Genomic DNA, 114907 nt, shown 5'->3' with positions numbered 1-114907 from the left:
TTCTGGAGATCCTCCAGTCAAATCCACCTGCTCAAGCAGGCTCACCTAGAGCAGGATGCACAGGATCACATCCAGTGGGTTTTGAGTATCTCCAGAGAAGGAGACTCTACAGCCTCTCTGAGCTTGTTCCAGGGCTCAGTCACCTTCATGGTAGAGAAATTTTTCCTCATATTCAGGTGGAACTTCCTGTATTTCAGTTTGTGCCCATTGCTCCTTGTCCTGTCTCAGGGCACTGCTGGAAAGAGTCTGTTCCCATCCTCTTGGCAGGTATTTATTTGTATGGATTAATAGGTTCCCCTCTCTGTTGTGTCTTCTCCAGAGCTGAGGCCCAGCTCCCTCAGCCTTTCCTTGTCAGAGAGGTGCTCCAGTCCCTTCATCATCTTCACAGCCCTCCTCCACTGGGCCTGCTCCGGTAATTCCTTGTCTTTCCTGCACTAGGCAGCACAGAACTGGACACAACACTCCAGATGAGCCCACAGCAGGGTGGAGGAGAGGGGCAGGATCACCTCCCTCAACCTGCTGGGCACATTCTTCTCCACACAGCCCAGGATACCAGTGGTTTTCTTGGCCCCCAGGGCACGCTGCTGGCTCATGGTGAACTTGTCCACCAGGACCCCCAGGTCCTTCTCCAGCAGGTCAGTCCCAGCCTAGACTGGTGCAGGGGGTTATTCCTCCCCAGGTGCAGGACCCTGGTTGAACTTCCTTAGGTTCCTCTCTGCCCGTCCCTCCAGCCTGTCCAGGTCTGGTTGAATGTCAGCACAGCCTGTTGGTGTTGGTTGAATGTCAGCACAGCCTGTTGGTGTGTCAGCCACTCCTCCTAATTTTGCATCATCAACAAACCTGCTGAGGCTACACTCTGTCCATTCATCCAGGTAATTGATGAGTAAGTCCAACAAAAATGGACTGATCCATCCAAAAATCACTGATCCTTTGGGAATCTGTGTTTGGGCAAGGAGTGGTAGAGCACAGAGTTTCTCTCTCAGACTGTAGACTAAGCCTAAGCAATACTTCTGCTTGAATCTTTTAATTTCACCTTATACAGAATCCTACAGGATTTGTGGACATCAAATCCCTCCTGCAATCTGGCTGCTCAGGAGTTACCAAGGAAGCTTTGCCATGCAACTCCACTGAGGACCTGCCACCCTGCCCTCACCCCCACCTGAGCAGATAAAACACTGAGCTGCTGCCACTGTGATGATGCAAACAGATTTCCAGGGACATCTGCCTAGAGACCAGCCCGTTGGTTTTCACTGGGTTTTAAATAGGTTCTGAACCGAAGTCTCCGGGGAGAAAATGCTAACACATCAATCCATGGCATTGCACATGGATGAACACACTACAGGACAAACTCTCAGCTGCTGTGAATCAGTGTGGCTTCATGGATACACTTATAATGGCTTATACCAGCTGAGATTCTCCCTCCTCCCTATGTAAATGGGACTGTGTGGCTGATGTCAGAAAAAATGCCCTTTTTTTCTGTGGTATTTTCCTTGTGCTCCTTCCATTCCTTGCCTTTTGCACAAACTGTATTTTACCAAGGGCAACTTTATACTAATAAGTTTATTTTTCACCTTATTACTGCTAATTTCTAAATACAGCATAGGGTTCATCGCTGCTCTGCTCTTTTCCACTGTCATGGTGGGATGGTGGGCTGTGGCTTGGGTGGTTACAGTACGAAGGAACTGTATCTGGTTCAAGATCTGTAGTGACATCAGAGATATTTAGGGCAAAAAGCTCATAATTTTAGCTGGAGATTAGCAGTATTTTCATGGCAAGACCACAAAAGATAGATTTGGACCAAAAGCTGTACTTCAGAAGTTAGCCAAGGCCACCATCATTTTCACATTCAGCAAAGGTTTTGTCCCCTCAGAATGAAAGGCCATGAGAGAACCTTTTTTGGGGTATCATTCCCCAAAGCACTGCGTTTCAATGTCATTCTGGATGCAGCCTACATTGTTTTGACATGAGTTGATGCATCACTTACCCCAAAAACATCTTGAGCACTCCAAATTTAGGAGACCTATATAATACAGCAGTGGGGGGAAGAAGGTTCAGTGCATAAAAATAGTGCCTTTGGACTGTGGGGCAGTTAATTGCATTTTTTTAGAGAAATACATAGAAGGTATTGATAAATGAGATCTTGTGGAAGCTCATCCTGTTTTTTCCTGTTTTATTTGTCCACCTGTGTGACATTGGTCCCTAATGACATTGAGTTGTGTATACATGTGCAGTCTGTGAAAGATCCAGGGCATGTTTTAGAAAGGATAAAAACTCAAAAGGTCTATTGTGTACCTTTTTCTCTCTTTCTTCCCTCTTTTTTTTTTTACAATATGCCAAAAAATGTCATCCTAAAGTTTTCCTCTTGCTGCTGTTATTAACAGTCTTATCAGTGCTGCTCATTCCAATACCACTGTAGGACATCTTGATCCAAAGATAACGAAGACTTGAAGTTCAGTGTTGAAGCTCTCTGAAAAATTAGCCTCAAAAACAGGGTAAGAATTTCCTATTTCTAGAATCACAGAATCCCACAGAATGGTTTGGGTTGGAAGGCACCTACCAGATCATCCAGTTCCAACCCCCTGCCATGGGCAGGGACACCTTCCACTATCCCAGGTTGCTCCAAGCCCCATCCAGCCTGATCTTGAACACTTCCAGGGATGAGGAGTCCACAGCCTCTCTTCTAAGCCCAAATTCTGCCAAGACAGAAATCCCAGATTCTTCAGGATGAAAATTAAATGCGGAACAAGGAAAGGTGCAGAGATGTGCCAAAAAAAACACAAGCTCAACACAGCCCCCCTGTTTTGGGGCACCCAGCCCCCTTTGCATCAGGAATTGTGTCTGCATGATGTGTTTGGTACTGTTTTGAAGGCTGTCCCATGGCAGGGCAGTACAAACAGAGCATATCGAACTGGTGTGAACAGCTTCTGGTAAGGGAAAAGATCCGATTCTGGTAAATTATTTTGACATAAAGGGGGGGAAAAACAGGTCAGGCTCTTGATGCACGCTGGCCAAACTGCATATACGAGCTATTTTTACAGGATGGTTTAAAAAAAAAATTAAACACTCTTTCCATTAATTGCGTCCTCTGGAGTTTGCTTTTGCCTGGAGTGACTTTTTGCAGCTCTATAACAATGTCAGTCGTTGGCCCAGGGCCGTCGATACAGAGCGACTTCAGCTCCAGCAGAGTCATTGATGGGCTTGGGGTAGTTTGTGTCTCTGATAATTGGGAATACACATTTCTTCTCGATTTTTCAATTCTCAACGCTTGTCTTGATGAAATCCAGGGCGTATTTGGAGCAGGATATGTGTATCTATTAGCAGCACGTCCAACTTTAAAAAACAAACAAACAAACAAACAACAAATTATCATGATTTAAATGCTTTCCTTTTAAAGATGCTGGTGTGCTTCCAGTGTAAAGAAATCCTTGCATGATGCAGCCATACAGGGCCTTACTGTAAAATTGACATGCTCTTAAATAATTAAAAAGGGGGATACTTTAATTTTGAAAAAGGATGCTGGAGGAAGGAGGTTAAAGGAAGCTTTTAGTCAGATCCAAGGTTAGATTTATTGATCTAGTGATCAATCCTTTTCTCTTTCCTGAATTTAAAGCTAATGGGAGACTGTGGTCAGAGATGAGTGGCTTTTAGTTAAGGTTTTTGACTCTTATAAATAATACAGAAAATGTCCTAGTAAGTAATAAGAAATAAGATACTCACTCATTCTTTTTAAATAGAACAAACGTGGCAAACAAGACTCAGCTGTAATTTTTGAAGTCATTTATTAGACAAATTGCTCTTCTCTACTTCTTTTACAAGAGAGACATAAACCATTATATTATTTATTCATGAATCACAGCCATTAAGATGATAAATCAAATTATCAGCTTCCTGTCTCTCTTCAGTTTTAATCATTTTTTATAGTTCATGCACTATAAAGACAGCTTCCTTCCTATGAAACAAGAGACCTTCAGAGACCTTTTTATTGTAAACGTACATTTCCTTCCCATTTTTAAGTATATCCCAGTGATTTTCGCTGTCAATTTTATCTGCAATAAAAATCCAATAAGGAACTTGTTCATTGATTCAATATAGCAAAGTTAGCTATGAAGTAAGTGATTTTGGTTAACCTCTGAAATAACGGAGCACAGGAAAGCTCAGTTAAAGGGGTTTTTTTTCCTCTGCCACCCCTAAATGTGCCTGGTGGTATCACATATTTAATGGAGAGAAATATTTAATAGAGAGAAATATTTAATAGAGAGAAATCTTGACACAAGCTCACACACTGATAGCAGGACCCTTTGCAAAGGGTTGAATGTGATCTCTGCAGTAATACCACTTTTTAAATGCACTTAAGCTTATTTATTCTGCTCTATTCACAGGACCAGTGTGTCTTTCCCTCTTCCCATCGAGTGGGAGAGCTAAGGCTGCTGTGTGTGAGCTGAGATGGTTTCACACATCCTTTCTTGTTTTCTGCCGGTGTCTGTCTGGTTCAGCATCTCAAAGAGCCTCATGTGACGTGGTGTGGGTGGAGGAGTTGCCCGTTCAGAAGGAAATGCACATTGATTTCCATTCCCAACAGCAGCAGCCGACTGGTTTTAAACCTGATCATCCTTGTTAAAGGATATTCCTTGCCCAGGGAGCACTGATGAGGTCAGAGTTACCGAGGGTGGAAGAGGAGCCCCTGCATCACTACAAATACTCATCTGTGCTACAGTGTAAAAATCAATACTTGTTTACTCAACTCTATGAATAATAGAGTTTTGAACGTAAATATATAATTTATGCATGTGAAATCTATAGCATGAGGTGCAATAACTTCCCTCTTCCCTACATCCCTTTTAAAAATCCCCTGGGTGTCTGGGTGATGTGTTATCTGGCCAAAACACATCCTCAGCCCAGCCTCCCCCCAGGCAGGTCGTTGCAAACCTGTTCCTTCAGGGATCCTCCAGGGTTAGGAATGACTGACAAGTGCCCCACGGATATCCTCGTGTGGGTACTCCAGTTATTTTATTGCTGGGGAGAATCCCTTGAAAGGCATGGATCTGGGAGCAGTGTCAGGGATGCCTGCATCAAGCACAGCTCCTGTGGTTGCCACAATGTGATCAGAGGGATGGAGCATCTCTCCTATGAGGAAAGGCTGAGAGAACTGGGATTGTCTAGCCTGGAAAAGAGAAGGTTCCGGGGTGACCTAATTGTGGCCTTCCAGTACCCGAAGGGAGACGACAAGAAAGATGGAGAGGGACTTTTCACAAGATCATGGAATGACAGGACAAGGGGCAATGGATTCAAATTAAAAGAGAGTAGGTTTAGATTAGACATTAGGAAGAAATTCTTCCCTGTGAGGGTGGTGAGGCCCTGGCACAGGTTGCCCAGAGAAGCTGTGACTGCCCAGTCCCTGGTAGACTTCCAGACCAGGCTGGATGGGGCTTGGAGCAACCTGGTCTATTGGAAGGTGTCCCTGCCCATGGCAGGAGGTTGGAAGTGGATGACTTCTAAGGTCCCTTCCAATCCCAAACCATTCTATGATGAATATAGACAGAACATAATTAAAGGTCACAGCAGGCTTATCACCCTGTAAGGATGTCTGGCCTGTGTAGAGGACCAAAGTCAAGGTCCCTCTGCTAAAGCTGGTCCTTGGGAATACAGATCCCTCTTCCCTCTACCACTGCAGAGACATGAGGCTGATGGCCTTGCAGGGCAGCTGCCACACAGGCAGCACATCTCCACACTCCCACACTCCACAGGAGTGACACTGTTTTGCAAAGAGCATCCCCTGTAAAATCCAAACCTCCTTGTCTCTCTCCTTGTTATTCCTGTGGGTCTTGTGTATCAAAATGATGCAGCAGGAAAAACAGCAGCCAGTGTTACATACTGTAATCCAACAGCACAAAGGCAATTCCGGGAATGCCAATTTAGGATTGAATCGAGCTTTGAGGTAGGAGGCCCTTTGGCTATCTGGGAGCTCTTCCATCTTATTTTTTAAAAAAAATCTTAATTATTTCTAAAGTCTCATGCTCAGCCACTAGCTCAGAGCATCTCCGAGTTTGTCTCAGCTGAACAGGTTCATTGCCAGAGCTTTTATTTTTAATGTGCATCAGCTGAACTAGACCACAGTCCATGGCTTGTGCTAATTTGGGATTTTTTGTTTAAGGAAAAGGCTGGGTTTGTCCTTCGCAGCAGTTCCATGATTGTATTTCTAGGTCAGATCTTTATGTGTAGCCACATGAAGTTTCAAATTGGACAAAACACCTCGTCAGGGTCTTGATGCTTGATGCTGTTACGATTAGAAAGTTGTCTGATCAAATTTTGTTTCCAATTAAAAAAAATTGGATTAGCTTTCAGACTGAGACCTTCGCTGTTATTTTTAGTCTACAACTAATGAACCCCTGAAAATAGAGTGTATAATGAAAATACAGTGATTGGTTCTGCTGGGATGGTTGGGAAAATACATTAGCAGATCAGAAAGGGTAATAAATCTTCCGTCACAACCTTCCTCATTAAACTAGATAATTTGAAATTGCCTCTAGTGTATTAAACAGTTCATTATTTTGAGGGGAGCAACGCACAAGACAAAAGAGTTGTGTTCTTTTAATTGATATCCAAAGCCTAGAAAAGAAAAAAAAAAATCAAGCAAAATTTAGTCAAGAAAAATCAATCTGAGCACTGTCTGTGTTGTTTGGTGCCATCCAAAACTTCTTGTGCTCTGACTTAAGGGCAGCAGGAAAGGTCTCTAGAAATTCTGGGGGAGAGAGGGTGGGGGCAAAAGAGCAGCTCTGCTAAAAGTGACATTTGCACAGTTGCAAAATTAGATAAATTCAGGGGTTTGGATATTTTTGGATGGTTTCAGCATATTAGAAATGAACAGCCACCCAACCTTAATTTCTTTACTTCATCAGCACTGTGGTGTTATTCCAGAGGCCTCTAATGCTTCAAACAGACAAAGGGTGCTCCCGTTTTTCCTCATTCTTCAGGACATCTTTGACCTGGCAAGCTGGAAGCTGAGGGCAAGCTGAAGGCTGTCCTTGTCCCTCTCTTTCCAGCAGAACCACTGGCATCAGACTAGAGATCCCATTGCCACCGAGGTACCGCAGATTTGGCCACGGGAACATCCTGTCATTTTTATACTCTCCAAGCCAAATTATATCTCAGAGTGATGTTGCTGGCTCTGGTATCCTTGTACACCAGGAATCTTGGTCCCGTGCCCAAGGAGAGGGCAGATGTGAAGGGGAAATAGAATATTTTATTAGGGAAGATATAAAGAGGGCACTGAGTGGGAGGGTGTGAGTTTGAGCACCCAGCCGGATGAGGCACTTTGTTGACTCACTGAGAACACACACATTTATTAAGGTAAGATAAAAAAAAAATTCCCTATTGGAGCAAAAGCCTCTTCCCAAGTCTACCTCTCCTCCTAACAAGTCCAAAAAAAAATCAGCTCTCCCCCCTTTCCCTACCAGCCTTCCTCATACATGAGTAATGCCTGGTTTCTGCTGGATATTCCCTCCTGACAGGATCTTCTGCTACCACAGGTATGATCTGTTGGTACAAATTACCTGAGTGGGCGGCAGATTCTTGGCTAGACAAAAGGCTACCCGAGGAATAAAAGGATCCTTTCTTTTGCAGGAGCTGGGAGGATGCACGGAATGCTTTGATATTGCCCTTCATATAATAGCAAAAGCATAAGGAAATAATCCCTTGGCTTATCCGATGTGCTCCTTTTATTGTGATTCCAGACAGGCAGGATTATTGAGGGGGGAAAGAAGGAGGAGGAAGGAGAAGACTGAAAGGGAAGGAAAAGGGAGGCAGGGAAACTGAGGAACCGGAGTCACCTCTTTCCAAGGGCTTCCCAAACTATGGTTGTGTTCCTGCTTTGTAATCTCCTGTCCTAATTATTTTGACACCCACACACTGTCATCAAAGAGCACTCCGGAAAGCAGACTTTGGAACCCTGTTTGCCAAATGTTTGGCCACCTTAGGGTAGAAATTACTCCAGATAAATTCATTCAACACTTTATGAGCTAAAAATGGCACGTTTGTTGCCACACAAATAACACGCGGCTTTAGCACCCGAAATTTAATACTGTAACAGCTGAAATCACAAGTGGGACTTATCCACCTAAACCTGAAATGCTCAGGGGGAGGGAGTAAAGCAAATCCAAAAAGTGTACACCTCCCTCCATCTCCTGATGGGTGCGGCTCTGTCACAAGCATCCAAAATTCCCTCTGTCGCTGCCCCTTTCACCTTCAGCTTTATCATATTTGTACTCCAATATGAGACTTTTACTTATCTAGTTTTATAGAAAAGCAGAACACATTCATGGCTGTGCCAGGTTGGGTCAAAAGTCCATCAGTGGCCACAAGTGAAGGCTCAAGGAAGAGGAACTCAGGCAGTGGCCAGCCCTGTCTGGCAATGTGTGCTTTACTCATCTCTAAATCAAAATAAGCATTACTGTATGAAATTATTTTGAATAAAACATGAAAAGGTTGTGTTGTGTTGTATTGGACAAGGCTCTCAGGCACATGGTGGGATTGTTGGGGTGTCCAGTGCAGGGAGTTGGACTTGATGATCCTTGTGGGTCCCTTCTAACTCCGGATGTTCCGTGATTTCATGATTCTGGATTCACAGGCTAAATGTGTCTCAATTTCTGTCATTAGGGAGAGTCATTGCAAACAACTGGCTGAAAATCGGTGAATGAACGAGAGTGGATCTCCACAAAAGTGCACTTGATTCATTTGCTAATTACAGCTCATTTTTAGTTAAGAAAATACGTTTTAGCAGGCATGTAATCTGTATGTTGTCTAAAAGAAAAGTAATTTCTAGCAGTAACAGAGCCAACCTTAGTGCGGGCTGCGAAATCTTTGAGGGAAAGTCCACTCATTTTTCCCTCCAGTTCAGCATAATCGTTTTGCTGGGGTCTGATCCTGCAATCCTTGCTCCTACCTGCTTGTACTTCAGGAACAATGTGTGTGATTAGGAGCTATTCAGAAGTTTAAAGAGCATTGCACTGGTTGTTTTTACCTCCTGTTACTTCATTAAACCCGCGGAGCTCGGGGAAGGCCTCCTGTTTGGGGAGTTGGTTCTCTCTGCTATTTTGGCAGCATATCTTGTTGTTTTCCCAGAATGTGTTTGGATAAAGTAGCGCCGAGGAAGGAGAGTGACACGGTCCAGAATGAGACTGGTTTGCTCAGGTCACCAGCCGGCCTGGGCGCTGTGACACGGGCTGGAATATCACCCAGGAAATGTTATTCGTGTTATTTGTGTTGCAACAGTCGCTCGGTGCTGCCGACCCCGAAACTAAAACGAGGAGATGCTCCGCGTCCCGGAGAAATTCAAAACGGGAAACAACGGATGGACGCAGGAGCGGTGGTGGAGCGGAGCGGGCTCTGCAGCAGTGTGTTAACCAAGGCCGGGGCAGCGGTCATGGGATGGGGAATCAAAGGACGGGAATTTCCCGGAGGAGGAGGAGAAAAACGAGCTCCTGCCAAGCGGAGCAAAGGCAACGAGGGATCTGGGAAAGCAGGCAGCGGGGAGCGGGGTTTGCTGGAGGCACTTTTTAAGTGCCCATTCTGCTGAACTGCCTCCAGCGCAGCCCTGGGGAGCACGAAAATAACAAGGCAATTATGTCCTCAGATCCCTGCGATGCTGTTAGAGCAGAGCCCGGAATGTTTGGCGATACTCTTTATCACAACAGTCGGTCCCTTCGCTTGCTAAATGGCTGGATTGAGGCGTATTCCCGCTAATTAATTTGGATGCCTTCACCCCTGGGGGGGGGCGAAGAGCTTGCGGTGGGGATTTGGAATCCGTTTCTTCAGACGATATTGCAAACATTTACAGGAGGAGGGGGAGCGCTGGCCCCCAGGCAGGGCGGGCTGAGGTAAGGCAGGATGCTCACTCCCAGCCTGGAGCCGTAAGGCTCTGCTCTGGTGGGGGGAAAAGCAGCCTGGCTGCTGGCAAGCCTCAGGATGAAGGCTGGATGTAGGACTGGATTTAGGACTTCCGTGCAAAAAAAAAAAAAAAAAAAATCCAGTGCTGGATTGACATTATCTTGCCCTGTTTCAATGGGTAAACCTGCACAAAAACAAACCTGCCACCCAAAGTCAGCGGGGCTGAGACTTCCTCGTCCCAAATCTCATCCAAAAAGCCCTGAAATCAGTGAGGAAGCTTGGAAATGGGGTTTGGATCAGGCTCCTTCCAAGTCTTCCGTTATCTCACTTGCAATTTATCACTGAAATGGCTGTAATTCTCCCCAGGGAGAATTTCTAGTATTTAAACAGCTACTACCCTGCATAATTTCTTCCTGTTTTTATAAGAGAGAAGAGGAACTGAGAACATTATGCTAAATGCCTCAAGAGTCCAAAGAATAGAGATTTTCATGGAATTTTCTGAATTTATTATCATTGCGAGAGATGCGGCTGGAAACAACCCCAAGGTTAAAAAGTTCAAATTATTGTTTTCTTTTTTCTTTTCTTTTTTTTTTTTTTTTTTAATGACTCTGGAAATGATCTTGACTTCAGCTCGTTCCAGCTTTATTTGCATTTTAAAGGAGCTCTGTCAGGCAGACATTCAAAATATTTAAGTCTCATTTATTTATAGGACTCCTTCATACTTGGGTGACTATTGACTTGACAAATCCATTTGACCTAAAATATGACTAAGAAGTGTATTTGCGGTATGTTTATTAGTCGAGAAGTCTTTCCCGAGCTAATCTGTTTTCTGGCTGTACTCTTCCAGCAGGCTGATGGAAAAATAAGACCCAAAGAAGGAAGCGGATTCTTAACAGCGATCATGAAAACTGCTTTATTCTCAGGGCATTTTTGCATGGCATTAGCAACTAAAAGGCACCACTTCAGCCCAGCACTTAAACTATTTGCTTAATCAGGGCCTGAGAGCTGAAAAGAAGGAGGAGGAATGGCATGGGTGCCATTCCCACAGAATTTCTTGGAGCATTAAATGGCTATTAGCTGATGGGACAAGATTTAACTGTGTGAAGTTGCAGTGGATGAAATTTTTGCTCTTACAGTGGGACAGCCCAAAGCCCACAAGGCAACTGCGGCCGTCAAACAAATCCCTGCCCAGAGCAGGGAGGGCAAAGGTAAGATACAAAACTCGATCCTGAAACGGAATAAACTCCTACAGCTGCACTGGGCACGTGGTAAATGCCCACCCCAGTTCAGCGTAGAAATGCTGGGGGGAAATAACCCCGCTCTGAGAGATTCCTGAAACTACTGATATGAACAGATGAGTGGAGAACGCAGCTCCTGCTGCCCCAGATCAGCTCGGGGTGTAACACTTCCCACACACTGTTTCATACCGAATAATCTTGCCGATAATTCATCACACGCCCTTCAGCAGCACCTTTGTCATATCAATGACTTAAGAGATCTTTCACGAGCTCAAATGATCATTCCCTGCATCTCTACAAGCCATTTGACTGTAAATGTGTTCTTTGGCACCAATCAGTGGATCGTTGACCTCGGCAGTATGGCTGCACCATCAATACCCATCTGCAGAGAGACATGAACAACTTAGTGTTGAACAATTAATTGCACGTGTAGAATCGTTTAGGTTGGAAAAGAGCTCGAAGATCATCGAGTCCAAGTGTTATCCCAGCACTGCCACATTCGCCACTGAGCCACGTCCCCAAGGCAGCGGCTGTGCAAAACCAGGCATCTCAAAGGCCCTCAGAGGTTTGTAGGGAGAAGAGCCCGAGCATGGAAGTGTCTTTCAGTGAACACAAATGGATCCCAACTGCTTTGCACGGGAGGATAAAATGAGGCACAAAGATACAGCCACAAACAGTGCCAGGGGGGAAATGATGATAAATGGAGTGACTGAGATTTAGCAATCCCGGCACAGCCTTCCTGTCAGGAGCTGCTCACAGGATTGCAGAGATCACCAGCAGGCATCCCATGAGATGAATGACACCGTCACACAGCACTGGCCTCGTCTTTGGTGGGGCTCCCGGGGCTGCTGCTGCAGATGTAACCCCAGAGTGCCAACTGCCAGGGGCTTGGAGGCTTGTTGAGGGGAGGATCACTCAAGATTCCTTCTTTTTCTCCTTTTCCCAAGAATCTGATGTTGCCAACAGTCACTTGGGCCTCAAGGCCAGCTGGACCTTTAGGCTGTCCCACTGTGACTATGCTGAAGTCTCTCCCCCCCGGGGATATGTGTGTGTGCCTGTGTGTTTATATCCATCAGAAAATCTGGGCAACAGGGAAAATCAACTCTGCCCTCATTGCCAGGGCAAAGTGTCCACAGCCAGCTACTCCTCACCTCCTTCTCCCTCTCCCAAAAAAAAGAGTTTCATTTAAAATTGCAACATCACAGCAAAATAAAATAAGGGGTACTTTTGTTTGTTTTTCAGGCTTTTGAATAAAAAAGGTTTCCAGCTTCTTCTCCACAGCAGTGAGCACTTGAAAACATGATCCTTCAGAGAACGAAGGGCCATAATTCCATATTATCATCTGCCTGTCGGAGCTGTGGCTGTCAGCCAAACAGCAAATGTCACAAAACTCATTGAGAGCCTGTGAGGATTGCAACACCACCACGGGATTGGGCATGTGGAGGAAAGGGGAAGGGGAGGAAGGAATCAGAATCAAAAGGCATTTTGGACATCAGAAGGAATTTCTTTGAACAACAGAAGGAATTTCTTCACTGAAAGGGTTGTTAAGCATTGGAATGTGCTGCCCAGGGAGGTGGTGGAGTCCCCATCCCCGGAGGTGTTCAGGGAAGACTGGATGTGGCACTCAGTGCTCTGGTCCGGTTGGCAAAGTGGAGATTGGCCACAGTTTGGACTCTTGGAGGTCTTTTCAGACCTAAATGATGCTTTGACTCTGTGATTCTGTGAGATAGAGGAGTGATAAAGGTTTGGATCCTCTGGGGAACTGTGGTTCTCAATTTGGGCATGGGGAGAAGGTGGGCACCTCTCTGAGAGGACAGATGATGAGTTTCACTGGTGTCACACAGAGAGGAATTTCCTACTTTTTATTCACAAAAATCCAAGAAAGAGTGAAGAGCTCTGTCTTCTGCTGCCAGACATAATCACTAACTCCAGAACCTGAAAGCAAACTCACGCAGTAACTCGACACATGATCAAGGCTCTACATATCCACCACTGTGGGAAGAAAATGTACCCAAAAAAATTCACTCCTTGTCACAGAAAGCTCATGTGTTAGTACCAAAGTGACTGTCGAAGTGTCTTTAATGACAGTTCACCTGCTCATAATTTCACAACAAGCAGACAGCAACGCTTCCTTTCCAGTTCAATCCAGTTTATCTCCTCTCCTCAATAGGGTGCATTTGCCATCCCCATGCACTTTAAACCAGTTTTATGATTTTATCTTCATGGCAACAAGCCTCTGCTTTGAGGAAGAGCACTTATTAACTAGAGACAGCGTAGTTTTCAAAGTGATTTATTTTACGAGGGTTTTGAAATAAATGATCAGTCAGTGATTGGCCATAGGGGAAAAGCATATAAAAGATTACCACATGCATTGAACATACCATCTGGTATCCTTTAAAATCTAGCTTCAGGGTGGCTCAGCTAATTCTTCAGAGTGCTTGATGTTCACAGAGCACAGTGAGGCATGAATAGAAAAGCGAGTGACATCGCCCTGAAAGAATCAACACTGGAACTGAAGATTAATATCTTATATCTCGCTGTTACGGCTCATCAGCAAGAGACTGGCATTTTCTTAATGAAAACTGACGTTACATTCCAGAATTTTAAACTCGTTATTAAAAAAGAATAAGTAAAACCTAATCCTTTTATTTTTGGGTTGGATAGAAAAGGGATGCCTCCACTGTGTCTCGGTTCCTCCTGACTAGCTGATGTAAAAGGGAGGTACAAAAAAGATATTGTTATTGTTCCCCTGAATTTACTGTTCATGGCATGAACAGCCCTGCGGGTGAGATAAATTTTCCTGACTCTGATGCCTGTCACAGCCTAAGATCTGTGTTATTGTCCCTGAAAAGTACTGAATTGGACAATTTAAGTATTGTCTCTTGGTCTTTTACCCCAAAACAAAGGCTGAGGCAGGCAATTATGCCCAATTTTGTCACTGAAAGACAAGAGAGATGCTGACAAACTGGAGGGAGTTCAGCGGAGGGGGCACTGGCAGGGCTGGGGGACAGAGCAGGGTGTGAAGAGAGGCTGTGGAAATTGTAATTTTGAGCTGGGAGAGAGGGTAGGAAGGACCTCACCACAGCCTCCAGCCACTCAGGGGGGTGGTACTGAGCGGGCAGATGCTTCACAGAGGTAGGTGGAGGAAGGAAAATCCCCAAGTGCAGCAAGGGAAAGTCTGACGGGATGTAGGGAATAATGGCAGCAGTCACAGGGACCGTATTTAGGGACTGAACGTCCGGAGAGGTTGTGCAATCTCCGCCTTGGAGACACTCAGAACTCAGGCAGACAAGGTTCACAGCTACCCCTGTTTTGAGACAGAGGTTAGACCAGAGCTTCCTTCCAACCCAAATATTTATACGATGCTGAGCTAAAAACAGAGTGGCAAATAGTTGTATTGCACAGACAGCAGCACAGGCCCTGCAATGCAGGACTGGAATAACGAACTGCCCTCACGTTATTACACCAAACAGCCTTTCTGGATAATTTAAATTCGTAATTTCATCCCAACTTTTGTTTTCCATTACATAATTCAGTGTGCAAAGTAACATCTTCCAATAGAATGTGGCCATGACTCAGTGTTACCTGCACCCTGAGTTCTCTTCCTGGCACTAAGATGAATCAATTGAACATAAATTCCACACTGGCACAGGTTGCCCAGAGAAGCTGTGGCTGCCCCATCCCTGGAAGTGTTCCAGGCTGGGTTGGATGGGGCTTGGAGCAAGTTGGCCTAGTGGAAGGTGGCCCTGCCAGTGGCAGGGGGTTGGAACGAGATGGGCTTTAAGGTCCCTTCCAACCCAAACCGTTCTGGGATTCTATGACTCAATGAAATTAGGTGAAGTTGTGGCTGCATCTCTTTTTACAACCTTCAGCATATACATAAACAGAGAAGATGAGCTGCATCTACCCAAAGGAGGGGAAAAAATTCAAAAGTTCATCATCCTTTCTGCTTCTACACATCATGTGTCCCAACGTGAAGCTCAGTAAGGTTTGCTGGCGAGGTTATTGATTAAAAATGCCATTACAGTCCCAGTCTGATATTTAAAGTGAGACATCACCACAACATGTTGTCAGCCACATGTTTGCTCATTAATTAGGGTTTCTAAGTACCAGATTGCTCAGGAAGAAACCTCCTGCTCTGGGGACTCCTGCTGTCACCACTGGCAGTCCAGGACACAGCAGCAGCCACCCACAGTGGGGCCCTTCCAAGAGTGGAAAAGTAAAGATGCCCAGCACACAGCTGGGAGGAGGATTTGATTTCACTCTTTATTTGCTCATTCCTCCCAGTGAGGCCACGCCACAAGAGCTGTTTTGACAGAAGATCCCAGTGATGGCTGTACTCAGAAAGGAAATTGCGAAAGAGCTGTGAAGTCAGCCTAAATTTTCCATGGCTTTTATTTAAATTCGGAGGGAAGGTTAACTGAACTATCATGTTATCATGGGATGGGGTCTTTAGTGAATACCCTATTAGTTTTGGTAGTAATGACTTATGCAAACCAATAAGTAAAAAGACTGCAGTTTCATGCCTGTTACAGCTATTACAGCTACCACAGAATCATAGAATCACAGGCTGGTTTAGGTTGGAAAAGACCTTAAAGTTCACTTAGTTCCCACGGCAGGGACAGCTTCCACTAGACCAGCTTGCTCCAAGCCCCATCCAACCTGGCCTGGAACTTTCCCAGGAATGGGGCAGCCACAGCTTTCCCTGGGTAACCTGTGCCAGGGCTCACTACCCTCACAGCCAACAATTCCTTCCCAATATTCTTCCTAATGGGGATGCCCTCTGGCAGTGGGAAGCCATTCCCCCTTGTCCTGTCCCTCCAGGCCCTTGTCCCAAGTCCCTCTCCAGCTCTCTTGGAGCCCCTTTAGGCACTGGAAGGGGCTCTAAGTTCTCCCCAAAACCTTCTCTTCTCCAGGTTGAACACTCCCAGCTCTCCCAGCCTGCCTCCAGAGCAGAGGTGCTTCAGGCCTTGGAGCATCTCTGTGACCTCCTCTGGACTTATTCCAGCAGCTCTATGTTTTCCTTATGTTGGGGACCCCAGAGCTGGACCCAGAACTCCAGTGGGGTCTCAGGAAAGCGGAGCAGAGGGGTAGAATTCCCCCCTCACCCTGCTGCCCACGCAGCTGGGAATGCAGCACAGGATACACTTGGCTTTTTGGGCTGCGAGCACCCGAATCCTTCTCCTGCTGATGATTTTTTCCTGTTACTTCAGAAAAGGCCAAATAATGACCTTGAGATGCACAAATAGATGTCACTCCCGAGGGAAGGGCGCCAGAGCCCGGGACACCACCATCGGCATGTGCTGGGCATCGCCCGTGCCCGTGTTTCTGCTGAGTTTAACGGAATTATCCGGGCATGGAATGGCTCGGGATTAGTGCCATAGCTGGGAAGGGCAGGGCAGGGAACCACGCAGTGTATTTGGGCCCTGCCACAGGGGCCGGGGAACACAGAGGCACACAGGGAGAGGGCGCTGGGAGAAAACCCGCCCGGACTTCAGGCACGGCTTTAGTCTGAAATGTGAAAACGGGACGATTTGGGGTAACTTTAAATGGAAATTTGGTGGGATTTTGTGCAAGCTGAGGGAAAACCTAGGGCGGTGGTCACGGCCCCATGGTTGGCAGAGCTCGAGGGGCATTTGGAAAAGGCTCTCAGGGACATGGTGGGAATGCTGGGACTTTCACGATGGTCTTCAGACATTCCTACTGAGCGGGAAGAAAGAAAATCAGGATCGGATTTTCAGCAGTAATATAGATCCATGAGAAATAGCAGTTTATATGATTATTAATTGCACTGTTAAACACGACAGGAGTCTGCTGAAGTGTTTGCACCGGTGCTTGTCGGCCACAGGTCTGGAGAAATCTATGTCCAACGTGCTTTTATTGGAACTATCCATGGCCGTTTAGCTCGTACATAAGAAGAAGATTTGAATTTCTTGAGTTTCTTGACTTTTTTTTTTTTGCCCCCCGAAGGCGCTGAATGGACAGAACCGCAAGCGCTTTGCTTTCTTGGGTCTTTTTGGGGGTTTATTATTGGTTTCTGTGACTGGTCTTGGTCTTGAACTGTACGGATTTTGATTCATGGGTGGGCAGGGGACAAAACCCCACAAGTTACTACTTTATTATTTTTTTATTAAAACTAAAGGGGTGAAACCGGAGCCTCAAGGACAAGTCCGGGGGGGGGGAACCCTCAGGGGCCGCGCCCACCCCTCAGGGGAGGAGTCACGTGACCCTCGGGCGTTCTCGCGCGTTGTTACGTGACCCCCTCAGGGGGTGGAGGAGGCGCGGCCAAGAGGGAGGGGGCGGGGCTTGAGGGGAGGGGGCGTGGTCAGACACAGAGCTGCTGCGGGGGCGTGGTCAAAAAGCGATGGGCGCGGCCTGTGGAATAGATGTTATGGAAAGGGGGCGTGTCCAGGTGTAGACGCGGCTTATGAGGGGATGGGGCGTGGTCAGCGGGCGGTGGGCGTGGCCAACAGCGCGGGGACGAACGGCCGGAATGAGAAGTAGGCATGGCCACGCTGAGGGTGGGCGGGGCCTGAGGCGCGGAGGGGGCGTGTCGGAACGCGCGCCGCCGGTGCCCCCGGTGTGGGCGTGTCCCTGTGACGCAGTTCCGGTTCCGGCGCCGTCGCGGTGGCGGTGGAGCTGCGGCCGCCGCGTCGCTCCGGGCCTGGGCCGGCTCCCCCAAAACAGGTACCACGGGACCGCCCCGCCGCACACACGGGCCCCGCGCCCGCGGGAGGCAGCGCGGAGAGGCGGACGGGGGCGGCCCCGCCTCGCTCCCTCCCCCCTGGAGGTGCCGCCGGGGATGCGGGAGGCGGGCGGTGCCGGGCCCTGCGGAGCACCGGGGGGTTGGTTGTGGCGCTGGTGACGGCGCTGGCTTGGCTGGGTGGGATATTTCGTCAGCTTTTATTTGTGCCGCCTGGTCGTGATTTATAAATAAGCGTAAACTGCGTACAAGTGGTTTTAACTGAGAGGTTCCTCCCTAAGGGAGGGCTCAGGAAAGTCAGGGTTTCGTAGGTGGTTGATTTTATCAAATTCTCACGTATACTTAAGGCTCCAGGGCGGGCCAGCACTGTGTGGTGTCGGTGCCTGCTGAGAGCTGCCGGCCTGGCAGGTTTAATTTCCAAGGGAGAACTTGTTCCCGGGTGAATTCCGTGCTGATCCGGGGCTGCTCAGCCTCATTGTCAGGGGATGTCGGAACAAAGGAGGCTGCTTTGTCTTTTTTGAAGCAAAACCGACACGCCCTGAAACTGCCCTCCCCGACGCCCAAGAGATCATGGCTGATGGAAAAACCCGTGGGGAATGTCAGGCGGTCCTGGAAGGCATTTGGGATGTTCTTCTTGCAGCTTAAATTCGTCCAAGTGCATTTTAACAGTGCCAGAGGGAGATGTGAAAGGTGCCAGCTGTGAGATTGGATCCTGGAAAGGGGAGGTTTCCTGTGAAGGACCCTTTGCTGAGGAGCAGAAAGGTTTCTGTGGGGTTTGTGTGTCAGAGGTGAGGCTTCAACTGGGATGTGACACGTGGTTTTGGTGTTTTTACTAACTAAAACTGGAAGAGAATCGGTTTAGATTGGGTATTGGGAAGGAATTCTTGGCTGTGAGGGTGAGGAGGCCCTGGCACAGGTTGCCCAGAGAAGCTGTGGCTGCCCCATCCCTGGAGTGTCCAAGGCCAGGTTGGACAGGGCTTGGAGCAACCTGGGATAGTGGAAGGTGTCCCTGCCCACAGCAGGGGCTGGAACTGGATGATCTTTAAGGTCCTTTCTGGCCCAAACCAGTCTGGGATTCTGGGATGAGAATGAGCTCTGTAGCTCTCAACAAAATGCAGAGGCAACTCTGAAAGATCAGTTTTAGTTATTCCAAGCTGCTGGACTGATGCACCCTGTGCAGGATCCACAGGACTGGGTGGTGTGGACAGGAGGAACCTTTGGCAGTGGAAGCTTTCTGTTCTGCCCTGATGTATCCCAGCTGGCACACAAACAAGGCACCTCCACAGGGATTCCTGTCTGCAGGGTGTGGGACCAGCTGGCTGTGCTGTGGGGACCAGGGAAATGATCAGAGCTGTGACTTGAGTGGCCTGTTGTGGCTGGAAGGCTGGAACAGATCACAGATCCTTATGGCTTTATGTCTTCCAGCTCTTGGAAACTGCCAGGACCTCTGTTTGGAAGACTTTATTTTTTTTCTGGTGGCTGATAATTTATAGCAAATGCCATGATTTGGTTGTTGCTCCTACTGAAATCCAGCCTGGAAGTCTGAAAACTAAAGGTCTGCCTTTTGTCCCTTTTTGTCAGTCAAAACAGACGTGGGAAGGGGCAGGAATATCACCAAACCTCGTGGAGCTACTGGTGATGTAGCTGTTGGTTTAGTTTGCCAGTTGCCTTTGTTCTCCCACTGGATAAACACCCAGGGCAGACTAAAGGATTTGTGGCATGTGAGGAGGCATTAAAGTTGGGGAAAGGGCCAGAAGAGGCCACCAAGATGATCAGAGGGATGGAGCACCTCTCCCATGAGGAAAGGCTGGGAGAATTGGGATTGTTCAGCCTGGAAAAGAGGAGGCTCCAGGCTAATGGTGGCCTTCTAGTACCTGAAGAGGGATAAAAGGAGCTGGAGAGGGACTTTGGACAAGGGCCTGGAGGGACAGGACAAGGGGGAATGGCTTCCCACTGCCAGAGGGCAGGGTGAGATGGCATATTGGGAAGGAATTCCTGGCTGTGAGGGTGGGGAGGCCTTGGCACAGGTTGCCCAGAGAAGCTGTGGCTGCCCCTGGATCCCTGGAAGTGTCCAAGGCCAGGTTGGACAGGGCTTGGAGCAACTTGGTCTAGTCCATGGCAGGGGGTTGGACTGGGTGATCTCTAGGATCCCTTCCAACCCAAACCATTCCATGATGCCATAAAGGCCAGCTCTAAAGTGTTGATATTTAACGCCTGAAGCTGCAGAAATTTGCATATTTTAGAAAACACTTCAAAGCTGTCAAAGATTTGGTGTCTCTTCCATTTTCTCCGAGTGCTATGTTGGGTAGTTACACTTATGTGGGCAGGAATCCTGTTGTGGATGAGGTTATGCTGGTAGGAATTAGTCATGTTTGGAGTGACAAAGGAACCTCTCTGCCGAGGGAGCTGTGCCACCCAGTGGAAATGCAGCACAGCCTGTTGCATCCAGAAAGCCTTTTTTTTTTTTTTTTCCCTGGGTTTGAAAGATGATCTTGGAGACAGGAACTAAATCTGGCACATCAAGTGTTGGAAAAATGTCACACAACTCAAAGAAATGGGAAAGCAGTTGATGCTTAGTTTTGGGTAAGAAAAAGTGCTTTGGACAGCTCTTTCTAATGAGAATCCCTAAGGACTGGTGGTGGATAAAAGCCAGGAAAGGCAAGAGCATGGGAAAAAATGCTACTAGATCTACCAGTTTTGGTGGGATGGATGAGATCAGAGAGGGTTTGGAGCTTCCAAAACACTGTGGAGCTGTTTTGTTGTGGAAGCTGTTTGTAGGACGGATTTAGCACGGCACACACGGCACCATACTTCCAGAAACAGGGATTTCAGTCCTCTCACCAGGTCACCAGTTGGTTGTGAGCACTGTTGGTGGAACTCTCCTGCCAGTGTCATGTTGGAGTTGTGCTTCCCAGCCTTTCTCTTCCCAGCCTGTGGCACAAGAGCCCGGCAGCCTCGCTCCTCTCACCTCCCTGCTGTTAATTTTCGGGAGCAGCTCCTGGGTGTCCGAGAGGCCTTGGCCTGTGGCCTGAAGATTTTGCTGTGTGTGGTTTCTGGGCAGGTGCAGTGAAGTCCTTCATCCCTCTCATGGCTCTCCAGGATAAAGGATGAAAGGGATTGAGCTCCTGGAGGCCTTTTTTGCAGACATGGATGATCTCTCTCCATCCTTCTCTTCTGTTTGATGCTTCTGGCCATGTGTGTCCTCAGAGGTGGCTGGGAAGTGGTGCCCTGACCAGCTGGACCTGGAGCTGGCAGGCTCTGGGCTTCTGGAAAGCCAGGGATGTTTCCAGGGGTGTTGGCCTTGGGAAAACAAAGGAAATCTTATCTTAATAGCACAGTGAATGCAGCAGGACTTGGGTTTGAGTGCTGCCAGCTCTGCTGTCTCTCTGTTCCCTGCCAGCTGAACCCTCCTTCTTCCACTTGCTCTTCCTTCATCCTAACTCCAGGAAAGGATAATTTGGGGTAGAGTTTAAAGTCTGTTACACAAATGGGCTTTTCTCTGCTCATCTCAGTGCGCTAGGAAAGCTTAGAGAGAAAATGAGAGTCCATTTGTTAATTCACTGACTCTAAAAATCCCATCAAGGCACCACTCAGTGGGGTTTTTCCTGAAATCCTGAGCCCACCTGTGACCAGGGGGGACTTCCAAATTTAGTTACTCAGAGGTCTGCTGTCTGACAGAGTAATCTGTGAGCACGTGAGTGCCTTGGGCAATACTTTTATGAATATAATTGTTATTTCTGTAAGGTTTCGACTGAAATTCTTTTGGTGTCGAACAACCTGAATGGAATATAGATTCCAGATTTAAGTACAGATGAGTTCATCTGTTGTCTGAACGTGTCTATGGGGTAATTTCAGTTTCTTTCCTATGAAATGAAGGTGGCAGTACCCAGATTAAATGTCTGTTTAAAAAACATCCCTGAAATAGGCCATCCTGTCTGCAAGAGGATCCTTGACATGCTTGGCATGGGCTCAGTTATCCCAAATGTTGCCAACAAATGTTGCTCTTGTCTGCTTGCCAAAGTAAAAAAGCCACTAAATCTCATTATAAGATATGCTTGACTACCTTTTTCCCCCCCTCATAAATCGTGCAGCAGAATTGTTCCCTTCCTTTTCATGGCACAGAAATATTTGGGAACTGTCTGCTAACAAATATTATTGGGGATATTAGCTGATATTTGGTGATCAGGCCTGTGTCAACTGTGTTCATCCACTGCTTGGCTTGAATTTCCTCCTCTCTGTCACTTCTGTGACAGATCACAGGATTTTCTTCTGAGTTCTCCTTTAGGTTTATCACCTCTTTTCCTTCTCCCCTTTGCAGCAAATGTTCCAACTTCTTCTCAGGGCTTTTTTTGATCTCTTGTAGATCTGTTTTTCAGTTGGTTTTATCCCATCTCTCCATCTCCCTAAAGAAAGGAGGATTCTCTTGTCCTGTTTTGGTGTTGCTTTTTGATATCATGATTTTTAATTATTATTATTATTATGACTACATTTACATGTGCACATATTTAAAAGGGTTTTTTTTTTTACTTGTATCTATATTAATGAGTGATTTCTTATATTTTGTGGGTTTTATTAAATAGCTTCTATGCCCATAGAGGTAAATTGAACTCCAGTGCCACTAAAAAGCACATGTCAACTTATTATTTTTGAGTGTGGATCATTGGAAAAGCTAATGAACTCTTAACTTAAGAGCTATTTATTGAGGAGAAATTGGGGGGGGTTTTTTCTGGTCATTGTCTCTGGAACATCTGAGCTGTTAATAATGGGAGCAGAAACCACTTTCCTGATGCAGTTCAGTTGGTTCCTCAATTTTAAACAAGTAGTCATTGGTCTGAACAGTGTCCCTGATCTGAGACAAAGATTCCTTACTTGAAGGAGCTGCTACTGTTATAAATTAATGCTGGAGTTTTAACAAACCTTCAGATTGATGCAGTTAGGCACTGAATTCCACCCAGGTGTTAACTTTGTAGCCATGTATTTCTTAAAAGGCTTATTTAAATTAATGGGTATTTCCTAAAAGGCTTATTTAAATTAATGGGTATTTCTCGAAAGGTTTATTTAAATTAATGGGTGTTTCTTAAAGGTTTATTTAAATTATTAGGTGTGTTTCTTGAAAGGTGTATTTAAATTATTAGGTATAACTTGAAAAGTTCACTGTGCTTCCACAGAGGTCTGGGTTGCTCCTTGTGGTCATAAATAACTTGGGAAATGGGACAAGCAGTGTCTTGTTGATAGGAAGCCATTCAGGAAAGTAAGGATTAGGTAATAAATTGGCAGATATAATTCAATGGTGATAAATCTGATGTAATTCAGAGTAGATAAATGTAGAGTGGTGCATATAATTTCATATATAAAATGATGGGCTGACCCTTAACACTGGGGAATGAAATACTGCCACAGAAGTGTCAGTTCCACAGGGATCAAAAAGCAGATGGAACATTAAGAAGTATTAGGAAGGAAATAGGAGACAAACCAGGGCATAACTGTGAAACTGTATAAATCAATGGTTATCCCACATCTTCAGTTCTCTGTGGTTTTTTTTCTCGTCATTCATCCCAAGAGATACAAAAGACTTGGAAAAACCTCAAAGAGAGGCAGGGAGAATAATGAAAGGTATGGAATAGCTGCTGCACAAGGGTCAGTGGAATGAGCTGGAGCTCAGCCCGGAGAAGAGACAGCTGAAAGAAGGTGGTAAAAATCTGTAGGATAATGATCCGCTTGGGAAGGGGGATACAGACAGACTTGCTGATTTCCTCCCCTGCAAGACTGGAGGAGCAACAACTGAAACCAGTAAAATCCAGGTTTAGAGCAAAAAAAAAGAAGGTGCCTTTTTGTGCAACAAATAGCAGCCCATGGAGTTCTTTGCCAGTGGGTGTTTTAGGAACAACACTGAGGCAGGGATATGGGACATCCCCATATCCAAGTGGGGTGATTGGACACGTTTGTGAAAAATGAGTTATTTGAGGGTTGTTACTCCACAGAAATTGCCTGTAACTTAGGAAGTGTCTGAGTTTGGAATCATGGAAGTGTTGGGGTGATTGCCATCCCTGCTCTTGTTCCTCCCTAGGGGTCATTGTTAAGATGAAATGGGATGCTGAGCTAAATGGCCAGAACTGTCCTAATATCAGGAAGTTGTGTAGGTAGTAATAAACTTACAGTGCAGTTTCAGAGGAGACTGTATAAATCACATAATGTGCATATTCATTAACCTAATGGAGCTTATAAACCTGTTTGATCTGGGCTGTCTGCCCCAGCCTCCATCCCTGAGACCCCTCTCAGTGTTAGGAGTGAGGTCTTCACCATCAGCAAGGGAGAACAGGGGTCAACCTGGTGGTAGTACTTGTACTCTTGACTTGTATTTTTGCATTTTTCCTCCTCTTGTGCTCCTCACTGTCTCCTACACTCTCCCCTAAAATTTTCTGGTGTGCCCACCCATTTCTCCTGCTCTTGGTCACCTTTTTAACAGTTCCTCACCTCTAGTCAGTGTTTGTTGTCAGTCAAACCAAACAGAACTTTGCCCTTTTGTGTGGCTCCTCAGGATTGACAGAGCCAGTCAGGGATCACTGTGGTGAAGCTCTGGAAAGCCCCAAGTGCAGTAGTTGCCTTCATGAAAAGGTAGAACGTGGCTCAGTGGTTCCTGTTCTCGGTGCTGCTTGGAAGTGTGGAGGGGTTGGAAGTTGGTTACATATTAATGACACCTTTGCCAGGTCTGTGGTCAGCTGCTGGAGCCAGAGAAGGTAAATAAGAGCATCCACTACCTTTAGTGTTTTGTGGAGCACTTGGAGGATAAAGCATCAGCAAACTGTAGTTCTTTCATTTCTGACAATAAGATCTGTGTGGGGATTCCAGCTCTGGGGCTCCCCAGCATAAGGATGTGGAGCTGCTGGAGTGAGTCCAGGGGAGGTCACGGAGATGCTCCAAGGGCTGGAGCCCCTCTGCTCTGGAGCCAGGCTGGGAGAGCTGGGGGGGTTCACCTGGAGAAGAGAAGGCTCCAGGGAGACCTGAGAGCCCCTTCCAGTGACTAAAGGAGCTCCAGGAGAGCTGGAGAGGGACTTTGGACAAGGGCCTGGAGGGACAGGACAAGGGGGAATGGCTTCCCACTGCCAGAGTGCAGGATTGGATGGGATATTGGGAAGGAATTCCTGGCTGTGAGGGTGGGAGGCCCTGGCACAGGTTGCCCAGAGAAGCTGTGGCTGCCCCATCCCTGGAAGTGTTCAAGGCCAGGTTGGACTTGGAGCTTGGAGCAACCTGGTCTAGTGGAAGGTGTCCCTGCCCTTGGCAGGGGGGTTGGAACTAAATGATCTTTAAGGTCTTTCTGACCTAAACCGTTCCACGATTCTGTGATTTAATCATGTTTTGTTTTAGATGCATTGACTCCACCTGCAAGAATCCTGCCGTACCTTTTCCGAATCCCAGTTTAGAAAACACCTGGAATGCTTCCAAGCCATCCCTGCAAATTTTATTTCCATTACCTTGTACCCAGGGATCCCCAAAGCGTCCCCTGGGCACAGGGCACTGCTAAGCTTGGATCTGGTGTGGGCCAGAGTCACTAAAACCAAGGCACCAAGAGGTGCTGCCAGTTCAGCGCTTCCTGTGCTTCCAGCGAGACCAGCGTAGGCGTCTCGTGAACTCTTGCTTAAAAATACCTCTATTATTTTCAACAAATTTCACTTTATCTTACCTTACTTTTCAGCACAATGTCTGGAACTGATGATTTTTCGGTAAGTAACAGTTTTTCTTTCCTGAAGATCAGCCAGTTGTGTTCCTTCTTTCTAAAAGCTGACACAGTTTTTGGAGGAGAAGGGGAGCTGACAGCTGAGAGGTGATTTCCTCTGTACTGCAGTCGCGGTGTTTTCCTTCTGGGTAAATGTAGCAATCCCTGGACTAAACACTGGAAGCTGCTGGGTGCCTGGAGGGTTCTCTTCTGTGACATTAACAAAGGAGCTGTGCTTTAAAGGCATCAGAGTAGCTGTAATGGAAACATAGGAAAATGTTCCCAGGTTTGTGCTGCAACTGCTTGTTGTTCCGTGTGGTAGGTGGCCTTTTATCCTTGGATTTCTAACTGTGGCATGTCAGAATGCCCTGTGCTACCTTAGTGACAGAACCTGCACAAGGATGAATGTAACCGTGTCTGTGCAGCCACAGAGAGCTCTTCTCCTCCCGTTTGGGCACGCGGTGGGCGGGATGTCCGTGGCTGGGAATTCCGGTCGGCACGTTCCCGCTCTCACCGGCGCTTTGTCTTCCAGTTGGCAGATGCTTTACCAGACCAGTCGCCTGCTAAAACCTCCAAAGTGAGCAGCTCCAAGCCTGGCCAGCAGCCCGGGCAGCCTCCGCAGGGCTGGCCGGCTTCCAACCCTTGGAATAACCCCAGCGCCCCCCCTATGACACCGACAGGACTGCCACCAAACACATCCGCTTCCAGCGTGCCCTTCGGACCTCCTCCCACGGGAATGTATCCTTCAATGCCCCCGGGACCGCCTGCTCCATTTCCTCCTCCTCCTACCGGACCCTCCTGCCCTCCTCCTGGTGGTCCATATCCACCCCCAACTGTGCCAGGTCCTGTCCCGCCAGGGCAGTATCCGCCACCAAATATGCCCTTTCCAGAGCTTCCAAGACCTTACGGAGGTCCAACGGAGCCAGCTGCGCCTCCTGCTCCTGTTGGGCCATGGGGATCCATGCCCTCCGGAGCATGGGGACCAACAATGGGAGGGCAGTATCCTGCTCCCAGCATGCCATATCCACCCCCTGGGCCATATTCCGCTCCTACCCAGACTCCAGGGGCCGCGCCGACGGTGCCGTGGGGCACGGTCCCGCCTGGAACGTGGGGACCTTCACCGCCAGGGCCATTTCCTCCACCCACAGGATCATATCCAGCTCCAGGACTATATCCTACGCCCCCTAATCCTTTTCAAGTGCCATCTGGTCCTGCTGGTGCTCCGTCAATGCCTGGTGGTCCCCATGTGAGTGTTTAGTTTTGGTCTTGAATTACTCTGAATTAATAATCATTTTTATAATTCAGTAGCACAAACCTGTTAGTGCAGGTAAGGAATTTGAGCACACCTGTGTTATCCCTGTAGTCAGTGGGATAACAGCCAACTTCTTAAAGATTATATATACTAGAATAGGGATATTATGTCAAGTTTTGGGGCATGTCTCTCATTATAGTGCTCTTCCACTACTTGGAAAGCCTCTAAAAGCCAAAAAAGGGGGGGAGAGGGGAAACCTTGTAATAATTTCGAAAATAAAAAGTGTTGCAGTCTCTTTTACCTAGAGAGGTTGCTTCTAAGGCACGTAGGGAGGGGGTAACAAGTTTATGAGCATGAATTTCTTCTTAATTAAGAATATTTATAACTGTGAATGAACTGCTGTGTGAAAAGCCTGTACTGACCATGAGTTATTGTCTCTTGCAGCCTTACCGTTGAACACATTCTGGGCAACAAAATACTGTAGTTTTCCACCTTCATCCACTACTTACAGAGATTTTTACAGTTTTTGTTTCAGTAATGTTTGGGGCTATGAAGAGTGTTGCCTCTTGTATGTGCATCTGAGGTATGAAGGAGCAGTTTACATCAATTTACCTTGCTCATATGCTGGCGTAATTGTTTGGTTTAATAAAGTGAATTACAAAGAGAAGAAATCAACTAACATCTGTGGTTCTTACCTTGCAAGCATTCCTTGGAAAAACAAAACGGGAGTTGCCGTGTAAGGACTGTAAAGAATCGGGCCCATGGAGTTAAAAAAAAAGTTAATTCTTAAATTTCCATTAATGCTTTAAGTCTTGTTGCCAGACTCGTGCTGGCGACCGAACGGATGGATAGTCATATTTTGTCTATTTTCAGGTTATTCTAAAATGTCAATAAATGAGGTGTTTCAACATTTTAGTCAAGAAACCTAATTCCTGAACGTGCTACAGTAACTGTAACGAGACAGAGCATGTGAACTCCAAGGTTTTCTCAGCATTTTGTACATACTCAAACCAATTCCTCAGTCTGGGACTACGGAGGAGAAGGAGCCGCGTTTGAGACCCTCGGTGTGACTTGTCAGCCACCGGGGTGTTGGTGTTCCCAAACAGGCGTTTCTGTGCAAGTGGAATAACCTGGATGTGCAGTTTTGACTTTGGATCAGCAAATGTGAGTTTTTGTGCATGCCAATGAGGACATTCCCGTTGCCAGTTCTCATTCTGTGGTGATTGGAAGTTTGGCTTGGTCCGTGTAAAGAGAAACCGATCCCCTCGTAGGTACTTCCCTATTTCTGACCTGGGTTCTAGTCATTTCAAATTCTGACTTGGCTGCTGGGCTGTGCAAACCCAGCAGACTGTTTCAGATCCCTGGAAACTGAACTCGAGCTTAAAAGGTGAAAAAACCACCCCCCCACCCCGACCATCCCCTTCCCAGCAGTTTTTGGCACGACGGTTCCGTCGGCTACAGAGATCCTTGTTGAGGACGAGGGGGGTCTCTCCTTGGGGCTCTGCTGGATGTTATCCTGGGAGCAGCCCCCTGTTCTCACCTGGGTGTGTGCATACCTCACGGAGTCAGTGGAATTTGGGAGAGATTGAATGTCAGGAAGCCTGTGCACTGCTGTGTAGCTGCCCCCCCGGCCTCCGAAGGGGCGCTGCCGCGAGTTTTCGTGTTCTTGCCATATCTGCGCAAAGCACATCCAAGGGGTTTGCCAAGACACAGCCACGTGTCAGCCAGGAGTCCTGGCCCTCTTGGTGGTACTTCATGGCCTGGGCTTGGGCCACAGACAGTTTGTTTCATCCCCAGCTGGGGGATCTCCTAACTTAGCCTCTGTGGGTAGAAGTAGGAACAGATTTTCGCTTCACATGGTAGCTCATTAGGGAGTCTTTGTATCATGGAACTGTGAAAATGAGTTTAATTCTCTTCCAGTACCTTCGTGGCTTCCTGCATGCATGTGATGGACATCTTAAAAACACGTGGGGTGACCTGGTGGTGACTCTTGTTGGTAGTTGTAGCCTTTATGGCAAAATCCTACAGTATTTGTGCAGGAGGAAGCAGCCAGCTGAGCTATGCCTGTTTTAATCTAATGTCATGAAAACTGATAGCAAAGGAATGTGCAGTTTTTGTTTTAGGAAGGCAATACTGGAGCTGAACAAAAATACTTAACATTTCAACTTAAAACCCAGCAACTTAACCTTAGGAATAGGAACCAAAAGTACGAGTCTCCACTAACCTTAAACAAACCCCAGTTGCCCCCCCCCCAGCAGTCTTGGCTTGGATCTTGGCAAGACTAACTAAAAACTAACATAAGAAACATGGACTGCATTTGCTGAAGTGCTTTTTTGATACCTGCAGCCTTAGAGTATAAATCAATGTAATGAAAACACATTTATTCCAAATGAATGGATCATGCAGTAGCAGCACTCCAGCTGGAATTGCACTGGCCGTATGTCTCTGCAGGGAATGGGAAGAGGTAGGAAAGCAAAAGTAGCAAGTAATGCTTTTTGGAAAGGGGTTTTGTAAAAGTAACTAGACTTCTAGGTTCTTCCTGAAATAGGCAGGATTTATTACTGGAACATTTAGGCTAAAATTCAATATATATGGGATGTTTTTCAATGTATATTCGTATTTCTTGAGGTCATGAAAACTGTTTCATAACCCCTTTGTTTTTGTGAGCAGAGTTCTTTGCATAGCAGTGAAAAGGGTATTTCCTGTTAATCTATTGTGTAAAAACTCAAGGTGTCACTATATACCGTGTAGTAACTTTATCACATGTTATGTCAAGTGTGAGCAACTTCTGGCCTGAAGCTTTTGCAATGGAATTTGTACATTTCTATGCATCATTTGAGTTCAACTGCTGAGAAGTTCGTTTTGACTTGTGCTTTGAGGTTGACATACTGCATTTGTTTACAATACAGAATATAAGCAATCACATCTTTAAAGTATAGATTATCACCTGCTGCTGTATTTTCTTTAGATGAAACAAATATTGCTGTATGATAGTGAGAAGCTATAAATACAGGATTTGATATTTTTTTGAAAATGCTGTCACTTTTGTATAAGATTAGACATTAAACGTATTTTCAAGACTGTTGTGTTCACTGTTTTTCAATTCCTGCTTTTGACATGCCTGTGTAGACTTTTGCCTTGAATGAATAGTAAAAATAGGACATCCTTGATTTTGCAAAGCCTGAATATAAAATCAGAATTACTTGACTTCTGTGAGTGTTTTTCCTCTTCCTTTTTTGTGATTTTTGCAGCCTGTAAAAAAGGGATATTAAATGTGGATGTGACCATGGCTCTGGTGTAGCATGTCAGCCTCAGGTGTTGCATGTTCACAAATTGTTTAGTGATTAAGAGAGAAAGGATCTGGTCTTGCTTGTTCCAGAGGAGGAGTGGGACTGTTTTTCACCTGTCAAGAGTGTGGTGTGTGTTTTCCCTGCCTCTGAACAATTCCTGTGCTAGATTGGCCCACATGGATGTGGTAAGTGACCCCCAGACCGGTGTTTTTATACACTTGTCAGGAGTTTGATGGGATAGGGTGGATAACACAGACTCCAGGACTTGGCATTAATGTGAACTCCCAAGTTTGGGCGTCACTCGTGATTACATTTCCACAGAGAGGCTTGCAGGGCAGTTCACACTGAGCTGGCCAGTGCTGCTGCCTTTGCTCACACCTTCACCCTCCCAGGGAGGTAAAAATGGCAGCAGTGAAGAGTGGAAACAAAATTATTTACCCACTTGAAGGCTTGAGAACAAGCTCTTCTTAGACCATGGTCCAGAAGTGATCCTTACATCTGTGAACAACAGTGCAATGTGTGCCCAGTGCTTTATCCTCACTTCAGCTGTGGGATTCTCCATTCCTCTGGATTCCTCAGATGAGTTGTCTCTGCAGCTCCTGTGCATTGGTAGGGATGAAACATGGGCATCCTGATCCAGGTATGTTAATTGCTGGTGCCCTGCAAATGCAAAACACTTGGGTTGAATATTTTAGGGGGGATCAAGTCCTAGGAGGATCAGCTGAGGGAGCTGGGGGGGCTCATCCTGGAGAAAAGGAGGCTCGGGGGGACCTTCTGGCTCTGCAACTCCCTGACAGGAGGGGGGAACTGGGGGGGAGGTCGGGCTCTGCTCCCAGGGAACAAGGGACAGGACGAGAGGAAACGACACCGAGCTGTGCCAGGAGAGGTTTGGATTGGATATCAGAAAGATTTCTGCACTCTAAGAATGGTGGGACATTGGCACAAACTGTCCAGGGCAGTGGTGGAGTCTCCAATCCCTGGAGGGATTTAAAAGCTGTGTGGATGTGGCACTTGGGGACATGGGATAGTGGTGGCCTTGGCAGTGCTGGGGGAGCAGTTGGACTCATACTGTAGGATGTGTTAGTTCTGCTCTCCTGTTGTGAAGGCAGGTGCCCAAAGTCTCTGCAGCCAAGTCCAGACCCATTTCTGTGCACGGACTTTGCCATGGATTCACTGACTGGCCTGTCCAAACTGCCTCCACACTGTCCAGAGGGAGAGATGGCGACCATGGAATCACAGAATGGTTTGGATTGGAAGGGACCTTAAAGATCATCTCATTCCAACCCCCTGTTGTGGGCAGGGACACCTTCCCCCTTAATGAGAAGGTTGCCCTGAGTCTCTGTGCTGTGAGAACCCTTTGGCATCTAAGGAAGGATGAAATGTCCCATACCTATTTTCATTAATATTGGCTTGCCTGTTTCTAAGTTAAGCACAAAATTCCAGTTGTTGGGGTGCAGTTCCCTACACACCAAACAGCTGTTGTTCTCCAGGCACTGGCATGTTGGGTGTCATCTGGCAAATCAAGAAATGCAAGTTCCAACTTTCATATAAAGCTTCCAGTCAGCTCATCCATGCTGGAGGAATAACTGTCACCACGTTACACACCAGGGTGTGCTCACCCCTGGGGAATGATCCCGAGTGGACTTGGACCTGGATGTGCTCCGTGGGTGGATGGAGGTATTTGTGGCACTGGGAGTGTGCTCTGCACTCATTGCCTGAGCTCCACCCCGGAGCCACTGATCCCAGTGGATCCCTGTGTGTGTCCTGCTGCTTGGGCAGAGCTCGTGGTACTGAGGGTCACGGTCTAAAAGGGATGATGGCTCCATGGATATCATACTTCCATGTTTCACTCAGTATTGGCCCAGTTTTCCCATTTCCAAGGTAGCTGTAGCAGGAGCACCTGCTGTAACTTCCCCTCTGCTCTCACAGTTCAGTGGAATTTGAGTGAACTAAAAACACCCCTGCTCGTAAGTTGGTAACAGCGAGGTAACATCTGTTTGGTCACTTCTCCCTGCAGGATCTCTCAGGGATGTTGAAAGCAGGTTTCCCTGTGTGGCTGCCCCATCCCTGGAAGTGCCCAAGGCCAGGTTGACCAGGGCTTGGAGCAACCTGGGATAATGGAAGGTGTCCCTGCCCATGGCAGGGCAGGTGGAGTAGGTGGTCTTTGAGGTCCCTTCCAACCCAAAGCATTCCATGGTTCTGTGATACTTTTGTTTCGGAGATTCACTGATTGTTCAAGTTGTCCCACTTGATGACAGGGAAGGCAGGAGAACCAGGACTTTGTATCCTCTGTGCAGCAGATCATGAGTTACGATACAGCTAAATTACGAGTTACACCCAGATAAGTGAACAGGGATAGTCAGTGTAGCAGTAGAGCACTGCGGTTCCCTGTTATCACTCTCCAAAGGGAACCCTCCCTGTTAAATGAGAGATGGGGAGATAAAATCACGAAGCCTGTGGTCCAACTTTCTCACAACACGGCAGGGAAGGGCTGTGCTGAGCAGTCACTGGCACACCTCGGGTTTCATTTCAGGTCCTCCTCATGTTGTCTGCACAAGATCTTCCCTGCTCTTGCAGATTCATGTGCTTGTGATTAGGGGAGGCAATTCTTGTAGCAATGAACCCTCAAACTCCTGCATCAGTCTGTGCTGTCAGTCACTGAATTTGTCTTGGCAGCGGTGATGGCTTGATAAGCATCTCCCTGTCGCTCCCCCTCTTCTCTCTGCCACCACCACAGTTACCTCTAAGCCAGGTGCCTTCTTGGATTTAACCCTGAGTGGAGCAGAGCACAAGGCTGCTGCAGAGAGTGGTGTGAGTGGGGCCGTGGCCTTGGGGAGAGCCTTGGATTGGGCTGTTTGTCAGTGGGAGGAAGCTCATCCAGAGGAGGAGCAGGAGCACAACTCCACCATCAGCATTTCATTTCCTGCTCCTCAGAGGAACTCATTTCTCTGAGCTAGAGAGGGATCCTGGGGAGCATGAGCTGTTTAAATTATTAAAGGTTGGACCTTTGCCCAGAGAAGCTGTGGCTGCCCCATCCCTGGAAGTTTTCAAGGCCAGATTGGACAGGGCTTGAAGCAACCTGGGATAGTGGAAGGTGTCTCTGCTCATGGCAAGGGTTGGAATGAGATGGGCTTTAAGGTCCCTTCCAACCCCAACCATTCTGTGGGTACCCTGCTGTGCCTTGTCCTGTTACTGTCACTGTTCCCAGTGCCATTTAGGCTGGAGCTGGGGTCCTCAGTGTGAAACAGGAGGAATTACTTTTAGGTTTTTAAGAGGAAAACTTCCTGTTGGGGGTGGAGACCGTGTTCTAAAGCAAAGACCAGCTCGTGGAGCTGCCAAGTGTGGGTGATGGGATGAGTTTAAGTGAGAGGGTCGGACCAGAAACAAGGAGAAACTTTCCCCTTGAGGACAATCCAACATTAGGTTATGTGGTCTCCAACATTAGGTTATGTGGTCTCCATCCTTGGAGGCTTTGAAGGCCAGCTGGATAAAACCTGAGCAGCCCGGGCTGGCTTTAGATCTGGCCCTGCTCCAAAAGGGAATTAGGAACCTCCTGGTGTTCCTTCCCACCAGAATCACCCCATGGCTCTTAAGAAATTCACTCTGTTCTGTGCCTGATTAAAAGCAAACATGGAATTTAGCCCTTCTCAAAATAAATTCAAAAGGTGACACTTTATTTCATTCGTGACTTCCTGGGCTTGGCATGAATGGGGAAAGGCCTGAAGCTGTGTCAGGGGAGGTTTAGGTTGGATCTCAGGAAAAGATTCTTTACCCAGAGGGTGGTTGGACACTGAACAGGCTCCCCAGGACAGTGGGCACGGCCCCAAGGCTGCCAGAGCTCAAGGAGGGCTTGGACAAAGCTCTCAGGGACAGGGTGGGACTGTTGGGGTGTCCTGGGCAGGGCCAGGGGTTGGACTGGATGATCCTTGTGGTCCTTTCCAACTCAGGATATTCTGTGATTCCTCTGGCTCATGAATGCAGTGTTGTCCTGGGGTAGATCTGAGGCTTCTGGTGGGAACCTAATGTCTGCTACAAGGGGTATTTATCAGGATACTCCACTTCACTAAGCTGTTAAAGGATAATTAAAAGTAAAACTGTACTATGGTACCTTTTCACAAGAACCTGCTTAGTTTGCATGATGTGAAAAGCTTTATATTATAGTGCTTTTTGTGACAGAAATGGTTCAGAGGGGTTGTGAATCCCCAGCTTTCCAGTTTGCCTGTATTACCATCAGTTACAGGCAACACCCTCCAGCACAGAGAAGGTGGCAGAATAACTTAAAATTTGCTGAAAGTGGGAAGAATTAATGCTTTAATACCCTGGTGCTGTTCTCACTGCACACTGGGCTGTGTAAAGCAGGAGTTCATCGATGTTCCTCGAGGAGACAGAGTTGTTTATCCTGGAAGTTTTTAATCCAGGCACTTCAAAGTCTCAGCAGCTTCCACTTCAGGCTTTCATGTTTGCATTTCAACCTGGATTTTGTCCTGTTTCCCCACTTGGAAGACCAAGTGTGAGCAACACCACGTAACCTGGAACACGAGGGTGATCACATACGTAGGTCTGAGCTGCCTGGTTGTGATCCTTGCCTTGATGCTCCTCTCCTGGGTGTCAGAGTAAGGAGCTGCTAAAAAGAGAGTGGGAATGGAGAGACACCGAGCAAAACCCGCTCTGAGCGGGCCAAAAAAAAATTAAGATGTTGGAAAAAAGAGCTGGTGAGTTCTGTGTAAAAGCCAAGCCCGATGTGGTCCCTCTGGACTTTGCTCTCCACCGTCCTGCTCATCAGCAGAGGGCACTGCTGCTGCTCCACTTCCCCTGGCAAGGCCTCCAGGCAGAGATGGTTGTATCCCGTATGAATTATTTTTAGCACTGAACTTGATAAAAAAAATGAGGAAAACAACATTTCGGTGACTCTCTTGCATGTTTGCATGTGCTTTATTGTGCTACCTGAGGTCTGACTGCGGCAGGAGGAACACAAACGCTGTGCATGGGATTTAAATCTGAGCCCTGTTTAGTGTAAGGTTTCATAGGAGGATGAATTTCTGTGCTCTGCAAACAGGAAAGAAGGGAAGGGACTCCTGCAAAGCTCTTCCCTTTCCATCTCTCCTGTTCTCCCGAGCTATTACAAAAGCCACCCACTGAGGTGGGACTTGGTGATCTCAAAGGTCTTTTCCAACCTCGGTGAGTCTATGATTGTTGTGTAATAAAGTTATTTTAAACTCCTCAGAGTGGGTGATATTGCAGCTTTCTGCATGTCCCATCAGAGATGCCCTAAATGTTGTTTGTAGTGCCATAAATAATGCAAACATATCTCTCTCTCTCTTTGGTGACAGGCTGAGCTGTCCTGGCTTTCTTTGACACTCATATTTTCTCCCCAGCCCCGTGTGCTCAGTGTGATGTCACACAGGGGGTTTTACTCTCCTCATGGAGCATCTTTCCCGTGGCAAAGCTGGATCTGGACAAGCTGGAGGCAACAAGCTGGCTGTGTGAGCCCTCCACCTGCCTCCTGGATCTCTGGGTGCTACACCCAAAGAGACAACTGGGGTTCACCCTCCCCTTGGTGGGTGTTAGTTTGAACTGATTCAATCCCCTCCTGCAGCACAGCACCATTCCTTTGGGCTTTTTAGGATGGATGAGTTTCTGTGAGGTTGGATGGGTCAGTTGTGTCTCTGGGCAAGCACAGAGAGTGGGCAAGGAAAGCACCAGGACCTCGGGGTTTGATGTCACCAAGCCCCAGGGGTGTTTCACCCCATCTGCTCAGGAGTTTGGGGTCACTGCAGGCCTTTCTCATCCAGTAATTTAATAACATTTCGATCCTCCTTAAGACCCCTGGGCATCAGTCTGCACAGAGGTTTGTGCAGCAGAGGAGGATGTAATTACTGTGAAGTTTGGAGCCGGGGGGGGCGGGATTTGAGGACTTTTGTAAATCTCTGTTGACACAATTTGCTACAAGACTCATTTAACGCTTGAAAAGCAACTTAGTGCTCAGACCAGCACCAAAGTGCTTCTCATTTCTTCATCTTTAATAATATAAAAGCTTCAAACTGTAGCAGGGTTTTGCTCATCTGCAGCATCAGGGTTAGGAGCTGGGTGAAGCTTTTTGGGGCAGAATGGACTGGACTTGCTGTTCCCCTGGCAGGGTCAGAGCCAGAGGGGACTGGATGAGCTGCAGTTTCACACCAGTGAAACTCCTCTGTTTTCCAGGAGGAGGGGGAAGCTGCAAAGGCAGGAGTTTTGCTTTGTGCTTTATGAAGAGAGAATAAAAGGAAGATAAAGAGAGCGAGGCCAGACTTGCTGGTACATGTGAGCAGCAGGGGTGGGGCTGTGAGATCTGGACTCTTTATCAGCTGATTTTGCCTTTCTTTACCATCAGACTTGAGTTACTGAAGGTCTCAACCTCCCTCTCGTGGAGTTTTTCACCAGTGCTGGGGCAAGGGGATGTTTGGAGAGGGGGAGGTGAGTGGTGCAGCCAAGGAAGCTCTGGAATGGGCCATTCAATTCCCTGTTCTCAGAAGTCCTGGAAGGACATTGCACAAGTCTGGCAGGTCACGGAGGAGATTCCTGAAGATTCCTGTTGCCTGATTTTGCAGCAATGCCCTTTTTTATTGCTGAGGAGAGTTGGAGGTGACTCAGCCACTGGAATGCAGGGCTGAGAGTGCAATAACCCCTGGGGGAGGTGCAGTGTGGGGCTCCACAGAGGCACCTGTGGCACTGGGAAAGTCTTTCCTGGCTCTGAGGAAGGAGGTGACATTGTCACTGTTCCCATTCCCCAGCCTGGGATGTCCCACAGGGAGGAAGGAGAGATGATGGCCGGGTTTAACACTTTGGGATTGTGCCAAGCTTGGTCTCAGTGGCAGATCTGCAGCCCAAACATTGCACGGGGGGGTGCTGCCAGCTCCAAACACGAGTCAGGCCACAGAAAATCATGAGACTGAGACAATCATGTGGATGTGGGTTGTTCTGCTCTGTGAAGGGAAGTGGGTCTCTTGTGCCATCGAGCTTCTTGTCCTCTAGTTTGATTTTCTTCAACTTAATTTATGATCAAACAGAGAAGAGCAGCTTTCTGGTTATCAATTTCCACTAAATAGTTTGAAATTGCTGCTTTAAGGTTATTTAACTTCACAGAGTTTGATTATCCATTGGGGTGAGGTCTTTTGCCTCTGGGAGACTGAGTATCCACAAGAACAGAAGATGCAGAAGACACTAACTCCTGGTGTAAGTCAGCATAAAGGGCACTGGGACCAAGTGAAGGGTGGATGATTCTGAGTTGGAACTGCAAACTCATTTATACGTGACCACAGGTCGAGGCCTGAGTGCCTTGGGGACCCGGAGTTGGTGGGTGAGTTACCCCCAGTCCTGGACTGACCCTGAGCCCGTTGTGCAACTGAGATAATTAGCTCATCTCTGGCCTTATTGCTGGATCTTACAGGTCTTTTCCACCCTCAGTAATTCTGTGATCCCATGATTCTGAGGCTGTTTGTTGTGAGCCGCTTGCTCGCTTTACCCCGGTGGGATGGGCAGAGGACTGGAAGGGTAGAAGTAAAAAAACTCATTGGCTGAGATAAAGACAATTTAATAGGGAAAGCAAAAGCCACCCACAAGTGGACAAAACAGGGAATTCATTCCCTGCTTCCCACGGGCAGGCAGGGGCTCAGCCATCCCCAGGAAAGCAGGAATCCAACATGCAACGGTGACTTGGGAGGGCAAACGGCATCACTCCAAACATCCCCCCTTTCCTCTTTCTTGCCCCAACTTCTTATGCTGAGCATGACACCACACAGCATGGAATATCCCTTGGATCAGCCACGTGTGTCCCCTCCCAGCCTCCCTGCCGGTGGGGTGGGGTGAGGAGCAGAGAATCCATGTGTAAGCACTGCTCAGCAAGAACCAAAACATCCCTGTGTTACCAAAATTCTTTCAAACAGAAACCCAAACCACAGCCCTCTACCAGCTCCAGGGAAGACCATTAACTCTCCCCCAGCCAAACCCAGCCAACATTATGCATCACTCAGCCCTTGCTGTTGGATAAGTGCTGGGCATTTTAAAATGGGAGGGAAAGAAAATTGTGCTTAGAGACTGTGTTTGGCTGCAGTGAAGGGCACATCCCTAAGGAATGGGGTGCTCTTGTGGCCAACCTGCCTCCCTGGGTCCTCCATCTCCCACCTCGTGGTTTTAAACTGTCCATGGCGCTGAGCGGGGCTGCATTTTACCCTGAGAGTCTCTAAAGCAAACAGGATAATTAGGAGTGCCTTAAAAAAAAAAATAAAAAATTCAAACCCACAGAATATGCCCATTTTTTTAAGGCATGACTAAATTCTTCATCCACTTTGAAAGAGCAGCCAGCCCGGGGTTGCTCGGCCGGGCATCCCAACACTGCGAGTGAGGGATGGGATCGCTGGGTGTTCCTGCCCTGCCCTGCCTGCTCAGAGCTCTGGCAATAAACCAGCTGCTCGCTTTTCCCAATCCCGAGAGGCAAAAGTGTAAAACCACAGTGGCCACACCTCGCTCAGGCCGTGTGAGTCACCACAGGGTGACTCAGATGACGTGGGGGCATCGTTGGACATCTCAGCTCTGCGTGCAAAGGGCTCTCAGCAACCCCCCTGCCCCCCTGTGGATGCTGAATCACAGAATGATTTGGGTTGGAAGGGACCTTAAAGCCCATCTCATTCCAACCCCCTGCCATGGGCAGGGACACCTTCCACTAAACCAGGTTGCTCCAAGCCCCGTCCGACCTCACTCATCGTCCTCACTGCAGCTTGGGTTCATTTAAGTGAAGGAATTAGCTCACATTTTGATTTGTGTATTCACTGGCTTGTGGTCACATAATTTTTTAATACCATGTGTCTGCTGCATAACGGGAAGCACAAAGTTTATGGCATTGGAGCTGGAAAAAAAGCCAGGCAAACATTTTTGGTAAGTTTTGGAGCGTTCAAGTGAAATCCTGAAAATAGCAATAGAGGCTTTTGATTGAAATCTCCCTCGCCAAAGACATCTGGGGGGAGTCTTAGGGTGGAAGGGAAAAAGCTGTGCACTAAGGACAGCCTTGTCTGTGAAGGTAGAAGTCACCAGTACCTGAAACCATAGAATCACAGAATCTTTTAGGTTGGAAAAGCCCTCTATGATCATCGAGTCCAGCCATTCCTCCAGCACTGCCAAGGCCACCACTAACCCATGTCCCCAGGTGCCACATCCCACATGGCTTTTTAATCCCTCCAGGGAGGGGGACTCCACCACTGCCCTGGGCAGCCAGCTCCAATGCCTGTCCAATGATCACCCTTCCAGCGAAGAAATTTTTCCTAACATCCAATCTAACCCTCCCCTGGTGCAACCTGAGGCAGTTTCCTCTTGTCCCATCAAAACCTGCTCATAAACACTTGGTGCCTGTCACTTTAATCCACTTGTGCACCTGGTTCATGTCCTCTCAGAAAGGCTGTTTTAGGGAGGTGCTGGAACAAGGCCTTGCAGGGTCCTTCTGAAGAGCAGGGATCTCCTTCTGCCTGTGTTACAGGCTCAGGAAGCTCCAGATCCTCACACCATATATCAGGGATCCTTCAGCAGAACTGGTTTAAATCCTCTCTGGGTCCCTTTACCTTAAAACACCCCCCAAGACATCGTGGTGTCTATTCACTATGGGGTGGGTTGGGGGCTGTGAGAGGCAAGTGAAGAAACACTCCCTGATTAAGTATATTTCTTATACAATAATACACTTAATATATATTAAGTATATAATAGATATACTTAATTCCTGAAATTAAGGAATATATACTTTATATATATATATATACTAATATATTAATATAATAATTATATTAATATTATAGTAAAATATAGTATATTATATTAAAATATAATAGATAATAATGCATTTATACAATAATATAATAATTATATTAATATTATAGTAAAATATAGTATATTATATTAAAATATATTATATATAATAGTATATTAATATAATAATATATTAATAAATACTTAATTCCCTGAAATACTTAATTCCCAACCACTCCCACAGACATTTTTACACACTTAAGTTTGGTCTGAATCCCTGTGACAAGTGTTACACGAAACTGAAGGATGTTAAAATCCAGGCTGATGCCCGAGTGGAGAGGAGGCTGCTCTCTCTGAAGCCCAATCTTTTAGACAAGCAGAGCTGAAACAGAATAATTTATACTAAAATTCATTTAGACCAAAGTCAACAGACTTTCCCTTTTTTTTTTTGAACATCAGCTGCAGTGTCAGCTAAACCCAGTAGTTCAGCTGCTGCCTTGAAGGAGCAGTTTCTACGCCTGTAATGACACCAATTAAAGGGTGGGTCCCTTAATAAACTTTGGTCAGCCCTGAATTGGTCAGGCAGGTGGATTAGATGATCATTGTGGGTCTCTTCCAAATGAAATCTATTCTTTTCTATTCCATTCCATTTTACTCTTTTCTTTCTCTTCTCTTTCTCTTCCCTTTCTCTTCCCCTTCTCCTTCCCTTCCCCCAGGAGCAGGGTGCAGCAGATCAGAACTGCAGCACAAAACCACCTTTTTCTTTTCCGTTGCTTTAAGCTGTGGGGCCCATTGAGCAAACTGGAGATGATTCACCCTCAACCTCAAATAAAACTGGGCTTGTTGAAATTCCAGCTGCCTCTTACAGCTTCCCAGAGCCCGTCCTCTGCCAGCCCCGAGGCTTTTTTTTTTTTTTTTTTTTTTCGGATTTTATTTTTGGTAGTTTCAGAGAGAAGCAGAAAACTTTCAAAGTGTAGAAGCCAATTTGAGTTTTACTGAGCTTCGCTAAAGCTGAGGGGGGGGGGAGTGGAGCCGCGACATGCACAGACAAATCTCTTGCAGGAACAAACACCCGGCAGTGACTCCAGGCGGGGAGGGGATCTCCCAGGGAAATGGGATCAAGTGGAATGGACACGCGCGAGGCACAAACCGCGAGGAAACCAAGTGATTCCCTGTGGATTCTCCCCGCCCTTGGTGGTGTCACCGCCTGATAAAGGGAAACAAGACGCCGCTCCCGAGCTGTCACGGGTCTCCCCGGCGTGGGCACCCCGTGGGTGGCCGCTCCCGGTGCCCGCCCCATCCCCGCCCCTGCGGGCGGATCCCGCCGTGTCCCGGTGCGGGAGCCCAGAGAGGCCGCGGGAGCCGCCGCACGCAGGTGAGGGGATGGGCCCCGGGGGCATCCCGGGGGGTTCCGGGGGGACAAGGCACACACATCCTCGAAAAGGATGGGTTGAGGGTGCGCTCGTCCCCCTGGGAGTGGGAGGTGGGACGCGCGTGCCCTCCCAGGGCGGCCGTCCGGGGGGCACAGAAAGCCCTTGCTGGTTTTGGGGGATGCTCGGGATAATGGTGGGGTGGGGACTATTAAGGAGCTACGAGGCTGTTTGCGACTCGCGGGGTGCCCCAAAACCCACGAGGAGGGGTGGGAGGGAGTGTCGGTGCGCGGGAGGCTGCGGACAGCCGGACACACCCGGGAAAGGCGCTGCGGGAATAGCGCCGACGGGGAGAAAACCTGTGGTTCTTTCCCAAACAGAAGGTTTCCCACTTGGTGTGAATATAGGGAACACTCGGGGTGTTTTATGGACGTTGGCTCTGGGATGTTCCCTGCAGCCGATCCGCCCTCGGGTCGGGGGGAGCTCAGAGAACTGTGAGGGAGAGATCCAGGGAGTTCAAACTCGGCTGCCCAAACGCTGTTGCAAGTTAGGGGACAAGTCTGATGAGGAGGATCTGGGGGGGCTCAGCCTGGAGAAAAGGAGGCTCAGGAAGGACCTTCTCACTCTCTACAACTCCCTGAAAGGAGGGCGGAGCCGCGGGGGGGGTCGGACTCTGCTCCCGGGGAACAAGGGACAGGACAAGAGGAAACGGCCTCAAGTTGTGTCAGAGAAGGTTTGGATTGGATATTAGGAAAAAATTCTTCACCAAAAGGGTTATCAAGCACTGGAACGGGCTTCCCAGGGCAGTGGTGGAGTCCCCCATCCCTGCAGGGATTTAAAAGCCGTGTGGATGTGGCACTTGGGGACATGGGTCAGTGGTGGCCTTGGTAGTGCTGGGTGAACAGTTGGACTCAGCGATCTTGGAGGGCTTTTCCAACCTCAGTTATCCTGTGATTCTATGGAATACATCCTTGAGGCGCTGCCGAAGAAGGTGGAAGAAAACCCCTTCCCGTGGCAGCAGGCAAAAAACCCACTGGAGCATTTCCAGAGAGCTGTATCCAAGGGCTCCAGCACTGCAGTGGCACAGAGAAGAGGGTCACCACCAGGCTTCAAGCTGGCAGCACCGTTTGGTGGCAGGGGATTAGTGGGTTTTGAAGACTTTGGTTACAAATACCAAACTGGCCATCCCAGACCTGGCCAGGGAGACATGACACTCCTGCCACCCTGTCCCACTAGGGCTGAAGGGAGCAAAACCACTTCTCCCTGAGGGGTTGCAGGAGAAAAGGGGGATCATGTGGGAACTCCCATCAGAGCAGCACCAAGCAAACCTGACCCATCTGGATCCATCCCAGGGAAGCTGTCAGGAGCTCTGTGTGCACCCCCAGCTCCACCTGGCAAACCAAGGGCAAAGCCAAAGGCTTGAAAAGAACCCAGAAGGCAAATAAAACCCCTGGAAGATACAGGCTGTCCAAACACTCCGGGCTGCTGGATGCTGGTGGAGAGGCTGCCTTAAAAACCCCATGGGCTCAGGAGAATGAGTGTTTTACTGGCAAAGGGGTTGTTTGTGTGTTGTGAAACTTGGGTTTTTTTTATTCCTGAGGCCAGGCAGCCACATTTGCTGTGAGCTTTGTGCATCCAAATGTTGCTCTCAAAGAGAATTTGCCTTCTCTGTTTTCAATTTGGAATTTTTCTTTTCTCTCCCTTTTTTTTTCACCCCCCCCATCTTCTCCTATGAATGCTCCCTTTGATGGGAGGAACCCAGCTCAGGCTATTCCTGTGCACAGGCAGGTGTGTGTTTGGCCCTGCAGTGATGTGGTCTCATAACACTTGTAAAGCAGCTTTTATTCTGTGGCCTGGAGTGGCCAGTGTGTCCCTCCTCCAGTGCCTTCCGACCAGTATGGAGAAATTGTGGATACACCAGAGGAGAAAGGGGACCTGTATCCACGGCTGCCACCCTCCTCTCAGCATTCCAGGCCTCCACCCTGCGTGTTGTGGGGTGGCTGCATGTCTCTGATATGCTATGCTGGATTTTTAGCCCCGACACAGCTCCTGTTCCCTGCTTCAGCCCCCCCCAGGGATTCTGGTTTTTATGGGAATCTTTTCCTGGATGGTGCCTCAGGGCTGGGGAAGTGAATAACACTGGCAGTGTTGTAAGCCCAGTGGTGGGTTTTATCCTGAGAGCACCTGGGCTGGATTCACCCCCGAGTGTTCAGGCTGCTCATGGCAGTGACCCCCATTTATCCCACAGGTATCTGACCAGGATTTGTCCCGTGGCACCGGAGCTCTCTGCTCTGACAGGCAGGTACGTGATGGGAACTTAGCAATTTCCAACAATTGCTGCTGTAAACTGTAAGCCTCTTCAAAAATCTCTGTTTTTCGGATGGTGCTTGTTAAAAGTGACTGAAACACCCTCTGTCCTTTCGTTTCAGGAAAAATGTCGGACGGTTTCTCCGTGAGTATGGATTTCTTGAAAAAAAAAGAAAGGGGTGGGGGGAGGCCTGGAGTGTTGCCTTGAAGTAGGAACCTCTGGAAAGGATGGGAACGTGTCCTTGCTAACCCGTGTAAATCCCAAAATCCGCTCAAGTTACATCAGCACTTACTGGTTTCTGGAAACCCCAGCCCAGGCACTCACCTGGGGAACAGTTTAGAGTTGAGCTCTTGCCCTGGGACACGCTGCAGGCTGAAAAGGGATGGATGTTGGAGAACTCAACCTGATCCCAGGATGACTCTCCCCACCTAACCCTGCTCCTCTCCCTCTGTCCCCAGTTATCTGATGCCTTGTCCAACAGCAACAACCCAGCCCCCTGTGCCAACCCAGCCCAGGGCTGGCCGGCCTGGGGGAACCAGCCACCGGCTCCTGGGGCATTCCCGGCGTATCCCGGAGCACCAGGCGCCTATCCTGGAGCACCAGGGGCCTACCCTGGGGCACCGGGAGCATATCCTGGAGCACCAGGAGCATATCCCGGAGCACCAGGAGCATATCCTGGAGCACCTGGAGCGTATCCTGGAGGACCAGCAGGACACGGAGCGTATCCAGGAGCACCGGGAGCACCTGGAGCATTCCCTGGAGGACCAGCAGCACCTGGGCCGGTTCCTGCCCCAGGACAACCACCCAGTGCCCCTGGATTTGGGCCTCCTCCTCCGCAGGGAGGACCAGCTCCTCCAATGGTAACAGCTCCATCATATTATAAGGGTTTCTGTCTTCAGTGCCTGATTTTGCTTGGCCGTGGGAAGGACCTGGGGTTGGCTGTCTCTGGGGGATGGCAGGGGTGGGATTTGGCTTTTGACGTGTTTTTTTGCTAACACAAAATCCCTGTTGTCTCCCAGAGAGTCCCCTTCGAGCTGCCCCTGCAGACAGGACTCGTCCCTCGGATGCTCATCACCATCACTGGGACTGTGAATCCCCATCCAAACAGGTACTGGGGGTGTCCAGCACTGGGGGTGGAGGGCTTTCCATGGAGCACTGCTGGGTGGAGCATGGAGGGCTGGAAGTTGCTTTCCATTCCTGAATAACACCTCTCTAGTGTACCATCAAATATTACACTAAATAAGGTGTGTAAATCCCCTGTTGATGCCCAGCAGGGTGTGTGGGGTTTCCTTTCTGCTATTTTTGGGAAGCCCTTTAACAGACCCCAGGGCTTCTGTGGAAAAGGCAGTGAATCCATTATTGTCTTGGCAGGTTTTCACTGGATTTCAAGAGAGGGAATGACGTTGCCTTCCACTTCAACCCCCGCTTCAACGAAGACCACAAGAAAGTCATCGTCTGCAATTCGAAGTTCCATGAAAAATGGGGGAAGGAGGAGAGGACAGCTCCCAGGTTTCCATTTGAAGCTGGAAAACCCTTCAAGGTACCAAAAAAACCCCATCCCAGCTCAGTCTCAGTGTGCCAGTAGCTCTGGGAGGGTTTGGGCAACGAGATCCATGGAAGGCCCTTGATGCTTTTGCGCAGGAATCAGCTCCCAGAGGTGCCTCTGGGGCAGCCACCCCATGTGCTTCCCTGGCTGTCCAGAACAGCAGGTCCTACAGCACCTTCCCAGCACTCTGATTCCCTTCTGCACCTCCCCACTTCTGTTATTCCCATGGATTGTGAAATCCTCCTCCTGTGCAGTTGTCCTGCAGCAGTTGTTGGACAGGTTTCTATAATGCATTTTCCCCACTGGCATTCCTGAGTTTTTTCTCCTGCAGAGTAGGTTTACTCTGAGTTCTGCTTTGAGTGACTGGCATAGTCAGGAGGAGGAAGAAAGTGGGATAAAACACGGAGGAGGAAGAGCCCATCAGAGTTTTGGGGAAGGCAAAGGTCACTGGTGTTGCAGCTGAGAGTTGCCGCACCAGCTCCTCCACATGCCACGGGGCTGGACGCGGCTGGCAGCAGCCTCCAGCCAGTGCCAGCCCGCTCGAGTTTGTGGCTTAAAACCTCTCCTAGAACAAATCCAACGTGGTGTTTTTTTTTTTTTGGCTGATTTGGTTTTTTTTTTTTTTTATTTCAGCTCCAAATCCTGTGCGAGGTGGATCACTTCAAGGTGGCCGTCAACGACGCTCACTTGCTGCAGTACAACTTCCGCGAGAAGAGGCTGAACGAGGTCACCAGGCTCTGCATCGCGGGGGACATCACCCTCACCAGCGTCGTGCCCAGCATGATTTAGCCAGGGGAGCACTCCATGCCCACTTGGTGCTCCTTTTGTGGTGTAACAAAAGTGCCTTCTCACGTGACTTCTTTGAAGCAATAAAACGTTTTCACAGGTAAAGTTTGTTTTCAATGAGATCTCCAAAGACGCGACACCTTCCGGGCCAGCTGAGTTCAGCTGGGGAAGGAGCTGAATTCCTGCTGTAGAGACAGAGGAACAGCAAGGACCAGTTTGATTTCTACAGACAGGAGCACTTGGGAAAGCAGCCTGTGGCATTCTGCCCTGTGAACTAGGGCAGCAATCCTCTAGGAAGCACTGGAAAACAGGGATAACTCGAGAGCCTCTGAGCCTGACCAGAACAAGGTGTTTCAGGAGGGGGTTCAGAGGTGGAGGAAGGAAAATCTCTCCATTAGACTGTGGCTGGAAAAGTCCCCCCTCTCTGCTCCAAAGGCCCATCTACACAGTTGGTGGCCCAAACCAGGGTGTTCCTGATTACTCCTCCCTCCCAAGGGAGATCCAATTCCTACAAGTGTTATGTGCTGAATGGAGCAGGTCACGAGCCCTGTGCTCCTCTCCACTCATCACTCCTGTGAGAGTCCAGACCGGTTTCAAGGGTGGGGAGGTTTATTGGCAAAGTTCACCTCGTGAGTCAGGCTAGTAAAAAAAGAAAACAGAAGTACGTTCCCTCTGCTGTGAGTCATTCCAGCCTTGTCTGGAAAACAAGAACAGCTCAAGGGCCACTACTGAAGTTTCCAAAGATCTCTTTGACATGTCTCATACTGTTTTATCACAGTTGCTTCTTTAATCCTTGGGGATGCCAAGTTACAAGGAGAGTCCTCAAAATTTCCAGCAGATCCAGCAGCCTAGAGCAGCAATCTGCTACCGTCAGCACAGAGAAGCTGTGGCTGCTCCATCCCTGGAAGTGTTCAAGGCAAGGTTGAAGCAACCTGGTTGAGTGGAAGGTGGCAGGGGGTTGGAATGAGATGATCTTTAAGGTCCCTTCCAACCCAAACCATTCTATGATTCCACATGTCAGGAATCCCTCCCACTGTGATGATGAATGACCAGAGCAGGCAAGTCATTAAGAGCTACCTGAAACTATCTGTATAATTGAAGTTTAGTACTCAAAAAAGGGGATTCCAGCACACATCAGCTTCCTCTCTTTATTTCAGTGTAATCAGTACACAGCTGCCAGGTTAAAACTTTAACCAGACTAACCCCTTTCTGGTGAGGGGTTGAATTATTTCTGCTTGGTTTGGAATCAAGGCTGGGTGGAAGAATGTGTGTGTTACACGAAGGTCACCTGTACAAGAAGAAGTCCAGTGAGGTATTTGTTGAAAATACAACAACTGGTGGTATTTTAATACTATCCCCCCAAATGCAAAGTCTGTATAACTGACACACCCCTTATGCACAAATATGTTACAGTCTGGGTAGGGAATGCACAAGGAGCAAGATGAGAGAAGAGGCTGAGTTTAAACATGTCAAAAACAAGGAGAAAATAGAGTTTGGCTTGAAGGTACTTAAGATACTCAATAGAAAACTGTGTCCTTAAAGGAAATAATAAACAATGTCCACTTAATACATTGCCAAGAAAAGGTATTATCTGACTATGAAATCCTTGTTCTGAGACAGTTTCTAATATTACAAAGCCAGCAGGAAAATTTCCCCCAGGAAAGAATTACATGCATCCAACACTGCCACAGCTGGTGCTGAGGCAGCTGTTCACGCACCAAACTCTGGAGCCTGAGGGTGCAACAGAACCCTCAGAGCATGGACAGAGCATGGAGCAGTGCTCTGGGGAGGGAACAGGCTGGGTCTTACCCCAGAAGGTGCCCTCCCATCAGGAACAGGGCACAGGCACAGCCAGTCTAGTGGGCACCTTGTAATAATAACAAATCATGAGGTAAAGCCAGGACATAAAAGTTTAGAGGTGAGGAGTTTTACAGCCTGAAGGAGACAGGAAATACACGAAATGATACCAACATAAAAGTATTTCAGGTTGCAGTCAGAATTTACAAGCACTGGATACAGCAGGTATCACCAGAACACAGCCCACTACCAACATACAGCAGTGCTTGGTGCACAACAGCTGCACCATAAAACCTTGCAAAACACATTATCAGATCCATGACTACAGGTACCCCTTCACTCCCAACACAGTTCTAGGGTAGCAGTCTGTGTTCCAGATACCCTCTGTGGGTTTCTCCCTCATAAAATGTACGTAGTTTGCATTTTAAGCCACTCTTCATTTATCCCCAGAGGGCACAACAGGAGAAAATACAATGAGGTCACTGAACACTTCAGCTGCTGCAAACTTCTGGGCTTTGGTCTTCACTGGAGTGAAGGGAAGCTCAGCATCCAGCATTGGCTGTGGGAAGAATCAGACTGTGGAGTCAGTGCTTGAGGAACAGTTAGTCAGAATCCTGGACCACTGGAAGTACCACGACTTTGCTATGGGGAATTTTACAAGCTTATTTCAAGACATAACATAAGAAGTGAGTACACGTGGTCTGTGTTGAAGACACTCCTTACTTAAATCACTAAGCAGGATTTTAAAGAGGATTTTTCACAAGAAATTCTACACCCAAATTCTATTAACATTTTGAAAGTCTTTGCACACTTCTCCCTGTTGAATCTCACTTCCAGCCCTAAATGTTAAAGTGATAAAAAAAAAAACGTTGGGACAGACTTGAAAAATTCCAGGAAGAAAGTGGAGGAAAACCAGTCTGTTCATTATGTTAATGAATATCTACAAGGAAATTTGCAAGAAACATAATTTAAAGGATCAATCTGATAAGAATCGGAAGTTATTCTGTTATAAATGTCTTGATTCATCCTACACTCATCATGTGCAATAAGGAATATATCAGTGTGAGCAGGGAGACAGCTGGATTGTGGTTTGTGTTCCCTGTTATATGAATTGCCTTGATAATATCTTTAGGAGTTTAATTTTCTTTGTGCAGTAACCGAATCTGTAGCAAAGGTTAACAGCACTGGAACATGCAGCTTGTCTTAGTCAAATAAACTTGAAGGTCAACTTACCATATCTAAAGGATTCCTGTCACTGGATGTCAAATCACTACATGAAACATCTGAAAAATAAGAATATTTCATTTTTTAAAAGAAGATAGTCTGATGCTGCCAGGGCTGAAAAAAAAAAAAAAAAAAAAAGGTATTGTTTTCTGCATCTTAAAAAAACCACGGGAGGTTTTGCTAACAACACACATAAAACAAGCTGACACTGACAGTGATTTCAAAGATAATATTTAGATTATCATAAAACCTTAGAACAATCACAAGGCCCCAGCAATCCCACCCAAACCACACTCTGCAGCTCTAAGAAATGCACCTGTTTGATGGATTTTTGGTTCTCCAGACTGAGCAAAGTTTGTCTCTGTCCCGGGATCTTTCTCCGGGCTGCACATGGCAACGTCTTGTCCTTGCTCTGCAGCAGAGAGTTCCATCTCTTCCATGCCATCCATTGCTTTGGATTCACTGCTAGAATTTTCCAGCACCTGAAAAATAGGGATTTTCACTGTCCCCAGCCATGTCATTGTTATGCCAGAACAAATCCACCCATCTACTCTACAGGTTTTATGGACAATTCAGAAGAAATAGAGTTTTTACTCCATTTTGCTGCCTGTACAAAGCACAGGCAGTGATCCATTTCACATGAACTGTTTCCCAAGCCTGAAAATCCCTTCAAAAGTATAAGGAAGCTCTTCCACAGGAAAGAAGATTCTGAACTTCAGGTGCCAAAAACATTGTGAGGATGTTCTCTGGTGAGACTTTTCCTCGAGGAAAACCTATCAGCAATGCTGATTCCCCAGAGACTGACAACACCAACAAGCAGTTTCTCATTTGACAGAGAAAAGATGAAGTAAAAGGCACAAGAAAAAAATCAGTGACCAAGATTTTTATGTAAATATATAGTTATTATATATATGGGGATGGGAGGGAAAATGACTGCTGCAGTCATGCACAGATCCAAGCCAGGACCAAATAAAAAATAAGATACTCCATTTCCAATGAAAGGTACTAAAGGATGATTAACTCCAAAGCACTGGCTTTCACTGAGTAGCACAGTATCACAAACTATGGAGGTTGCATTCTTGGTTTTTTAAAATTTTTTTAAAGCTATTAAAGCACAGGTGATGTCACCAAGTCCTCAAGACATCTCAGGACATGGATTTCTGATCCTTGGATCAGTAACACAGTTCTTACTATAATTTAAAGAGAATAACAGCCTAGTGCTGTGCTGAGGCAGCACGAGGACCAAGAGTGCTGCTGTGTTTAGCCATGGTCCCCAGATGCAAAAGCATTTACAAAATTCACACCAGAACACAGGTAGTGGACTTCACATTGCTTGCCCAGTGCCAAGTGTCCTCATGCAGCAGCCAGGACCTCCCAAAACACAGCTCCAAACTGCAGGTCCCCAAACTGCAGCTGTCCCTACCTGTGTCCATACTGAGAGGGACAAAGCAATACAGAAGATATCTGAGTGAGGATTTGATCAGAAATCCAAGTGTCTGGGGATAATCAACAGACCTTTTTTCTTTGCTGATAATAATAGAGTATTTAAGGCACGTACATGAGCTATGTATGACTTACCTCATTTCCCTCTGCTCTGCTGGCAACAGGACAGATTTCTTCTTCTGCAACCATGGAAATGCTGGAAGAGAAACCAAAATATTTTCATTCTTCTCAATCATCTTCATCAATCACCTTCAATCACTTTTAGACTCGCCCACCTGATATTACGATTTGTTCTGCAATTGTGCTGGCATGGCTGGCACTGGTGAGTTATATCAAACTTTCTGGGCAAACAATTAACTTCTACCCCAGCAGCAAATTTACATTTGGGCAAAGCTCGTAATATTTGCTTAAGGGAAGGAAAAGTCACAAGGACTTTGCAACCTTCATCACTGCCAAATTGGAAGGTAACATTTAAGGGGTATTAATATCATGTCTTTCAGTCAAAACTATACAATTATTTGTACATGGTTAATTAAAAGCTGCCTTAACATGCCAACCTTTGTTCAAGAACACCATTGGGGAGTTTATCCAATGGGGGAGTTTTTGCAGTGGGAAATTGGTCCATTTTCAGATTTTGTGGTGTTTGTTTTGCAGTTGCATCCTCGGGGTCACGGAGAGCAGAAGGAGTGTTTGGAAGCAAAGTTCTACGGGATGATCTTGGAGTTGTTTGTTTTCCAGGAGTCCTCTGGGAAGATCTGTGAGGGGTCTTCAAAAGCAAGCCTGAAAAATGTGTTTAATTTTTCATTACTACAGCAGTTTCCAGAAGCTGAAAAGAACTGATCATTATGATTCTAGACAGAAACATGATTGTTTTCTGCTTGCTGTATTGTCTTATGCAAATATTATATTGAAATCTTCTGTACCCTGCAAGGAGAAATGGAAATTATTAACTTCCACCTTTCAAATTTGGTAATTTTAATAGAATTAGAAAGGCAAAGATTCAGAACTGATGTTCATAACAGATTCTCTGCTGGAGTTTGCTTAAACCCAGTGTTGCTCAAAGCTTTTCAGGAGTTCTCTACTGAGAAGAGGTACACGAAAAAAATTGCTAGTTGTCTGATGAGAAGAGGGATCTGGACAAAATAAAAAAAAGGGGGAATTTAAAGTCAAATTATGCACTAGAAATGGGAGAGAAGCAGAATGGCTCCCAAGGAGCCTGGCTGCACATAGATGTCAATAAGATACTTAAAATGAAGTTTTATTCTGAGCACCTGTTAAACCCCCCAAACTATTAAACAGCTTTTATAGCAAACTGGATTATGTTACAATCTTGTTTACCACGAACAAAGATTACAGGTAGACTTTACTTGCAGCTTTGAAGACAGCACTGCAAGAGGTTTAGTTAAACATAAAAGATCCCAATTCCTGTCTTACAATTAGAGGACATCAGCTGGCACTGACTTTGATGGGGAGGTTTGTCAGCTGAACCTGGGAACACTGAGATTAGAATTTCATTATTAAACTTATGCTGGAAAAAAAAATGAACCAGCTATTTCACCCCTCTGTCTAAGCAGGGATTTCATGCTGCCATAACCACTCAAATCAGCACATTCATGTACAACAATTTACTTTGGAGCCCTGATGTAATTAGTCACTGGTTGAAATACTGTGTCCAGCACTGGAAATCCTGTGTCCACCCTGGACTCATATCCAGCATAAACAGCCCAATTCCTCTCCCCAGTGAAATGCATTAAACCCTCTTCAGCACTTTCAGGTCACAGAAATCACGATTAAGTTTCACCCACCTGAAAAGTTTTTCACAGGGCTTTCAACTCTGAAAAATCCCGCTTCAAAAACCACTTTTTCTGCTTGGGGCAGCATCTCCTGATGTGCACCATCAGCAGCTCCCTCACACTTCATCTTCTCCCTCATGGCTGCCTTTACAGAAGCCAGGCGGCTCCGGGCAGCAGCTCTTGCAGCTGCTTCCAGCTTTGCTTTAGGCACTCCAACTGGAACAGCCTTTTTCTGGAATGGTAAGAAAGGCCAGGTCACACCTGGAAGCCTTGGACAGAAGCAATTACACGTGAAGACCTGCAGAGCTGCTGGTCCCACAGAGAGCAGCGGGAAAAAGGAGGCTCAGGGGGGGCTTTTTGCTCTCCACAACTCCCCGACAGGAGGGTGGAGCCGGGCAGGGGTTGGTTTCTTCACCCAGGTAACAAGTGACAGGATGAGAGGAACTGGGCTTAATTTGCACCAGGGGAGGTTGAGATTGGATATTGGGAAAAACTTCTTCACTGAAAGGGTTGCCCAGCCCTGGCACAGCTCTGCCCAGGCAGGGGTGGAGTCCCCATCCCTGCAGGGATTTAAAAGCCACGTGGATGTGGCACTTGGGGACATGGGTCAGTGGTGGCCTTGGCAGTGCTGGGGGAATGGTTGGACTTGATGGTCTTAGGGGGCTTTTTCAACCTCAACAATTCTATGCATCGAGGTCTCTGCTCATCTCCAGACTCTCCTGGACTGCCAACCAGCCGTTAAGGTTAGTCTGGGATGAAAATACTGAGAATTTTTTTCAAACTGAGTCTGCAGTTCAGAAACACCCAATACAACTTTTGTTCCCAACAAATCCAGTAAGATATTGGAAACACTGGGATGCAGGGACTCCTAGTGGCAGGGACACAATGCAGCCACAGGACAGAGTCCAGGCAGGCAGTGAAATCTTTCCTGGCATTCAGTTTTCCAAGGAATTTTTTGTTTTGTACCACCTGTAGGGTTCTGGCATTTATGGGCAGCTCCCACAGACCACAATCCCTCCAGTTTCCCGTGCCTGGAGTTTCTTTGTATCACTTTTATGATCAATTAGGCAAGCTCCAGGAACTGGGCAGAGTTTAGGCAATGCAAATATAACTTGCTTCAGTCAGAAGCAATTAAATATTGCAAACCAAAGAGCAGATAAAACAACTCATTTTGCAATAACCAATAACTTATTTTGGATTGTGTCAGGTCCATTTGTGCTTAGAGAAGTAGCAGTTTAAAGCCACCCAAGGTGTTGGCTTGCTGGGACACCATGATAATTTAGCATTCCCTGCTTAAAACTAGCAGTCACTCCCAAAATTCCATTGTGGTTTCCTTTTCAGTTAGGTCAGTGTCAGTGCCAGTGGCCCAGATAAAGTGTAAGGGTAGGTTTATATCCTAAATTTAACAGATTTATCTTAGTAGCATAGAATCTAGTGACTCAAAAAAAGTCATTGTTAATTCTTAATTCCAATCTTCCCAGCCAAAAGAGGAAACTAGCACTACAAACACCAACTGACACAAGTGCATGTGGGAGATGCAAGGGAGAAAGGTGCATCCTGAGAGGGATCTCACTGAATAGTTGAACTTTAACATCTAAAGAAGCCCTACAAGATGTGCTTTAGGGGCTATTCATACCTTGACAACTGCTTGGCTTGGGACATCAAGTGGCTGCCACTCGTTGTCTTGAAGCTTCTTCAGATTATCAAATTTTTTATTCACGTCTTCAATCTATTGGAAAGCCCAGAAAAAGTCCAGGTTTCATGTTCAAGACTTACCAGGCTTGCAGCAGAACAGTGCTTCATAAAATCAGATCAGAGTTTCGAGCATAGTTAATGCATTCAAGTACTTCTGATTTAAACACAGAAGCCAATTAAGCCACCAACTGATAGGAAGTATTAACTGTTCTCCTACAGCTGACATGAAGGTCACACCACCTACACAACCTTCAGTTTGGAAGGCAAGCCTGGTCTCACTTCTGTAACTTGAAGGTTTGTAGGGGAAGTCTAGAATTATTTGGTTTAAGATCTAAAATGAAGGAGCTGGTTCTGATTTACACCCTGTTTTCACCCTGAATCCAAGCCCTTTGACAATGGTCACATTTAAAGAAAGCAAAAGAACCCATTGCACAATAGTCTTTATCCCAACAAGCACAGTTTCCATTCTGCAGGAAACAATACCTCACATATCTCTGAAGAAGAAGATCAAATCTTTCCACAGGGAATTCAAAAAGGACCATAATAAATCCATCTTTGCATTTAATTTAACAAGTTACAAATTCCTTTGTTGCATGCTGATTTACAAATACTGTTGAGAGCCCTTTTGATAATTTAGAATATTATATTTCATTCTGAAATCAATAAAGGCATCAACAGAGGAAAAGAGATGAAGGTTTCCTACCACCTAAGCCCACCCCTAAATAGGGTTCTTGTAGTTTCTGCATTATTCTCATACTGAAGCATGGAACTCCTACTTTTCAGGTGAGCTCCAAGAATTTTCCAAAACCTCCTAGCTTTTGGTTCAGATAGACATTGACTGTAGCCTCACTCCAAACCAGAATAAAATCTGGCTACACACCATCATTCCAGAGACAGACAAGATACACAGGCCACAAGAAGACAACAAAAGAACTGGTCCATGAATTATAAATCAGAGTAGGCCAACTGCTATTATTCATTGTCAGAAAGTGTTAAACAAGGATCTGCATTTTTTACATTAAAAATAAAAAACAATCTGAATATTAAAATAGTTTCAATCCATGGTTTGTAAATAACTCCATCAGTTTCATTCCAGTGGGTCAACATGCAAGTACATACCTGAAAATTAATCATATCCCAAAATCCATCCAGGTCTGTACACTTTGTTTCTTTTTCACCTTGTTTAAATTCACAATTATCAACCAGCCCTTCAAACTGTTTGAACCTTTCTTCTATCAGCAGTCTTGTCTGACCAATTGTGGTGTGAATCAGGTCTTTAGCTTTAGCAACAGGAAAAAAAAAAAAAGAGCACCTTGGAATAATCCCTCATTTCACAATTGATTTAAATCGAGTATTTGAAGAGTCTGGAATTTGTTTGTTGTTTGAACTATGTTCCTCTATTGCAAACCTGCAATATAATTCAGATGGAGCAACCCTGCCCACTGATGTGGTCTAAATTTGCTTCTTTCAAAAAAATCTCTAAGCATTAATGAGTCACCTTCATTTTCCCAGATAAGGGCACTTATTCTACATTGAAAACAAATCTTATTTTTAAAAAATCACCTTGGTTAGAGTCCATGCATTTAAATACACTCCAAACTGACAACAGAACAACTGTTTTGATATGCACTTTGTTCACCTCATCAATCACCATCGCATCTAGTGCTACACAAATTTTAGCAATAGCAGACCATGACTTTTTGTCTCGAGGCAGATACAGCTCTAAACTTTATCTAATACAGCTTTTATTAAGTGCTGTCCCCTTCAGTTCCCACAACACCCCTTTTAGAGCCTATTGCAGCCCACTCTTACCATCCTCTGGAATGTCCAGCTCGAGGTTTCCATCCCACTGGAGGCACTGAGACAGCAGCCTCTCCGTCTGAATCCGAAGAATGTTTCTGAAAATAAAGGGATACAGAAAAAACAATGTTTTGGAGAATTTCCTGACTTATGGCTGTTAGTGGTGACTATCCTTTTGCTTTCAGAGAAGCCACAGTCTTTGAGCAGAAGTCATTAGATTGTTTTATTTTGCCAACTGGCTCAGAGGTAATTTCTTTTTTACTGCTTCAAAGCTCGTGTTCCTTTGGACAAGGTGTTAAGTCTCCAGAATTTTCTATTCTTCCCTTGCACTAACAGTACAAAAGGGAAGACAGGAATGTGTGCCTGCTCAGGTCACTGCTGACAGACACCCATCACCACTAAATTAGGCTGATCTTTACAAGCTGTCTCGTTACTCATGTTAAGGACCTTCAAATGGACACCAGGGAAGTGAAACAAGTGAACCCAAACCTGAAATAGGGCACATCGTGCTCTTGCTCTCCTGTATCATCTGACTTCCCTTCAAGTGCTGTTGAGACAGGAGTTGTTTCATTTGATCTCTGAGTGGAAGTTTTCTCACCTGATTCACCTGCTGAAAAATAAGGAAGGAATTTATTCAGAATCCAGTGATAATTAAAAACATTGGAACAAAAAACTAAGCGTGAGCTTCCTACCTTCTTCTCCTTCCAAACTCGTGGTCATTTGCTGTTCGTGAATGCCTTTAACAGAAGGTAGAATTCGACTTCTTAAATTAGGTTTTTGTGCTTTAGTTTCACTGGATTTTTCATTTTTTTTGCTGCAAAGAAACAAAAGTACATTTAGAGTTAAGACACATTGAGAAGCTCGTATCAAATATGGCCAAATCCACCAAAATGCAGTTTAGAAGGCAATCTGCCACCCAACACTAGAGAACTCAAGTAAATCTTATTAAAATTAATAAATCTGTGCAGAGAGATATAGGGCAGAGGCCCAGATAGCTGCTTCTAAAGTATGGACAGAATGAAGGATTATATCCATATTTGCTGCTGTATTAAGTTCACATTTAATCAGTGAGACCAAACACGATGATCAGGTGCTACAACCCCACAACAGCTTGTTCCACAGTGAATCTCACACGAATCTTTTCTTGTGTCAACACACAGAGAGGTTCACTTGCATTTTAGGCCCCTTAGGAAGAAAAAAAAAATCTTACACTGGAGATTTTGAGAAATTCCAGAAAGCAGTGGGTGTCAAAAAAGCCTTTGCACTTGAAGGAGTCATGGGTTTAACTTTGTAGTTTGCTAATTCGCTCGGTGGCTGAAACACAAAGTTCCCAGGTGCAAAAGAGCACGTTTTGGGTCTCCCTGGAGCAAAATTGTTGTTTTCCACTGAGGTTTGTTCTTGCTCCAGTTCTACTGGTGTTGAATGTTTGGAATCAGCTGCAGGACCTTTCACCCCTGGATCCACTTGAGCATTTTTCTCCACTTGACGTTTAGAAGGAATTACCTGGAACAGCATAAATAGACAAATCAAATTATCACATCAATCGTTTGCTCCAGGAAATTATAACATGAATTACAACATGACTGTCTGAAAGCCATCAGGAAGGGAACAGTTTCAGGTAGGTCACCTTCTACAACAGCACACCTCTACGGAAGTGAAGATTTACCAACATTTTTGACACCTGCAAATCATTCTAGAGAGAGGAGTAGCACTTCTCTACAAGGAATGCAACAATCCACTCAAGGGGCTAAAGCAGAACAACCTCACCTACCAAAACAATAATTACAATTAGCAAATGCTTGCTCCCACTGCTAGAAAAAAATGCTTTAAGGTGATAAACTCCTCAAGAGGAGAATTACTGGCTCCAAATCCAACTAGCCTGTTGAATAATCACAGTTTACCCACACACTGCAATCCAAAGGCTGAAAAACAAGCTGAAATAGGCTGATAGCTGAGGAATGCAGCCCAAGACAAGTGCAGTTGGGACCACAGAATGTCACTAGAGGAGAAAAAAATTAAACAGTAAGTTGAATCCACATTCTTATGAGATGTGTGTACATATGGTCACACAGAACACATTTCTGAGATATCCAACTGAGAGATTGGTAGCCCAAACCAGCCAAAAGAACTTTGACTGTTTTTGAAGAAAATAGGCATCTTCAACCCATTGAAAGTCTTGTTTTACTTCAGTGACCCCTGGTAGGAATTTAAACCTTGAATTCTGCTTTGAACACACTTTTTCAAAGGAGATGACTTTGTGGTTACAGCAACAGTTTACCAACTGGCAGGAACTCCTGCCTGGGAAGAGATACTTGTCTAAGGAAGATGTAAGTGCTCTTACCTCCTGTTTGTGTGTGATTGCACAATTTCAAGAGAACACCAGAGCACACACAGGTGCAGTTATGGAAACAGGAACAGAGATGGGATATGTGAGAGGGAACAGTGGAGTGCAAAGAAAGAGAAAAATCATTGATAGAGGCAGAAACATTGTCATAGTGATGACACCAGGAACCACAACGACTGCTTTGAGTTATAAATCTGGTCTGCCTTGCAGAGAATAGCATTTCAGCTTCATTTTTTGGTGGTTCAAAACCTAAAAATGTGTTTATTTCTTAGCTTCTAGAGTTACCCAAGATGGAAAGGATTCAAGGCATGTTTAAAAAAGGAATCAACTGCACAAAATTCACAACTGCTTGATTAAATTAGCAAGTGTCTTTTTCTTTTTTTTACTAGTTAAAACATCAAATGTGAGATATGCCATGTAAGAACTTCTTGTCTATTTTAAATCATTGTCCAGATCTTGATTAGTAGTCAAGTCATTCATCAATCCCATCCATGTACATGGTGGGATTCTTAACACTGTGCTGTGCAGGGCCAGGAGATGGACTCTGATGATCCCTGTGGGTCCCTCCCAACTCATGGTATTCTATAATTCTGTATAAGCACTAAATTTGAGCTTAATTTTCAAAATATGGCAGTATAAACACATTCAGCTTCTTCCCAAAATCTAGCTTAGTAGTGAACTTGTTATGTCTATGATTGAACATTTATTTCAGCTACAATGACACTGACTGTTATTGGCTCTTAAATCAGTTTTACTGCTTTTCCATTTCAGATATTAAACAACCTACCTTCGTAGTATCAGGTCTGACAGCTTGCTTCTGCTTCCCTACATTTGTTGTCTTTCTCTGTGACTGGTTACCTAGAACAAGAGAAACTCCCAGAGGTCAAAAAGGCACCTGATTAAGGTAAATCTTCCACCAAAAGACTGCCATAAAAATCCAACTGCTAAAGACAGGGAGAGATTGCTTTTCTTCTGAAGTGGGAGGTGGCTGGAGGGAACAAAGAACATTGCGAAAGTTCATTCAAAAGAAAACCTGGCCTAGGATTTAATAGTCTAGTAAGAGATGCATCATCAAGAAAGGCAAACAGATTTTTTAAGTCATTAGTCTTTAGATGTTGTCATATACTAAATATAAAAGTCACTTTATTTCCTCAAAGGTTGAAGAGAGAATGTCAGGTCAATTCAAGTTCAGATTTTTAATTTCTATATGGATTTCTGTTGGTGAATTAAATTCTAGTAAACAGGCAAACATGGACAAAGAGTAATTCCTGATCTGAGGAACAAAGGCTCTCATCTCACCCAAAGGTATCTGTTCCTGATCCCACATTTAATAATCATATATCTATAAACAGCAATACACCAAAGTGGCAAATCTTGACCAGTTCTGGCTTTGTTCTGTGAGTCTGTAATTACCATGTGGACACTGATGGATGGATTTTATGGGAAACTGTCAGTGCTGGTTTCAACATCTTGGTTTAAATATTGGAAGAGAGTTCCAGATGAGAATCTAAGTGATAGACTGTTCAGTCCTTTCCTTACATGACAATTTGGCATGATTTAGGCACAGCCTAAGTACAGTTGAGCCACACAACTCACTGCCTGACTTACCTGCAGTAGCAGCAGTAGCTGTTGGTTTCAGCACCTGCCTGGCTGCAGAGGCAGCTGCTCTGGTGATCCTCACATTTGAGGCTGGCTGAGGTGCAGCCTGCAACACTGTAAGAGACATCAATTCCAGAGATCTCAGGAAGCTGCACTCAAGTAATAAGTGAAAGTTCAAATTTTGAAGAGATCAGAAAAGTGCAAAAGCAATTATCAGTTGCACTGGTTTGCCAGAATGAACAGGGCTGGGGGTTTTTGTCCTTCTCCACGTTCCCTGCAATCAGAGTCAATGCCATCCCTGTTGTACAGATGAAGTTTTCTAGAACAATAACTCTGCCATGGTTATTTGCACAGCTGGAAGCTTAAGCAAACCAGCAGTGTAACAAAGTGATGCCCTGGCTATTACAGGACAGATTTCCAAAGTCAGAATGTAATGTAAGCTAACAAAGTATTCTTAAGACTAATTGCCTCCGAAATACTTTATAAAATACGAGAAGTTCATGCACCATATTACCCATCTTAATAATTTTCATCTTTGTGTTTTAGTACTGTTTCTAATAGCCTTTAAAAATGTCAGCATTTTCTTGCACAGAAAAATTTCATGGAGGCTTTTTATTCCATACTCTGCCTTCCTGCATCTGCCTGAAATCCAGTAGCCCCACTTGGTTACTGTTATTCATGTCTTTAATGTCCAGCTGCCACTCTGCAGAAGCTAAAATGACAAGCTGGAGAAAAAAAATTACTAGATAAATAATTATAATATTTGATTTATCGAACATTCACCTCACAAACGTTTTTATACTGGTGTTTCATAGGATCACAGAATGGTTTGAGTTAGAAGGGACATTAAAGATCATCTTGTTCCAACTCCCCTGTCATGGGCAGGGGAGTTTAAATACATATATTGCATATCCTTGATTCAGCACAAAAGGAATAATCAATTCTAGTGGATGACAATTTTTCCAAATTTAAACATTTTAATTGTTATAACAAACAGTGATAATAGATCTTTTCAGTATTCACCGAAGGTACTACTGAAATTTATTTAAATAAAGGTCTGCTGCTTGCTGATTTAATTAGATTAATGATGTGAAAGTCATTTCACTCTGAATTAGTGAATATCTTGCATTAACATCAATATTTCACATGACTTGGCTGTATCTACTTAAGGCACAGATATCACTGGGCTGTGAGGAAGAATTTCTAACCAAAGCTATTCTACTCCCCTAAAGGTGGCATGGATTTTTTTAGCTGTTCCTTCCTTAAGAAATATATTTAATTGTCACACAGAAAGTGACAGATACAGAAAGGACTGTTTCAAAATACAAAAATGTAAGATTGTACTTGTCAGTTTTTGAAGAAGACAATCACACATTCACCCAGTTGCCCTGGTGAGCACCAGCAGTTTGGGCTCCTGGCTCCAACATCTTATGCTGATGTGCTTTACAAGCAGACTGTCCTTTTCCAAACCTTTTCCAACGCTGAATTACACAAGTATTTTCACTGAGAGATCTGACATCACTGTACAGATGCATCTGTCTTCAGTACAGACAGAAGACAGATCTCAGTGAAAATATTTACAGCTCATACAAACAGCTATTTTTCAGGCTATCCACAGTACCAAGGAAAAGTAGCATTTTCCTTATGTCAGCTACTGTTCATCTTTCCAGATGAAGTCTCTTGCTCTTCTGTGACAGCAGCAGTTGCTACCTGTGACATTCCTCTCAGAGGCAAACAGAAAGCTCTGCACAGCTCCAGGAGCTAAGGCAGCTGGCAGTCATGCAATCCTGCCCACTGACCTGTTTCTTTTCCCTCTCCTGGGGTGAACAATCAGTAACCAGGAATGCCAGTACCCTGCATTCCATTTCCCCCAGCCTATGGAGGCAAGAAGCACATGAGATCCCTGCATGATCTGCCAGCTGCCGCCCTTGTCACAGCTGGTAGGAATGGCCATCCTCGAAAACTCCTCATTTCCTACACCCCAAAACCAAACCAGCAGCACCCTTTCACAGGCTCAGATGTAGGGATCATGCCACTTCCATACCTTTCTCCTTCTCAGCCCCTTTGGCTGTACCCATCTGTTTACGTCCTGCTTGTGCGGGGCGCACGCTCTGCCCGTGGGCACTGACCTACGAGGAAAAATAAAACAACATTCCTTCATGAAATATCAGATTTCCAGAAATTCAGCAGCCCAATTTCCTTCCTCATCTCTCTATTCTAGTTCACAGTAAAACAGAAAGTCAAATAATTTGGCATAGAGGGCTTTAAAAGGTAAAGAGACACTATTGATAACTAAATCAGATTGGGTTAGACATGTGTTAACACTCGTTATCCAACTAGTTAAGAAATTGTCAGAAAAAGAATGAAGAAAAATATTTAAAATATGTATTATGAGATGAGGTGCCAATTACTGCCACATCTTAGGACACATTGTGTTTCAAAAATCAGTTTAAAAAAAAATCAATATTAACTCAGTTGTCCCTTTGCAAAGTTATGACTGGAATTCCTTCAAATACACTGAAGTTTTGCAAGGCAAGATTCAAAACGCAGCTTCTTTTACAGATTCCTGCTGGTGAAATTCCTTGGCAGAAGCTACTTTTTTAATAAAATTAATAGCACAAGGGACTGCTATGCTTCACAGTAAAAACAAAAATTACTTCAGTGCTGGCATGTGTGAAGAATTAACTGATTCTTATCATCTGCATTCGTGACAGTTTGTGCATTCAAGGGGGTTGCACTGGGGTCCCCAAGTCAAAACCAAAGTCTGTAACTTCAGTCTCACCAGCACCTCTACACATTTGCAGTCCTTGCTGGCTACAGTATCTTGAAAAATTTGATTGAAAAACTGATCCAGAACTTGTAAAGATACAACCCTGAGTTATGGTCTGAAATGGCATCCCTTCTCTCTAAATTTATTCACTGAGGTTTATATATACATATATTAAAAAAATCAAACCGTAGAGGACTTAGGTGCTGTTGGTATCAGAGTTGGTATCAGAGATTTTCCTTCTTGGATCTTGGCCTTTGATCGTGTCATCCTTCCAGAGAAAGCAGGAGCTGCCTGGAAAGATCCCCAGGGAAACAAGGGTTAATATACTCCTTTTCCCCTCTCATCACTGTGAGAGTGAGCAAGAGGCATAAATGTGGAGAAACAACATGTCCATGCAAAATGGGTCAAGTGTGTAACCTGAAAAACTTTCGAAGTCAAGTGGACTAGAGAGGAGCAAGTTACTAGCTCTAAAATAAATTAGCTGTTTCATTTGTGGATGAATCATTCCAGTTTTTGAACTGAACAGAGTCATGAATACAAAAATCCACATATCACTAGTAGTATTTCCAGTTTTGTTTTAAAAAAAATGAGCCAAATGACTCCTTCGTTGTTCCTTCTCATAACAGAAATATCAGCGCAGCATTTTCAAAATAAACTGTTTATTTGGAACAGCGCACAGATTTCGTTCACAAGCAGAAGTTCTGGTAGAGCTTACAGATGTAATTAACTCAGATATTAAATATTACCCTTCTTACCTTCTCTTTTGGCTTTGCTACCGCTGGATCCTCAGGTGCAAGTGCAAGAAATCCAGGTGCAGCTGGTTTGTACAACCCGACTTTGAACACTCCCTTCTTGGCTTTCTCTCTCTGCTCCACCAGCTTCCGAAGCTCCTTCTGTTCTTTGTAGCGCTGGAGCATCTCCCTGCGCTCGTTCATCCTCCTGCTGGCTGCACTTCCAGGTTGTTCTGGAGCAAAGAGGGGAGACAGACGTGTTTTAAAACCATGAAGGTGTTTTTGAGCCAACAAGAAGCAAGTCGGGAGCTTGCAGTAAATTTTTCCAAGCTGGAAGAGGAACATCTTAAGTCAAAGAGCAGAAAACTGTCTGGAATCTCTGAATTTTTCGAACTTTAAGTCAGCTTTAGATACTGAAGTCTGCCTCTGGCTGAGAATAAATGAGGCAGAAATTATATGAAATATTAAAACCTTAAGATGATGCCAAACTTGAATTTTATGCCTACCCGAAAAATTGATATCCACTTAAAGTGGAAATTTATTAAAGATAATAAAGATAAATCTATTAAATTTATATTATTATAAATTTATTATTAAATTTATTAATATATTACTATAATTTATTATTATTAAATTTATATTACTTGATATTATTAAATACAAACCACACTTATCTTCCAATAAGGGACTATCCCCCAACAATCTTCTGCTATCAAAATATTGAAGGTAAAAATATTTCTAAAGAAATCTGTTAACTTTTTTAAAGATTAACTTAATTTCTTACAACACAAGCATTTGCCAGGGAGGTAAAATTCAGTATATATCCAGGCCCGATTTTCTGAGGGGAAAGATGAGTTGTCAAAACCTAGTGATTTTTAAATTTAAAAAAATTAAGCTATGTATTTACCCATTACTAATTGTATATATAATGATAACGTAAAATTGCCCATTTCTAAGCACACTTCAAGGACATGACAGACACCAGCTGTATGTTAGATGAGATTTTAGGTCGGAGTTTTTCACATCTTGAAGGACAAAGCAATCATTAAGAGACTGCCCACTGAGTACTAAGAGCAAAATGCATTTTTCCTTCAGCTGCTCCAGCCAAATCAGAGCAAAACCTCACTTGCACCACCAGAGCAGGGAACAGGATACACCTGTATTAAGATTTTATTTTCTTGATTTTAACAGTTAGAAGGACGGGGTTTTAAATCTTAAACCTTTTCTTCAAATTAAAATGCTGACTGCAATTAGGTCCGTTTGATAACGTTATTAAATCGACTTAAAGACATTTTTAACATTTAAAAAAAAAGGTCTATAACGAGCCTTTACTTTGTTTTACGCTGCTGCTCTCTTGAGAGCATGTTTCCCTTGTTTCCTTGAGTTCAGAAATCCCCTTCTCTTTGGAGGGCTGAACATTGAGATCTGCCAGCCCGAACTGCCGGCCCTTCTCAAACTGCTTGTGCCTGTTCTCCTTCTGAAGGGTCGATCTCCTGCGGGCAACTTTGGCTCTCAGGGCTTCCGTGCTCAGATCCCTCTTGTATCGACTGGCAAACTGGGAGGTAGCAGCCATCCTGAGGGCCTGAGAGAAAGATCACAGGGATTAGGGAAAAACTGTCATGCTTTCTTTTCTTTTTTCATAAAAGTTTTAACCCTACGGGCAAAGCCCCAAGTTCTTTGTTTCTGTACGTGCACCAGAAAAACCCTCAAATTATAATTTCAGCGATGACCCTTTCAGTAATTTCTCATTATTTTATTAATGCCAGGGGCTACTTCGGCTACTTCAGCAAGTCTGACACAAAATTAGGAGGGGACACTGCAGCCCTGCCTGGGATTGGCCAGCAGGTCTGTTCTCACCACAGCTGTTTTCCACGTTAAGGAGATGAGGGAGAAGACGACCATGGCAAGGCTGCAGGACAATACTTGGAAGCAACTTGGAAGTTGCCACTGAGCATTTGGATTACACCCTATCTGATGGCAAGGAATTTTTGTCCTGCATCAGAGTACTTGGCACCATTCCCCAACTGAGTTTCCAGGATGCAACTGCAATACAATAGTGGTTATTTCAAGCAGGATTTCTCCCTACTTAGTTAACCTAAGGGAAACTTAAGACAAATATCAGTTGGTTTGTACATGTTGTGCTAATAGTACCTAAAGGGGCTGCAGGAGAGCTGGAGAGGGGCTTTGGATAAGGGAGAAGGCAGGGTTATATGGGATAATAGGAAAAAAATGTTTGCTCTGAGGGTGGAGAGGCCCTGACACGGGTTTCCCTGAGAATCTGTGGCTGCCCAGTCCTTGGAATTGTTCCAGGTGAGGCTTGATGGGGCTTGGAGCAACCTGGGATGGTGGAAGGTGTCCCTGTCCATGGGAGGGGGTTGGAACTGGATGGGCTTTAAGGTCCCTTCCAACCAACCGTTCTGGGATTCTATCATCCCCTGCATCCCACTGAACCCTGTCTCATTGAGGGTTTTCCACCTCAAGCAGGGTCTCTTAGACATCTCATCTTCCACCACTTCCAGGAAACAGCTCTACAGTAAGCAGGGTGATAGAGCTGAACTAAATACCCAACAGTTACTAATTTATCGATAAATTGGTCATTTACTGAGGTTCTTCATGTCAAGACAGCAAGCTCTGATTAAACTAAAGGAATGCTCAGTGAACTGGACTGAAAAGATCAGCCTTGACAACGGGTATAGGGGATTTCTTGAAGTCCATCATGAACAACTGATCTACACCTCAGTAAGAAATCCTGCATAAAAATTAAACTAAAACTTGAAGAAGGCAAATATAGTATAAGCAGAGACACAGAGAGAGCTTCCCACAAAGGTATTCCCAACTCACTTCTCAGGTTAGTAAAAGCAATGCAGAAAGTCACCAATGATCTCTCATTAAAAATGTACGACATGCTCAATATCTCAGTTATATTTAGAACAAACATACCTGTCTCTTCTCTCCAGGTTACTGTTCCTGTGTGGTACCTCGCCCAAACTGGAGCCTAGAAGATTAGTTGGGATTTAAATTGGCATAAATTCAAATAAAGACCGTTATCAGGAAAGGGACAGGAGGCTTATACAAAAGATTTGTGAGTGACTAACATATAACTACCAAAAACTAAAGCTGAAAATTTATTTTTAAAAATAAAAGCGAGGGAAAAGAGCCGCTTTTGACCAGCAACATCACAAGAACCAAAGGGCAATAATAACTGCATATAACTGGATAATAATAAATGGATATAAAAACATTTAGGTGCTCAGTCGGCACTTTCAGCGCGAACAGCTAGAAATCGGAGCAGGCAGAGCAAACACCGCTATGTTTAATCGCAGCAAGTTTAACGCTGAATAAGGCCTGGACTCAAGGGTTTCGGGACGGACCCCGGGGGTCGGGACGAGCTGCCGGGCACCCCCAGACCCCGCTGTGAGGGGTCGCCAACAGGACTGTCCCCTCAGCGCCCCAGAGCGTTCCCAGCCCAGCTCACCGAGGAGGCACCGCTACCACAGCCCCCTCCTCAAGCACGAGCCCCCCCGCCACGGGGCCCGTCACAAAGCCCATTCCCGGGGCCTTAAAGTCCTTTTAGGGCCCCCAAAACCCCCCCGAGACCCCTCGGATTCCGTCCCCTCCATTACCTGCACGGCCCTCAGCCCCCTGCGCGCGCCGCCCCGCCTCGCTTTCAAATCTCACCCGTCAACGCTCATTGGCCACTCCCGGCCCGCCCGCCCGCCCGCGACCTCCAATCGGCCGTTGATGGGCAGCGCCCAAATCCCGAAGCGGGACGCTTATTGGCCCCCCGATGGCTGCCGTCTAATTTTCATTGGCTGCTCCCAGCGTTTCCCCGCCCTCGCTTGCCGCTCATTGGCTGGCGGGATGAGGGAGGTGAAGACGCTGAGCGCGCGGGGGCGAGGCCTGGCCCTGAGACTCCGCCCCGTGCAGGGAGGGGGCACGCCAAGACGGAGGCGGGGGGCAGCTGGATCCGCGGGTTCCCTCTGCCTTGGTGGTTCCCTGTACCTGGGGGTTACCTGGCTACGGGGATTACTTGGTCCCGGGGATTACTTGGCCCCAGGGGTCACCTGGCAGTGGTCCGGGTCACGGACCCCTCACTCCCCACCGCGACCCAGGGACAGTGTGATGAGCCCCCAGTCCTCGTGCTGCCTTCGCGTCACCCACAGAGTCTCAGACCGGGTGAGACGACCACAGTGGGTCGTCTGGTCCCCCCCCTCCCTGCTCAAGCAGGGTCATCCCAGAGCACATGGCACGGGGTTGTATCCAAATGGTTTTTGAATATCTCCAGTGGGGGAGACTCCACACCCTCTGGGCAGTGCTTGGTCACCCACACGGTAAAGTTCTTCATCATATTCAGGTATAACTTCCAGTGCATCAGTTTCTGCCCATTGCCTCTTATTGCTTGGCACCACAGAGCAGAGCCTGGTCCATCTGCTGGCACCCCTTCTTTAGATATTTATACTTCTTGATGAGGTCCCCTCTCAGTCATCTCAAGGCTGAACAGGCCCAGCTCCCTCAGCCTTTCCTCCTAAGAGAGGCTCCAGTCCTTTAATCATCCTCTTTGCCCTCCCCTGGTCCCGCTCCAGGAGTTCCACGTCTTTCTTGCACTGAGGAGCCCAGAAGGTCCATGTCCACACCTCAGTGACTGTGCTGTGCTGCCTCCTGAAGAGCCAGAGACAGGTTTCCACAGGCCTCAAAGCATCACAAACACATTATTAAAGGGTTTTCATTAAAGACCCTTTATTTCCTCAAATACCACATCGTACTGACCCTGCAGCTTTGCTGGGTTGGGTTGTGCTTATCACCACTCTCAGCTACTGGACATTTCTGCGTTTGTTTATAAATGATAACGTGTGAAACTAAAATGCTAACAGAGGAACCATCCGCTTGGTGGCACTGCATGGTGGGACGGCGTTGGGATAAAAGAAGTGCTGGCAAACGGGAAACTGCTGAGCAGCAGGAGCGATGGTCAGTGGCAGAGGACAGCCATGCCCTTCCAACAGCCTGAAAATGCGGGACCTCCGCCTGGAGTTACAGAAATATATCAGTAATTCTGCCTATAAACACGATTTTAGTACAGCAGTAAATGGATTAAAGGCCATTCTGTCAGAGCACAGAGCTGTTTCCCCACGGCAGTGATTACTGGAAAGTCAGTGTCTCTGCACATCCCAGGCTGCAGCAGTTGGAGAAATGTCACCCCCTGTTTCTGTACAGACTGACAAAGGTTACAGCACAGTCACAGACATTGACCAATGCTAATCCTACAATCATTTATTTGCTATAGATAATAAAAAATCAGCATGGAGTTTACTGAGCGCTGCCAGGTTTCCCAATGGCTTGCAAAAGATCCAATTAAACAAGAGAACTACAGGAGCTCAGATTTAGAGACTGTCCAGACTCCAATTCAGTGCAGTCCTCATGTTTGTTGATTTTTGTTACTCCTCTTCTTCCCCCATGGCAGTGAAATCTGAGGTCATTCAGAAGTTCTACCTTATATCACGATATAGTCCAATGATGAGAGCCGTGCTGAAACACAAGTTCTAGGGAAAGAGCAACTTTAGGAGTGTCCTTCCAACCCCAAATCATTTTTTTTCTTACTGCATACCTCCATCTTCATGCTGAAACAATACTTGTTTGCTCCTCTGAGCATCCAAACTCGCACATTTGCTACTTTCCACTCACATGGATGTCGATTTTAGGAAGCTGTGGTGCAGCCTGGGCTTAATCTCACGAGCTCAAATAACAACGTCAGCGATAATACACCTGTGTGCCCTCCAAGGCAACCCAAGTATCTTCTTCAGGTCCTTGGCAGGCTCAGGGTTTGCTGTGCAGCTTTGCAGGTGTTACCTGAGCCAGGTAAGTTACAGCCAGAATGGGTTTCCTTAACATGCTGCAGTGACACCTTCCACTGACAATATTTAGGTCACCGCACGGGTCTCGATGTGTTTGGGTAATGCCAAGATTTTGAAGTATTGCAATGTTGCTTTAAGATAAAACACGTTAATCAGGTGTTTTTCACCCAAATTCCTGACTGCTACTGATTTTATTGTGTTAAGAGAAATATTGTGCTAAGAGGAATAAGCATAATAGCATTAATTAGAGGTAAACAAGCGATATGAATTTATGAACTCATTATCCTGTGCAGATATTAGACATGCCTGGAAGGTTAAACCCCTCATTCTCATACAGACCTGATGATTTTATGATAATATCCCTACATTTTAGCCATTGAAGCTTTGAGAACCAATTTGAATTTCTCTGTTCCTTGGCAATATAATTGTCATTGCCAGATACATTTTGTACTGAGGAGATCATTATGTGGCAATCTGCTAACTTGTTCTTTCTGCTCTTCATTCCTTCACATGGGATATTTTTCTTTGTTAGGGTGATTCTTCCCACTCTTGCACAGATGAAAATCAATATGGAAGGTGTAGGGAAACCTATCCCCAAATTTAACCCTGAAGTAATTACATTTTCTGAATGTATTTTTGGTGAAAGTTCAGGCAAATGGAATTATAAAGCTGTAGCCCACAGCCGCTTGCATGGAGTCAAAGAAAATCCTCTGTAGGCAAACTGTGATGCTGCAGAGGGCGCAGAGTGTCCTCCTGCCAAATTTTATTGATAACCTCTCAATCAAGGATTGAACAGCAGAATCATTGTGATGCATTGGCTGCTGTCCCCACTTCTGCTTTGCATCTGAAATGGTCGCTAGTTTAAAAACCAGAACAAATTGTAAGGGCGAATAGAAGCGAAACTCCTGTCTTACAACAAATAGGAAACACAGTTAAGCCTCTTGCTCTGTTCTTTGAGGTTTATTTTTTTGCTGCAGCCCATTTTTACCAGGAGTGTGAGGTAACCACCCAGCAAACCCTCAGTGCCTCAGCCTGGAGGAGGGCACGGTCCAAGCAGGTAGAGAGACATCTGGACTCTCACCTGGGTGGGTTTGGAGAGAGTCTTCTCTTTCCTGGGTATTTCTCTACCACCTAGATCAGCACATATAACAAACATCAGATGCAACCCTGACACCCAGGGTGTTAAACAGGAATTGTTGTCCTTGCTCTGATCCTTCAAAGAGCACTGACAGACTCCGAAACCGCAGATGTATGGGCCCAGGATCCCGAGCTGATGGAAACACCTACACACTGGCTATGCAAAGCAAGTCTGATACATCCCTCCTTTGATGTTTCCTTCTCCCAGGTCTCTCTGCTTGGCAGGTGGGAGTTTCCACATGTCCTTGAGAAGCCTCTGACACTCTCTGGGCTATAAATAGAAGGACGAGGTACCTGACTCTGGGTATTCTGTTGCACTCTGGCAGCTGATACCCAAAAGCTGGATGTTGTAGCACATTTATAAGCTCCCTGCTCTCCCTAAAATGCAAACCAGTGGCGTTACAATGCAAAATGCAGTTGCAAACACAGCCTGAGTGGTTTTTGCCTCAGCATATCTGTACATCCTCTGTTATTCACGGTGTGTTTACACTGAATGTTCCCTGCTTGTACAGATTTCAGTCAAAAGCCTGCTCCAGCACTACAGGTGAAAGCATCCTCAGCTGGCTTCTTCCTACGAGGCCCAAAGCCACATTCTTAAGGAAATCACATTCTTTCCAAACAGACTGAACTCTTCTTGGTTTTCTTCCACCGGGAAGAGTGGAGCAGGAATTAACCCCAGAACAAGTCCTGGATTCAGCCATAAGCCAACCATAAGCTGAGTTGAGACCAAACTTTTTGTTGTTTCCAGAGACTTTGGAGCAGGTTACTTTGGGGGAATTGTGCTTTTATCCCCTTGAGCAAAAGCAGATGAAGAAACTGCTTAGTGCCGTGGGATTAGGTGACGTCTCAGCAGCAGGAAGTAGGTTTCTGAGTTAGGCCAAGAACGCTGCATTTTCCTTTGAAAAGAGCACCCTTTTCCCTACTCACACAAGACTTCTAGTAGTATTGGTTTTAAATTTTGGCTGAAAACCTGTACGTATCTTTTCTCAGCATGTGCCTCTGTTGTGTCTCCATTGCTCAGGATCAGAATAGCTACAGAAGCCAGATGCAACTGCTGGAGTTGTGTTTCGTGGCTGAAACACAAGTGTCAGTAAGGAACAGCTCAGTTTACAGAGGACAACACAAAGCTGTGATGAATATGACTGTTAATCAAGATGGAAGCAATAAAAGAGCTGTAAGGACTTGGTTAATCCTGTGTACTCTGACACAGAGTTAAACTTCTCCAGGTCTCCGATAAGATAGGACTGGTTTTCTTTATCTATTGTTTGGGTTTTTTTTAATGTTCAAGGCTACTGAAATGCAGAAGGACCAGATGGCCATGTAAGCTAAACAATGTGCAAAATCTTTCTTATATTATCTCTAATTGCCCCGAGGGGGTGAGAGGAGAAAGGTTGTTTAATCGTTAGGAGTCACTTAGCAGCAAATGGCAGTTTTCTGTCTTTATCAACTTACAACAAAAGACTGGGGCTGTACCTTTGTGGGGCCTTTTTCTAATATGACAGGGCACATATTTCATTTCCCTTTAAGTCATCTGGTGATATCTTGTGTGTCACTGTATGTCACTGAACTGGGGGGCTGTGCTAGTAAAGAGTTGGGTTTTTTTCCATGTGCATTTAGTCCTTTACCAAAATACAGAATTTTTCCCTGGAACACAGGAAGCTCCTGTGTCAGCAGCAGCTAAATCCCGTTGTTGTTCTGGGGTTTTGTTACAGTTGAGAGGAGAAAGCACTGGAGGGGTGAGGAACTGTAGGGTCTGGTTTCTCTTCTCTCCTGATCTAATATTTGACCTTCAGCAACTCATTTTACCTCTATCTTCCTTCCTGCCCTCACTTTGTCTTTGTATGTAGTGGCTGTAGTCAACAGGGACTCCAGAGACTTTGGGAGGTTCATCTCAGCCATCTGAGAATCCATGTTAATGTGATCCTGGGTCTTGGCTAATTAGCTCTGCCCCTCGTCAGGACTATCACAGTGCTGAGCTGACACACTTAGACTGTTTTTTAGCTTGAGAATGGTCTCAAGGATCTCCTCACAGTGTTCTATTACACAAAGTAGTACTGCCCTCCTGCAGGTCAGGGAATCATAGATTCACAGAATATCCTCAGTCGGAAGTGCCCACAAGGATCAACAAGTCCAACTCCTGGCCCTGCACAGGACACTCCAACAATCCCACCCTCTCCCTGAGAGTGTCATCCAAATGCTTCTTTAGTTTGGCAGAATTGGTGCTGTGCCCACTGCCCTGGGGAGCCTGTTCAGTGCCCGACCACCCTCTGGGTGAAAAACCTTTTCCTAAGATCAAACCTAAACCTCTCCTGACACAGCCTCATGCTGTTCTCTCGTGTGTGAGAGAAACCAGGCCTTTTTGGTGTGCTACCCTGCCCTCCCCCTGAGTCACAGGTGGTCCTCCGTGGGGACCTCCATCCCTGCCCACATCCCTCTAACTGGAAGTGAACTGCCAAAATCTTTTAAGGAGAGGGGAAGCTCCTTCTTGCAGGAACCCCTTTAGGCTCAAGCCATTGTCTGGTACCGCCCCTTTATTCCCCTTTTCCCAATGCCTTCCCTTTGTGTTTCTTGCTTGTTCTTGATATCTCTGGTTTAGAAGGATTTCTCCAGTGCCTATTTCTTTCTCCCTGCAGGCTGAGCCTTCACCAGGACAGCACAGAGAGGATGGCTGGGGTGACCCTTGCGTGACAAACCACTGCCCGGGTCTGCACAGCTGTGCCTCCTCGGATAATCTACACCAGGAACAGCAGCTCGTGTTTTCCACTGTCAAGGACAGATGACAGCAAAAGGGTATTTAGTGATTGTTCCCGGGGAGGCAACGTTGGCAAAACAAGCCGGCAAGGCTAGCACGGCTCTGGTGGGGTCTCAGTACCGAGGGACACTCTCAGTGACCTGCCAGCAGCTCTTTTGGGATGGGCTGCCCAGGAAGGTGGTGGAGTCACCCTGGAGGTGTTTAAAGAAAGACTCGATGTGGCACTTTGTGCCACGGTCTACCTAACACGGTGGTGGTGTTCAGTCATAGGTTGGACTCGATGATTGATCTCAGAGGTCTTTTCCAACCTAACTGATCCTGTGATTCTTTCGGCCCTGCAGTCGGGAGTTCAGCAGATTTCAAAGCCAGGAGCTCCATCCAACGAGTTTTTGGTCTCCCGCAGAGGACCCTGTAGGTTTTTAGCCTGTTACCACCACGTTAACCTGCCGGTGCCACAGAGCGGGCCGAGAACCAGCACCCCCGCGGCTCCCAGTGCCACGTTGGTCGCCAAACCCGGGCAGGGCGCTCCGAGCCCGGGCACACCGGGGCGAGCAGCGGGGGTTGCGGGGCACCGCGGGGGGGGCTCGAGTCCCGAGGAACGGGCGGCGCCCCGAGCCGAGCCCCCGGTGCCTGGCGCGGCGGGGCGGCCGGTGCCTGGCGCGGCGCGGGGGCGGCCCCGCGTCCCTCCCCGCGTCCCTCCCCGCCGGCTCCGCGTCCCGCCCCGCTCCGCCCCGGATTGGCGCGGCCGCCGCGGCTCCTCCCGCCGCCGCCGGGGCGCAGGGGGGATCCGGCCGAGCCGAGCCGAGCCCAGCCGAGCCTGGCGGCTCCGCGGCGCCCCGTGCTCCGGCCCCGCTCCCGGTAGGCTCCCGCGGGCGCGGCGGCGGCGGCGGTGGGTGGGTGGGCGCCGGGTCCGTCCCGGTGCGGGGCAGGTGGGCGGCCGAGCGGCCAGCGGGGCCCGCCCGCGCTCCGCCGGCCATGGCGGCGGCGGGGCCGCTGCCCGCCCGCAGGACGGGGCCGCGCCGAGCTCTCCGCGCCCCCCGCGCTCCGCTCCGCGTTATTTTACTCGGTCGTTTTAACGCTCCCCCCCCGGCGCCCGCCTCTCCCCGGGGGGGGTTTATCGCGCTCCCTGCCCTGCCCTGCTCTGGCAGCGCTCCCGCGGCTCTCCCGGCTCGGGAGCGGCCCCGGCCCGCCCCCGTCCGCCCCCCCCGCACCGCCGGGTCACCGTGCGGGGCTCGGGGCATCCCCGTCCCCCCCGCGGTTGTGTAACGCGACCGCCCCACGCGTGGCCGTGGGGACACAGCCCCGCTGCTCTCTGCCTTCTCGCGGACCTGCTTTTCAAAACGCCCCCTTCCCTTCCCCTGCACTTATTCCCCCCCCCAAATTTTGCTCAACCGAGTTGCGGTCACTTCCTGGTCCTGTTTTTTTTTTTTTTTTTTTTTTACCGCACGGCTCTCCCCCCTCACCCCCCCCCCCCCGTGTTTCACGCATCGATCAAGCCCTTCTCAGGGAGGGGTTGTGAACTCGGTAAACATAAACAGCGATCCAAAAGAGACAGCTTTAATCGCTATTAGATGTTGTGATAACGTTTGAATAACGTGTTCACGTGGGGGGTGGCGTAAGAACCTAAGGAAAGGTTAAAAGTACAATTGCAGTGGAAGTGATTTCTTCTCGGAATTACTTCCTCCAAGGCCTTACTCGAAACAGTGCAGCTTTTAATTTCTTCAGTAAACCGAGGTTATTGGCTTGCGCAGTGCCGCTTCCAGTTGGAGAAATCTCCTTGTATCAGCCGGAGAAGTGGATCTAAGGCTTGTCCTGCGAGGTGCTTCGTACAACGCCCAACAGCCGCGTACGTCCCTGCTCTGCTTTTAAATAACCGGCTTGGATGGGGCTGTAGAGCTCAGCTCTGGCAGCCTGGGCTGCAAAACCCGCCTGCGAGGCTGTGTGAGTACTCCAGTGGTTGACCCTGCCCTGCTGAGCGCTGTCCTGGCCGTGCCACAGCGCTGGGAATCCAGTTTTGGGGATATCCAGGGTGGCTGTGGAACCCGGGAACGTGCGGCGCAGACTCGGGTCGCGAGTCCTAATGAGTGTTTGCGTAGTGCTTCGTGTTTTCTCGGATGAAGGGTTTTACATAATTGGCCATTATAATTGTCTGTCACCCCTAGAGAAGAGCCAAAAAAACCCCCCTAAAAACCAAGCGTGGAGATAGGCAGTGGTTTCCAAAGTCCAAAGTCTAAACCAGTAAATGCCTGTAGGTTGTGAACATTGTTACTGCTCAACGTAGAGGCAGCAAAATGACTGACTGAAAAAAAATGAATCTAGTTCTGTCCTCCGTTTGCGCCATTTGATCAGCATTGTCCGGACAAACGACATCCTGCTCAGGCTTGAGCTGCTCGGTGCTCAGAAGAATTCCTGATGGGAATCTGGTTCCATGGCTGTTGCGTTGGGTTTTTTCTTTTTTTTTTTTTTTTATCCTTGAAATCTTAACTGGAAGCCTTTTACAGTGTTTTGATTCCTTTTTAATAAATGGCTAATCCCTTGCTGCAGGGGATGGGAGTGTTTTGAACGCAGCGTTTTTGGGTCCTGAGGGGAGGGGGAAGGGAGAGCCTTGTCTTGCTTTCCAGCAGCCACCCGCCTTCCCCGGGCCCGAGTGAAAGAGCCTTATTGACTGATTTCGAAGGTAACATGCCCAATTCTCCTCTTACACGCTAAAAACCATAAATTTGCCATAGCACAGGGCTTTGGAGGGGAAGAAATGGAATGTCAGGGAGCCTGGGCTTCATCACGAGCAGCCTGGCAACAAAGGCAGTGTCTGTTAATTGCGTCGCGCTTATCAAAATCTCCCCTGCTAATGACAAAGTAACATTTTAATAGGTGTGAAAAGTTGTGGGATTTGATTTAATACCACTGTCTTAAAACCATCCTGCGTGCTCTGTATGACTAAGTTGTCTCTTTTATATTTAATTGGAGAACAAGCAGAGGCTGAGGTGAAAGCTGGGGATGTTTCACTTGCACTAAATGCTCTTTAAAACCTTTTCTCCGTTTCGAGAGGGGTCGTGAGGAATTGTGAGTGGCTTGTCAAGTGCTGAGCTGCAACTAAGTGTCTTATAGGGTATAAAACATCTTTCTGCGTCTCTTCAGTTTGGAAGCTCGTTTTGTAGCATGCTGTGGGTGTTCACAGAGGCTGGCCTGTAGTTCCCCTTCCAGGAAGGACTGTGGTTTCGGGGTATGGAGGTGCCAAGTTAAGTTTCTGGTGATGTGAAGTTGAATACTGTATAGTGTATGCACGATACTACCGAGGTAATAACTGACCCTGAGGTTCCAGGTGTCAACACATTCATCATAACGTGTTATTTTCACTTCTCACTGCCCTGTAGCACAGCCAAACAAGCATTTTGGTATAATCCTCACACACTGGTGGCTGTATTCCCAGCAGACATGGCATATTTTAATATTCCTGTTGCAGGTTTGATACCTGGCTTCAGAGAAGAGAGCAGCTTTTCTTGTACCTGAATAGTTGAGCCTGCAAGGAAAATGTAGGACTGATCCTAAGCCTGTCATTAAAGATAAATGTAGCTTGGGAAGCATCTCTCTTGCCCTTGTCTGCTGGGATTTTTGGCTCTTGTGGATTATTTGGTCATCAGATGTATCACTGGGTGTTCCTATACATTTAGACTTTTGAAGGAGACCTTGGTTTAGTGAAAGTTGTTGGTTAGAGATCCTCTTCCTGGCTCTGTAAGCTCTGCAGGAAGGAGGGCACAGGAATGCTGCTTTGGTATGTGTGGCTGCTCCGTTTTTATTTGTAGCATATTTTGCTGGTTTTGTTTTCTAAGCTGTTTTGATTCTATTAACTTATTAAACATAGATTCTATTAAAGTCAGCGTGACAGACTTTTTAATGTACGAATGTTGTCCTTTTCTTAAAATGTCCTCTTTTTTCACCCCTAAAATATGAATCAGGATCGTTGCCCCTTAGTGCAGATCCTGGCAGTAATTGTGGGATTCGTTTGGAATTTGCATTGTAGTTGTGGAATTAGTGTTTATCCCCCAAATAAGTTTTCTCTTTTTGTCTTTGTTGTGGAAGGGGGATATCTGCTGTATCACTTGCTAATCCTGCTGTTGCAGTTTCATGCCTAGAGCATAGCTGGAGCTGTATTTACCACTGCAGGCATGGTGGTTGGTTTAATCTGGCTATTTTGGGTGTCAGACACAGAGAAATCACAGCAGGACTGGCTGGTGTGGGTACAGGATGGGCTCCTTGACTCTCATCAATGGTACCATGACCTGGCTGTCCAAATTTGGGCGTCTGCAGCGTCATTGCAATGGATGGCAGAGGAAGATGGATTAAATATAGCTCAGGTGTGCCTAAACATGTTGCAGTTGCTCCTCCTGGTGCAGTACAGAGCTAATAGGAATGTTTACATAGATCACCTTCCTACACACTGGAGGTTCAGCTACCTCTTTGGCAGCAAGTTGCTGCTGGGCAGCCACATGACTACTTAAAGCTGCTTGGAAAGTAAAAATACCCTACACAGGGACGCATAGATGGCTGCTAAGAAAATGTCAGCTTTTAAAAAAATTAAATATATTATTCAGAAATGGCCGACCGGTGTCTTGGGGTGCAGAAAACAGTGCTTTTCCCTCCCCCCCCCCATGTGATTAAAAAATAATCCCGCTTTAGAAGCTGCTCTGTCTGCAGTTCCCAGCGAAGTGATGGCATTTAGGTAGCAGGGAGGCAGAATTCCTGCCAGTTTAAATCCTGCTGTCCTAATGTGCCATTCTGTGCAGCGCTTGGAAGCTAATATACAGTGTTCTTCTGCCTTGCAGCAAAACAACTAGTGATTAAAAATTCGGCAGATGCTGTGGTTCACTTAACTACTTGTTCTTGCATCATTCAGGTCATATCACACAATTAATGTTGCTAATGTTCAATCTAGCCTTTTTTCTTTTTTTTTTTTTGGTCTAAGAATGGAAATTATCTGAACTACCATGGGATTTCAGAACTGTTTTGGCAGGAACTGGGCTATGCAAAGTAAGTTATTCAGGACTGTTTTCGCCCTTCCCCTAACTTGGAAAATCTTCTTTTGATTTCAGAAATATCATTTGTTCATGCCAGACAGGGCTTTCATTTCTGCAGCTTTTCTGACTTTAAAAATCAAAGTATTTTCTTTTGATTGCTTTGAGATAAATCAGACTCCCTAGTTGAGAAGGAAGAGGGGGAGAGCACGATAGGTGTAAGTGCTTGCTTTCTTACTTAAACTCAGTGTTTCATTTGGCCACAGAGGTATTTTTGTAAGAGAATTCTCATTTTGTTGCGGGCAGAGTTTCTACCTCTCTCAGTGCCTCTACCTTTAACTCGCACAGTTTTGCTTAATAGCATTCAATCCAGCGTGTCACTTACTTGACTTTTAAATTAGAGTTAAACTTTGCTTTCCCCTCCCCATGTTCCTTCAATTATGTGAGATTTGGGTTCTTTTTGTAGCACACACACATTCCGGAGGTCTTTGCTGGGCTACCCGAAAGTAATATTCGTGTAGCAAGACTTGCAGCTTGTTTTCACTTCTTAAGAGAAACTAAATTCAGAATGTGGAACACAGGTGGAGTATTTTGGTCAAGGGCACATGTGAGGCTCAGCCATTGCTGGAGAACTGCAGGGCTGAGGAGTGTCTTTCAGTGTGAAGTGGCAAATCAGTAATGGAATGGAAAAGGTGAATTTATGTTACAGTATATGATATACAATGTAGGATGGATGTGCCTGTGAACCAGGTTTTAGAGCAGTAATGGGCAAAACCAGGAGACTTTCTGTTTACATGTGTTGTTTCAACTTGCAGTTTGGATGGCTTTTTGTGATCTGTCAATTAGCACATCAAGAGGACGTATTTTTAGTCGAGGCAGACATTTTTCTTCGGAAAAACCTGTTTGGACTATTAACTCTAAATGTACTTTGAGAGAACTTGTCTCAACTAAGTTGTCAGCAATCAGTTTGAAAAATGAAATCTTAAATATGTAAACCCTCCCCCCTCCCAACCTCTTCAGTGTCCTGTTCAGTAGAATGATGGAAAAGAAGGATCCAGACTGCCTTTTGCATATTCCTGCTTCCATGAGTGCGTGTATCCAACATGCTGTACTTGCAGAATTGATATTCAGGATAATATGTTTAATCTCCAATTGCAAAAAAAAAAAAAAAATAGCTTCACACATAGCTAATTCCATCTGCTGGAAAAATAAGAGCGAGGCTAACTTCATCACTTATTTGGGACCTGCTTTTTGCTGTGCTAATTACTATGTATGAACTTCGGAAATTTGCATAATTTTTTGGCAAACCTAAGCGGCAGCCATTTAATTTAGAATTTTATTAACTTGAAACATCCCTAGCAACTCCTGAGCTACTTCTGGTTCATTCTGTGATTTTGGTGTTTTACGAAGTTTGATTTAGAAGGCTTCAGTAACTTTTTTCTCCTTGCAGTGACTTTATATAAATAACAGCGTCTCACTGCCATTTCCAGTAACTTTTAACCTGCAGTCTGATGCAAAATTCCTTTTGTCATTCAAATAAAAAAGTGCTGAAGTTAAATTCTTATAAAAAACCCTCAAACAGTAAAATTAGAAGGTAGGCTTTGCTCACTCTTCTGCAGTGTGAGAAGAGCACTGGAAATATTTTCAGTGTAGCTGCATTTCAAAAAGTAACCTTGGGGAAACTGGGGCATGTCAAGTCTGGTCCTAATTCCGCTAAAAGCTGGTCTCATGATGTGAATTTTTAAGCTCCAAAGAGTTTGGATGTAAATTCATTACTGCAGATAGCTACTAAATGTTCTTTCTCATGAAAGGCTGGGTTTTGACACATTTTCAGCTTCCTAAGATATCTAGTCATGCCTTTTCCACTTGGTTTGCTTTTGTTTTTGTGACCTCCACCTTTCACTGATATTGCTGGTTGGCAGTCAGTATAATCTGTAAAATACTGAAGCAGTTGGAATTTTATAGTAAAAAGTACTGTCTGCTTTATTGGAATGCTGTTATTTGGAATCAGCTGTTATGTCCTGATTTTCTTTTGGATGCAATAGACTGGATTAATTTTAAAATCTGAACTATTCGTGCCCAATTTCTGTCTCAGTACCACCAGGAACTTCCTACGTTGCTCTGTGCAGTTGCAGTCCTGCGTCTTTGTCCCTCTTTCCTCCTCCCTCTTACTCCGTTGATCACTTAAAAATGCAGTTTTTATCCTCGGGATGAGCAGGGTTATATTGCTAGACTCTTTAATTCCTCTGTAATTGGCAGAAAGCCAGGCATAAAATCTTCTTCGTAAGTCACTCTGGAGATTTCTTTGTATGTGCCATTATTTTCTTTGCGTGCTAACATCAGTGAAAATATTTCTTCTCTCTTTTTTCTTTTCCTCCCCCCCAAGTCTAGACCAGGCATAATTAGGCTCGTGTGTATGTGTAGGCTTGGGTGTTGCCACGCTGCAAGCCCAGCAAGCAATTTGAAGTCCTTGGGCAGTGTAAGACCAAAATTTCTTGTAGCATCAAAGGCAGCAGCTATCCCTCTGCATCTGGGTAGGTGAAATAATTTTCTGGTGTATCTAAACTTCAAAGACTAACTCGTGGCTTGTGCCTGTGGTCTGGCTTTTTGCAGTGTGTCACACTCACACTAGAGGCTATATTTTAAAAAAAAGTTTGGACCCTGGGTTCGAGCAGGACTTGCGTATCAGTGATAGAGCCTGGTGTTGAATTGGGGTTTATGTTCACTGATTCATGTGCTTCCAGAGGCATCCCAGCTCTCTTTTGATTTATAAAGCTCTTCATTGAGTTCTTTTTGCTGAACTTTGCCTTCATTGCGAAGAGTAAAAATCCTTTCCATCGTGAAGCCTTTGCTCTTGCCTTGGGCCTCTTAATGTTTTTGTCTGCAGAGGTTTTGTCCTTTCTCCAGTCCTGACTCCTGAGGTGGAGAGAAGCTCCCTGTAAACATATATGGGAGGCATGGTAGCTTGAGACAAGTGTCAGGGATTTGGTAAGGGAATTCTAAAAAAAAAACCCTTAAGGAAAACCTGTCCCCTGGAAGTGGGTTTGTACATCTCGGTTTAACCATCAGGGCACCAGAACTTGCCATCAGCTGTGGGTCAAACTGTGAGTTCCTCGCACACTCTACCATTGTTTTGTTTTTTTTTTTTTAATGAGGTAACTTTATCTTAATAAACACGTGAATGAAGTGATGCAGAGAGCGCTTGTTTATGCGTCTGAAATCTAAGTAAATCTGCTGCTGCTTCTGAAACTGGGGCTGTGGGAGGATTACTGGTAGCAGCGAATCCATCTTCCGTGGTGTTAAGGAAAAAAAAAAATCCCTGTCTTTTTCTTAAAATGCTTATGGATTTTTTTTTTTTTAGGGCCGCAGATGTAGTCATATTAAAATGTAAAATAACTTGCTTCGAATTGGTCTCGCAGCAGAAGCATTTGGAGACGTGGCTTTGGTAGAAGTTACTGGGAGTTCAGCCTGTGCTGTGGATGGGAGCTCAGAGCAGTGTGAGTCATGCTTCCTCCATGGACAGGGCATGGGATGCCACCAGCAGTGGACTAAACCAGTTTTCCTGATGATTGCTTTGTTCAGCTTTAACTGCTTATGGGGCTGTTAAAATGCTGTCCAGGGATGTGTCAGCTGGAGGCCATGGGGTAAATTGTGGGATAAATAGTAGCAGTTTACATACCTTTGTAGCAAATGTCTCTGCACACTCTACTTGCCTTAGAAGGGGGTTTTTTAAAGCTCCTTTTCTTCTTTTGGATCTGTAGATGTATCCAGCGAGGAAAGGGTTGTGTATGGATCTTGTCAGGTGTTAACAGCTTCATCCCTGGCCTGACTGAATCCAAGGAAGTGAAGGCACCAGTACATCCTGCAGGGATGGCCCATTGTCTTTGGGAAAATGTTTTTAAGAAATTGGAAAGAACTTAGCTTGGAAAAAAGTCAAGGAACTTAATTTGAGTGTAAAATTGTTGCATCAGTAGTGGACCTATATAGAACAAGTTCATTGTTGCATTAGTAGTGTTGTTTTTGTTTTTTGTTTTTTTGGTTTTTTTTTAATATTTTTATATAATTTTTTTTAAGATCTGAGGGAATCCCCCTTGTCCCTCCAGCTCTCCCTTGTGTTCCTTGGGTCACCAATAGAGAAACTTTTCTGGGATATACATGAGGCAGAGGCTGTTGGGAGAAGCCATGTCTTTAGTTAGACCCCAACGGGTATTGCTGGGGTGGAGGAGAGGAGATGAGATGAGTGAGCTTTGGAGCCTGAATAGATGCCAACATGTATTTTATCAGAATTACAGTTTGGAATCAGGGATTTACTGTGAATTGCCATTTGGCTGTGGGGTGTCTGGGGCCTTTTTGCCTCTTCCAGCTGTTAGCTGCAGTTATGGAAAAGCTACATATACCACTTCACAAACATGAAACACAGCTCTTTAAGGGAAGGGAGGGTAAATGACCCAGGTAAAATGAGCCAGGCTGGAGTCAGTAAACCTATCCAGAGTGCCAGCAAGCAATACCTGTGTCCTGAGTTTAATATATTCACTTCCCAGTGATCGTGCCTAGGAGGATTAATGAGAGATGCTTTAACTTAAAGCTGGTAGGTACAGCAGTGCCTTTTTTTTTTTTCCATCTCAAAAGTGGTTTGCTTTTACTGAAATAGCTAAATGCAGGCATGTTAAGCTTAATATAAATGTGTGTGGGGGTACCTGAGAAAGCATCCCATTAGGTAACCCAGTAACTTTCTCCTGGGGAGATGCTGATAATATCACCTTTGCTGCCAGTCAGGGCCAAGACAGGCTTGTTAGCAGCTTGTGACAGCCCTACTTTGCTTTGTGGGTATTTTAAATGAGGGTAGCAGAGCTAGAGGAAGAGGTGATAACGTCTGTGCTGGTTTTTTTCTTGTTAGAGGGGTGGCAGAGGAGGAGATAGGACTAATTGCATACCTTCCAATTCCAGTTACTTCATTACAGAATAATCATTGGAGCAGCCCTGCAATCTGCTCTGATAGCAGATAAGTGGTGTGGCTCGAAGCACTTCAATCTAAACAAAACTTAAGTGCTTTTTCCTTTTTCCCTGGAGTGAAGCTGTAATTTCATTATGTGAATGTTAGCCAGGACAAAGTTGTTTTTGCAGCTGTCATGAAGCTTCTCTGGGCTTTGTGTGTGTCAGAGGTATGTCCCCAGTGTACGTAGCAAAAATATCCCAAAATACTACATTCCCTTACCTGGCAGCTTCAGTTGAAGGCTCTCCAAATGTTTGCCAGGTGAAGATTTGTTTAGCATTGACGTTGGATGTCTCAAAGGGTTTATATATAAACCAGTGAAGGTTTGGATTATATAGCAATACATGCTAATATTAGTTTCTCTGTCTGCATTAGGCCCTGAAATAGTCAAGTTGAAGAGCCTGAGCACATCTCTGCTGCTTCAAAATATGGGTCCCTGTGGTGAGAGTGGTCTCATTGATAAATGGTGTCATTTCGGTTCTCCAGTGTAGAAATGGTGTTAAATGCAATCTGTGTGATGTGAGAGAGAGTGATTGGGCAGAGCTTCAGAGAGGAACTTTGTCTTTCTTTGAAATGAGATAAAAATGCATTTGTGCATCAGGCTGAATCCTGAAAAATCACAGCATCCTGAATGGTTTGGGTTGGAAGAGACCTTAGAGACTATCTCATTCCAGCCTCCTGCCATGGGCAGGGACACCTTCCACTATCCCAGGTTGCTCCAAGCCCCGTCCAACCTGGCCTGGAACGCTTCCAGGAATGAGGCAGCCACAGCTTCTCTGGGCAACCTGTTCCAGTGTCTCTCAAAATACCTTCTTGGAACTGATGTTGATGATGATGACTTTGAGGTACCGGCTGAAGGCCATGAGAGCACTGCAGACAAGTGCCTGGATTTTGCACAGTGCAGTACTGGCCAAACCATAAACTTCTGTCAGGCCCTTTTTTTTTTTTTTTTTCTGGACTGCCATAGAACTGTTAAATCCGATCTGTTCCTAAAAAGACAGCTGACTGTGCAATCTGAGCCACATAAAATTCTTTGTCTCTGCTTTGGACTTGAATGGAAAAGTAGTTTGTTTTCGCATTAAATCGACCTCAACTGTTGCTGCCCCAAAGGGGGTCTGTTCTTGCAGGCTGTGCTTGGATGAGTGCTCTTGGCTCTTGCTGTGTTTTAGTGTAAGCCTGCTAACTCAGATCAGGACAATGGGAGGATGGTAACACACTGAGACAGATACTTGTTAGCAGGTTAAATGTTTTGAGAGAGAAAATGTAATAACACTTTTTACAAGTTAATAGTTTTTGTAAGTTTGGGCTTGGTTGTGTTGGTCGTAACTTGGCTGATAGGGTTGATCATGTAGCTCCAGCTGCAGCATTAAGCTCTTGGAATAAATAAGGTGAAGTGATGGTGAATTTCAAAGGATTAAGGAGTATGAGGCCCGCTTAGTTGGGTCTTATATTTTTAAGGTGGCTTTCAGAGGGAAAGCCCCAAATGTGCTTTGCAAAGGGACCTGCTCATCATGTACTGGAGTGGGTCCAGGCTTTGATAAGAACAGTATAGGGGGAAAATACTTCTTTCTTGTGCTGTGCAGGTGACCACACACTGGAACAGATTGCCCAGAGAGGCTGTGGAGTTTCCCTCACTGGAGATATTTCAGAACCCTCTGGACACAATCCTGTGCCATGTGCTCTGAGATGATCCTGCTTGGGCAGGAAGGCTGAACCAGATGACCCACTGTGGTCATCACACCCCTTCCAACTTAAACCATTCTGGGATTCTGTGGAAATCTGTAGCTGATCAGACTCCTGCATCCCTTTTTAGCCAATGATGTTGCAGGGACAGGAGGCTGGCAGGCTGGGTTGGGTATTGCCTAAATAAAAACCAGGTTTAAGCCTGGAGTGTTACCTGGCAGCAGAGCTCCCTGACCCCCAGCCCGTTGTGGAGATCAACCCAGAGTGATCTTTGCCACAGTTTTCTTGAGAGAATATTGTAGGATATGAGTCTGATGTGGGAGTACCACACTGCCTTCTTAAAAGAGATTGGGGACCTTGCCTTTGTAGGGAAAAGAAGCCAGAAGATGAGCTGTGATATGATAACTTTTATGTTGGCCAACCTGCTCCGAGGGCAGTGTAGATGGAAAGGGACTTGCCTATGGACAGGAGGTTCAGCTGGGTAGTCAGGAAGGGTCTGCAAAGCACAGCTCCTTCCTATGAGAGGGCAGAGCTCCTCCACCTGTAAACACCATCACGTACAGCAAGATTTTGGCATCTTTTGTGTTGACGTGAACTGCTGGCTCATAAAACGATGTCCCTCACAGGTGTCTCAAACCCACAGTGTTAGTTGTTGTGTGTGCTGCTGTTGTGTTCCCCTTCTTCAGTAAAACAGCTAAACCTACGTTCTCAAAATGGTCCATTTGCCTTCCCAACGCCGTGCTTAGTGCTTTTTGGAACTGGTCTTCAGTCTGTGCGAGTTGACAAGGCTCTTGTGACTATTTGGGGATGGTGAGTTGACTTATTCTCCGCTCCTTGTCTTGAAGTGTGTTAACTGAGCTTCCACAGCAGCCACCCAGCCTTGGCTCTTCTCAGGCCTCTGTTTACCTCTTAATGGTTGTGTTGTGTCTTGGTGCTTCCTTCCTCTCCTCCCTGTGTTTGGCTCAGGGCTTTGATTGCCCCTCTGAAGCATCACATGGATGCTGGAACTGGCACACGTGACTGGGGCAGTAGGTGGTGACTGTCCACAGGTTTTTGCACTGATGTGTTCATGAGCTGGGATGGCTGCCCTGGGACTTCTCATGTGCTTCCATATCCAGTACTTAGTTACCATCCCTCCTGACTGTAGAAAATGAATTGAAGGCAAATTATCCTTTGCTGAAGACTTTTCTAGGGGAAAAAAGTTTAATGAGTATCTGAAGGGCCACAATCCTCTGGATTGTGTGTGGTGTCATGTGGCTGTGAGCAGGTTTTCCTTATTGCAGGAGCTGGATTGATTCCTCGGGGCTGGATAGCATCTGATTTTTATGTGAGGGAGGGGGAAAAGCTGTCTGACTTTAATCTGAATTTACTAGGTAGTTAATAAGAAAGACCTCTGCCCTGAGTAACTGTGTTGTGTTGCAGGAGCTCCATGGAGATGAAGCCTGCTGGCTTTATTTTGCTCTGAAATCTGTTTGGCGTAAAGCTGCTTCCAGAATCTCATCCTTAGTGGTACTTCAGGCTCGTGGCAGGGTAACCTGCTGGGTGTAAGGGCTGAGACTGGGGCAAAGCCTGGATGCTTTGGTGGCTGAGAGGTGACACTGGCCCGTGGAGCTTGTCCTTCAGGTGACAGGCACATTGCTGAGGGCAGTATGCCTCTGCCTGCCTCTTCCCTTTGTAATCTCCAATTTGTATTTAAAAGTAGAGGGATTTAAGGTGTTTTCTGTGCAGTTGTGGTCCATGGGAGCAATTGGCTGCCGTGGTGAGTGGCACTGGAGCTGCCTGTGGTGGCTGGTTGCGTAAGCTGGTGTTGCTAAAGCAGCAAGTGAAGGTATTTGCAGCAGTCACTTAGAAACTGGGATAATTCAGGTCTGAATCAAGCTCAGGCTCAAACAGGTTGTGGAATTTATTTATACAACGCCACCGGGGTGTGTGACGTTGCAGAGCCAAATAAACAATGGTTCCCAGCCCCAAGGCTTGTGTTGGGTATTAGATAACGAGGTATGGGGTAATTACAGCCAGGGACATGGGTGGAGGGGTTAGGAGAGGGTGAGGGTTACATCCGTGCGGAGAACGTGAAATGTGCCTCGTTAATGGCAGCGTGAAGAAATTGTGGGTGCGTCCGGGGTTATGGGGAGGATGGAGGTCAGCTTTGCAGAGGGAGGTGCTGAGTGAGTTATGGGAGACACGTGGATTAATAAGGGAAAGCGGAAGGAGGCGAAATGAAACCAGTCAAGCGTGCGGGGAGGGGCTGGTTTACACAGAAGCTGACGTGCAGAAGCAGTGGCACTCAAGGGTCTTGAGGAATTTGGGTGTTTAGAGCAGTGACTGGGAACCCCTAAACATGTGTGTTTGATGGGAACAGATAAAGAAAGGGGTCCAGCCTGGCTACTGGGAGCTTTGTGTTCCTTCTCTTTGCTATCCCTGCACCCTGGGCTCCCAGGGTGCCAAAGTGCTTTCTGCCCAGCCACCTGTAGTTGGTGGACTCTTTTTGGGGTGTACTCAATCAGTCAGCACTGAAGACCTTGAATTGGTGGTGCTCCACGTCAGCAGTGCAGGGGTGCCTGTTCCCATGTGCCCTTTTGCTCTGGGCAAATTGATCTTTTGTGTCTTAAGACCTGGTTGGTGGTTGTAACACTGTTACTGTGTCACTAATTTCCTTTTTCCTTCCCTTTTGCTCTTCAGAAATGCCATTCTCGTGAGTGTGCAAGGAACCTACAGAACTGTAATGTCTAACCCTACATGGAATAACAACTCTTGGAAGGTACCACCCTTTTTTAACTACATGGCTTTGTTACAGGTTGGGTTAATGATGATCTTTGCTTCACAGCTCGAAATTGAAGAACTGTGTCTTATGTAATGCTTTCTCTTGGAAAGGGCTGGCAGGGCTGTGATGCTCCAGTCTCTGATTTCCAGAAAAACTGTGCAACCCAGCCCTTGGCCCGGGGGTGCTGTGGGGCCATCCCTGTTTCTCTGTGAAGGATCTCTTTAGGCAGGTCTGGTGTTGCCTTAGGAACAGATGGTGGTTTCTATTCAGAGAGCTGAACTAAGCTTTCTTCATACTTGGTGGCCATCCTTGGAAACATATTGCCCTTCTTTAGTGATGGATGATGGCTCTGTTTGTCTTCAGTGACCTTCTGGATCGTCTTTCTTGAGGCTTCCAGCCATATTTATAAGGAATATTGTGATGAAGTGCAGTTACACTTTAACATTGAGATTGAAATGTCTTGGCTGTTCGTGCTGCATTAACCAGCTCTGAGGCGTTGGCTTGTTCCGCTGTCTGATCCCGCAGTGATGCCATAATACTGAATTTTGGACTGCCCTGTACATTGCCATGGCAACAGACTGATGTCACACGCTCAAGGACATGACTTCAGTGTACGATCATGCAGAGGCACAATCAGATTTGTGGAGGAGAAAGCTGACTAATGCACATCTCAAAAGCAAACAAGGGGAATGCAGGTTACAGCTGACCAGGCAAGGTGCCTCAGTACGAAAAATCCACGCTTAAAGGAGGTGCTGATCATGTCTTTAAGACAGGAACGGTTGTCTTGGTGAGCTTTTCTTTACCTTGGAGAAGGAGATGACTTGCAGGTGTCCCATATCTTTAAAGCAGGTGGTGTTCTGGGGTGGGGAAAGGCTCCCTGGTTTCAGAGCTTTGAAAGGGCATTTCTTTGTTTTAATTTTAAAGAACTTCTCAGTGGTCTTGTAAGCACCCTGAGAGCACTTCAACTCGCTTAGTGTTGTTCAAACAGTTTAATTGGTTTTCCAAAGCTTTTATTTTATCCATAACATTGGAAGGTGAAAGGGGAACTCCGCATCTGCATTATGGTCACATTTTCCTATATCCTATTAGCAGATTCCAAGATTGTTTAATGTGATCTCCACCCATTTCATTTGGCTGCAACCTTTGCTCCCATGAAAACAAGGCTGATTGTTCTGAATTGCTGTGTGTATGTGCTTTGGCACGGCATGAAGGTACCTATAATAACACAACCATTGTCTGGAAAAAAAGGCAGTTTGCAGTAATAACTACAAATAAAAGGGTGCAGTCCCGGGGCAAGGCAGATAATGGTTGTTTTCCCACCCATTGCACGGAGGAGACTCTCGACATGGTCACCCCTCAGCATGACAGGGCTGTGGGCTCCAGCCTGGGATGTGAATGTTGGGAATAAGGGACTGAAATATTTGCGCGTTGTTCCAAGTTTCTCTTTCCTGGCCGCGGTTCCGCTGCTCATATCTGCGGACGGGGAGGCTGAATGACTTTTGCACAATGCGGGATTTTATTTGCATGCTGTGAGCAGTTTAACAAGTGTGTGTGTGTGTGCGCGAAATGGAGCATTCCCACTGTTTCAGTTAGCAGCTGACGCACCCTTAAAATTGAAAAAAAAAAAGAGAGAGAAAAAAAAAAAGAGAGGTTGAACAGTGGGGTTTTGAGGGGTGACACTGTGCTGTGTGTTCGAGCGGATGGCGGGTCGTGCCAAGCCTGAATGTTAACTCGAAATGCTGTGAGGTTCAGCAAAGAAAAGGCTCAGGCTCCTTCGTGCTGAGGTAATTTTTGCTCATCTCTGCACTTTTGTGGAGCAAAAGCTGTTGTAGTGCAAGGTTTGGGAGTAACATAATTGTTTTAAATGTTCGGTGTCACAGGGATTGTGGGTGTTGAACAGAAGCTGGCATTTCTTGTGGCAGTTTGGTTGCCTCCCAGGACAGGAAGCCGTGGAGTGTTAAATAAGAGGCAGGGAAGGAGTTTAACAACCCTGTCTGTAAATCAGGATGCTTGAATTGAGATCCTGGCCTTGAGCTGAAAGGACTGGAAGCTCTGCAAGATCCAGTGATTCAAGCTGCTCTGCAGAACAAGAAGATAATGGTGATGGACTATCAAGAAGGCAGCCTTGCTAAAAAAGAGAGCCTTTGTGATACGGTCAAGGGGAAGGAAGTCTGGAGAACTTAGAAAAGGAACAGATGTTTTTGGAGGTGGGGAAAAACTTAACTATCCCTGTAGTTTGCTCTTGCAGCAGAGCCAACAGAAGGAACTTGATACCAAACAAAAGTAGGCACACCCAGGATTTAGCACAGGGATCCTGGAAAGCTGATTTTTCACTGCTGCAATGCTTTTCTGTTTGACAAATAACCTTACACAGTGGCATCTTGCAGAGACAGATGTGAATAATATATGTGAGTGTGTGCAAAGGTGTGTGTGTGTAGAAGTTTGAAGGTGCTTGCTGCTGTTCTTTAACAACAGTAGAAAAAATACTGATATATGAAATGATACTCAAAGCCAGGAGGGGAGGGGATGCAGTTCCCTGAGAAGGAAATAATGACAGAAGATGCATTAAAAAAGAGGGAGAGGTTGCTTCTAGGGTGTGTTTATGTACTGTGATGACTAGAAGTGTGATAGAACAGATTGTGGATCCTGTGTATCAAAGTGGCAATGATTCTTCAAGTTGTTGAAACTTGCATCCACAAAAAAAAATATATATTTTGTTCTTCCTAATAGGTTAATCCACTGTAATTGACTGTGAAATAAACCTGGGGGAATTTTCCCATCTGTATGTGATGCACAGCTTCTTTGCTGTCTACTTGGCAACAGTACCTTCAGATAATTAAAAGCTGTTTTTTAAACCCACTCTTCTTTCAACTCTTGTTTTTCTGCATCTCGCTACTTCTCTGAGAGCTGTCAGTCACTCTTCTGGTTAAGGTGTGAAAATCTAGATAATGTGCTTTTAGGAAAGGAAAACTGCATATGATCTCTTTGCTTTTGAAAAAACCTAGGTGAATATGTAAGGCTTTTTAACATGCACATCACTGCTCCAGTTCTAAAAGTAACTCAGCTTTCCCAGTCCAGTATGGAAAACTATAAATTAACTTTGACTTTCAGAGCTCTGGTGCCACTTGCCCCTCTAAAATCAATAACCAAGCCTCCATGGTTTGCTTAGGAGGCAGTTCTAATTACCCAGAAATTACAGGAGTTGTTCAGCACAGGGATCCTCTGGTTTCAGCACATAGTTTCGTTGCTCTGTGGTGTTTTGAGAGGCCGAAGGGTGGGATGCAGCTCCAGTGAATTTCCAGATTCCTAACAGTGTGAGGGACTGTTTTTAATAGTGATGATAAAAACAGCTATTCCCAGTTGGAGTTTAGTCAGTGGTACAATTATCAGAGCTATGAAATAGTGCAGGGATGGCTCGGAATGGAAAAACTACGGCTTGAAACTTTATTTTCTTGAGGGAGCTTTTGAAATTACTTCCTGCAAACTCGTAGAGAGTTAGTGAGAGACGTCAAATGCTGAGGGATCAAGCTTGGTGATTGCTTTGGTAGCTTAGTTTTTGGGCTTGAAGCAACCTTCAGCTGGCTTTTGGGAGAGAGTTGGTTGTTGAAAGCCAGCGTGGTGAGTAGGATCTCTGGAGCTGGCCTGTTTGTGAGGGTATGTCCTTCTCCAAGGTGTGCTCACACCAGCTGCTCTGCTGGAAAACATGCTGAGTGTTTCCACAGTACAGTAACAGTGCCCAGCTCTGAGGCTGGTCCACTTAAACCATCCATTTTAAGCCACAGTTGTGGGTGCCTTATTTTCTGCTTTGCTTCTTAGTGGTTTGGTGGGTTTTGTGTGTTCTCTGAGAAGAGAATATTGATTGTACTGGAGAGAGCAGCTGGAATACTGGGTTAGACAGCAGTGCTTATATTTTTTCCTTTTCTGCCTTGATTATAAAGCTGTTTTTAGACTGTTAGAGTGGATCCAGAGGAGGTCATGGAGATTCTCAGAGCCCTTCTGCTCTGGAGACAGGGTGGGAGAGTTGGGGTGTTTTCATCCTGGAGAAGACTCTGGAGAGACCTTAGAGCCCCTTCCAGTGCCTAAAGGGGGCTTATAAAAAAGAGGAATAGTGACTTTTTACGTGGGCAGATAGTGATAGGACAGGGGGGAACAGTTTTAAAATAACAAAGGAGAGATTTACATTAGATGTGGGGAAGATAAGGGTGGTGAGGCCCTGGCACAGGTTGCCCAGAGAAGCTGTGGCTGCCCCATCCCTGGAAGTGTTCAAGGCCAGGTTGGACAGGCCTTGGAGGAACCTGGGATAGTGGAAAGTGTCCCTGCCCATGGCAGGGGGTTGGAATGAGGTGATCTTTAAGGTTCCTTCCAACCCAAACCATTCCATGATTCTATATTTTCTAGTGTTTTGCACTGAAAAGTTTAAAATCTTGTGAAACAAACTTCTGTTTGTTTGCAGAAAAGTTTATACTTCCAAAATGGCCATTAACCTGGAAAGAATTGCACCAGAATTTTCTGGAGTGCTGTTGTAGGTCTGTGCAACTGAATTTTGAAGATGAAACATGAGAAAGGAAAGACTTGCAGCAAAAGTTCTTACAGTTGACAAGACACTTTAGTGTGTGGAAGCTGTCCTTTACTAAAATTTCAGTGCTATTTTGGGGCCTTTCTTTTTTCTTTAAAGAATGAATTACAGTGGAATTCGTGCTATGCGTGGAATTTCTGAAAATTTAATTGTGTTAGTTGCTAGGTGTATAGACTATAAAGCTCTTAAAATATCAAACTATTTTTTACTTCAATAACTCTGAGTTATTAATGGGAAAAAAAAAATCTTTTATCTTTTTTTGGCTCTATTTTTAAAGATCCTCGGAATTGGTAGGTTTCCAAATTAGCTTAGATTTTAAAAAGTCCTTTGAAAAAATCATGCCCAAAGATGTTGTGTTTAATCTTGCTCTCTACTGCAGTTTACCAGTCAAAAATCCCTGAGCTTATCTGTAGCCGAGTTAGTTCAGCAGATGTTCTGTGTATGTTGTTCTTTTAAGAATTTGTGTAAAACCAGGTGATACTTTGCCTGGGAAGGATTTGTAGCGTGTCCTCTTGCCTGCTTTGTGTCTTCATCTTAAGCAGTTTGGCCATAGTGTGTCACACTTCTGTGCTTTGGGTGTTCAGAGTCCTTTCTGGTCCCTTCGAGCAGGTTTTGTGTGGTGTTTGTTTTGTTTTGGGTTTTGTTGGTTTATTTTTTTTTTGTTTTTTATTTGTGTTTTTTGTTGTTGTTGTTTGGTTGGTTAGGGGTTTTTTTGGGGGGGGTTGTTTGTTTTGGTTTTTTGGTTTTATTTGTTTTTGTTTTCTTTTCATTTTGTTTTTTTTTCCCAAGCTGCAAAGCACTGTAGTGGTGAGAAATATCCTCCACACCCTGGTGTTGTTTTGGGATCGTCCACCTGCATTTGTGTGGCCCTAGCTCCACTCACTGCTGCCCTGTTTGCTCCCTGATCCTGTTCCTGCTGATCTGTATGTGCTTGGATGAGCTCTGGAAGTGCCTGGTTTTGTAGGACAGATAACAAGGGGTCCGCTTGGATTGCAGCATCATGCCAGGTGCTGTTGTGAGTCTCAGCATTGCTGTGCTATTCCTCCTGCCACTGGATTGGATTCCATCTTTGATTTGCTGGCTGTGGCACCCTGCTGTCCCATTTCCTTGCCTCTCCTTGTATCCCTTCATGCTGCGGGCCTGGAGCTGTTGGAGAGTTGCTCCTTCCCAGCGGCTGTTGAAGCTCTGGTGACGCCAGAGGGTTCCACCCATCAGGCCTGATGGCAGCTCATGTAGCTCTGCAGGCCTCTGGTTGTAAAGAGGGGCTGGTGCCTGCCCAGGAAGCTGGGGCTGAGAGCCATCTCTGCAGAAGGTGTGTCCTCAAGGAGCTGTGTCACCAGGTCAAGGAGTTCCGTGAGGAAGCGAGAAGGCTGTGTAACGTTTGTGAGAATGAGGAACCCCGTGAAGTTCAACAAGTCCAGGTGCAAGGTGCTGCACCTGGGTCGGGGCAGTGCCAGACATGAGTACAGACTGGGAGAAGAAGTCATTGAGAGCAGCCCTGAAGAGAAGGACTTGAGGGTTCTTTTGGATGGAAGGCTGGACATGAGCCAACAGTGTGTGCTCACAGCTCAGAGGGATGTCCTGGGCTGCATTGAAAGAGGAGTGGTCAGCAAGTTGAAGGAGGTGATTCTCCCCCTCTACTCTGCCCTTGTGAGACTTCACCTGGAGCAGTGTGCCCAGGTCTGGGGTCCTCAGCACAAGAAAGTCATTGACCTGTTAGAACAGGTCCAGAGGAGGCCACGGAGGTGATGAGAGGGCTGGAGCATCTCTGCCATGGAGATGGGCTGAGAGAGCTGGGGAAGAGAAGGTCCTAGGAGACCTCATTGTGGTACCTTAAGGGGGCTTATAAAAAAGAGGGAGAAGGACTTTTTATATAGGTAGAGAGTGACAGGACAGGGATAAAGTTTTTAAACTGATAGAGGCAGGTTTAGATCAGATTTTGGGAAGAAATTCTTTATTGTGAGGGTGGTGAGGCCCTGGCACAGGTTGTCCAGAGAAGCTGTGGCTGCCTCTTCCCTGGAAGTGTTCCAGGCCAGGTTGGATGGGGCTTGGAGCAACCTGGGATAGTGGAAGGTGTCCCTGCCCATGGCAGAAGGTTGGAACAAAGTGGTCTTTAAGGCCCCTTCCAACACAAACCGTTCTGTGATTCTGTGAAACAGGATATTCTCAGAGAGCTTGGAGACTCAGGAGACTGGACCCCCCTCTACATAGGGATGCAGGTGGGATCTGCTCAGTGTCTCACAATAAGTTAGAAGTCAATAAAAGAGGAAGACTGGAAACTGGTCACTCTCCAAATAAGGAAGAATATTCCTGTCCCTCCCGAAGACTTGATGATAACAACGCCAGACAGGATCACCCGGGAGAAGCAGCGAGTGGTTCCAGTGGGAGACTGCACCTGACAGGTTGTCCAGGGAAATTTATTGCCTTCCAGGGGCTGGAATCAGAGATGGCATGGAAAGACTGCCAAGAGAGCTAAAAGGTCAAGGTAAAGTTCAGGGGATTACTGATTACTGTTGCGGAAAAACGAACAAAAAAAAATTATTGACAGTTAAAATAATAAAATAGTAGTAAAAAACCCAAGATAAACATGGAACCAACATCTTTTCTCTCCCATTTTACTGCTCTGCCATGGAGCCCCCCCCTCCTTATCCTTCTCTGACCTTGGTGGGGTTTTTCCCTATCCTCTCTCTATCAGGTGTTTTTTACCCTTTCTTAAATAAGTTTCTCCAGTGGTACCAGTTGCTTCACTGACAGGCTCAGCCTGTCAGCTCATGTCCTGTGGTGGGTCATGGTGGAGCCACCTGGAAAGGGCCTGAGGCAGCCCTGACCTCCTCCTGCAGAGGCCCTGGTAGAACCTACCATTAATTAGTGATTTTTTGAATTATTATTTATTTTTTTTTTTTTGTCTTAGGCTGTAACCTGTTCTTTAGGGGCTTTTTGTTTTATCAGATACATCTGGAAAGCCCAGTGAATCCAAAGCTTGTTCAGAGGGTGTGGGTGGTGGTGTGTCTTGTTTGTGGGTGGGTAGGTTGGTTTTAGATGCTCCCAAGGAATCTCTTCTGTTGGAAGTTTGCTGTCCTCATCAGCTGTAATGAGGCATTTTGTTCTAAAATGTTCTGTGAAAAGTAGTTTGAGCTTCTTCTTGCATGAAATGTGTCCTGAAGTTGGGTATACTTGGGATAACTGTTTTCCCCAAGTTTACAGAGCAGATTTTTTTTGGTAAACTGCTGGCCTATAAATATGAAATTTCAGGGTTCAGCGTTTTTTACATCAGCCTTGCAAAGTGAAAGATAGTTTTCTGTGAAGGTGTGACATTGGGGCACCAGCAGTGGCCTACTTTAAAGAAAAATTGGAAAGGATTTGAGATTTTATGACAAATCATGAGACATTGGTGCAAAAAGTTGTGGAAAATGCTCGTATGTGAGAACAGGGTGGATTCAGGAATATGATAGAAAAACTTGGGCCTTTTGAAAGACAGAAATCATAGAATTTTAAGGGGTTGGATTGGACCTTAAAAATCATCTAGTCCCAACCTCCCTTGCCCTGTGCAGGGACATCTCCCACCAGACCAGGTTGCTCAAGGCCTTATCCAACATATCCAAATATTTGCAACTAATGGCACAGTTACTTCTAAAATTTTTTTTTTTTTTGGTACTGTTACATTTAATCTAGTGTGTGTTCTGCTAAATAAGGTTTGTTGAATTTGGTTTTGGAGACCCTTAGGAAAAATTTGGGTGCTTTAGGGTTGCCTAGTGAATCTTGTAACCTCTCAACACTGCAGTGGATCAGCAGAATTGATCCATGTGAACTAAACTGTCCTTCTGCTTTGAGTATTTTGTGTGTATGTGTGGATTTAGTTTGGTTAGGGGTTTTTTGAGGGGTTGTTTTCTGTGGGTTTTTTGGGGTTTTTTTGGTGACTGTGTCTTTGAGAAGGTACCCACAGTGGTATAGGACAGAGAAATCCACAACATAACCTTTTGGTTAAAAGGGTAAGATTCCACAGAAGTAAACAAAAAAGAACTATCCCTTATTCTGCTAAACTGTGTAGGTCTGACCCTGTGATTCAGGGGATGTGGGGTGGTCTCTGAAAGGAGAACTGTCAGCCCAAAGGCTGGGCCAAACCAGCTAGAGCCATATAAACCTGTTAAAGCCATATTTAATTCAGTGAATTGAGTTGTAAAGCTGATGAATTTAGTGCTTAACATTGAGGCACCTGCTGTGGGGTTTTCCTTATTAGCAGAGGCCTGAAGAAGGAACTGTATTTATTTATTTGCTGGATATTTAGAAGTCAGGTGTAGGTTTGTTCTTCTATTTTAGAAGCCATTTCATACCCTGTGGAGAGATGTACAGAAGGAGTTGTGCCATGGCACAGGGGGCCTTCTTGCCTATGTAGTGTCCATTATGATATTTTTGGTTTCCTGGTGACATTTTACTGTCACTACATGCCAATAAAAAGGCCAGTCCTGTGCTGGAGTACACAGATGCAAAGATACACAAAGATAAACAAAGATAGACTGGTAATCAGAGGAGTTTTGCAAATGAGGGTTTTTTTTTTTTTCCACTGTGTTACAAGAGCTGCCGTGAAACAGGCAAAGGAAACTTTAGGAATTAGAGTGGGTCGTTATGCCCTGCTGCTGGCTCACTAACCAACTATTCCGGGTGAACTCGTGAGGAATTGCTGTCAGGAAGGCCCATGTGTTGTTCAGTTTATGAGCTGTCACAGCAAAAACAGATCTACCAAACAAGTCCAGTGCACCTCTCCAGCCAGAATCCCTGACATCCACAGGACAGTGATTGTTGACAATCCTAATCCACCACATCAGTGTTGTTGTAATAATAATAATAATAATAATAATAATCATCAGGATCTTTTTTAGCAAGCCGTGTTCTTGAAAAGGGTGGGATTCTCCTTGCTGGTTTTAACTGGCTTTCTCTAAAGTGGGTCGGGTTGGCTCTCTGTTGGCATTCAAGCTGATCTCTTCCTTATAGGCTCTTTGGGTTTCTCTCTCTGGTGTTTGTCCTAAAACTCCCTTTTCACGTCAGTTCTGCATCTTGCAGTCATTCCTACCCATCTTTGCATGTGCAGGAGCGATCCAGGGAGACCTCAGCCTCACAAAACCAGGGCACAATGTCTCCAGAGCTCTGGGAATGCTGCTCTACTATTTTTGGAACCAGCTCCTATTGCTCCTATAATAGGAAGGCTTCTGGAAGCTTTCTCCTTACTCTCGTCCCGAGGAAGTGGCCTTTCAGCTGAGCTTTCATTAATTCAGGATCTGCACGGCAAAAAAGCAAATCTAGTTTTATACTCTCAATAATTCAGGCGTGGCTGGGGGGGGTGTGTGTCACGTGGCCCCGAGTGTGGTGTGTTCAGTGGGTGGTTTTGCCCACACCCCGTAACCCGAGGCCGCAGCAGCCGCGGCTGGTTCGGGGGTGCTCGGCCACCCCCCGTTTGTCATTCGGGGCACGCGACAGCAGCAGGCAGTGCCAAGGCAGCTTTCTAGAAAGCAGAGGGACGTGTGAGCTGGGGGTGGTGGTGATGGGGGGGGGGGTGTTTGTCACCGGTGCTGCCCAGTGAGGGATTTACTGGTTTTGTTTTCCTCTTGGATCAAGCAGGACAAGTCTAATGAGCCAGTTCTTAACTTCTTCCCCGTTGAGCAACGGGTGATGTCCTTACCCAAATCGTGCGAGGCAGCTGAAGCCTTTCAGGAATAGTTGAACAAGGGAAACACTTGTAATATTATTATTTTTTTTTTCCCAGTACTCAAAATACAGAGTTAAGAGGGTGCAGCAGAGCTTGTCTTTCCTTTATTTTCTCATTCCCTTCTGAGGTTTTCCTTTTGAGGGGGCGACTTAGTCCTTCCAACGCTTACCCCACCTAGAGAGAAGGCAGGATTGCTGCGAATGCGAAGCCTTTCATTCTTCATTGACATGATCTTGGAAGGAAGACAGGTTCTCCCTGTAGTGCTTCATTAGAATAAGCATTTCATATGCTTATCAGTACAGCAAGCAGCGCTGCTTGACAGCAGTGGAGAGTCAAATGTTGCCTTGGAGCCCTACACGCTCATTTCCCCGCTTCCGAAACACTCTGCATTCTGCCCACTGTGCATTCAGAAGTGTTCCTTTCCACTGCCTTGAAAGAAGCTAAAACCCACTTTGTAGCAGGCACCTTTTCCAGCACGATTCCAGGTGCGGATTGGAGCTGGCTGAGTCCGGGCTGAGTTGCTGAGAACTTCATCCTGCCGGGCTTTGTGAGTTCCTGCCAGGTCTTGGGGGTAAGTGGGTCAGGGAGCTGGCCATTTCTGGGTTAATTCTCTCCTACTTTCAGCTCCATGAGCTGCTTCAGGTGAGAAATCAAGTGGGAAACCAGTGCTGATAAAGGGAAAGGTGTGAATGAGCTGGAAGGAGAAGAGGGATGAGACCTCAGCATGGCAGGAATTACAGTGACTGGAACAGCCATGGGGCTGCACAGTGTTTTGGAGGATCCACGTGTTCCCTGCTGACATGGATGTCCAAGCTCAAATTTAGAAGAGAATCACAGAATTATTAGGGTTGGAAGGGACCTCTGGTTACACAGGAATGTGTCCAGAGAAGAATGTCCCCAGAGAGGGAAAATCCATGACCTCCCTGGGCAGGCTGTTCCAGTGCTCTGCCACCCTTAATGTAAAGAAGTTCTCCCTCATGTTGAGGTGGAACTTTTTGTGTTTTAATTTATGGTCATTGCTCCTCATCCTGTTGCTGGGAACCAATGAAAAGAGTCTGGCACCATCATCTTGACACCCACCTTTGAGATATTTATGTGCATTGATGAGATCCCCTCTCAGTCTTCTCCAGACTAAACAGGACCAGCTCTTACAGTCTTTCCTCATAAGAGAGATGCTCCAGACCCCAGATCATCTTTGTGGCCTCCACTGATTCCCCTTATGTGGGAATCTTCAGCTTTCAGTTCAGTAGCTGCTCTGTCTGGTGTGATCCAGGGTACAGAGTATGGATGGGAGAGAGGGAAGGGCTGGAGTAAATTTGGTGGCAAAATGAGCCAAATGGCAATGGTAACAGGGTCTTGCTTTACCAGCTCTGGTTCCTGGTGCCTAGAAGAAGTGGCATCATCTGGTTTTGGTGTGTGAGTGGACACAGGAAGCTCCCCCACATTTATTCCAACTGGAACCCCTGTGGCAGCTTTATTGTTTTTAGATTAGATAACATCAGATCTGTGCAACTTTATCATTTTTGACCATCAAACGGTGGGGAAGCTGAACACACAAGCCAAATTATGTCTGTGTTGGCTCCTTTAGTGTCAAAAGGCAGTTTTTTAAGGTGTTTTAAATAGGAAGATATTACATGAAGGATGGTTAAAAGGGAAGGGTTGTGTTCCTATAGGTGTCTAAGAGGCTGAGTATGAGGATTTGGTGTATCATCTTGCTGTGCAGCCTAGTCTGGGAGCTGCTGTGGATTGTTCCCAGTGGGAGTATGGGATGAGGAAAAGCTTTCTGCCAAAGCTTCTCGCTTAGGAAATTCTGGTGCTGTTGTAGGTGTCTTGGCGTGTGTTTGAGAGGGAGGGAGGGATGACTAGGCTGGGAAATGGCAGAATTGCCTGTCTGGTGAAATATGGTTTTAGAGACAAGTATCATGTAACAACCTAAACTTGAGCTCAGTGGTGGGGGAATGGACTTGGAACTCGGTTCTTGCAAGAAAACAAACCCCTATATCTTTATAATAAGGCCTCAGCACTGTGTTGTTTTTTTTTTTTTTTTTTTTTCCCCCCATCATAATGACTGTTTCTTGGTATTAACTCCTCTGAGTTCCCCTCTGAAACACTTGAGGCTGCTTTCTCCTGCATCCTGGCTGTGCTGCTGCTCTTTGCCCAGCTCATCCAGTGCCATGTCCCCGTGGAGCATCCTAAGGCTTGCCCTTGTGTGGAGGTGGGGGGGTCAAATGTGTTTTCACACATGTTTTTACCAACAGGGTGATTGCTGCTCAGATCCAGTCCCGAGGCCACGGCCTCCTTTCTAGAAAGTAAATTTTCTGAGAGGATGTGCCCACCCTTTGAACTCCTTTGTTGATGGGTTACTGTTGCTACAGCTAAAACACACTTGTTCTTTTGGTAAAGCTTTAGTTCAAAATATCAAAAGCTTTAGTGCTTTTTAGTGCTGCACAGATGAGGAGACCTTGACCCCCCCCCCCCCCTTCATCCACTCTGGCTGAGTTAATACATTTGTTTTCCTGAGCTGCAGCAGCATTCAAACCTGATGATAAGACGGGGAATTCTGTGGGACCGAACTGCCGTCCTGGCTGGGAGGATGTGATGCTTTACTGCTGCCAAAATCCGAGTCCTTCCCACATCTTGTGTATGAAGGCATATGTTTGGGGGTGGCTTCAGAAAGGGAGAACAACACCATTATGTTTTTAACTTCCTCTCCTGTTTTGTTTCTCTGTGCATCTGTATTTCAGTTTTTCTCTGTGCAAAACTAGCAAATCGGCTGAAGCACCTACTGCTAAAGATCAGCCTTGGTGCAGAAACAGTGGTAATTAAAAGGCAGTAAGTATCTTTGCTACCTTGGATGCTGATTTTTTTTATTTTTTTTTATTTTCCTTTTTTTTTTTTTTTAATTCACAAGCACAGCTTTTTACTCCTCACACAGTAGGAATTTGTCAGGGGCTTGCTGGCATTAATAGTCTATTTCAGCTCTTTTCTATGGCCCAGCAGCTATAGAGGAGGGGAAAAAGCATGCTTTGTATGGAGCTGTGGTTGGAGCTGTGCTGCAGTGCCCATCTGAAGTTGGCTGGGTCTATTTTGCCAGCTTTTGCCTCCCTCTAGTAGGTGCTGGTCCCTTCCTAAACACGTGACATCCCACTGTATGATTCCTGTGCTTGGATCAGGGTTGTGGCTGCTCCTGACCTGAACCCCTTCTTTTCATGGTTTTGCTTCTCGAGCTCTTCACAAGATACCTTTTGGGTTTCAGTTTTTTGTCTGGCTTTTATCTTTTACTTCTCAGTTGATCCCCAAAGGAGTAGGACTAGCACAAAACATGTGGTGTTTCTAACCAGGGATACATGGGAGGGAGTTCTAGCTCTTGAAAAAGTGAGTGGCATTCTTGAAATGGTGTGGTTGCGTTTATTTGGGTGTGGATATAATCATGTTTTTTGTGATACAGCTCCTGCTGAGTCTGAAATGCTAGTGTCAGTAAAGCCAGAAGGAAAGCCAGACAAAAGCTTGGAGAAAAGTCAGGATTTCAGTGCCTCTTACTGATGGTTCATGGGAAAGTAACGATTTTGTGTTTGACTTTGATTTTCCCAAAGCACTAGGCACATGCTTTTTTTTTCCCCCCTCTGTGAATTACTGTTTGTGAAAATGTATTTTACAGCTCACAAAACATCAGAAACAGCTGATTTTTGTGCCTAGGTTTTGCTCGTAGGGGTAGGTCCTTGTTACAGACCCTGGGTAGTCTAATGAAAGTGGTGTTTAACTACAGAGCTTCAATTTCTGCTAATCATGGCAGCCTGACTCCTGGTATTCCTGAATTCCTGGAGCTGAGGACATGCTCTCATCCCCCTGCTCTGCCAGTGCAATGCCTCCATCTTCTCCACCCGACACATTTCTTAGCCTTGTGTAGAACTCAGCAGAGATTTCTCCATGAGGACTGGAATGTGTTTATATAATATTTTATATATTATTTTAGGCTCCTGCTACTCAAATGTAGGCAAATGATTAACCTCTCCATCACCATCAGTAGACGAATCGTGGAATTGCCGTAGCAGACAGTCAAGTAAGATGGGTCTAAACCAGCTTCTGTTTTTTCCTGCCTGGAAAATTCATCCTTCGTGGCTTTCTCAGCAAGTGTGGCTACCAAGAGCAGCTTTTCCAGGCCAGGAGTGTTTAGTGGGAGCACTGAGTTGGAACCACACTGGTCAAGCACTGGTTGGTGTGTAGGTTGGGGCTCTTCTGTGTGGGAGGTGTTGGGAGGGGGTTGATGTGAGAGGCTCCATCTCTGCAAAAGCAGGGGTAGGGCGGCAGCAGGAACACCGGGCAAAGCTGCTGAAAAGGAGAGAACAACCTGCTGCACTAAATCACAGATCCCCTGGGGACACAGCTCTATGTTTAGCATCCTCAAATGGCATTCCTTTATTACGGCATCATTGAGCGTGGTCCTCTAGAGAGGAAGCAAATGGTCTCTAAAACAATCTGCTGGCAACTCGGGCTGGAGCATTTGAGGTTTTCCAGGGCTCTTCTGCTGTGTCACTCTTCCCTTTAATGTTCCAGCTCGAAGGTTGTTGTTCTTTCGCCATCAGAGTCCGTTAAGGCGCCGGTAAGAGTATCTGCTCCAAGGACAAGGTGTAGAAGGCAGTGAGAACAAGAGATACTGCAGAGCAGTGTTGTTTTTGGTGTAATCTGCCTTATCAGCATGTGATGCAAAGACAGGGCAGTTTTCACAGGACTTGGAGGCTGCGTGGTGACATGTTTTCTGTCCTTTATGAAATCCACCACGTTATTTTGATTAGAACACTAACGTAACTCCTGGCAGCCTCAAATCTTACTGCCAGCAGCTATTTCCCTCCAAAGCCCGGTGCAGTGCTAACAAGCAGAAGGATCTCGTGTGTCCTGTTTACGAGGAGCTCTGCAGACGGAGGTGTTCCGTGGGAGGTAACAAGGTAGCGCTGTAGCCGTGTATATAGAAGGTGGAAAAATGTTGTGTGTGCAGACAGGCTGTTGTGTTAATTTGTGTTTGATGGTGTTCAGAAACTCCAGCTGCAATAACGGCATGATGATGTTAAGTTCTTTTATATCTAAACATATATATATTTTGTATCTGTGCATGCACATATGTGTATATATATCTTTTGTCTCGTGGGAAAGTCCGTGTTTGGATCATCGGTGCTTCAGCTGCTGCTGTACTTGAATGTGATTTCCTTGTGTTTGTTCAGTTTTTAGGTGGCAGAGACACGGTGAAGCTCTGTGTGGGGCAAGGAGAGCTGATGGGGGAGCCTGGGGTGTGACCCAGGATGGATTGGCTGTGACGGCGTGCCTTAGCTGGAGAGGTAGTTACCATGAAGAGTTCCTGCAGAGCTGGCCTCCACAGGGAACCGCTGAATTCCACATCCTCCACCTTCCACCAAGTCAAACGGTATGAACAGGCTGGCCTGCCTCTAGCTGACTATTCAGCACTGACTGAGCCTTCTCCTTGCTTTCCTATTGTCTTGTCACTCAACTGTTCGGTCTAAATTCTTCCTTTCGGATGGTGTTTGAGTGAAACGCTGTAGTGGCTTAAGGGCAGAAATGTTCTTTTGACGTTTTTATTTGATAATGACAACTTCAGATTCCCTACAGCTGGCAGGGTGCTTGGAGAAATCCTTGGGTTTTTTAGCAACAGCTGTAAATTAGTTTGGGAACACGACTTTGAAGTAAAACTTAATTGGCGAGTGGCTCGTCAGAGGAGGCTTTAGAACACGCAGTCAGCTTAGAGCAAGTGGAAATGCTGGCACTCATTGTTGCGGTTTGTCTTACTATGGAGTAAGTAATTAGATTAGTTTAAGCTCAGATTTTGCATTGCTCACTCTCCTGTGTCTCTTATTAAGAAGAAATGCACGATTGATTTCAAACACTTGTGCTTATGTGACAATTAAGTGAACGCCTCTCACTGTGTCTCGTTATAGGAACACCGGGCAGAACAACTTGTCCTTATGCAAATGCAAGAACATGCTGGTTGGTTTGAGTTCAGACTACTTCAAAATATATGTGTCTTCTTTTTTTTTCTTCTTTTTTTTCTGAAAGCAAGGCTCCTAAACTTCCTCAGCCTGGCGGAAGAGCGCCAGCTTTTCGGTTTCCAAAAGCTGTGTGGGTTTAAAGCAAACTTTTAACCTTTGTTCTTTGTGGTTGTGTAGACAGCATATGCTTGCTATGTTAGTCTCATGGTAATTTAGTGCTGGAAAAGACTTCCTGGGTCACCCAGCTCTTTGCTTTCCCAAGCAGTAGCTCATAATCCCTTTTGTGAACTTAGTCTAGCCTAAAAACATTTACATCTTTTCTTACATCTCTTCTTCTCTTCACCAGTTTATTAAGCCATTACTGAAGATGACAGATCTAGCTGTGCAATTAGGAACCTTCTTTTGATTCCCAGACTAAACATTCATGACAGTTTACATGCTTATTTGAGTTTCTGTTCCTTTATTTTCCTTCTGTTTTTCTTCCCACTTCTTATTTTCAGTGGTTTACCTCTCTTGCTGCATTCTGTAAAATGGGGTTGTGACCCTCACCTGTGGTTTTGTGGTGCTAAATGACCCAAGTTTTCTCAAGTAGCTTCTTGAATAACAACTGTTGTTGTCCTCAGTGTGGATACATCTCAGTCCTGGCTAAAATTCTCTGCTGTGCTCCAGGGCAGATGTGGCTGGAGGGTTTTCTTGCTGCTGCCTCAAATGTGTGACAGTGTCACCTCTACTTACTTGTTTCTATGGTGGCCAATTCACCTTAGTTACTTCCAGAACTCCTTGGTGTTCCTCTTGCTGGTGCATCACTGCCTGTATTTCAAAACCCTCCTCAGTTTCTGTGACTTGGAGCTTTGTGCCTCTGCTGTTTTGGAACTGCCTCCAGTTCTGTGGGTGCAGTATTTGTGCTGAGGTCATTCCTAACAAAATCAGATGTTCCCCAGGCTGATTCTTGAGGCATGTCTTTGGTTTCCAAGCTGGTATTTTCTTATTCAGCATCACCTGGGGCTGTCTGCTGCTAAGCCAGCTCTTTTGTCTATTTTCCCATTCCCCTGCCAATCTGTCTTCACCAGTAAATCTCTTTGTGCTCTCTGAAGACCATGTGAGTAAGATATAGTAGATTTGTCTAAAAAGATCACTTTTTTTTGAAAACCTTGAGGTTAGTCTGGCATTTTGAAGTATTCCCTCTTCTCCCTTTTTCTCTGTGTCACATTAATCCTCTTTGCTTGCAAAGCACCTTTATATTGGAGTCAGAATACCAGCCCTGGAGAGGCTGCAATCATTCTCCCTTCTCTTTCTCCCCTGCAGTGCCCCCTCCAATGTGCCACATGTTTATTATCTCCCATTGTTGCCTTTCAAGAGGTTTATAAATCCTGTTTCTTGGCCTGCAGTGCGTGAGCCTATCTGTTTTGGATTCTGAAACTGAGATGAGCCAATCCTCACCATTTTTATGAAGCTCTTTAATCCTCCCCCTGCCAATGTTCTTGTTCAGATTAACGCCTGGGCTTTTGCCCTCACGATCACAGTTACCACCCCTCTTTAAAAATGATGCAAAGTCCATTTTGGTATTTTGTGTAGCACTTGGAGTACTCTTAATCTCTGCCCTGCCCTTGCTTGCAGCCTTGTTTCTCTCCCAGTCCTTTCTCACAAACTGAGGAACCTTTCACTATTTCTTTGTTTTTAAATATCTCTGCAGTGACCTAACGCTGCACCACTTCTCATGTTTATCCCTAGACTTTTTGAGCTCCAAGATACGAGTTTCTAAGTGATGTGACTTGAAACCTGCGTCTGCTTCTTGTATCCTTCACGAGAAAGGATCACATCCAGTTGGAGTTTCTTCAGTTCTTGTTTGGGATGTGTTCTTAATAATGAAAACACCTTTTGGCTCCTGGAGAAATCTGTCTGCAGTGAAATCTTCTGCACCACATCTTGAACTTCATGAACCAGTTCCTTTCAGTCTTGAGTTTCAAAAGAGCAACCTTATGACTTGCCTTCAGATGTACTTTCACTTATTCTTTTCTTTTGAGCGCCGAGTCTCCGACTGATCGTGTGGTCCAAGGTTAATTTCTGCAACCTTTCATGTGTTCTCATTACAATATGCACAAAAATGAAGGCTATAAATAGCATCACTTTGTGTTGGTTCGTTAGCTGTTTGAAGAAATACGTGTTGTGCTATGATGTGAAGAAAGGTCTTGGTCCTGTTGCTGTTAATAAATCAGAAAACAAACGTTAAAGTAAGAGAGGTAAAAGACTTCCAGAAGGAAGCATATCACGTGTCTGTGCTGCTCTGGGCAGTTTTAAGCAGAAGATCTATAAAACCACCACTGTTTTTCTTACTGTCCTTCTGTGATTTCTTCTCATCTCAGCCTGTTCCACCACAGGCACGTGTGTCGTCCCATCATCTTTGAGCTACGTTTTTCTGGAGCAGCTTATAACCTTGAACACCAAATCTGTCAGTTCATTTTGTGCCCTTTTGCTTTATGTCATCCCTGTGTCATCTCCAGTGTGGTTGGGAAGCAGGGAGCAGGGGTTTGAGGTTCCTGAGGCTCAACAAAGAGCTGCTTCTGCGTCACTCGCTTCGCGGTAAGTGCTTTTATACAAAAACCTGGCAAAGCAGTGGCACTTCTTCCTGTATAAAATTTAGAAAGTAGCCCAGTTGACTGTGCTTTATGTTGAAGAGTGTGTGTGTGTTTAGTGTAAAATGTGTCTAGAACATTAATGGGTGGGAGCACTTGAACTGAAGTGGTGTGTGTTGGGCTTGGGTGTGTGTTGTGTCACCTGAAACCTCTGCGTGGTGAGGATGATGGACTTCATGCCAAATGTGTGCAGCTACATTTGGGTGTTGTCTCCCCCAGAATCAGGTTATTTGAACACCTGATGGGGTGAACACTCAGTGTTAGGTGTTTACTTTGCATTTACTTCCTCAGCTCTTTTGGGCCAGCTTTGCCCCACGTTTTTGGCTTGCTCCTGCTTCCCCCAGGCTGGCCACTTGGACAGAGCTCTGCAGCCAGATACCTTCTGTTTGCCTTCAAATCCCGTAATAATCCTTGCTGGCTCTCTGAGAGATGCGAGAGGCATTTTGCAGGCGCTGGGAGGTGGGTCTGGAGCAGCTGCTGCTCCAAGGGAGTGGGTTTTCTAGAAATCAGATGCCTCCACAGCTGCCGGAGTCGAACCCGCCCCAGCTCTGGAGCGTCGTGCTTCCCAACCCGCCCTTTTCCGAGCTTGGACACTTGCCACGTGCCAGAACAGGCTCCAGTGAGCAGCAGAGCCTCTTCCATCCCGGCTGCTCAGCCGGGACTTTCCCGCCCCGGCAGAATCCGTGGAATGCCTTTGAAGCAGCTCTCTGTCTGCTCTGCCTTGCCCTGGCAGTGCAAAGGGGATGGAAATGGTACTGGAGACTGAGCCCAAAGGACCCACCAAGCCCTTCCAGAAATAACAAGTGGTTGACCATGGTTAACTCGCATTCAGTGCTCAGTCCTTGCTAATTGTCAGTGTCCTTTACAGAGGAGCTGAGCCCTGTGGACAGAGAACTGGGATGCCAGGGAGGAGAAAAGCCTTGCCAGAGGTTATGCTTGGTGTGGGTTTTTATTGTTGTTAGGGTTTTTTTTGGTTTGTTTTTTTTTTTTTACTCCTTTTTTTTTTTTTTTGGCTTCTTCTGCCTTCTGTTAGTGTGTCCTGAGGGTTTTTTCGGAGTTGTAGCTGGCACTGGGTGTGCAGTCAGCAACGCGAGAAACTTTTGTCGACTGCAGTTGGTGTGTTTACAAGAAGCAATCCACAGGAAACTTGGGGGTTTTGATGGAAATTTTCTCCTTAACAAAACCTTCCGGTGCTTTGCCCAGAAAACTTGCAGTGTGAATATGCTGTTTGGGAATATTGTACTTTTGTTGTTGTTGTTGCTGTTGTTGTTGCTGGCCAGAGGAAATCTTTTGGCTTCACAAGGGCATCATGAGAGTCCCTGACCTGGGGGCAGTGAGAGGCATTAAGATTCTCTGTGGACCTCACAAAGGAGTTGTAAAAACCGAGCCTTTTTTTACCAGTTTTCCCTCCAACTTCGGAGTTTCCACTAAAGCAAATGTATTATTTTTTTAGGCTGCTGTGATTTAGGACATATATAAGTACAAAAGGATGCAGGAAGATTCTGGCCAGCTTGGCAAGTAAGAATCATGGAATGATTTGGCTTGGAAAAGACCTCAAAGACCATCTCATTCCAACCCTTCTGCCATGGGCAGGGACATGTTCCACTAGACCAGGGTGCTCCAAGCCCTATCCAGCCTGGCCTTGGACACTTCCAGGGATGGGGAGTCCACAAGTGGGTTATGGGCCTTCCCTTCAGTGGGAAGAGGAGAGGGCTGTGTGTGTGTGTTTGTGCACATATAAAGGAATATATTTCTGTATCAACAATGTGGAGTAACTAACTTGATAAAACTACAGTGGAAACAAGCTGTAGTTACGACTTAGGAAAACAGCAGTGTCATTCCAGCAGTGCAAGTATCCTGTTTTTCAGACATGGCTGATTAGAAATAGAAAAACCGGCCCCTTTATTTCATCAGCTTGAGGATGGAATAACAGCATGAAGGCAGCGCTGCTCGTTGTTTCAGTGCTGATCATTCCTGGCAGAATTCTCTCTTATCAGCAATTTAAAACCGCACATTTGGGATTGAAAACCTTTTTATGTGTGCTCTGTGGACTTCTGAAGAGTCATTGTCTCTAAAGATAAAATTAGAAAGCTTGATAACTTAAAGGGTGGAGGAAAGCAAACAGAATTATTCTGGAATTAAGTTTCATAGGGAATTGTCAATGACTTCACCTTTTAGCAACTATTTTTGGTGGTTTTAAATATTTAAAAGCTTTACCTGCAGCTGCCACAGTTCTCCACTTGCCAGCACTTAGATGTTGCAGAAATAGGGGAGTCTGTGGGTGGGGACTGGGCTCTGGTTCATCTTCAAAGCAATTTCTGCTGGGAAGGCTTGTTCTAATTCTAGGAGCTAGAGATGAAATGTGCTGCTGACGTGCAGGGAAGAAGCTGTGTTTGCCTAAAAGTTCATTCTTAATATCCACAGCAAAGTGCATGTGAGGTGGGGGCTCGTGTTTTCCAAGTGACACTTTCAGGTAAGGTCCATTACTAAGATCCCTTTTAAAATGGAAGTTCTCTTCCCTGCTGCTGGAAAACTGTGAGGCAGGTGACAGCTGGTCAGGTGGAGTTTGCAGTGTTCTTTTATAGCTGTCTGAAGTTATTAGATGAAGATTTTCTTTAAATCCAGATCCATTAAAACATGTGCAATGAACTGGGTGCTGGATTCAAATGAGGCAATTATTCTGGCAGTAAAACTTCTGAGTAAGGCATAATTTTGTTATGTAAATTATAACTTTTCAACCTTAAATGGTATTGTTGGCTGAGCCAGGGACTAACTGAAACACAGGAGGAGATATAACCTTAAACAAGAAATCTGTGATAGGTGAGGCAGAACTCTACCCTTTGTCTTTCTCCACAGACCAGAAATAGCTGGGAGCAGCTGAACCAACTTTGCTGGCTAAACGTGTCCCCTGAGCCTGTTGGGGTAACCAGTTTGGTCCTGTTTTCATTCTTATAATACCTGGTCTCACCTTCATTTGCAGCTTCTCTTAATGAAGGGTGTTGAGCCGATTGTCCTCCCGGATTCCTGAAAACTGCTTGAAGAAAGCCTTTTATGAACAAGCTCAGCTCATTTTTCAAACACCTTGGCATGAAAACTCATGAATGAAATTTGATCTTCTGCTCCTGGCTCAGGAGATTTCAGCATGCAAATCGTCTATTTAATTGCATTCACCTCTTCTCCCCAGGGTACGGTGGCCGCCACCGGAGCTTTTCCTCTCTCTCTAATCTGGGAAGCACAGCTCCAGAATGTCCTTCTGGAAGGGAAGGGAGCAGTTTGCTGCAGTGCTTCACCTGCTGCTCCTCTGGGCCGGGCTTTGGCCAGGGCGCATCGGGGGCCTGACCCTGCTTCGCTAAAGTGCAGACAAAATGAGCCAGACCCTGTGGAAAATGAGGCCGGAGCAAACTCCAGCAGCCTTGATCTCCCATGTTCTCTTCGTGCATCTGTTTCAGCACCCTGAAGTTCTATTTTTGTGAGATTATTTCAGCTTTTAGCATCCAACTGGAGAGGCAAACAAAATAGCTCTGTCGCGTTTTGCAGAGGAGACTAAACTGGGAGGTGACCCAATTCCAACGAGCTGGAATTAGCAGGCAGGAGGCACAGGGAGAGAATTAACCCAGGAACTAGGTAGGTGTATCTGCAGCACTGAGATCTCGTACCCCCACAGTCTTGCAGGTGAGATGCAGATGGTTTTGGCGCTGTCTGGTTGCAAGAATGAGGTGATGGTTTCCCTGTAAAAATCCGGAGGGAAAGAACGTAGATAGCATCATCCTTTCCAGGGTCTGCTTCCTGGCCTTCAAAGCACTGCGTGGAGCAAAGGGGCATAGAAAGGTGAACTAAGCCCTTCCTCTTGATATACCTCCCCCAAGCCCCTGTGCCTGCCCCTCACTTCTTATCACTAGGGCCAGAAGGAAGTATCCAGGGAAAGCAATGGTTAAGCAGCATGGCTGCTCCTGGTGCTGGAGGCTTCCTCCGCTTGGGCAGCATCAGCTATGAATTTGTCAGACTTTGTAGATGTTGTGCCTTGAGGTTTTTGATTAAAAGCTGTTTTTAGGCTACAAATGCAATGCTTAAGCAACTGTCTTGGTGGTAGCTCTCTGGGGAAACATGTTCAGTGCCTGAATGTGTCCGTATCGGCTCCTGATGGATGTGGCATTGAACCTGCTGCTCCTCAGCTAGCAAGCACAGATTAGCCCCATTTCAAAGTGGAGGCCTTTGAGTGTAACAATTCAAAGATTACCATGGAAACATAATCTATAGTTAGTTCTGTAATATGCTCCTGTGATACTCCTGGGAGAAGAGCCTGGAGTCTCCTGATGATTGCACCCTGTGTGGCAGCGCCCCGGGCTCTGAGCTTTGAATGGAAGGTGACTGTGAGGGTGTGACAGAACGGAGGAGTTGAGTGCTGCTGCTGCAGTGCCAGCAGCATCCAAGTGGTCCTTCACAGCTCTTAAATTCCTAACCATGAAAACATGTCCTTGAGAGTGGGTCTCTTCAGCTGTACATGGTGCTTCTCTCGCTTTTGGGGGAGTATCTGATGTATAATGTAAGGACCCTTATGAGAAAGTCACCAAATTTGCCATTATCAGTATTCTGAAGGGTAAGTTTCATTGCCCAGAGAAGCTGTGGCTGCCCCATCCCTGGAAGTGTTCCAGGCCAGGTTGGATGGGGCTTGGAGCAACCCGGGATAGTGGAAGGTGTCCCTGCCCATGGCAGGGGGTTGGAACAAGATGGTTTTTAAGGTCCAACCCAAACCATTCTTTGGGTGGTATTAGGACTTTGGGTGGTATTAGGAATTTAGATACCCACTGGGATCTCTGCTGAACGTAATTACACTTGCTAATTTCCCTTTTCAGCTTTAACTGTACTTTATCTGGACATCCACTATCAAATATACTCTTTTCAGGAGACAAACTCCATGACCCATGTGTACCTTACAACTGGATTAAGGAACGAACAGGCAAAAGGGTGGCTCTAACTCTAGAATGAACCACTGGCTATGTTTTCACAACTGAAAAACTCCAAGATTTCTCCTTGCAACACATTTATCTAATGGGAAGTTCTCCAAGGGTGGATACTGGAGATCTGGTTGCTGCGTTTTCCTTTCTCATGTGGTTCTTGAGGTGTGGGATGGTGCCTACCCTGGGCCACCTTCTCTAATTCCAGACAGGCATATTTTGCAACTATAACTTCTCCCCTTTCTGTTTTTCCAGGGTCTCTGGTATGCACTTAAAGCCATATCTCAAGTTACAGAAGAAAGAGCGATCCCCAGAAATAAGCCAGGATTCCCTGCGAGGCCACCAGGGATCAGCACAAGGAGAAAAATACACCACCTGCACCAAACTGAGCGTTTTCCCAAAACCCTCTCTCGTGACTCCATCTCAAAAGCTTCTGGGGATTATTTATCCAAATACTATGTGCAATATGAACGGGAAAGGTCCAGCGGATGGTCCGAGTGCAAGGGAAAAGAAGAACGCCCTGTCTGCAACGATCCACCAGGGAGAGGAAGGGGAAGGGCCTCTGGATGTCTGGGCCGTGGTGAAACCTGGCAACACGAAGGAGAAAATCGCGTTCTTCGCGGCCCAGCAGTGCAGCAGCACCAGCCGGGTGGGCTCCATGAAAATCAAGAGCACGTGGGACATCGACGGAAGGACGGCCAAGCGCAGGAAAAAATCGGTGGACCTCAAAAAAGCCAAAATCCAACTGGAAAGGATGAGGGAGGCCAACGCCAGGTGCTCCCAGCCGGAGCCTTTCGCCTGTGGCATCGAGCACTGCTCGGTGCACTATGGGAATGACAGCGGAGAGGGGGCGTTCCCGGGCCGGTCCCTCTCGGTGATAGAGATGGTGGCTTTCCTGGAGCAGCGAGCGAGTGCTTTGCTGGTGGACTGTGCTAAAACCTGCACGGCTGCCCCTGCCACGAGGCCGAGCGCTCAGCCCAAGGGGGCCCTTCCCATCTCCGACCCTTTTTCCTTGGCCGGGGCGTGCGAGGTGCACGCGGAGCAGCAGGGCGAGCCCGTGCGCGTGCTGGACATGGTGGCCAAGCTGGAGTCGGAGTGCCTGAGGCGCCAGAGCGAGCGGGAGGCCGGGAGCCTCTCCCGGAACAACAGCTTCCGCAGAAACGTCGGGAGGGTGCTCCTGGCCAACGGCACCCAGCCCGAGGGAGAGGCGGGGAAGGGGGTGCCGGGGGTTCTGGCTCAGGGGGATGGCTTGGGGGAGGCGGGGGTGGCAGAGGCTGGATACGGAGGTCGTTGTGGTGCTCTGGGTGACGCCGAGTCGTGGGATGGCGGCGCCTCTGCTCGGCGGCCTTTTCCTTCGGGGCTGGATACCCGGATGGGGAATGTGAATTCGGGACTTGCTCACGCGGTGCTGGCGATGGCAGCTGGCAGGAGCGACACTGAGACACGGATTGAGCCTCCCAGAGCTCTGCTGTCCTCGTGTCCAGCTGCTGCTGCCAGGCTGCCACCGGATCCCTTGCAGAGCAAAAACGCGACTGTTGATTGTACGTCGAAGGAGCCTGTGATTTTCCCAAAGCAGAGCCTGCATCCTGCGAGGAAGGAGCCCTTGTGCATCAGTATATCCGTCACCAAGACCGAGAAAGGGTGCAGGAAAGAGAAGCTCTCCAACTCCAGTTCCAGTGAGGATTCGCTCCCGGGGAGGCTGTTTTTCCTCCAGGATGAGCAGCCTGCTGCTCACGAGCAACAGCCACTGCGGGAAAGTACCCAAGAGAAGCCAGGAGAAGTAGCCCAGAATGAGGATGAGGATGCTTTGGCATCCGGCAGGTTGTGTGTCAGGAGCAGTGTCCCTACAGAGCCATCGGCCCCCTCTGTCCCTCCCACAGAAGGGGCCTTGCAAGTACTTGACGCTTCCTGCCTGAAAAGGCAGGTTTCGCATGACTTTCTGGAGACCAGGTTTAAAATCCAGCAGCTTCTGGAGCCTCAGCAGTATATGGCCTTCCTGCCTCACCACATCATAGTGAAGATCTTTGGGTTGCTCCCTACCAGGAGCCTGGTGGCCCTGAAATGCACTTGCTACTACTTCAAGTTTATCATCGAGTACTACAACATCCGGCCGGCGGACTCGCGCTGGGTCCGGGACCCCCGGTACCGGGAGGACCCCTGCAAGCAGTGCAAGAAGAAGTACGTGAAGGGGGACGTGTCGCTGTGCCGGTGGCACCCCAAACCCTACTGCCAGGCCCTGCCCTACGGGCCTGGCTACTGGATGTGCTGCCACCGGTCCCAGAAGGGCATCCCGGGCTGTAAGTTGGGTCTCCATGACAATCACTGGGTCCCCGCCTGCCACAGCTTTAACCGCGCCATCCACAAGAAGACCAGAGGAGCGGGAGCCGAAGTGGAAGAGGAATATTAGTGCACATACACTTTTCCTGCGAGATTGTTTGTTTGGGGTAGGAGGAGATTCTCATGCCTTGTGCTGTTTACAGTGTATATAATTGTCGTGGTTTTTTTTTTTTTTTTTTTTTTGTTTTGTTTTCCACAGGGCTATGAAACTGCACATACTCAAACACAAGAGCCTTTACCTTTTAGATTTAAGAGAGCTTTTAGTCCATCTCTGTAAATAACACTATAAAAAAAATCCTAATTGTACATACAGAGTCTACAGCTGGCTGAACAAGGTAACCCCCTACAATGCAGCTATCCCAGTGTTGCGGCTATAGGTGTGTGTGTTTTTAAGTGTCTTGTTTCAAAATCTGTATATTCCGCATAATATATGAATGTTTCTGAGAAGAAACTCTAAATAGGTAAAGGTCAACTTGTTTAAAGAAGCTGCAGACAACTTAACTGGACAACCTGAAACTTAGACTATAGAACAGACCCATTATAGTAGCGTGGCAGTGGATTTAAAAATAAAAAAAAAAAGAGATGAATATTATTGTATAGTCAGAATATAAAAAAAAAAAATTCTTGTCTACCTTACCCATGTTGTCTGGTTTGGTTTTTTTTGATTTTTTTTTTTTTTTTTTACATGAATAAAACATGCATTCTAGATCTGCCTTACCAGACTTTCTCTTGTAAGACTTTTGCCCCGAAATAAAAATGCTGTAAAACACGTGGCAGAAACTTGGTGCTGTGCTGTAGTTCAGACGTGCAGTGAGCTTCCTCTGGCAAACCTGTCCTACTACCAAAGGAACAAAAAAACACCCCCCAAATCTCTATTCCTTGGAGAACTCCCTGCTGTAACATTAACAGATTCCAGCTTTTCCTTTCCTTCCTGTCAGCCCTGCGTGCAGCAGAGGCTCCTGTTGTCGGGAATTCTGGTGCTAGGTGTGTAAAGCTTGCAAAAACAGGGACTTTCCGGTCATCCTGCTTCTTGGCTCTTGTGTGGGCACCTGCCTTGTTCCCTGGAAGCTCCAGGACAGACCGTGGGTCCAGTAGGATGGATGTGGAGTTGCCTTGGCTCTGTGATGTGCTGGAAGCTTTGCCATCTGCTCTGTGTGGAATTTGTCCCTTTCAACAGAAATGCTTGCAGTGCTTCACCCTGCTCTGCTGCAGCCTCTGGCATCTCATTCCTTGGGTGTGAGTCGGTGCTTTCCAGGGGAATGGTGACGGTTTGTGTTGGGTGAACAGTGATTGCTCAAACTGGGAGTGGGAGCGGAGCATGGCATCTGTTGCAGTATTTCCCTGAATACATTCCTCTCCTGCAATGCTGTGATCCAGACTCCAGTTACACCCCTCTGAGGGTGAGTGGTTTGGAAATCTGGGAATGGACCCTGCACAATCCAGCAGCCACGTTCAGCTCCTGGGAG

The 114907-nt window shown here is 46.2% G+C and overlaps 4 protein-coding genes across 20 annotated transcripts; 3 read left to right on the top strand and 1 right to left on the bottom strand.

The window, feature by feature from the left end:
* The first annotated feature begins 17707 nt into the window (after window positions 1-17707).
* Window positions 17708-29962, top strand: MAPK1IP1L (mitogen-activated protein kinase 1 interacting protein 1 like). 2 transcript variants are annotated; one of them, XM_032691263.1, is made up of 4 exons: window positions 17708-17807; window positions 25517-25544; window positions 26070-26783; window positions 27234-29962. In XM_032691263.1, exons 2-4 carry the CDS (start codon window positions 25521-25523, stop codon window positions 27243-27245), a joined length of 750 nt encoding a protein of 249 aa, XP_032547154.1. In that variant the 5' UTR covers window positions 17708-17807; window positions 25517-25520; the 3' UTR covers window positions 27246-29962. The 2 variants fall into 2 exon arrangements, with proteins under 2 accessions (XP_032547154.1, XP_032547155.1); XM_032691264.1 differs by lacking the exon at window positions 17708-17807 and adding an exon at window positions 22011-24560.
* Window positions 29963-41164: 11202 nt separating this feature from the next.
* On the top strand, window positions 41165-45959 carry LGALS3 (galectin 3). The gene is made up of 7 exons (XM_032691065.1): window positions 41165-41222; window positions 43466-43519; window positions 43647-43669; window positions 43984-44385; window positions 44545-44633; window positions 44897-45065; window positions 45705-45959. Exons 3-7 carry the CDS (start codon window positions 43652-43654, stop codon window positions 45858-45860), a joined length of 834 nt encoding a protein of 277 aa, XP_032546956.1. The 5' UTR covers window positions 41165-41222; window positions 43466-43519; window positions 43647-43651; the 3' UTR covers window positions 45861-45959.
* Window positions 45960-46991: 1032 nt separating this feature from the next.
* Window positions 46992-66769, bottom strand: DLGAP5 (DLG associated protein 5). Of its 2 annotated transcripts, none has more exons than XM_032691938.1 (20): window positions 66677-66769; window positions 65994-66041; window positions 64386-64635; window positions 63078-63286; window positions 62509-62613; window positions 61597-61681; window positions 59562-59666; window positions 58741-58811; window positions 56820-57112; window positions 56302-56423; window positions 56099-56216; window positions 55622-55707; window positions 54929-55089; window positions 53751-53843; window positions 52127-52346; window positions 50879-51101; window positions 50457-50517; window positions 49195-49360; window positions 48888-48937; window positions 46992-48213 (listed from the first exon to the last, which is right to left on the bottom strand). In XM_032691938.1, the coding sequence occupies exons 3-20, from the start codon at window positions 64624-64626 to the stop codon at window positions 48091-48093; spliced, it is 2532 nt and encodes an 843-aa protein (XP_032547829.1). In that variant the 5' UTR covers window positions 64627-64635; window positions 65994-66041; window positions 66677-66769; the 3' UTR covers window positions 46992-48090. The 2 variants fall into 2 exon arrangements, with proteins under 2 accessions (XP_032547829.1, XP_032547827.1); XM_032691936.1 differs by having other exon boundaries at window positions 56099-56219; window positions 66677-66768.
* A 5925-nt stretch (window positions 66770-72694) lies between these two features.
* FBXO34 (F-box protein 34) lies at window positions 72695-114020 on the top strand. Of its 15 annotated transcripts, XM_032691940.1 has the most exons (6): window positions 73560-73649; window positions 74543-74732; window positions 87162-87240; window positions 100265-100352; window positions 102075-102936; window positions 111360-114020. In XM_032691940.1, the coding sequence occupies exons 5-6, from the start codon at window positions 102860-102862 to the stop codon at window positions 113509-113511; spliced, it is 2229 nt and encodes a 742-aa protein (XP_032547831.1). In that variant the 5' UTR covers window positions 73560-73649; window positions 74543-74732; window positions 87162-87240; window positions 100265-100352; window positions 102075-102859; the 3' UTR covers window positions 113512-114020. The 15 variants fall into 15 exon arrangements, with proteins under 15 accessions (XP_032547844.1, XP_032547839.1, XP_032547831.1 ...); XM_032691944.1 differs by having other exon boundaries at window positions 74543-74637; window positions 100265-102936; XM_032691943.1 differs by lacking the exon at window positions 73560-73649 and having other exon boundaries at window positions 74343-74732; window positions 102737-102936.
* Window positions 114021-114907: the final 887 nt, after the last annotated feature.

The sequence above is a fragment of the Chiroxiphia lanceolata genome, chromosome 6, assembly GCF_009829145.1.
Source record: "Chiroxiphia lanceolata isolate bChiLan1 chromosome 6, bChiLan1.pri, whole genome shotgun sequence".
Taxonomy (NCBI): domain Eukaryota; kingdom Metazoa; phylum Chordata; class Aves; order Passeriformes; family Pipridae; genus Chiroxiphia; species Chiroxiphia lanceolata.
This window is presented reverse-complemented; position numbering and strand designations above follow the sequence as displayed.

Excerpts from the sequence above, each read along its gene's own strand:
- MAPK1IP1L (XM_032691263.1), top strand. The coding sequence starts at position 25,521 with ATGTCTGGAACTGATGATTTTTCG. Across the intron at positions 25,545-26,069 it reads CTGGAACTGATGATTTTTCG|TTGGCAGATGCTTTACCAGA; the intron begins GTAAGTAACAGT and ends TTTGTCTTCCAG.
- LGALS3 (XM_032691065.1), top strand. Across the intron at positions 44,386-44,544 it reads GAGGACCAGCTCCTCCAATG|AGAGTCCCCTTCGAGCTGCC; the intron begins GTAACAGCTCCA and ends GTTGTCTCCCAG. Across the intron at positions 45,066-45,704 it reads AAGCTGGAAAACCCTTCAAG|CTCCAAATCCTGTGCGAGGT; the intron begins GTACCAAAAAAA and ends TTTTTATTTCAG.
- DLGAP5 (XM_032691936.1), bottom strand. The coding sequence starts at position 64,626 with ATGGCTGCTACCTCCCAGTTTGCCAGTCGATACAAGAGGGATCTGAGC. Across the intron at positions 63,287-64,385 it reads GAGCAGCAGCGTAAAACAAA|AACAACCTGGAAGTGCAGCC; the intron begins GTAAAGGCTCGT and ends TCTTTGCTCCAG. Across the intron at positions 48,214-48,887 it reads ACAGGAATCCTTTAGATATG|CCAATGCTGGATGCTGAGCT; the intron begins GTAAGTTGACCT and ends TTCTTCCCACAG.
- FBXO34 (XM_032691953.1), top strand. The coding sequence starts at position 102,860 with ATGAAGAGTTCCTGCAGAGCTGGCCTCCACAGGGAACCGCTGAATTCC. Across the intron at positions 102,937-111,359 it reads ACCTTCCACCAAGTCAAACG|GGTCTCTGGTATGCACTTAA; the intron begins GTATGAACAGGC and ends CTGTTTTTCCAG.